This window comes from Bufo bufo, chromosome 3 (assembly GCF_905171765.1).
Source record: "Bufo bufo chromosome 3, aBufBuf1.1, whole genome shotgun sequence".
NCBI classification, from domain to species: domain Eukaryota; kingdom Metazoa; phylum Chordata; class Amphibia; order Anura; family Bufonidae; genus Bufo; species Bufo bufo.
In genome coordinates this window covers 351,484,103-351,628,281 of record NC_053391.1, presented here as the reverse complement: position 1 = coordinate 351,628,281, position 144,179 = coordinate 351,484,103, and the positions used below count along the sequence as shown (strand labels likewise).

General features: G+C 44.0%; 3 protein-coding genes across 4 annotated transcripts; 2 read left to right on the top strand and 1 right to left on the bottom strand.

Moving 5' to 3' along the window:
• Window positions 1–22,733: 22,733 nt before the first annotated feature.
• Window positions 22,734–31,971, top strand: LOC120995340 (microsomal glutathione S-transferase 3-like). Its single transcript, XM_040424468.1, has 4 exons — window positions 22,734–22,969; window positions 27,429–27,551; window positions 29,083–29,155; window positions 31,777–31,971. The coding sequence occupies exons 1-4, from the start codon at window positions 22,835–22,837 to the stop codon at window positions 31,875–31,877; spliced, it is 432 nt and encodes a 143-aa protein (XP_040280402.1). The 5' UTR covers window positions 22,734–22,834; the 3' UTR covers window positions 31,878–31,971.
• A 15,859-nt stretch (window positions 31,972–47,830) lies between these two features.
• On the top strand, window positions 47,831–73,375 carry TMEM50A (transmembrane protein 50A). Of its 2 annotated transcripts, none has more exons than XM_040424466.1 (7): window positions 47,831–47,965; window positions 56,057–56,159; window positions 59,329–59,441; window positions 60,439–60,506; window positions 70,234–70,326; window positions 70,792–70,852; window positions 73,101–73,375. In XM_040424466.1, exons 2-7 carry the CDS (start codon window positions 56,067–56,069, stop codon window positions 73,144–73,146), a joined length of 474 nt encoding a protein of 157 aa, XP_040280400.1. In that variant the 5' UTR covers window positions 47,831–47,965; window positions 56,057–56,066; the 3' UTR covers window positions 73,147–73,375. The 2 variants fall into 2 exon arrangements, with proteins under 2 accessions (XP_040280400.1, XP_040280401.1); XM_040424467.1 differs by having other exon boundaries at window positions 47,949–48,038.
• Window positions 73,376–76,940: 3,565 nt separating this feature from the next.
• On the bottom strand, window positions 76,941–135,014 carry LOC120993412 (RH-like protein). Its single transcript, XM_040421919.1, has 10 exons — window positions 134,834–135,014; window positions 117,795–117,981; window positions 116,594–116,744; window positions 109,764–109,917; window positions 107,241–107,407; window positions 91,399–91,536; window positions 87,484–87,611; window positions 81,116–81,195; window positions 78,120–78,193; window positions 76,941–77,457 (listed from the first exon to the last, which is right to left on the bottom strand). Exons 1-10 carry the CDS (start codon window positions 134,967–134,969, stop codon window positions 77,431–77,433), a joined length of 1,242 nt encoding a protein of 413 aa, XP_040277853.1. The 5' UTR covers window positions 134,970–135,014; the 3' UTR covers window positions 76,941–77,430.
• Between the last annotated feature and the right edge of the window lie 9,165 nt (window positions 135,015–144,179).

The window sequence follows — 144,179 nt, the reverse complement described above, 5'->3', positions numbered from 1 at the left end:
AATCCGGCATTAATTTCCATTGAAATGCATTAATGCCGGATCCAGCCCCAAGTGTTCCAGCAAAACGGATCCGGTGTTGCGGTCTGCGCATGCTCAGGCCGCAAAAAATGTTTAAAAAAAGAAATGCCGGATCCGTTTTTCCAGATGACATCGGAGAGACGGATCCGGCATTTCAATGCATTTGTCATACGGATCAGGATCCTGATCCGTCTGACAAATGCCATCAGTTTGCAGTTTGCATACATATTGACGGATCCAGCAGGCAGTTCCGGCGATGGAACTGCCTGCCGGAATCCTCTGCCGCAAGTGTGAAAGTACCCTAAGGCTACTTTCACATCTGAGTTTTTAATTCAGGTTGTAAGATCTGGCAGAGGATCTCAAAACCTGAATTAGGCCCCCTGCACACGAACGCGGCACCCCGTGGTCGTGCTGCGACCCACAAAATGCTGGCCGCAATGGGCGAACACAGTCCGTGGGGCAGCCACAGCGGATCGTGGACCCATTCACTTTAATGGGTCCGCGATCCGGCCGTTCCGCAAAAAGATAGGACATGTTCTATCTTTTTACGGAACGGAAGTACGGGACGAAATCCCACGGAAGCACTCTGTAGTGCTATCGTAGGGTTCCGTTCCGTGCTTCCGTTCCGCACCAGTCCGCATCTCCGTGATGCGGAAAGCCCATAGAACGGCACCTGTATATTGCGTATCCGCAAATGCGGTCCGCAATACGGCAACGGGAAGCACACATTCGTGTGCAGGGGGCTTTAAACTGATCCAATGCATTTATTACATCCGCATGGCTCAGTTTCAGCTGGACCAAACGAAAATCCAGTATAAAAATCATTGTATTGTACTGAATTGAAACAGGGATCAAACACTTAAAAGATGAAGTCCCACAGTGGGACAAATATAAAATATGTAATAAAGTGAAAAAAAAGTGTTTTTTTTTCTAATAATTTATTTTTAATTTCAAGTAAAAAAAAAAGCGTCCTTTTTCCAAAAAAAAGTAAATATCTATTTTTTAAAATAGGGAAAAAAAGAAAAGTAGACATATTACGTATCGCCGCATTGATATAGACTGGCTCTATAAAAAATATCACATGACCTAACCCCTCAGGGGAACACTGTCAAAAAAGTAAAATAAAAACTGTGCTAAAAGAAAACCCCCAAAATAATACCATGAAAAAAAAACTATGGTTCTCAGACTATGGAGACATTAAAACATGATTTTTTTTTTGTTTCAAAAATATTAGTGTATAAAACTTTAATAAATAATAAAAAAGTAGACATGTTAGGTATTTCCACATCCGTAACAACCTTCTCTATAAAAATATCACATGATTTAACCCCTCAGGTGAGCACAGTAAAAAATAAAAACGGTGTAAAAAAAGCAACTTTTTTGTCACCTTACATCACAAAAAGTGTAATACCAAGCAATCAAAAAGTCATATGCACCCCAAAATCATACCAATCTATCCATTATCTCATCACGCAAAAAATGAGACTCTACCTAAGACAATCGCCCAAATAAAAAATAAAAACTATGGCTCTCAGAATATGGAGACACAAAAAAATTTTTTTTTTCAAAAATGCTTTATTAGGGTACTTTCACACTAGCGTTTTTCTTTTCCGGCGCTGAGTTCTGTCCTAGGGGCTCAAATCCGGAAAAGAACTGATCAGTTTTATCCCCATGCATTCTGAATAGAGAGTAATCCGTTCAGGATGCATCAGGATGTCTTCAGTTCAGTCTTTTTGACTGATCAGGCTTTTCAGAAAACCGTGGCATGTTGTATTTTTACCTCCGGCCAAAAATCCAGAACACTTTGACTGAACGCCGGATCCGGCCTTTTTCCCATTGACTTGCATTAACGCCGGATCCGGCGCCGTGTGTTCCGTCAAACCGGATCCGGCTTTTGCATGTTAAACCCGAAAAATGTAAAGTTAAAGTCCATAAATGGCGGATCCGTTTTTTCCAATGCATTTTTTCATTGTGATCAAAATCCTGATCAGGATTCAAATGTAATCCATTTTCACACGTTTTTCTGGATCCGGCGGGCAGTTCCGGTGACGGAATTGAACGCCGGATTCAAACAACGCTAATGTGAAAGTAGCCTTATGTAGAACTGAAGCAAACAACCAATATTTGGTATTGTCGCGTTCGTAACAACATGCTCTATAAAAATACCACATGATCTAACCTGTCAAATGAACATTGTAAATAACAAAAAAATAAAAATGGTGCCAAAACAGCTATTTTTTGTTACCTTGCCTTAAAAAAAGTGTAATATAGAGCAACAAAAAAATCATATGTACCCTAAAATAGTACCAATAAAACTGCCACCTTATCCTGTAGTTTTCAAAATGGGGTCATTTTTTGGAGTTTCTACTCTAGGGGTGCATCAGGGGGGCTTCAAATGGAACATGGCCCTCCAAAAACCATATGGCATTCCTTTCCTTCTGCGACCCTGCCGTGTGCCCGTACAGCAGTTTACGATCACAAATAGGGTGTTTCTGTAATCTACAGAGTCAGGGTAATAAATATAGAGTTTTGTTTGGCTGCTAACCCTTGCTTTGTTACTGGAAAAAATTACAAACAAAGTTTGTAAAATCAGTTTTGAATACCTTGAGGGGTGTAGTTTCTAAAATGGGGTCATTTTTTATTTTATTTATAAATTTCTTTATTAATTTTCTCAAAGTCAAAGCAATATACAAATATATAAAAAAAAAGGGGAGGAGCATAATACATATACATATTACATCTTCAAATGTATAATCTTAATAGTATACATACTGATAAAGTGTGATAACACATTGGCCTGCCAATCCGACCAACGTATAAAGAATAAACCCCAGGATGAATACTCATCTCCCTCCTTCCATAGCAAACGAACCCTGACCAACCCCCCCCCCCCCCCCCCCCCCCCCCATTCCCACCCTCCCAAGCCAGGCCACGGCTGTCGCAGGGGCGGCGGGCGACTCCCGCCGCCATTCCAGATTATTTCATACTGTCTCATAGTACACTGTAAAACGTACCACTATCGCCATATGTACATGAATGCTTCCACCTGGGCTTCCCCGGTAGTTATTGGTTATCAGTTCCACTCCAGCCGTACATCTTCCAGTTATGTCCGATGTTTCTCTCCTTTACATTTAATATGCTCAAATTCCTTTACTCTGTGCATTAGTCTTTCCCACTTTAGTAAAGTAGGGGCCCTATCCATCACCCAATTCCTCAGAATTAATACCTTGGCCAGCAAGAGTCCCTTCAGCCAGCGACTCTGTTCACTTTTCAGTGCTTTAGATTTGAGCTCCGGGGGATTATCCTGAGTATGGCGAATTTGATGGTTAAGGGGGGGCTGTTCTCAATTATTGGCGCCATGCCCTGGAATATACTTTGCCAGAAATTTTTTATAGCCGGACAGCTCCTTAACATATGAACATATCCGGCTGCAGGGCAAAGGCATTTCAGACAACAAAATTATTTTTCTTTTTTTCCATACATTTTGGAAAGGAGACCCGGAGTGAGATATAACCAATGTACTATTTTAAATTGTGTCAGCCGGTGTTGGTGCGAGAGAGAGGCCTTCTAAATATTTTTATATACCTCCCGCCACTGTAGTGGGTTACCTACCCCTAAATCCGCTTCCCATTTATCAACGCTTTTAAATTTAAGAACAGTGCTTAATTCCTTTCTGAATCTAGTGTAAATTTGTGAAACCCTAACTTTTTCTCCATAAAGAGTATAACAAAAGCCTAACAGTGCCTGCGTAACAGGTGTTTGAGAAATTAAATTTTGCGTATATGCAAGCTTAAGTTGAGCATATCTATAGTGACTTAATGCCGTAATTGGTGTCTCGTGAAATATTTCCCCTATAGGTTTTAATTTACCAACAATACAAATATGTGAAAGCATCGTGATCCCTCTCCGGGTCCAATAGTTATTGTCATTTAGAGGTAGAAATTCATTTAGAAAGGGGTTGTCCCATCGCGGGGTAAACTCCTGGGCATACGTGACCTGCAGGATAGATTTCGTCTTGTTCCATACTTTCTGTAGCATTGAACATATAAGGGTCATTTTTGGGTGGAATATATGATGTAAGCCTCACAAAGTGACTTCAGACCTGAACTGGTCCTTAAAAAGTGGGTTTTGGAAATGTTCAGAAAAATTTTAAGATTTGCTTCTAAACGTCTAAGGCCCCCTTCACACGGGCGAGTTTTCCGCGCGGGTGCAATGCGTGACGTGAACTGAATCTGGACCCATTAATTTCTATGGGGCTTTGCACACGAGCAGTGATTTTCACGCATCACTTGTGCGTTGCGTGAAAATCGCAGCATGTTCTATATTCTGCGTTTTTCACGCAACGCAGGCCCCATAGAAGTGAATGGAGCTGCGTGAAAATCGCAAGCATCTGCAAGCAAGTGCGGATGCGGTGCGATTTTCACGCACGGTTACTAGGAGACTATCGGGATGGGGACCCGGTCTTTATTATTTTCCCTTATAACAAGGTTATAAGGGAAAATAATAGCATTCTTAATACAGAATGCATAGTACCATAGGGCTGAAGGGGTTAAAAATAATAATAATAATATAACTCACCTTAATCCACTTTATCGCGCAGCCCGGCTTCTCTTCTGTCTTCATCTTTGCTGTGCACAGGAAAAGGACCTTTGATGGCGTCACTGCGCCCATCACATGATCCATCACATGATCCATCACCGTGGTAAAAGATCATGTGATGGACCATGTGATGAGCGCAGTGACATCATCAAAGGTCCTATTCCTCAAAGAAGAAGACAGAAGAGAAGCCGGGCTGCGCGATCAAGTGGATTAAGGTGAGTTAAATTATACATATATTTTTTTTAACCCCTCCAGCACTATTGTACTAAGCATTCTGTATTAAGAATGCTATTATTTTAAAATAAAATCTACACAACACCTAACCCAAACCCGAACTTCTGTGAAGAAGTCCGGGTTCGGGTCTGGGTACCAAACATGCCGATTTTTCTTACGCGCGTGCAAAACGCATTACATTGTTTTGCACCTGCGCGGAAAAAACGCAAAAATGGAACGCAATCGCAGTGAAAACTGACTTGTTTTAGTGTCAAAATCGCACCATTTTCCCTGAACGCATCCGGCCCCAATCCGCAACGCCCGTGTGAAAGGGGCCTAAGCCTTCTAATGTCCCCAAAAAATAAAATGGCATTCACAAAATGATCCAAACATGAAGTAGACATATGGGGAATGTAAAGTAATAACTATTTTTGGAGGTATTACTATCTATTATAAAAGTAGAGAAATTGACATTTGGAAATTTGCTAATTTTTCAAATTTTTGGGTAAATTTGGTATTTTTTAATAAATAAAAATGAATTTTTTTTACTCAATTTTACCACTGTCGTGAATTACAATATGTGACGACAAAACAATCTCAGAATGGCTTGGATAAGTAAAAGTGTTTTAAAGTTATTACCAGATAAAATTAAACATGTCAGATTTGCTAAAAATTGCCTGGTCCTGAAGGTGAAAACTAGCTTGGTCTTGAAGGGGTTAAAGGGGCTCTGCAGTTTTTTCTTTCTGCTGATCTATCCTCCATATTCTTACCCCCCCCCCTACCTTTTTCTTTTATTTCTATGTGTACATAGCTCTGAGAGGGCTAATTTTTTGTGGGGCGAACTGTAGTTTTCATTTATATCATTTTGGGTTGTGTATGCCTTTTTGATAACTTTTTATTCAATTGTTTCAGGGAGGTGAAGCGGCCAAAAACGGCGAATAGTCCATTTTGACGTTTTTTTTCCTTTTTCGTCCATATGGGATAAATATTTTTATATTTTAATAGTACTGGCGTTTTCGCATGCAGTGATAGCCATGATGTTTATTTTTTTAATTGTTTATGTACTTTTATTTTAACCACTTAAGGACCACAGGTTTATACCCCCCTAGTGACCAGGCCCTTTTTTACAAATGACCCCATTTTAGAAAGAAGAAACCCCAAAGTATTCGCGGAGGGGCATGGTGAGTTCATGTATGATTTAATTTTTTTTCACAAGTTAGCGGAAAATAACACTTTCTGAGAAAAAAACTAAAATATAAAGTTTCCATTTCTGCTAACTTCTGGCAGAAAAAAAAAAATCTCCCACGGACTCACTATGCCCCTCAGTGAATACCTTGGGGTGTCTAGTTTCCGAAATGGGGTCATTTGTGGGGTGTGTTTACTGTTCTGGCATTTTGGGTGGGGCTAAATTGTGAGCAACCCTGTAAAGCCTAAGGCTCAATTCACACCTGAGCGTTCTGAAAGGAGCGCTCTGTATGCGCGATTGTACGGACGTTTACAAGCGCGCATACAGAGACAAGCGTGCACACAGTGTCGCGCGTTCCCGAAAGTCTATAGTACGGGAACGCGCGACAAGCGCCCAAAAAAACGCTACAGAACTTGTGTGAGCGTCGGGCGTTTTACAGCGCGATCGTACGCGCTGTAAAACGCCCAGGTGAGAACCATTCCCATAGGGAAGCATTGGTTTCTCCTTGTTGAGCGTTTTACAGCGCGTAGGAACGCGCTGTAAAACGCTCAGGTGTGAATTGAGCCTAAAGGTACTCGTTGGACTTTTGGCCCCTTTACGCACCTAGGCTGCAAAAAAGTGTCACACATGTGGTATCGCCGTACTCAGAAGAGGTAGGGCAATGTGTTTTGGGGTGTATTTTTACATATACCCATGCTGGGTGAGAGAAATATCTCAGTAAATTGACAACTTTGTATAAAAAATATTAAAAAGTTGTCATTTACAGAGATATTTCTCACACACAGTATGGGTATATGTAAAAATACACCCCAAAACACATTGCCCTACTTCTTCTGAGTACGGCGATACCACATTGTGACACTTTTTTGCAGCCTAGGTGCACAAAGGGGCCCAAATTCCAATGAGTACCTTTAGGATTTCACAGGGCATTTTTTACGCATTTGGATTCCAAACTACTTCTCACGCTTTAGGGCCCTTAAAATACCAGGGCAGTATAAATACCCCACAAGTGACCCCATTTTGGAAAGAAGACACCCCAAGGTATTCCGTGAGGGGCATGGCGAGTTCCTAGAATATTTTTTTTTTGCCACAAGTTAGCGGAAAATGATATATATATATTTTTTTCTTTTTTCTCTTACAAAGTCTCATATTCCACTAACTTGTGACAAAAAGTTAAATTTTACATGAACTCACCATGCCCCTAACGAAATACCTTGGGGTGTCTTCTTTCCAAAATGGGGTCACTTGTGGGGTATTTATACTGCCCTGGCATTTTAGGGGCCCTAAAGCGTGCGAAGTAGTTTGGAATCCAAATGCGTAAAAAATGCCCTGTGAAATCCTAAAGGTACTCATTGGAATTTGGGCCCCTTTGCGCACCTAGGCTGCAAAAAAAGTGTCACACATGTGGTATCGCTGTTGTAATGACCGGCGTCACGCACAGGGAGGGAAAAGGGAAAGCCCTGCCCAAGGGAGAGGGAAAGGTGGTGACCCCTGACTCACCTTGCGGCTGGCACCTGACGTCCCTAGACGGGTTCCTCACCCGTGCGGCGATCACGTGCCTAAACCCTGGCTTTCCCTAGAATGAGCCCTAGATAGTGAACGGGCCGGTGGGATCGCTAGTCCGCACCACTGACACTAAGAGGGAAACACCAGGGAGAGGACAGACAATACAGACAAACACATACACCCAGGTGGGTGACCACAGCAGACCACAAAGGTCCAACAGGGATCCGGAGGGTAACGTTCTGGACCAACTACCAGAGAACGCAGCAACACAGCTCCAGAGGGTCAGTATAGAAGTCCAGGCAGGAAGCTCTATATCTGGCAACCAGAGAAGTGTGAGAGGGGAATATAAGGAGGTTGGGAGTGCTGGACAAGGAACAGCTGAGGAGAAGGAGCTACGGATCCCTGAGTGAGCCAAAAAGGGTTGCAAAGCAAACCCAGAAAGCTACCAAAAGGAAACAGCCCTATCTTACATAGAGCGCACAGCCAACCGCTGTGACTTCCTGACCCCGGGTATAACGGAGTCAGGCGTGGGTCTTGACACCCTCATGACAGTTGTACTCAGAAGAAGTAGGGCAATGTGTTTTGGGGTGTATTTTTACATATACCCATGCTGGGTGAGAGAAATATCTCTGTAAATGACAACTTTTCCCATTTTTTTATACAAAGTTGTCAATTTACAGAGATATTTCTCTCACCCAGCATGGGTATATGTAAAAATATACCCCAAAACACATTGCCCTACTTCTCCTAAATAAGGCGATACCACATGTGTGACACTTTTTTGCAGCCTAGGTGCGCAAAGGGGCCCAAATTCCAATGAGTACCTTTAGGATTTCACAGGGTATTTTTTACGCATTTGGATTCCAAACTACTTCTCACGCTTTAGGGCCCCTAAAATGCCAGGGCAGTATAAATACCCCACAAGTGACCCCATTTTGGAAAGAAGACACCCCAAGGTATTCCGTGAGGGGCATGGCGAGATCCTAGAATATTTATTTTTTTGGCACAAGTTAGCGGAAAATGATATTTTTTTATTTTTTTCTCACAAAGTCTCCCTTTCCGCTAACTTGGGACAAAAAGTTCAATCTTTCATGGACTCAATATGCCCCTCAGCGAATACCTTGGGGTGTCTTCTTTCCAAAATGGGGTCATTTGTGTGGTGTTTGTACTGCCCTGGCATTTGAGGGTCTCCACAATCATTACATGTATGGCTAGCATTAGGAGTTTCTGCTATTCTCCTTATATTGAGCATACGGGTAATAAAAAAAAAAAATTTCCGTTCAGCCTATGGGCTGAAAGAAAAAAATGAACGGCACAGATTTCTTCATTCGCATCGATCAATGTGGATGAAAGAATCTCTACCAAAAAATGTGCAAAAAAAAAAGGAGGGGAAAGGCGTCTGCCAGGACATAATAGCTCCGCCCAACATCCAAACCCACTCAGCTCGTATGCCCTGGCAAACCCGATTTCTCCATTCACATCAATCGATGTGGATGAATAAATCATTGCCAGAAATTTTAATTTTTAAAATTTTTATACAAGGTGTTTGCCAAAGCATATGAACACCGCCCCTCAGCTCATAAGCCTCGGCAAACGTATCTTTTTTACTGCAGAGGAGAAATCTCGTCTTGCAGCGTCGCATACGACTTTTGTGTAATCTGACAGCAGCGCAATGCTTCTGTCAGAATGCACATCAGTGCTGCAGCTGGTTGATCGCTTGGTCCGCCTAGAAGGTAAAAAAAACAAAAACAAAACAGGCCGCAACGCAATAAATTTATTAACATTAACTTTATATAACATTTGAAACAGAACATTAACTTTTATAAACTTTATTGAACATTTGAAACAGAACATTAACCTTTTTTGCTCACCTGTGATTTTTTATTTTTTTTTTACCTTTAGAGGATAAACCTCTCCTTCCCCATGGGACAATGTGCAAAGCGCAAATCGCCCAGAGATGTGGCGAAGTACATTATGCACTTTGTCCCAGGTGAAAGGAGAGGTTTGTGGCAGCTGTGTGTGAAAGGGCCCTAAGACCCCTGTGTGCCTGTCCTGTGTCACGCAATCCCTACACTAATAGTGTACCTGTGTGTGGTACTATGCATAGGGCAGGCTGGTCAGGACAGTCAGGACAAATGTGGTGTCACGCCTTATTCCAGCCCTGCTACAGACACGACATCTTTTTCTTGGGGAACGTTGAGTTGGGGTACCAGGATAGACACTCGGGAAGTGTCTGCCATGTAGCCGGCTAACTACATCAGGGACTTGGGGCACTGACCCTCCTGGATACAGGATTTCCGAAATGATCTCTTCCTGGAATTTTAGGAAGGATCCTGTTCTCCCAGCCTTACTGTAGAGAACAAAACTATTATAGACAGCCAATTGAATTAAATAAACAGACACCTTCTTATACCAGCGTCTGGTGCGGCGGGACACTAAATAGGGAGCCAACATCTGGTCATTGAAGTCCACCCCTCCCATGTGAAGGTTATAGTCGTGGACAGAGAGGGGTTTCTCAATGACTCTAGTTGCCCTTTCAATTTGGACAGTCGTGTCTGCGTGAAGGGTGGACAGAAGGTAAACGTCCCTCTTGTCCCTCCACTTCACCGCGAGCAGTTCTTGGTCACACAAGGCAGCCCTCTCCCCCCATGCAAGTCAGGTATTAACGAGCCGTTGGGGGAAGCCACGGCGACTAGGTCGCGCGGTGCCACAGCATTGAATTCCGACTAGATGTAAGTGCCGAAAGAGGGCCACGCTTGAGTAAAAATTGTCCACGTATAAGTGGTACCCCTTGTGGAGTAAGGGTGACACCAAGTTCCAGACAATCTTGCCACTGCTCCCCAGGTAGTCAGGACATCCGACCGGCTCCAGTTTTGAGTCTTTTCCCTCATAGACCCTAAAACGATATGTATAGCCTGTGGCCCTTTCACAGAGCTTATACAGTTTGACCCCATACCGGGCGCGCTTGCTGGGGATGTACTGTTTGATGCCAAGGCGCCGGGTAAAATGTACTAGGGACTCGTCTATGCAGATGTTCTGATTGGGGGTATACGCATCTGCAAATCTGGATGACAAGTGGTCTATGAGGGGCCGAATTTTGTGGAGCCGGTCATAAGCAGGGTGGCCTCTTGGATGACAGGTTTTATTGTCAGCAAAATGCTTAAAGCACATGATGACCTCAAAACGTGCCCTGGACATTGCAGCAGAGAACATGGGCATGAAATGTATTGGGTCTTTAGATCAATAGGACTGCAATACATATTTTTTAGTTAGACCCATGCTGAGGATAAGGCCCAAAAAAAAATTACATTCGGAAACTGTGACTGGTTTCCACCGGTAAGGCTGGGCATAGAAGCTTTCCGGATTGGCGGTTATATAGTCTGTGGCGTAGCGGTTGGTTTCTGCCACAACTAAGTCATAGAGATCCGCGGTGAAGAACAGCTCAAAAAACTCAAGGGCCGATCCTAAATGAGCTGTCTCCATGCGAACTCCAGACTGGGCGGTGAAAGGGGGCAATACGGGTGCGGCGGAAGCAGGGGAGTGCCAATTAGGGTTTGCCAGCACCTCTGGGAGACTAAGGGCTCTACGGGCCTGTGAACGTGGTGGCTGCGACGGGGGAGTTACTGCACGTGCCACCGTACCAGCTTGAACTGCCCTTCTGGTGCTCGCCACTTCACCAGGGAATACGGCAGTGCTGGTAGAAGGTCTAGGATGTGCTGCGCTGCTGGTGTATGCCGCACCATAAAAAAGATCAGCGCTAGCACCACTCCGCTGCAAATGAGGCTCATCATGCGGGGTATGCAGAACACTGACATAGGATCGGGTATGCCTGACCGTAGCAGGGATCTCAACCTCGTCATCTTCGCTAGCGGTTAGAGTGCCACTGCTGTCTACAGGTTCATATTCTGAACCACTGGATTCAGCGGGTGAGGCGTCCCCATCGCTTTCATCCATCACGGCCAGAATCCTGTAGGCCTCTTCAGCGGAATACCCCTTGTTTGACATTTTGGACTAACTAAATTTAGGGGGTATTCCTCTGAGACTACCCAGGAAAAAGAGCAAACCTGCCTAGTAAAAAGGAGTGCTTGCGAAGTAAAGCTGCGATCGCTAATAAAGATCCAAAAAGCTCAAAAGTGATCTTTATAGCGGCGCAGCGATTTTACTGTGTTTTTGCAGTGATCAGAAAAAAAATAATTCGGACACTGCAGTGGGGCGGACTGAACGCAAGTGTGGGCACAAGATCAGGCCTGATCGGGCGAACACTGCGTTTTTTGTAGAGCCTAAGGTGACTCTAATGTACTGATATAGATCTGATTGCGATCAGTCTTGATCGCTTACAGATACTATATAGTACTAGTGCTGATTAGCGACAGCGATGACGCTAATCAGCGACTAATCAGAGATTGCGGTGCAGTGGGCTGGGCGCTAACTACCTAACAAATACAGTAGCTAACTACCTGGCGGTGATGAGGGACCCTTACAGGGGGGTGATCAATGACAGGGGGGTGATCAGGGAGTTTATATGGGGTGATCAGGGGTTAATAATGGGTTAATAAGTGACAGGGGGGGTGTAGTGTATGTGTGGTGTTTGGTGCTACTTACAGAGCTGCCTGTGTCCTCTGGTGGTCGATCCAAGCAAAAGGGACCACCAGAGGACCAGGTAGCAGGTATATCAGACGCTATTTACCAAATAGCGTCTGACATACCTCTTTGATTAGATCTTTTAAAAATCTACAGCCTGCCAGCCAATGATCGCTACCGGCAGGCTGTAGTTGAACTTCTGAACTGCGCGATCCTGTGAACGCGCGCTTCTGTGAGCGCGCGTTCACAGGAAATCTCGGGTCTCACGAGATGACGCCTATTGGCGTCATCGAGACCTGAGAGAGCCGCCGCACTCACGCCTTTCGGCGTTAGTGTGACGGCAAGCGGTTAATTTTGGGGAAAAGGTGCTGATTTGAATTTTGATATAACTTTTTTTTTTTACACTAGGGAATAGTTCCACTAGGGAACTATAAGGCTACTTTCACACTAGCGTTTTTTGCAGATCCGTCATGGATCTGCAAAAACGTTTCCGTTACAATAATACAACTGTAACATCCTGGAGTATGTCACTAAACTCTTTCTCCCCACTACAACATGTTAGGTGTATGTATGTTGTCATCTGGTGTAATCTAACATTGCATTCTTGATTATATGTATTTTCTAGGCCTGTTTTATATATTATGCTGTAATTTCCATGTACACCAGCAGGTGGCAGCAATGTATGCAGCAGGATCTTAGTTCAGTTTAGTGTTTCTAGACTGGAATAGTACATTCCAGTCTAGCTCCCCCCTCTTTGAGCAGAAGTGGGCTGGCCCATGTCCTGTCTCATGGGGAGGAAGGAAAGTTCTAGTTAGTGTACCAGCCCCCCTGCTAGGGGAAGGCTGTGTTGGTAGGAGCTCCCAGTTATAGGGATCCCAACCCTGGAGCCAGCCTCGGCTGAGGCCAAAGATCTCCATTCCCAGACTGAGCCATCAGCCTCAGTGCTGGTAGAAAGCAAGCAGCACCTCCAGTCCTCCAGGAAGAGCATTCCCTGTGAGCATAGCTGTGAGTACAGATCCAGAGACCAGGAGAAGCCAAATTCCTCCTCAGCTAGTCAGGCCCATATCAAGCAGAAGACAGACAGAGCAGAAGATAGATACCTGCCAGATTCTCTAGGCATATGATAAGAAGCAGAAGATATATTGATTCCTGCCACATATTGCCAATACCTGCTGGGACCCAAGGCTATTGCTGTTACTCGTATCGATTTATGCTACCATCCAGTAAAGACAACTTTATATCTCAAGTCTGGATCTCATTTACTTCTACTACTATCCTCAATTACTCCTACTAACAGCACTCAATTTATTGCAAGTGAGCCAGGATCCAGGAGTCCAGCCGTACCCAGGTAGGAGACACCGTTGACACTACACAGAGACACTATCCTCACTCTGGCATTCCTCACCTGGTACGTGAGTTATAACATCTTAAAGGGCCCTGCACCAGTACCTGCGCAAGCTGCAATTGGCATCACGAACTACTCATAGACTTTTATACACATATCCTGACCCACTGCATGATTGACCACTGTACCATGGTCCGGCTCATTGCATTAAGTGGCGTCACGAACAGGATCGGATTGAATTGTGTGCCATCCCTGTCCAACAGAACCGGATCCAATTCTGTGTTAAAACGGATCCAATCGCATGTTTCACAGTGTTGTAGGAGCTGCAAATTGTACAAAAAGCCCTGAAAGTTGCGTTGTTGCTGTGCCAGAAAGCACTAAAACGTGCGCTCCAGCAGTCCAAGGGTTAATTCGCCATATTCGTCAAATGGCTCTGCTTCTTCATGCCCAGAAGCGGGAAAAGACAGAAACGCCCTCTCAAGAGCGCAAAAATGACGAATACGCCCCCCAGAAGAGGGAAAAGACAAGAACCCCCTCTCAAGAGCGCGAAGATGCCGAATACGCCCCCCTAGAAGCGGGAAATCTAAAGACTGCCCACCTCGAACTTTACATTGCGAGCCAAGGGAGTAAAGACTCCTCCCTCTGGGCTCCACCCTTACTTCTGGCATTCTTCATGATCGAGGAAGCAGTGAAGATGGCGCTCCCTCAACCTAAGTGGGAACAAATGTCGATAAAGGGAGATCCGGGTTTCCCAGCTCGTGAGAAGAGATGGACCCTGCGCATTTAAAGCACCTTTAGAGCCAGCGCCTGTTGCAAACAAAGACAAGACAGCCGCCGCTGACTTACCCAAGAAGGCCGCTGCCATCGTTCCAGTCCCCGCGGAAGAAGACAGGACTACAGTCAAGTCCTCGGAGGCTGTGGATCCCTCCGCCTCTATTGCCGTCAGCGTGGAAGGCGAGATGACACACAAGATGGGCGCCGACGTCGAACCTGCTCCCGCGGAGGACGCCGCTGACGTCGCTACACAAGTCGCTGACCAGCCTGCACCGTGGATGGAGGTGGAAATCCATGACGACAACCAGGAGACACCGGAACCGGCCACCCGGCCGTGACTACAGGTAGGAGCTGCAGCACTCCCTGAGGCCCTGGCCCTGTCCGCATCTGCCCCTGCACCACGTCCTACGACCCCAGCAACCGCCACCAGGCCTAGGCCTGCTCCGCTGAAAACACCTCCTGGTGCTGCGGAGGAGGCTGGCGTTTCCACTCTGCCGCCCAGCTCCACTCCCATGAAGCCAGGGAGTCTGAACCCTGAGGTGCCCCATGACATCACAGCTTTTGCCCAGACGGCCTGGGAGTACAAGTCTGCCGTTGAAGAATGGGTAAAGCAGGTGGTAGATGACCCTCAGCCAGGGGACCCCAAATTAACCAGGAGGACCGGAACCGTCCTGAGGTTCTCGGTAGAACGGGGAGTCGGGTTCCTACAGGACAATTACTCCGGATCGGAGGTTTTCGTGGGCCGTCGCTCTGTAAAGCGACACTACCTACCACAGGCCCGTCACAACTTGTACGTGGGGGATCAGGTGGAATACACCCCCATGCGTTCAGTACAGGGCCCCTTTGCTGCTGGCGTAACCCTACTGGACAAGCCACACACCCCTGCCGTCACCCCAGAGACCTGGCAGGAGGAACCAGGCTCTGCGGGCAAGACCAGATGCTTGCAAGAGACTCCGGATGGCAGGCTACATTTTAGGGAGCAACCCCAGCCAGAGCCTGCACCTCTCATCCCTTACCTGGCCGCACCACCAACCCTGAGGGTAGGACAAATTAACAATTCCGTTCTAACCTTTAACCCCAGAGTGCAGCCATACATTCTGCCGTGGAAGCAGCCTCAGGCCCCTGTTGTGTCCCTGCCTGAGCCCCTTCAGGCAGAGGTTCTGAGCCCCTCTGTACCGGCTGGGGATTCCGGATTACAGCGTGTCACTGCAGCATTTTGTCTGCTCAGCCAGTACCTGCAGCCACCACCAGAGGACAGTGGCGCACCATGAGCTGCCACCAGAGGCAGGAGCGCCCCCTTATGCGTACATGCAGCAGACGACATAGCCGCCTGTTTAACCCCTTAAGGACAGGGCTCATTCCTCATATGTCTACTTCATGTTTGGATCATTTTGGGAATTACATTTTATTTTTTGGGGATGTTACAAGGCTTAGAAGTTTAGAAGCAAATCTTGAAAGCGCCCATTTCCATAGTCATCTGTATCGCCGTCCTCAGGACAGTGATACAGATGGCTGTGCTGAGGCAGGGGAGGGAGAGGCGTGTCCCTTTCCCTTCCTCTGATAGGCTGCCGGCCTAGTGCCTGCAGCCTATCAGAGGCCGGCACAGGCGGCGCAATGACATCATCACGCCACCTGAGCCGTACAGCGCGGGACACAGGCCGGAAGAGGCTTGCGTCGCATCGCTGACATGGAGGTAAGTATAACTGTTTTTTTTAATATATACAATACTTTTACTGGCACATGGGGGGGCTGTTATTACTGGCACATGGGGGGGCTGTTATTACTGGCACATGGGGGGGCTGTTATTACTGGCACATGGGGGGGCTGTTATTACTGGCACATGAGGGGGCTGTTATTACTGGCACATGGGGGGCTGTTATTACTGGCACATGGGGGGGCTGTTATTACTGGCACATGGGGGGGCTGTTATTACTGGCAAAACGGCCACGGGGGACACACAGTCGTGTGAAAGAGGCCTTTTGGAGGAGGTTGAGTGTCACACCTCAGGCAGATTTTCGGGGGCCAGTCACACGCAGAGACCCCCTAATGGTGCGAGCCAACCCAGGAGACCAAGGCTGGGGTCAGTGCATCACCTCAATTTATACCTACCCCCGATTATTACGTCATAAGTAAATGAGTCATTGCCCCCATTATGATGCCACAAGTGAGTGATTAATCTGCCAGGATTCTACTGATGACATCACAAGCAGGATCCCACCATGTGAGCAGGCATATTGAATGTAATAATATACAGACTACATATAATGGGTTAGCACTCCTCTGGCTTCGGTTCTGACTGGTACCTCGGAACCGAAGCCGAGTTTGGTTTCAAGTTTTAAAGTGGTTTTCCACTTCATTCGTGACTTCACGAATAACTAACCGGCTCATCAGAGCCCATACATTCTAATACTATATGGAGATGGATCTCCGTACAGTATTAATCCGAAGTTTTGAACTAAGCGACTTCAAATGTAACATCCAAAGCTCACTTCCCTCATCACTAATCTAAAAAACTCCATTGTAGCTCTGGCTCTATGTTTAGAGTCATTGTACTGTTGGAAGGTGAACCTCCACCCCAGTTTCAAGCATTTTGCAGCCTCTACCCAGTTTTCCTCCAGAATAGCCCTGATTCTCCATCCATCTTCCCATCAACTCTGACCAGCTTACCTGTCCCTGCTGAAGAAAATCATTCCCACAGCATGATGCTGCCAGCATGTTTTACAGTGGGGATGGTGTGTTCAGGGTGCCGAGCAGTGTTAGGCCCCTTTCACACGGGCGAGATTTCCGCGCGGGTGCAATGCATGAACCCAAACCTGAACTTCTGTGAAGAAGCGATAAAAACTGAACAACGGAACGCAATCGCAGTCAAAACTGCGCGGGTTTGCCGCAATGCACCGGGACACATCCGGACCTAATCCAGACACGCTCGTCTACAAGGAGCCTTAGTGTTCCGCCACACATAGGTGGGGTCATTTGTCAAACTGGTATAAAGTAGAACTGGCTTAGTTGCCTATAGAAACCAATCAGATTCCAACTTTCATTTTTGACAGTTCCTTTGGTAAATGAAAGATGGAATCGAATTAGTTGCTATGGATAACTAAGCCAGTTCTACTTTACACCAGTTTGATAAATGACCGAATTTAGTATTTAGACCAAAAATGTCATCTGACTAGAGAACCTCCTTTCACAAGTTTGCTGTGTCCCCTACACCAGAGACCCAAAACCTTTTAGTACCAGGGACCAGTTTCTTTCAGGACAATAATTAATAATCTTGTTTAGGCCCCCCACTCTGTGACTTACAGGTATTGTCTCCTCTTACTGGAGTCGTTCTCTTTTCCTTTTTTCTCAGTCGTGCACAGATCACTCTGAAAACGTCTCTTGACCACAAATGATTGAACAGACCTATTTAGAATGAATGCCACTTTTATGCCCCTACTTAGTAATCATCCCTATTTAGGCCCCAGTAGATATAATGTGCCCTATGTACATGTAATGGCCCCCAGTAGTGCCCTATATACATATAATGCTCCCCAGTAGGGCCCTTTTCACATATAATGTTTCCTCGTAGTGCCTCTTTAAAGTCCCCCAGTAAATAATGCACCAACCTCCTAGTAGTGTTCACAAGCAAACAAAAAAAGAACAAAATACTCACCTTGCTCCGGCTTTCTGCAATGCAGGCCTGTTCCAGCCTTCTGCCCCGACTGCCTGCAGTAACAGTACAGGCCTCGCAAACGTCATTGCAACCCCCTGTGCCAGGTGTCCGTCACCAGTAGTCGCCATGATGTAATCTCGACAATTCTGCACCATAGCACTGCCTCATAGGCCTCAGGCCTGGAGGCCTTAAGCCTATTAGGCTAAATGGCAGGGCAGAGGAGCCAGTAGTTCCCGTCCGCAACGTTCAACTCCGGCGCTCCCCACAAACCAGTACCACATGATCTGTGGCCCGGTGATTGGGGACTTCTGCCCTACACAGCTTGTGGCAAACTGCAAATGGGACTTCTTATGGCTTGTTTTCAAAAATGGCTTTCTTTTTGCCACTCTTCCAGATTTGTGGAGTACATGACTAACAACTGTCCTGTGGACAGATATTCACACCTGAGCTGTAGATCTCTTCAGCTCCTCCAGAGTGACCATGGGCCTCTTGGCTACTTCTTTAATTAGTGCTCTCCTTGCCTGGGCTGTCCGTTTAGGTGGAATTGTCTTGGTAGGTTTGCAGTTGTGCCATTCTCCTTCCGTTTTCAGTTGATAGATTAAACAGTGCTCTGTGACATGTTCAGAGGTTGGGATATTATTTTTTTTTATAACCTACCTCTGCTTTACACTTATCCACAACTTTATCCCTGACCTGTCTGGTGTGTTCCTTTGTTCTTATGATGCTGTTTGATCACTAATGTTCTCTAACAAACCTCTGAGGCTTTCATAGAGCAGCTGTAGTTATACTGAGAATAAATGACACACATGTGGACTCTATTTACTAATTAGGTGATTTCTGAACGCAATTGGTCACACTGGACTTTATTTAGGGGTATGATAGTACAGTGGGCTGAATACAAATGCTCGCCACTCTTTTCAGATTTTTATTGCAATTACACCTAGAGACTCAGCTCTCTCTGCAACTGCCGTGTCCTCTCCACTTTGATTGACAGGGCCAGACAGTGTATATTCCGTATCCAGCACAGACACAGTACAGGTAAGAGGCTCGTCGGCAGTTCTGTTCTGTGAACCTCTTTCCTCTACTGCGCCGGATACTGAAGCGCATTGTGCAGTTCAAGACTTTAGGAGAAATCAGGGCATGATCATGTTAAGAGCAGACACACACGAGCAAGTTCAGTGCAAGAAACTTGCTGTGTTTGGCTGTGAGAGTTCCTGTTCTGAAATGTGCTCCTGTGATAGTATTGCACAGCGTTATAATTTTATAAGGCTGTCTGTACCTGTAAGACCTGTAATCTATTTCTCGCACTGAACTCTTTTGTGTGTGTCTGGCCTTACACTATCTGGCCCTGTCAATGAAGAGCTGAGCCAATTGGTGTAACAGCAACACCCTCATTGCTCCTAGAGGCTCATTTGCATATATAAAAACTTAATGTTTCTGAGCACTGGGGGCACATATGAACATGGGACCAACACAGATGTCTTCAGCTGCCAAGTGCACATATAACAGATCAGCCAGTTTCATAGGAACAAACCTGCTGACTGATGACCTTTAGGCCTCATGCACACGACCGTATGTATTCTGCGGTCCGCAAAAAAGGGATCCGCAAAAAATATGGATGACGTCTGTGCGCATTCCATATTTTGCAGAACGGAACAGCTGGCCCTTCATAGAACAGTACTATCCTTGTCCGTAATGCGGACAATAATAGGACATGTTCTATTTTTTGGCGGAACGGAAATACGGACATAGGGAAACGGAATGCACACGTAGTACCTTCCTTTTTTTTGCGGATCCATTGAAAAGAATGGTTCCGTATACGGTCCGCAAAAAAAACTGAACGGACACGGTAAGAAAATACATTCGTGTGCATGAGCCCTTAAAGTGTGAGTTATTGAAAGTATTCTTTTTTTGTAATATTTTTTATAAGGGCTCATTCACATTCATGTACCGTCTGCACATTTTTTTTACAATGCACAAAAAAGCAACAGAGCAAAGCAGGCCGCATGAGAGGCTTTGTGCTTTCTTTGGCCCCCATTTTGAGCTTTAAAGGGGTTTTCCGAGACTTTATCACTAACGAGTCGACCTATCCTCAGGATAGTTCATTAGTATCTGATCGTTGGGGTCCGACACCCAGGACCCCTGCCGATCAGCTGTTTGAAAAGGAACCAGCGCTCCTGTAAGCTCTACAGACATCTCCAGCTTTTCCTAGGTCAGAGGCGACACTTTCAGTGGTCACTTGGCCTAGGTGCAGCTCAGCCCCATAGAAGTGAATTGGACTGAGCTGAGATACAAAGCACAGCCACTAAACAATGTATAGCTCTGTGCTTGGTTAGCTCTGAGAAGGCGGCACTCATAGGAGTACCAATGCCTTGTCAAACAGCTGATAGGCGGGGGTCCTGGGTGTCGTACCCCCACTAATCAGATACTAATAACGTGTCCATTACATTTTTTTTTTTTTTGAGGATTGGATGAGAACCCATTCATTTTAATCGCTCCGCAAACAATGCGGACAGCACACCGGGTGCTGTCCGCATCCGTATGTCTGTTCTGTAGCCCTACAAAAAATATAGAGCATCTCCTATTCTTTTCCTTTTTGCAGACAAGGATGGGCATTGTTACAATAGATCTGCAAACAAAAAAAAATGATGCAACACGGATGTCACACAGACATCATCCGTATTTTTTGTGGATCCGCAGACTGCAAAGTACATACGGTCATGAGCATGTAGCCTAAGGGCTGTTTCACACGAGCGGATGCCGTGCGTGACATCCACTCCGTGAATGACAGTCAAGACCCGATGCAGACTGCAGAAGCACGGAGCATTAACATGATTGATAATGCTCCGTGCCTCTCTGTGATCTCTTTACTACGAAATCACAGTGACAACTTTATCTCACTGTGATTTCGTAGTAAAGAGATCACAGAGAGGCACGGAGCATTATCAGTCATGTTAATGCTCCGTGCTTCTGCTGTCCGCATCGGGTCTTGGCTGTCACTCACGCAGCGGATGTCACGCACGGCATCCGCTCGTGTGAAACAGCCCTAAGGGTCCATTCACACATCCGCAAGTGTTTTGCGGTCCTCAAAACATGGACACCAGCCATGTGCGTTTTGCAGACTGCACATGGCCGGCCCTGTGATAGAAATTACTTTTCTTGTCTGTGGCTGCAGACAAAAATAGGACATGCTTTATCTTTTTTGTGAGGCCGCGGAACGGAAGTGCGGATGCAAAATTGTGGAACGGATGCGGACCCATTCATGTGGATGTGTGAATGGACCCTTAGGCCTCATGCACACGACCGTTGTTCCGGTCCGCATCCGAGCCGCAGTTTTTGCAGCTCGGGTGCAGACCCATTAACTTCAATGGGGCCGCAAAAGATGCGGACAGCACTCCGTGTGCTGTCCGCATCCGTGGCTCCGTTCCGTGGCCCGGCAAAAAAAATATAACATGTCCTATTCTTGTCCGTTTTGCGGACAAGAATAGGCATTTCTACAATCGGCCGCCTGTTCCGCAAAAAACGGAACGGAAACGGAATACATACGGATGCATTTCCGTATGTGTTCCGTTTTTTTGCGGACCCATTGACTTGAATGGAGACACGGAACGTGATTTGCGGGCAATAATAGGACATGTTCTATCTTTAAACGGAACGGAAAAATGGAAATACGGAAAAGGAATGCATACGGAGTACATTCCGTTTTTTTTGCGGAACCATTGAAATGAATGGTTCCGTATACGGACTGTATTCGGAACGCAAAAAACGGCCAGTAAACGGGGAAAAAAAATGGTCGTGTGCAGGAGGCCTAATCCAGAGGACAGGTCATCAGTATTAGGCCCCCTGCACACGAACGTGTGCACCCCGTGGTCGTGCTGCGGCCCGCAAAATGCGGGCCGCAATGCACGAACACAGTCCGTGGGGCAGCCACAGCGGATCGCGGACCCATTCACTTGAATGGGTCCGCGATCCGGCCGTTCCGCAAAAAGATAGGACATGTTCTATCTTTTTGCGGAACGGAAGTACGGGACAAAACCCCACGGAAGCACTCCGTAGTGCTTCCGTAGGGTTCCGTTCCGTGCTTCCGTTCCGCATCTCCGGATTTGCGGACCCATTCAAGTGAATGGGTCCGCATTCGTGATGTGGAATGCCCATGGAACGGCTCCCGTGTATTGCGGGTCCACAATACGGCAACGGGGTGCACACGTTCGTGTGCAGGGGGCCTTATACCTCACTCACAGTCAGTGATTTCCATCAGTGATTTTGAGCCCAAACCAGGTGCAGCTGTAAACTTAGAACAGGTGCAGAGCTTTCCATTGTACCTTATTTCTGTGTAGGTTCCAATCCTAGTTTTGGCTCACAATCACTGACATGTGAGGCTACTTTCACACTAGCGGCAGCCTTCTCCGGCGGGTGAACCTGCCAGATCCGTGCTGCTGCCACTAGTGCACTCATGCCGCCAGAGGTCTGCTCCGGCCCCATTAACTATAGGAGACATGTCGTATTCAATGGGGCCGGAGCGGACCTCCGGCGGCACGCGTGCACTAGCGGCAGCATGGATCCGGCAGGCTGTTCACCCGCCGTAACAGCCTGCCGCTAGTGTGAAAGTAGCCTGAATAAGGCTTTAAAGTCATGGAATATCCTTTTAAACTTTTTATTTTTTTTACTTTAAATGTGAATTTCTGCAGTTCACATAGTTCTGAACGATGTAAAATGTCATAAAAAAAAGGAGACTTTGATAAACCTTGTGAAATGAGAAGAATATTGCTGACACAAGGATGACTAGGGGCATGATCCTGGCTTTTAGCCCAGATCTATAGCAGCACAGATAAGCATTGAAGGGCTGAGTCCAACATGCCCCTCCCCCAATATAAGGCTTATAGCCGTGAGTAGTGTAGTGGGAGTTGTGCTAAACTCTTGTATCCTCTGTGCACAGGAGCCAAGCATCTGCAAGAACGCCATGACCGCCAGCAGCATAGCTGAAATTCTTCCTCAACATTTTGGCTATGTGATCCTCACCTTTATTTACAGCTATGTTTTACTCATGTACCTTGGGATCAAAGTGGGCAAAGCAAGGAAGAAGTATGGCATCAAGGTATTGTATTCTATGAATTCCTCTCATGTCCTGTTCTGAAAATGCACTGAGCAGAATATTTCGGAGAAGATCTAAACCTGGGCTGTAGTTTTATGCTCTGCAGCCGTTGAACATGACATTGTGCTCTGCAGTCAGCCATGGCTTTGTGCTCTGCTACACCCATGGCTGCATGCTTTCCTCCCAGCACTGTGGTATGCTTAGTCTTTACATCCTGCCACTACCATACATGCAGAGGTCCCTGATTGTGTAGACCTATGGACAGGTGATCACAGCCTGCTCCATGCTCTTTCAGCCAGCTTTTAGTAGAAATCCCAATAATGAATGACTGCACTGTATTCCTCAACATGACACAGACCCCGTCATTCAGTGAGGTATGGAGTATCCTATTGATAAGCCTGGAACTTGCCCTACTGATTGTAACTATTGTAATAAAACTTCCCCAGTGTGTAAGAAATGCAGTCGACTTCCCCTAAGGCCTCATGCACATGACCGTGTCTGTTTTGTGCAACCGCAAAATACAGATGCGGTCAGAGTGCCTATATTTTTTTTTTTGTGTGGACCCATTGGAGTCAATTGGCCCGCAAAAGTGCGTTTGCAACGCAGATGATATTTGTATTTTGCTGATCCGCAATTTGCGCACAGCAAAATACATACAGTCGTGTGCATGATGCCTAAATGTAATGAAGCTAGCCTGACGCCGGTCTGGATCCTGATTACCCCCCCAACAATCAGCTGCTATCGCTAGGGGAAGTAGTGGCCAGCCACACATTTCCCATGCTGCAGCCGCACAAACTGCTGATACTTTACAGCTCTTCACTAGCTTATAGGGGACACCAAACCTGATAACCTGATGTGTAAATTGTTTGTGTATAATATATTCTTATCTATTATTTTTTATTTTTTTTTTGCCATATATTCCACAAATAAATCTGCAACAAAAGGATTGGGCACTTGCATTTCAGCAGCGTATTCCCTACTACCTGCTCTGTTATGGGGGTGTCTTGAGAAACGCTGTCAAACAAGCTTGCGGCGTCGATTTGTGTATATTCAGCTTAACCGAAAACCATTGCAACCATAATTTACACACATTTAGTAGTGAGAGGGCTGCCGAGGAATAAAATGTCAGTTTCTCACTATTTTTGTGCAAAGTCATTGTGTACTTTCTAGAATGCTGAGGTCCTGCATCAACCTGTGCTAGCTTTATTCAACAGTGGGAAGACCAGTTTGTCTAGTAGTAAGGCAAAGCTGTAGGTGTATACCGTAGCTTTATGGACATGGCCATATTACAGCTCCATTTTGTACAGAAGTGTAATAAGACACCCATAGAGGCCTTTACTGTGCCTCCCTTATAGCTCAGATTTCACAATCTCTTGTAATGTGTAGATTGTAAGCCATCGCTCCTTCTGTTCCAGTTTGTAACTCGTCTTGCTCATGCTTATTGCAATTGTCTTTATTATGTATGTATACCCCTTATCATATGTACAGCGCTATGGAATGAATAGTGCTTTAATAATAAATAATATTGCTTTATTATTATTATTATTAGACAACAGAAGCCAGGATTTTAATTTTTTATTTTTTACTTATTTTTACAACGCCTTTTTTTTGCTAAAATGTCCTCTGAAAATATGCTGATTATAGATTATCCTGCTGTTGGACCTCCCAGTGATCAGCTGTAATTTGTAATGGTACCAATAAAGACTACAGCTTGGGCCTCGTTCACATTTCCATTTCTCACTAACGCGTGCTGTCTGCATTTTCTGCGGACAGCACACGTACCCACTGATTTAAATGTGTCCATTTCTGCTTTTTTTTTTTTTTTTTTTCTCTGACCGTGATCAGTAAAAAAAAATCATGGGGACATGCACTACTTTGATCCGAGATGCGGACCATGCACACCCATTGAAGACTATGGGTCAGTGAAAATCACTGACACACATCCGTGTTGTGTCTGTTTTTCACTGAAGACTAATAGATTCTTTGTAAAGATTTTTTTTCAGCTGAGCAACGTCAGTGAATTACGGATGACACACTGATGGTAAAAACGGACACACGGACCAACCATGGATCCTTCAGCTTCACAGATGAAACACGTACGCTTCATTTCACAGATGTGACACTGACACGTATTGTGAACGAGGCCTTAGTGTGCTGGCACACAGTGCAGTTCTGACATGCATTCAGGATGCAGTTTTTTATTGTAGTTACCTGAAATTACTTAAAACTTTCCGACTATGCAGAACACCAGGGGTTAACAAGGCTGCTAAACTGGCTAAGGCTACTTTCACACTGGCGTTTTGGTTTCCGTTTGTGAGATCCGTTCAGGGCTCTCACAAGCGGTCCAAAACGGATCAGTTTTGCCCTTTAATGTATTTTGAATGGATAAGGATCCACTCAGTTTGCATCAGTTCAGCCTCCATTCCGCTTTGGAGGCAGACACCAAAACGCTGCTTGCAGCGTTTTGATGTCCGTCTGACAAAACTGAGCCAAACGGATCCGTCCTGGCACACAATGTAAGTCAATGGGGACGGATCCGTTTTCACTGACACAATCTGGCACAATAGAAAACGGATCCGTCCCCTATTGACTTTCAATGGTGTTCAAGACGGATCAGTTTTGGCTATGTTACAGATAATACAAACGGATCCGTTCTAAACGGATGCAGACGGTTGTATTATCTGAACGGATGCGTTTGTGCAGATCCATGACGGATCCGCAGCAAACGCGAGTGTGAAAGTAGCCTAAATTGAAAACTGCATCCTGAATGCATGTCAGAACTGCACTGTGTGCCAGCACCCTTACCTCGCAAGCCCTCACACAGACCTGTCGTCAGAAAAGTAAAGTTCTGGGTGGCAGAATATGCAGACACAAATTAAATAATAATAAATAAAAAGTAAGGTTTTATTATTTTTTTAAAGACTTAAAACAAACCAAATAAAACAAAAATGTTTTCACAATAATAATACTGAAAGGGAACTTGTCACCGGAATTTGGGGTATAGAGCTGAGGACATGGGCTGCTAGATGGCCGCTAGCACATCCGCAATATCCAGTCCCCATAGCTCTGTGTGCTTTTATTGTGTAAGAAAAACTATTTGATACATATGGAAATTAACATAAAAGAGTCATATCTTACTTGTGTGACCAGAGAAGAGTCATATTTTCAAGCTCTGACTCATCTCAGGTTAATTTGCATATGTATCAAATCAGTTTTTATACACAATAAAAGCACACAGAGCTATGGGGACTGGGTATTGCGGATGTGCTAGCGGCCATCTAGCAGCCCATGTCCGCAGCTCTATACACAAAATCCAGGTGACAGGTTCCCTTTAAAATCGAGTTAGGCTACTTTCACATTAGCGTTTTCAGTTCCGCTATTGAGATCCGTCATAGGATCTCAATAGCGGAAGAAAATGCTTCAGTTTTGTCCCCATTCATTGTCAATGGGGACAAAACCGAACTGAACGAAACGGAATGCACCAGAATGCATTCTGTTTGGTTGTGTCCCCATCGCGGACAGAATAACGCTGCAAGCAGCGTTTTTCTGTCCACCATGTGGTGTGGAGAAAGACGGATCCGTCTTGGCACACAATGTAAGTCAATGGGGACGGATGCCTTTTCTCTGACACAATAGAAAACCGATCCATCCCCCATTGACTTTCAATGATGGTCATGACGGATGCATGCGGTTGTATTATGGTAACGGAAGCGTTTTTGCAGATTCATGACGGATCCGCAAATAAAAAACGCTAATGTGAAAAGTAGCCTAATGTTATCATGTAATTTTAAATCCTGTCCTATAGAAGTTATGGCTTTTGGAAGGCAGGGAGGAAAAATACTGAAATGTTGCAAAAATGTGCTTAAATAAATACATCACACTACAGCATATAATGTAAGTGGCCAGATTCCCTGCTGATGGCCAATACCTAGGAAATATTCCTGTGGATTCAGCATTCGCATGAGGTTTTCTTTCACATCTGCATTGGAGGCGTCCTATAGCAGATTTTGGCATGCGGGAGTTGTTTCTGGCGTCCTAAACGGAAGCCGAACCGACCCCATTGTAGTCAACAGATTTTAGTTATTGGCCCAGATTTACTAACCCTAAAGATGGCAGATTTATCACAGGGGCTCAGGCTGGATGATAAATGTGGTACAGGGATGGACTGTATAGCATCTATTGGTTGACAGATTTTTATGCCCAAATTTTCGGACAATTTGGTGCATCTTAGGACAGCCCCCTTTCCTGCAAAACTCTGACACTTTCCGCAAAGTCGTACTCCCTTGTTGAGCTTGTCGGATAAAAGTGTAAAAACCCTAGATGCGCCAAATTGCTACACCTATTTAGACCGATAACTGATGCAGACACATTAGTAAATCTGGGCCTTTGTTTCTTCAGCGGTCAATATGCCTTGTGATTATTCGGTCGCTCTGTTTCTGAATGTAAGGCTTTCTCATTACAGTATCCACAGATGTATTCAGACAAGGAGAATGTTTTCAACTGCATCCAGAGAGCACATCAGAACACGCTGGAGTTGTACCCAGCTTGGATTATCTTCCAGTTGATTGCAGGTCTTGCATTTCCAGTAAGTAAAATTAAACAGCAGGTAAAAAAGAAACGGCCTCTAAAGCTTCATTCACACTTCAGTGTTTCACGGACGTGTGCTGTACGCGTTCTCCACGGACAGCACACGTCCCCATTCATCAGTGTTTTAGCACGGTCCGTGGGTCAGTGTTTTTAGCATGGATGCATGCTCTATTTTGTCCGTGTTCACGGATCCATCACGTCTATTATAGTCTATGGGTCCGTGGAAACCATGGATGCAACACCGATGCAATCACGGCTCATTAAGAAGAGATGCTTTGAAAATTAGTTTTCAGCCATTCAGTGTCAGTGAAGCACGGACAGTTTCACGGATGCATCACTGACCACCTGCTCACGGATTTGATCACTGACACGGATGTGTGAATGAGGTTTAAGTCATCACTATCTGATTGGAGAGGGTCCAACACCTGAGGCCACTGCTGCTCCGCAGTGTGATTGTAGCTTAGCCTGGGCCAGTGACGGCATGTCTATTGGTCACATGACCTAGGGGCAGCTCACCCACATAGAAGTAAATGGGGCTGCAATACTATATAGCCGTTATACAATGTACCGTGCTGTGCTTGGTGCGCTGTGAACAGAATGCAGTGCTATCTGGAGCACCATGGCATCTTGAGACAGTTGTTTGGCAGGCCCATAGAAATACCCGGAAGCACTTCTGTGCGCTTTCGGGTCTGTATCTCTGCACTGCAAAAGATATGACTTGCTATCTTTTGCCATATTTTGTGCATGATGGACCCAATGAAATCAATGGGTCCATACCCCGATATGAAGTGCACACTGCTGCTGCCCATGTTTTGAGGACCACTAATTGCGGTCTGCAACATGGGCAAGGTGACCATATGGTCGTGTAAATGAGCCCTTATGGTAAAGTAAGTGCACGCTCTTTCAGTCTAGTTGCCTAGCGCTAAGTGTGTATCAGAGTATAAAAATCAACATATAGCCGGGAAAACTGCTATACCGGAAACAAGTGTAGCGTACAGTTATTTACTAAAACGGACATGTCAGAGGTGGTGACACGTCCTCTTTTTAAGGTACTCTCTCCATGCTGCCTTATTTCCAAAAAGTTCATTTCCTCTTCGTTTATGTACTATTTATGGTCTCCTGAACCCAAACTTAGGCCTCATGCACACAAACGTTGTTTGTTTCTGTGTCCTTTTTTTTTTTTTTTTTTTTTTTTTGCGAATAGGATGCGGACCCATTCATTTCAATGGGTCCGCAAAATATGCGGACAGCACACCGTGTGCTATCCGCATCAGTATGCCTGTTCCGTAGCCCCACAAAAAAAATGTCTGACTATAACTGTCCTATTCTTGTCCGTTTTAGGCATTGTAATAATAGATCCGCCAAAAAAACCAGATGGCTTTTTTTTTTTTTTGCGGATCGCAAAACACATACTGTCGTGTGCATGTAACCTTAGGTGAAGGTATCCACTTATGTAAAATAATTCCCAGACAATAAATGAGTAAAATATACTTTATGTGATAATAATATATTCATTCTAATTTGTTTAGCTCTCCGCTTCTGTTCTTGGAGCAGTATGGGTGACCAGTCGTTTTTCATATGCGCATGGATACTACACTGGAGGTATTTCTTATTGTATCTTATACAGTCTCTTGTAGGTGTCTGATCTGTATGAAATGTTCAGCCGACAAGCCCTCAGCATATGTTGGATCGGGCATGTTAAATTTCAACATGCCCAATTTTTTGTTCTCAAGGGATATAAGAAGTCACCAGAGGCATCTGGCAGCAGTTCATTCCCTTCTCCCCACTGAAAACATATGCATACTTGCCTGCTATTGAAAGTACATGGCCACAGTAATGTCTGCTATTGGAGAATGAAGATGAAGGCATGTTGGATTTGAACCTGTCATATGTTTTGTTCCCCATTGAGAGAAGGACTGCATTTCATTCTCCATATTAAAATTGACATTCAGGTTTGTCCAGTCCAAATGTACATGTTTATGGGTGCCCCCCCTCCCCCTTCTACTGTAACATGCATGGTTGCCTGAGCCTGGTTGTTTTATTTCAATAGGGAAAGGATATTAAGCTGCATTAAAGGGGTTATCCAACAGCCCCCCATTGCGGGTCCCCTCACAGGTAATATACTTACCCCGCTCCCTGCGCCACTCCTAGCCCCCGCTCGGTCGCTGCTGCTTCTCCCTGTACACGGATAAAAGCTGGGACTGGGAGCGGGGTAAGTATATTACCTGTCGGAACCCGGCACATGGTGACGTTGGATAACCACTTTAATCTCTCAAACAATGTTTTGTATGAAGTTGAAAAAAACATGCCTGATCCGTTTTCACTCTGATATATGGCAAAAATTCTCAGTGAATACGTCATATGTGACCTTTAGTAGGTCTAAGTGATTTTCTGATTGTTAAAGAGAACTTGTCACACGCTCCCAGTTGCGGGCAGGGGTGCCGCTCCAATCAACCTGTGTCTGTCAGTTCCAGTCCTCAGCATGTTATTGACTATGAGTTTTCCAGATCCCTTGGTGCTCTCCAGTGGTGTCTTTGACCCCCTGTGGGTCAGCAGCCAACCTCAAAGACTACTCCAAGAAGTAGTGGCCTGGTGCGTTCCCTGCAGCGATTACCAGATCCCTGTACAAGATTTTTGGGTGACTACGAGGAAGCTGTCGGGTGCAGCTGTTAGCCAAATTATATGGTTGGCACAACCATTGTTGGTAATAGCTGCAGCCCTATCGACTATTTTTGTACTAGAGTATTCTATCGATCAATCCAACAATTAATCGAGTACTCTAATAACAAGACAAATTTAAAAGAATGTTTTTCTTTATAAAAACTCATCAGCCCCCCCCCCCCCCCCCATGCCATCAGGTTGCCCCCAGTGCCACCATCTCCCCCACCTAGCCATGTCCCCAGTGCCAGTGAAGTAAAATACTTATCTCTCCTGTAGGGGCGCCGCTCCACAGCTCCTCAATCTTCTCTGCGGGCCGCACTGTCGTCCAAGCGCTTCACTCCCGCTCCGTGGTCACGTGATACAAAAGAGTCCTCGAAGCAAAAAATTTGCATCAAGGATTTTTTTGTGTCGAATTACTTGATTCAATCGAGTAATCATTTCAGCCCTAGTTGGTAACACTTTTTTTTTCATGTTGTTGTGTATAAAATCTCTTTGTGTTTGGTTCTTGCCTGAGGAGTATTCCAGTTATAGTCAGACTGATGGCCAGATATTTAGGGCTATGGCCAGCTATGAAAAGTGTGGCCCTCTTCTTTGAGCAACCACTGGCATCTAGGGTGATGGACACTGTGTGGTGCTTTGGTTTTCCTCCAGCAGATCTGGTGGGAAATTGAGCAATTACTCTGCAGTTGCCACAATGATATCAGCTGACTGCAAAGAGTCTCAGTAGTGCGAACAGCTGTCCTTTGGGGGCCACACAGTCTAAAAGGCAATCTGTTAAAATGTTAGTAAATTCTGTTCTTTGCCATGTATACAACATCTAGTGCACTAGTTAAAAATTTCCTGCACAATCATAAATCGTTAAAGGGATTGTCTCACTTCAGCAAATGGCATTTATCATGTGGACAATAATACATGGCAATTACTAATGTATTGTGATTGTCCATATTGTCTCCTTGACTGGCTTGATTAATTTTTCGATCGCATTATACACTGCTCGTTTCCATAGTTAGAACAATACTTCAATCCAGCAGAGGTGGCTGCGCTTGCACATTATAGGAAAAAGTGGCGGCCTCTTTGATGATCAGGACTGGAAGTGCACATGCGCAGCAGCTCCACTCTCAGCCACCTCGTATCTGCACTGCAGCAGTGGCCGTAACCCCTGGAAATAAGCGATGGAAAAACGAATCAAGCCAGCAAAGGAATAAATATGGACACTCACAGCACATTAGTAAGTGCCTTTTATGAACTTTGTCTACATGTAAAATGCCAATTGCTGAAGTGAGATACCGTAGCTGTTTGCCGAATACTCGTTTGGGCAACAGCTGTCCCTCCTGTTTCTTTATACCCCCGCAATGGTCGATTTGCCTGAGAATGCTTGTTTTCTGAATTGGGAGAGGGGAGTAAACTCCTGCCAGACAACTCTGGCTACAGAGTATCTCCCCTGAGAGCAAAAAGATTGGACATGTTGAAATTCAACTGCTTGATCCTTCTTTTCCCTGACATCTGCTGATAGCTAATAGGGATTGTTCTGTTTTCATTTGCTGTATTTTATCTGTTTCTAGACCCTGAGAAGAGACTGAAAGGAGCTTATGGCTACATTGGGCTGTTTGGTGGTATCCTTCTGTCCCTGACCGCTGCCTTGCAGCTTCTCAATGTGCTCTGATGATGAGGTTCTCAATGAATTCAATCGCACTGAAAGAAGAAATTCATCTGTTGCATTATTTTACTAAACAAATAAAATGTTAGTATAAAAATAAAACTGTGTCACGTGTAATTCTGTAAATATCGAAGGAACATTTGCCTCAATTTACCACTTAAAGTATTTGCAACTGTTTGCAAGAAAATAGCTACTGCATATGGCATGAGAAATTGAATTCGAACCTAAAATGTACCAGTCTAGTTTGGCATGCATGTAAGATGATGTTTAAACTTATTTTGGTCGCTTTTAGAATTCCTTTTATGAGATATTGTATATTGTCCTTTTACAACAAAGAGTTGTAGAATCACAAATAATGAGGAACACGGGGGAGATCTTAAAAAAAAAAAAAAAAAAAAACTAATACTGTTCTGTATTAAGTTCAAGCAATCACTTTTCTGCGATTATCTATTCTGCCTTTAAAGGGCATCTGTCAGCAGATTTGTCCCTGTGAAACTATCTGATCTGTTTGCTGCATGTGCACTTGGCAGCTGAAGACATCTGTGTTGGTCCCATGTTCTTATGTGCCCGTATTACTGAGAAAAATGAAGTTTTAATATATGCAAATGAGCCTCTAGGAGCAACAGGGGCGTTGCCGTTACACCTAGAGACTCTGCTCTCTCTTCAACTAGTACACCAAACAGTTAAAGTAACACAATCCGTGTGTGGCCCCAATCAAATACAACACCACGACACCACACCACTACTAAATATTAAACAACGTCTTTATTTCAAATACATGTATTAAAATTGCAATATATAATATAATTAATGAATAAAAATGGATACCAATGTGGCAGTAGGCGGCGGAACAGCTGCAATTCGGTCACATGATCAGACAAAAAGGAGATAAAAATAATTCATATAAATGCAGATGCACAATACATTCAATACCTCCCTGAAGCCTCACAACTTCACTATGTAAGCCAGGAGAATAAACAAACGGCAAATAGATCACATGATCAGACAGAGAGGGGTGTTCTAAAAGGGGATGCGTATAGGTGCAAATACACAATACATATAATCCCTCGCTGCAACCTCACACATACCACTGTATAGGCCGTCACAATCGGCAAATAGCAAGTGTGATAGGGGGTTTTAGAATTGCGCCCCTCACACTTATCTCTAGTTAGAAAGTAAGCATAAGTCAATCTAGTGTAAGGCCCCACAGTGTTCCGCTGCCTACTGCCACATTGGTATCCATTTTTCCATTACGCCCCATGACAGCACCTGTGAGAGATCTTCCTCCTTCTGGACAGGAAACAGGAACTTCCCAGATCTTTAAATTGGTCCCATGCCTTCCACCTTCAGTTCTTTCCTGTTTCCTGTCCAGGGACAGGAGGATTTCTTCCAGGTCTATTTTTCGGCTGCAGGACCTCTAGGGTTAAGACGAAACCTAGTGGAGGTACCTGTCGGCGTAAGTCTCCACTAGGAGCCGCTGAGAAGCCCGGCGTCTACAATTTCTTTTTCCCTTCTTCAGAGCCATGGGGGGGGGGGGTGCCTGGGCTGCCTCGTGTCCCTGCCTGCCGGCGAAGTCGCGGCATGAGGGGGGAGCTGCGTCTTCCCTCTCATTGAGGCTGGCTGTGCTGGACGTGCACGTTTCACCGGAAGTGACGTGTGCGTTCCACCGGCCGGAAAGGGAGGAGCTACACATGGCGGCCCATTTGAAAAAGGGAACGCCAGCCAGCGTGGAGGGAGTAGCAGCAGGATCGACCGGCACAAGCGGCACCTACAGCCCTCGATTGGCCCCCTTTACACAGCATGATGATGCAGGAAGAAGGGGATGTACAACAGCGCACCGACAGACAGGAGCAGCTTTTGGAATCCAGCATGGTACTCCTGGGGGTAAGAGGGGTTAACCCCCACCATCTCCCTTTTGGGGAGTTATTATTATGGTCAGGTTAAACTGATGGGCTGTTTTATTAAATGCAGGCTAAAGAGGCCCCAAAGAAAGCTTCCCACAAAAGAGCTAAGGAGTGTGGAATCTGCAAGAGGAAGTTGGATCCATCTTACTCCAAGACATGTTGTCAACCATGTCTGGATAAGTTAGTGGCAGAGGAGTCGCCATCTTTATTACAGAGTATCCAGAATTTAGTAAAAAATGAAGTCCGTTCGTCCGTAGAGGAGCTTAGAAAATCCCTGCCTAGCTCATCCAGGCATAAGAGGGCCCAGGCGGTAGCGGAGGATACTATGGACTCTGCATCTGAGGAGGGCGCTATTGTAGACTCAGATTCCTCTTCCGAGGATTTGACAGGGAAGCTGTTGTTTAGAGCTGAAGATACGGACCTATTATTGAAGGCGGTTAGATCCACGATGGAGCTGGGGGAGGAAAAGGAGTCCAGGTCTAGACCAGAGCTGATGTTTGAGAGCCTTAAGCCCAAAAAGTCTAGAGTTTTCCCCATTCAGGACTGTATCAAGGACCTGATTAAACGTGAATGGGAGAAGCCCGATAAAAAATTCTTTATCCCTAGAGCGGTCAAGAGAAAGTACCCCTTTGATGATCAGGAGGTCTCAGCTTGGCAGGAGGTACCAAGGGTAGACGCTCCTGTAGCTAAGATAAATAAGAAGTCAGCTCTCCCGTTTGAGGATCTAGGGTCCCTTAAAGATCCCATGGACAAAAGGGCTGATGCATACTTAAGGAAGAATTGGGAAGCTTCCACTTCTGCCTTTAAGCCAAATATAGCAACTACCTGGGTGGCTAGGTCATTAAAGCTCTGGCTGGAGGAATTAGAGTCTCATATAGAGAATAAGACTCCTAGGGATCAGCTGCTCGAGGCGATACCAACTATGTCCAGTGCAGTGGACTTTATTTCTGATGCCTCCGCTGACGCATTGAGGCTTTCCGCTAGGGCGGCTGCACTATCCAATTCAGCCAGAAGGTCGGTATGGTTGAAAGGGTGGAAGGGCGACGTAGCTTCAAAATCTAAGCTTTGCGCCTTACCTTGCCAAGGAGATTTTTTATTTGGATCAGCCTTAGATGACATTTTAGATAAGGCATCCGATAGGAAAAAAGGATTTCCAGCACCGTCCTTTCCTAAACAGGGGAAGCCATTTCGGAATAATGAAAGAAGGAAAGCTTTTGGGGATCCAAAGAAAAGGAGGGAGTGGAGATCTGATAAATCAAAAAGTGTGCTGTTTAAATCCAGACCTCAAACATCAAGCTCCACCCAACAATGACGCCAGACCCCAAGTGGGCGGTCGTCTTTCTTTATTTTTTCCAGCCTGGCGAAATATTACCGCAAGCGCCTGGGTAAAGGATATTATAAAGGAAGGCTATGGCCTAGACTTCAAGAGACTACCACCCAGGACATTCAAAGTTACTTCTTTAAATCAAAATTCTCCAAAACAGGTGGCACTTTCGGAGGAAATAAACAACCTCCTGGAAAAGGCAGTCCTTGTCCCAGTCCCAAAGGACGAACAAGGACAGGGTTTCTATTCAACCCTATTTCTGGTCCCCAAGCCCAACGGTACATTCAGACTGATTATAAATTTAAAAGGTCTCAACCAGTATCTGTCCTACAAGAAATTCAGGATGGAGTCCATCTCCTCCACGGTCCTCCATCTGTTTCCCAACTGCGTGATGGCCTCAATAGACATAAAGGACGCCTACTACCACGTGCCCATCCATCCCTTGTCCCAAAGATACCTGAGGGTGGCAGTGAAGATGGGGGAATCAATCGTCCATTTACAGTTCAGAGCACTTCCTTTTGGGGTATCACAGGCGCCGAGGCTCTTCACAAAGCTGATGGCGGAGGTAATGGCAGAAGTAAGGAGGTCGGACATCATTATAGTCTCATACCTGGACGATCTTCTCTTGGTAGGGCAGTCCCCAGAGCAGTTGAAATCTCACATACAGAAGGTCCTGGGGATCCTGATGAGCCTGGGCTGGTTAATAAATTGGGACAAATCATCCCTGATTCCAACATCCAGATGCGTTTTCCTCGGCATCCTGTTAGACTCTCAGACTCAGAAATCTTATCTTCCAGCAGACAAGAAGGAGGGGATTCAGCAGAAGATCAGGTCTTTCAGCAAGGTCAAGGAAGTCCCCTTAAGAAAAGCTATGTCTATTCTGGGTCTGATGACTGCTTGTATTCCGGCTGTGAGGTGGGCCCAATTCAGGTCCAGAATACTGCAACGGCTCATTCTATCCAAATGGGATGGGAGGTCGCTATCCCTGGATCACAAGATTGTGGTCCCGGGTTCGGTAACCCGGTCCCTAGCTTGGTGGGTAAAGGCTTCGAACCTCGGTCGGGGGGTAGAGTGGGTGAGACGCGACCCCTTGATAATAACCACCGACGCAAGCCCTTGGGGATGGGTTTTTTTTCCAAGGTCCTTGGTCAAGAGACCAGAGTGCTCAGTCCCAAAATGCCAGGGAGTTAAGAGCAGTCCTGTGCGCACTAGAGAAAAGTCTCCCTTTTTTGTCTCAAAAGCATGTCAGGATCCTATCAGACAACGCCTCGGTGGTGGCTTATATAAACAAACAAGGGGGGACAAGATCCTATCAACTAATGGAGCTGGCATCCAGGATTTTCTTGTTAATACAGGGGAAAGCTCTGTCTCTCTCAGCGGTTCACCTGAAAGGCTCAGAGAATCACCAGGCGGACTTTCTCAGCAGACACAGATTCAGTCAGGCGAATTGGTGTCTGAATCAGGAAGTGTTTCACCAAATACAGGCCCTATGGGGATCCCCTACGATAGATCTATTCGCCTCAGTGGAAAACAAAAAGTGCAAAAAGTTCTTTTCTCTCAGCAGGGAGGATCAGTCGATAGGCACAGATGCGCTCTCACAGTCGTGGGGGAAGGGCCTAGTCTATGCGTTTCCTCCCATCAGCCTATTGCCCAGAGTGATCCAGAAGATCAGGGGGGAGCAGGCGACGATGATACTAATAGCACCATTCTGGCCAAGAAGAGTCTGGTTTGCTTGGTTGAGGAGACTATCAATAGCCGATCCCTGGGTGCTTCCAGAAAGACAGGACCTATTATATCAGGGCCCTCTACATCATCCGGAAGTCAAGAACCTCCACCTGACGGCTTGGATTTTGAGAGGACATTCTTCAGGTCTAGAGGCCTATCAGAACAGGTCATCGGGACTCTCCTAGCTAGTAGGAAAAAAGTCACCTCCGAAATCTATCTGAGAGTATGGAAAACCTTCCTTCGGTTTGCAGGTCCAGGCTTAGACTTGAACTCACCCAACATCCCGTTAATTTTGAACTTTTTGCAGGAAGGCCTTAACAAAAAGCTTAAACCCAGCACTCTTAAGGTGCAGGTCTCAGCACTGAGTGTCCTGTTTGACTTTCGATTGGCTACTCATCCTTGGGTCAAAAGGTTCATTAGGGGGTCCTCTAGACTATGTCCTATAGTTAAATCTAAGTCAGCCCCTTGGGACCTTAACCTGGTTCTTTCTGCTCTAACCAAGGCTCCGTTTGAGCCTCTGGGGGACATCCCCTTAAAGATGTTGTCCTATAAGACCGTATTTTTAGTGGCCATTACATCTGCCAGACGAGTAGGAGAGCTGTCCGCCTTGTCCTCTTCCCCACCATATACTCAGATTCTGGAGGATAGGATTGTTTTCAAACCAGACCCTGCATTCCTGCCCAAAGTAGTGTCGGTATTCCATAAGTCTCAGGAGATAGTTCTCCCTTCCTTTTGTCAGGACCCAAAGAATGAAGAAGAAAGATCCTTTCATACTTTAGACGTTAGAAGGTGTGTCTGTGCGTATTTAGAGTCTACGAAGGACTTTAGAAAGACCCCGCAACTCTTTGTTCAATTTCAGGGTCAGAACAGGGGCTCAAAGGTTACAAGCCGTACCTTAGCCAGATGGATCAAGAGAGCGATAGGTTTGGCATATTCACTATCAGATTGTCAGGTCCCTTCAGATTTTTCAGCCCATTCCACCAGGGCAGTAGCCTCTTCCTGGGCAGAAAAAGGGTGTGCTACCATAGAACAGATCTGTAGGGCTGCAACGTGGAGTTCCCCCTCTACGTTTTACAAGCACTACAGGTTGGACCTTTCATCTGTGCAGGATATGTATTTTGGGAGAAAGGTGCTGCAGGCTGTAGTCCCTCCCTAATAGTTATCTAGTCTAGCCTCTCACAGGTGCTGTCATGGGGCGTAATGGAAATACTTCAATTACTCTTACCGGTAATATGTTTTCCATGAGTCCATGACAGCACCTACATAATTCCCTCCTTTAATAAAAAAAAAATAAAAAATTATAATATTTTTTATAAAGAATGATGATGAAAAAATAAATAAAAAAGAGAGAAATTTACTCTTTAGTATGGTGCCAAAGAAGAGATATGCCTGGCATATATTTGGCACAGAGTTTTTTTCTATTATGTTTTCTCGCCTATGTTGTTAGTTTTCACTATATATAGGTGCGTTGCTGGTCCCAGGAATCTTGTCAAATACTGAAGGTGGAAGGCATGGGACCAATTTAAAGATCTGGGAAGTTCCTGTTTCCTGTCCGGAAGGAGGAGGATCTCTCACAGGTGCTGTCATGGGCTCATGGAAAACATATTACCGGTAAGAGTAATTGAAGTATTTATGCATTAATTATATTATATATTGCAATTTTAATACATGTATTTGAAATAAAGACGTTGTTTAATATTTAGTAGTGGTGTGGTGTCGTATGTGTCTCTCTGCAACTAACAACATGGGGCCAAAACAGATGCCTTCAGCGGCCGAGCGCACATGTAACAGGTCAGCCAGTTCCATAGGTAAAACTCTGACAGATCCACATTAGAGTGTATTGTCAGACGAACCCACCATTCTTTGCAGGTCCGGCCAACAATCTGATGGAGGACAGAAGGATCGAGTGAACTGAATTTTTCACCTGAGGTGTCTGGAAGTTATTTTTTATTTTTTCTTCTTCCTTTGCTCCCAACTGAAAAAAAAAATATGCGGAGAATTGGATGGACAAATACCGATCGATGTGTGCAGCAGTATTCGTCCGTCCGATTCTCGGCATATTTGCCTGGTTGCAGACGGATTTTCGACCGACTGCATCCATGTAGCTTCCAGCAATGCTGGCTGGATACAGAGATCTGGAAGGTTGATCCCTGCCAGATCTCCTGAACACTAGCATAACACATGCAGATTTTTGCATTTGGTATGGAAACGCTTTGAAATCCGCACCACAATCTGCTCATAAACCCGCATCAAACACATTCATGTGTGCAGGTAGCCAAATTCTTTTGTTGTAGGTCAAAAGTTTTGGTGTTCCCTTCCTAACATAATATCAATGTGTGTACAGGACTAGATAATAGATTGTGTCATGATAATAAATCATTGAGTAAACTTGGACTTAGTTTACCTATCTGATAAACCTAGTTTTCTGATAAAAATTAGGTGTGTCTTGTAAAAAGATAACCACACTTGGTTTCAAAGTTCCCAGGTCTCTGACACACAGGATTCAGGAAGGAATCAATAGGTTTGCTTTGTAAATGATTAAAGGGGTTGTGTCACTTCAAGTGGCATTTATCAACTTAACACAAGGCACTTACTAATGTATTGTAATTGTCCATATTGCTTCCTTTGCTGGCTGGATTCATTTTTCCATCACATTATACACTGCTCGTTTCCATGTTACCGACCACCCTGCAATCCATCAGCAGTTGCCATGCTTGCACACTATAGGAAAAAGTGCCAACCTTTCTAGTGACCGGGACCGTGGGAGCTCACATAGGCCTGTGCTTTTTCCTATAGTGTGCAAGCACGACCACCGCTGATAGATTGCAGGGTGGTCAAATCCATGGAAATGAGCACTGTATAATGTGATAGTGAAAATGAATCTAGCCAGTACGGATGAGCCAATCGACTTCGGTTGAAACATCTGAAGTCGATTCGCATAAGACTTAGTTAGAATACTGTACGGAGTCCGATGAGCTGAAGTTATTACCGTACTTTGCAAAGTCTAACGAGACTTTGGGTAATAACTTTAAAAAAGGAATTTCTACTGTAAAAAAAACTATTACCCAACTCGGGTTCAGTTCCAAGGTACCACTTGGAACCAAACCAGAGTTCGGTAAAAGTTTTTTTTTACAGTACAAATTCATTTATGAAGTTATTACCCGAAGTCTCGCGAGACTTTGCGAAGTAATAACTTCAGCTCATCGGAGCCAATACATTCTTATACTGTACGGAGCTCTGGCTCCGTACAGTATTCTAGGGACGTTTTATGCAAATCGACTTCGGATGTTTCATCCGAAGTCGATTCGCTCATCCCTACTAGCCAGCAAAGGAGGCAATATGGATAATCACAATACATTAGTAAGTGCCTTGTATTAACTTTCTGTACAAAATAAATGCTATTTGCTGAAGTGACACAACCCCTTTAACCACCTCAGCTCCCCTAGCTTAAACCCCCTTAATGACCAGACCACTTTTTACAATTCTGCACTACACTACTTTCACGGTTTATTGCTCGGTCATACAACTTACCACCCAAATGAATTTTACCGCCTTTTCTTCTCACTAATAGAGCTTTCATTTGGTGGTATTTCATTGCTGCTGACATTTTAACTTTTTTTTTATATTAATCGAAATTCACAGAAATTTTTACAAAAAAGACACTTTTCACTTTCTGTAGTAAAATTTTTAAAATAAAACTACATTTCTATATACATTTTTCTCTAAATTTATTGTTCTACATGTCTTTGATTAAAAAAAATGCAATGTGTATATTTATTGGTTTGGGTAAAAGTTATAGTGTTTACAAACTATGTTTCCTGAGGTTCTACAATGCCCAGACAGTAGAAACACCCCACAAATGACCCCATTTCGGAAAGTAGACACCCTAAGGTATTCGCTGATGGGCATAGTGAGTTCATGGAAGTTTTTATTTTTTGTCACAAGTTAGCGGAAAATGATTTTATTTTTTATTTTTTTTCTTACAAAGTCTCATATTCCACTAACTTGTGACAAAAAATAAAATTTTACATGAACTCGCCATGCCCCTCACGAAATACCTTGGGGTGTCTTCTTTCCAAAATGGGGTCACTTGTGGGGTATTTATACTGCCCTGGCATTTTAGGGGACCTAAAGCATGAGAAGTAGTTTGGAATCCAAATGCATAAAAAATGCCCTGTGAAATCCTAAAGATACTCATTGGAATTTGGGCCCCTTTGTGCACCTAGGCTGCAAAGAAAAGTGTCACACATGTGGTATCGCCATACTCAGGAGAAGTAGGGCAATGTGTTTTGGGGTGTATTTTTACATATACCCATGCTGGGTGAGATAAATATCTCTGTAAAAGACAACCTTTCCCATTTTTTTTTATACAAAGTTGTCATTTTACAGAGATATTTCTCTCACCCAGCATGGGTATATGTAAAAAGACACCCCAAAACACATTGCCCAACTTCTCCTGAGTACGGCGATACCACATGTGACACATTTTTGCAGCCTAGATGCGCAAAGGGGCCCAAATTCTAATGAGTACCTTTTTAGGAGGGCATTTTTTGACATTTGGATTCCAGACGACTTCTCACGCTTTAGGGCCCCTAAAATGCCAGGGCAGTATAAATACACCACATGTGACCCCATTTTGGAAAGAAGACACCCCCAGGTATTCCGTGAGGGGCATGGCGAGTTCATAGATTTTTTATTTTATTTTTTGGCACAAGTTAGCGGAAATAGATTTTTTTTTATTTTTTTTCTCACAAAGTCTCCCTTTCCGCTAACTTGGGACAAAAAGTTCAATCTTTCATGGACTTAATATGCCCCTCAGCGAATACCTTGGGGTGTCTTCTTTCCAAAATGGGGTCATTTGTGGGGTGTTTGTACTGCCCTGGCATTTGAGGGTCTCCGCAATCATTACATGTATGGCCAGCATTAGGAGTTTCTGCCATTCTCCTTATATTGAGCATACGGGTAATGAGATTTTTTTTTTTTCGTTCAGCCTCTGTGCTGAAAGAAAAAAATTAACGGCACAGATTTCTTCATTCGCATCGATCAATGTGGATGAAAAAATCTCTGCCAAAAAATGTTTATAAAAAAAAGAGGTGAAAGGCGTCTGCCAGGACATAGGAGCTCCGCCCAACATCCAAACCCACTCAGCCCGTATGCCCTTGCAAACCCGATTTCTCCATTCACATCAATCGATGTGGATGAATAAATCATTGCCGGAATTTTTTATATTTTTTTTATTTTTTATATACAAAGTGTTTGCCAAAGCATATGAACACCGCCCCTCTGATCATAAGCCTCGGCAAACGTATCTTTTTTTTTACTGCAGAGGAGAAATCTCGTCTTGCAGTGCCGCATACACTGACTTTTGTGTAATCTGACAGCAGCACAATGCTTCTGTCAGAATGCATATCAGTGCTGCAGCTGGTTGATCGGTTGGTCCACCTAGAAGGTAAAAAAACTAAACAAAAAAAATAAAAACAGGCTGGAACGCAATAAATTTATTAACATTAACTTTATATAACATTTGAAACAGAACATTAACTTTTATGAACTTTTGGAACCTTAACTTTTTTTGCTTACCTGTGATTTTTTTTTTTTACTTTTATAGGACAAACCTCTCCTTCCCCATGGGACAATGTGCAAAGCGCAAATCGCCCAGAGATGTGGCGAAGTACATTATGCACTTTGTCCCAGGTGAAAGGAGAGGTTTGCAGCAGCTCTGTGTGAAAGGGCCCTAAGACCCCTGTGTGCCTGTCCTGTGTCACGCAATCCCTATACTAAGTGTACCTGTGTGTGGTACTTCCGGAAACACTGCCCTAAGCATAAGGCAGGGTGGTCAGGACAGAAATAGCGGGTGTCACGCCTTATTCCACTTCTGCTACAGACACAACATCTTTTTCGGGGTGGCGCTTAGTTTGAGGTACCAGCAACGACATTGGAGAAATGTCGCTCGTGTAGACAGCTCACTACACTGGTGGTTGGGGCCACGGAACCTCCTGGATACAGGAGGTTCTCGGTGATCTCTTCCTGAAATTTGAGGAAGGATCCTGTTCTCCCAGCCTTACTGTAGAGAACAAAACTATTGTACATAGCCAATTGAATTAGGTATACAGACACCTTATACCAGTGTCTGGTCCTGTGGGAGAGTAAATAAGGAGTCAACATCTGGTCATTGAAGTCCACCCCTCCCATGAGCAAATTATAGTCGTGGACCGAGAGGGGCTTTTCAATGACACTCGTTGCCCGTTCAATTTGGATTGTCGTGTCTGCGTGAATGGAGGAGAGCATGTAAACGTCACGCTTGACTCTCCATTACACCGCGAGCAGTTCTTCGTTACACAACGCAGCCCTCTCCCCCCTTGCAGGACGGGTGGTAACGAGCCATTGGGGGAAGGCCCGGCGACTAGGTCGCGCGGTGCCACAGCAGCCAATCTGTTCTAGAAACAAATGCCTGAAGAGGGGCACACTTGTGTAGAAATTGTCCACATAAAGGTGGTACTCCTTGCCAAATAAGGGTGACACCAAGTCCCAGACTGTCTTCCCACTGCTCCCCAGGTAGTCAGGGCAACTGACCGGCTCCAGGGTCTGATCTTTACCCTCATAGACACAAAATTTGTGCGTATAGCCTGTGGCCCTTTCACAGAGCTTATATAATTTGACCCCATACCGGGCGCGCTTGATTGGGATGTATTGTTTGAAGCCAAGGCGCCCGGTAAAATGTATCAGGGACTCGTCTATGCAGATGTTTTGTTCAGGGGTATACAAATCTGCAAATTTGGTGTTAAAGTGGTCTATGAGGGGCCGAATTTTGTGGAGCCGGTCAAAAGCTGGGTGGCCTCTGGGACGAGAGGTGCTATTATCACTAAAGTGTAGGAAACGCAGGATGGTCTCAAATCGTGCCCTGGACATGGCAGCAGAGAACATGGGCATGTGATGAATTGGGTTCGTGGACCAATATGACTGCAATTCATGCTTTTTTGTCAGGCCCATGTTGAGGAGAAGACCCAGAAAAGTTTTAAATTCTGAAACTTGGACGGGTTTCCAGCGGAAAGACTGGGCATAAAAGCTTCCCGGGTTGGTGGCTATAAATTGAGTGGCATACCGGTTTGTTTCTGCCACGACTAAGTCAAAGAGCTCCGCAGTGAAGTACAGCTCAAAAAACCCCAGTGCCGATCCGATCTGAGCTGTCTCAACCCGAACTCCAGACTGGGCGGTGAAAGGGGGAACTACTGGTGCGGCTGAACATGGGGGCTGCCAATCAGGGTTTGCCAGCACCTCAGGGACTCTAGGGGCTCTACGGGCCTGTCTGTGCGGTGGCTGCGACGGGGGAGCTATTGCACGTGCCACCGTACCAGCTTCAACTGCCCTTCTGGTGCTCGCCACTTCACCATGTTCTACGGCAGTGCTGGTACTAGGTCCAGGATGGGCTGCACTGCTGGTGTATGCCTCACCACGTACCGTAATCCGACAGCGCCAGCCCCACTCTGCTGCCCTTGAAGCGGATACTGCGCAACCTGTGGTCTAGCAACACGGGGCCGGGTACGCCTGGTGCTATCAGGGACCTCAACCTCCTCGTCCGAACTTTGGGTCAGACTGCCACTGCTTTCTACAGGTTCATATTCTGACCCGCTGATTTCGTCAGATGAGGGTTCCCATTCCTCATCCGACTGGGTCAGAAGCCTGTAGGCCTTTGGGTCAGACTGCCACTGCTTTCTACAGGTTCGTATTCTGACCCGCTAGATTCGTCAGATGAGGGTTCCCATTCCTCATCCGACTGGGTCATAATCCTCTAGGCTTCTTCAGAAGAATACCCCTTACTTGCCATTTGGTCAACTAAATTTAGGGGTATTCCCTGAGACTACCCAAGAAAAAAAGCAAGCCTGTCTTACAAATGGGAGGCTAGCGAAGTACAGGAGGCCGCTGCGATTGATAAAAAATATAAAAACTGATTTTTTTATCGCCGCAGCGCTTGTGTAGTGATTGTGCAGTGATAAAAAAAAAATTATAATTTGTCACTGCGGCGGGGCGGGCGTGGGTGAACGCACGTGTGGGCGACCGATCAGGCCTGATCGGGCAAACACTGCGTTTTGGGTGGAGGGCGAGCTAAGGTGACACTAATACTATTATAGATCTGACTGTGATCAGTTCTGATCACTTGAAGATACTATAAAAGTACCAATGCTGATTAGCGATACGCTAATCAGCTAATCAGTGACTGCGGTGCAGTGCGGTAGGCTGGGCGCTAACTGAAGCTAACTACCAAAGGGGCCTAAACTAATGTAAACATAGCAGTCAATACTGGTGAAAAAAAAAAAGTGACAGTTTACACTGATCACTTTTTTCCCTTTCACTAGTGATTGACAGGGGTGATCAAGAGGTTAATTGGGGTGATGGGGGGGGGGGGGGGGGTGATCTGGGGCTAAATGTGTTGTGCTTGGTGTACTCACAGTGATCTGTGCTCTCTGCTGGGACCAACTGACGAAAAGGACCCAGCAGAGAGCACAGAAGCCATTTAACACATTATATTTATAAATATAATGTGTTAAATGGCTTGTGATTCGATTTTTTTAAAAGTCACCAACCTGCCAGCGGTGATCATTGGCTGGCAGGCTGGTAACGAACTTCTCCTGCGACTTTTCCCGGCCTGCGCATGTGCGGGCCGGCTATGCTCGTTATCTCGCGTCTCGCGAGATGACGCGCCGATGTGTCTATGAGGAACAAACCGACCGCCCGCAGGACGCATCCCTGCGTTAGGCGGTCGGGAGGTGGTTAAGGCCTGTTTCACATCTGCGCTTGACAGATCCAGCAGGCTGTTCAGGCCAGGCGCTGCAGGACTTCTGTCTGGCCCCATTAACTATAACGGGGTCTGATGGAGATCCAGCCGCAACCAAGAAAATATGCAGAGAATCGACTGGTCAAAAGCCGCTGCTGCTGGCTCAGCTATTTTCAGCAGTCCCATAGAAATGAATGGAGGGTGGCCGTGCATGTGCGGTACACCCAATGGCACTTTGCGGGCTCCATTCTAATGATAGGTGCGAGTCCCAGACATTAGGGACATATCCTAGAGATATGTCCCCAATGTCCAAGATGGTACAACCCCTTTAAGGCTTGACATAAATGGAGAAACATTGCTGCCATCAAGTTCTATATGAGTTTATTTTTTTTCATGAAAGGTAAAAAGTCTCACCTTCAACATCTGATATGTGTTCTGTGATCTATTGTGAATGAAATATGGGTCTATGAGATTTTCAAATCATTGCATTGTTTTTTAGTTTTTTTTTACATTTATTTACATTTTACGCACGTCTCAACTTTTTAGGAATTGGGGTTAGATAGATGATTAGATAGATATTACATAGATAGATAATATGATAGATCGATATTAGATACATAGATATTACATAGATATAACATAAGTGTTAAATAGTTAGATATTAGAGATAGATAATATGATAGCTAGATAGATATTACATAGATAGGTAGAAAGAAACAAGCACTTATGTATGTTGGTCAAATACCACGTACATATCATCCTATTTATATTTGTGTCAGAATATGATAACATTTTGTCAATCAGTTCACGCACACCCCAAGCTCTAAGGCTGCTTGCAGACGAGCGATACGGATTTGGTCCAGATGCGTTCAGTTAAAAATGTGCGATTCCGCAAGCAAGTTTATTCAGTTTTGCCTGCGATTGCATTTAGTTGTTCAGTTTTTATTACGCGGGTGAAATGCGCATTGATGCGTTTTTCACACGCGTTTTAAAAAAACTGAAGGCTTACAAACATCTCCTAGCAACCATCCGTTAAAAAACGCATCGCATCTGCACTTGCTTGCGGATGCAATTTTCACGCTGGCCCCATTCTCGTCTATGGGGCCTGCGTTGTGTGAAAATCGCAGAATATAGAACATGCTGCGATTTTCACGCAACACACAAGTGATGCGTGAAAAACAATGAATGGGTCTGGATTCAGTGTGGGCGTAATGCGCTCACATCATGCATTGCACCAGCGCGGAATACTCGCTCGAGTGAAAGGGCCCTAAGGCTAGGGCTACACAACGACATGTGTCACGCGACACAAAGGGCACAACTACACTGCAACATGTGTCGCGCAACATTGATTTCGCACCAATGTCATGCAATAATTTCTATAATGATCGTCTATGGTGTCGCACTGCGGCTGCGACAGTCGCATAAAAATCCATCTTGGATGGATTTTTTGCTACTGTCACATCGCGACTATCATTATAAAAATTGTCTCGCGACACGTCTAGCGCGACAATAAGGCTACTTTCACACTCGCGTTTGGTGCGGATCCGTCATGGATCTGCACAGACGGATCCGTTCAGATAATACAACCGTCTGTATCCGTTCAGAACAGATCCGTTTGTATTATCTGTAACATAGCCAAGATGGATCCGTCTTGAACACCATTGAAAGTCAATGGAGGACGGATCTGTTTTCTATTGTGCCAGATTGTGCCATAGAAAACGGATCCGTCCCCATTGACTTACATTGTGTGCCAGGAGGGATCCGTTTGGCTCAGTTTCATCAGACGGACACCAAAGCGGAATGGAGACTGAACGGAGGCAAGCTGATGCATTCTGAGCGGATCCTTTTTCATTCAGAATGCATTAGGGCAAAACTGATCCGTTTTGGACCGCTTGTGAGATCCCTGAACGCATCTCACAAACGGAAAGCCAAAACGCCAGTGTGAAAGTAGTCTTTAGTCGAGTGACACATAGAGCACAACTACATTTTGTCGCACCAATGTCGCGCAACAATTTTTATAATGCTAGTCTATGGTGTCGCGCTGCAACTGCGAAGCGACAGTCGCAAGAAAAATCCATCTTGGATGGATTTTTTGCTACTGTCGTGTCACAGTGTAACACCATATAGACTATCATTATAAAGAATTGTCGATCGACATTGCTGCGACAAAATGTCGTGGTGTAGCCCTAGCCTAATTCCCATTCAGGCCTTGAGGTCTTGCCAAGTTTCTGTTTTAGGGGAGATGCCCACAACCAATATGGCGGCTCGGTGACTTCCGGGTGTCAGTTTCCTTCGCTGGGAATTGGCCGCGCCGCTCCTGCGTCACTGTATCCGTGCAGCTTGTTTATCCTCCGCCAGGATCGGGCAGGTCTGTTGTCTGCATAGTTCTGTGTGTATTACATGTAATTGGGGTTACACAGCGGCGGGGCGGGGGCTCCCCGGTAAGTGCCTTAGGGTTAGTAGTGCCGGGGGCCCCGTGTAATCCCCTGCTCCAGAGGCTTCTTTGTCACGAGACTGCTAAATATAGAGGACGGTCTCATATTAGACTGCACATCTCAGCGCTGTTCTCCCCCTGATCGGATGTCTGTGGGCATGTTTAGTCACCCCTGTATAAACGAGGCAGTAGTCTCTGGAGAGGATAGAGTTAACACAGGGTTTGCTTATGTTTATATGTATCACAGTAATGTAAACCTGCCATAGAGCGCTTCACATTAACTCTTTAGTTCCCAAATACATTTTTATGTTTGATACCTAGGACTGTGTAGGCAACATTCATATGACTGCGCAAAAAAGCAAGAAACTGCAAAATAGTCCATTTTTAATGGCCGTTTTCTTCCATGGATTGCCATACTGAGAAACGTCCCGCTTGCATTGTATGGGGGCTGTCTGTCCATAAAAACGGACCAAGTAGGAAATGGCCTATTTTTTGACAGCCGTTGTTAAAAAACTGCAGTGTGAATAGACTGCAATGGTTCTGTGTGAATGTGCCCTTACTGGAGCGAATGCCCATCCCTGTTATAAATGGCCTGTGTGACTTGACCTTCACTATAGACTGTATATATTTGCAGGGCACACGTTACGTTCTAGCGGTTCAGTGTGATAGTCGTAGAACATATTGGTTTCTCTGAAATAGTCATGTGAGATCATGTGAGCGCCTCACTCCTATACCAGGAATGTTCTAATACTCGGATGTTCTAATACTCCCCCCCCCCCCCCCCCCCCCCAAGATCCGGGCTACAGGGCGACCATTAAACGTCACAGGTCACACAGCCACTCATGAAGGTGTAGGGGGGTCACATGCGACCCAGAAATTGATGCTACACAACGTTTGCAAGAAATTCAACAGGTTTGGATTTCTTGAAACGACTTGCGAGTCACAAAGCAATTCTATTCCCTTTTATTAGTTGCAGTGGCAGCACTCCACTGCGCTCTTTGGCCAAGCAGTATGGGACACGGCCAATGTTGCCTCCGCACCCCAAAAAAGTAAAACTTGTTCTATTTTTTTGCGGTGCGGGCGGATCACGGACCCATTCAAGTTGAATGGGTCTGGATCCGTTGCGGCAGCCACACGGATGGTGCCCTGGCATTGGTGACCGCAAATTGCGGTCCGGAACGGCCGTGTGCGAGAGGCCTTAGCCTGAAATGGATTATAGGGAGGAGAAAGGGGGCAAATACCCTGGGGCATCTACCACCCTCCTCCCAACTATTCTGATCAGGGACTAATGAGAAACCTGTGAGCACTCTTTGGAGCTGTATGGTGGGATTAGTAGTGTCATTGGACAGTTGGGGGAGGTATTATGTAGGTACTATATAAGGCTCCATTCACACGTCCGCAATTTCGTTCCGCAAGGAATTGCGGACCCATTTATTCCCCGGACACAGAATTGCGCATCCGCACTTCCGGGGCCGCAAAAAATAGAACAATTGCGGACAAGAACAGGCATATTCTATTAGTGCCGGCAATGTGCGGTCCGCAAAATGCGGAATGCACATTGCCGCTTTCCGTGTTTTGCGTATCCGCGGCTCGTTGGATCTGCAAAACACATTGCGGACGTGTGAATGGAGCCTAACAGTATTAGGGCATTAGATGGAATAGTTGTTTTTAACTTCTAGAATGCAGTTATTCCAATTTGAAGAGGATATGTCGCCTCTCCTGATGTGTGTTTTAAAGTACTTGCATTCCCCATGTAATCATTTTGGAGCATCTCTTCTTATGATTGTATGTTGTGCCATTCCTCTGTTATTCCTGCTACAAGTTATAAATGAAGTGCCAGCTGTCTGCAATAGAGGTCCAGCTGGGTTTTACCAATTGGTGGTGCATCCCTGCGCAGCCTGACACTGTCAGCACTGATTGGACAGTGTCAGACTGTGCAGTGACATATCTCCAAACTGGTAACACCTAGTTGGACCTTTGTTGCAGACTGCTGACCATCTAGTAGGAATAATAGCAGAGTGGCACAACATACAGTCATAAGAAAAGATGCTCCATCATTGATATATTATATAGGGAATGCAAGTACTGTATTTTTTAGACTATAATGCGCAAGAAAATGGGGTAAAGTGGCAGTGCGTCTTATAGTCTGAATTAGGGTTGTCACGATATTAAAATTTTGATTCGATTTCGATACAATAAAGTATTGCGCTACTTGATACCTTTCGCTACCACACAAAAAAATTAAAACACCAAAAAAGCAGTTTGCATTCCGCATTTTTATAGAACGTCCGGCCCATAATAGAACAGTCCTAATTTGTTTTATGGGGGGAATCGCGCATTTTAACCACTTCAGCCCCCAGTGCTTAAACACCCTGAAAGACCAGGCCACTTTTTACACTTCTGACCTACACTACTTTCACCGTTTATTGCTCGGTCATGCAACTTACCACCCAAATGAATTTTACCTCCTTTTCTTCTCACTAATAGAGCTTTCATTTGGTGGTATTTCATTGCTGCTGACATTTTTACTTTTTTTGTTATTAATCGAAATTTAACGATTTTTTTGCAAAAAAATGACATTTTTCACTTTCAGTTGTAAAATTTTGCAAAAAAAAACGACATCCATATAGAAATTTTGCTCTAAATTTATAGTTCTACATGTCTTTGATAAAAAAAAAATGTTTGGGTAAAAAAAAAATGGTTTGGGTAAAAGTTATAGCGTTTACAAACTATGGTACAAAAATGTGAATTTCCGCTTTTTGAAGCAGCTCTGACTTTCTGAGCACCTGTCATGTTTCCTGAGGTTCTACAATGCCCAGACAGTACAAACACCCCACAAATGACCCCATTTCTGAAAGTACACACCCTAAGGTATTCGCTGATGGGCATAGTGAGTTCATAGAACTTTTTATTTTTTGTCACAAGTTAGCGGAAAATTATGATTTTATTTATTTTTATTTTTTTTTCTTACAAAGTCTCATATTCCACTAACTTGTGACAAAAAATAAAAACTTCCATGAACTCACTATGCCCATCAGCGAATACCTTGGGGTCTCTTCTTTCCAAAATGGGGTCACTTGTGGGGTAGTTATACTGCCCTGGCATTCTAGGGGCCCAAATGTGTGGTAAGGAGTTTGAAATCAAATTCTGTAAAAAATTACCTGTGAAATCCGAAAGGTGCTCTTTGGAATATGGGCCCCTTTGCCCACCTAGGCTGCAAAAAAGTGTCACACATCTGGTATCTCCGTACTCAGGAGAAGGTGGGGAATGTGTTTTGGGGTGTCATTTTATATATACCCATGCTGGGTGAGAGAAATATCTTGGCAAAAGACAACTTTTCCCATTTTTTTATACAAAGTTGTCATTTGACCAAGATATTTATCTTACCCAGCATGGGTATATGTAAAAAGACACCCCAAAACACATTCCTCAACTTCTCCTGAGTACGGGGATACCAGATGTGTGACACTTTTTTGCAGCCTAGGTGGGCAAAGGGGCCCATATTCCAAAGAGCACCTTTCGGATTTCACTCCTCATTTTTTCCTGAATTTGATTTCAAACTCCTTACCACACATTTGGGCCCCTAGAATACCAGGGCAGTATAACTACCCCACAAGTGACCCCATTTTGGAAAGAAGACACCCCAAGGTATTCCGTGAGGGGCATGGCGAGTTCCTAGAATTTTTTATTTTTTGTCACAAGTTAGTGGAAAATGATGATTTTTTTTTTTTTTTTTTTTTCATACAAAGTCTCATATTCCACAAACTTGTGACAAAAAATAAAAACTTCCATGAACTCACTATGCCCATCAGCGAATACCTTGGGGTCTCTTCTTTCCAAAATGGGGTCACTTGTGGGGTAGTTATACTGCCCTGGCATTCTAGGGGCCCAAATGTGTGGTAAGTAGGTAAATGACCTGTGAAATCCGAAAGGTGCTCTTTGGAATGTGGGCCCCTTTGCCCACCTAGGCTGCAAAAAAGTGTCACACATCTGGTATCTCTGTATTCAGGAGAAGTTGAGGAATGTGTTTTGGGGTGTCTTTTTACATATACCCATGCTGGGTGAGATAAATATCTTGGTCAAATGCCAACTTTGTATAAAAAAATGGGAAAAGTTGTCTTTTGCCAAGATATTTCTCTCACCCAGCATGGGTATATGTAAAATGACACCCCAAAACACATTCCCCAATGTGTGACACTTTTTTGCAGCCTAGGTGGGCAAAGGGGCCCATATTCAAAAGAGCACCTTTCGGATTTCACAGGTCATTTTTTACAGAATTTGATTTCAAACTCCTTACCACACATTTGGGCCCCTAGAATGCCAGGGCAGTATAACTACCCCACAAGTGACCCCATTTTGGAAAGAAGAGACCCCAAGGTATTCGCTGATGGGCATAGTGAGTTCATGGAACTTTTTATTTTTTGTCACAAGTTAGTGGAATATGAGACTTTGTATGAAAAAAAAAAAAATCATCATTTTCCACTAACTTGTGACAAAAAATAAAAATTTCTAGGAACTCGCCATGCCCCTCACGGAATACCTTGGGGTGTCTTCTTTCCAAAATGGGGTCACTTGTGGGGTAGTTATACTGCCCTGGCATTTTCCAGGGGCCCTAATGTGTGGTAAGTAGGTAAATGACCTGTGAAATCCTAAAGGTGCTCTTTGGAATATGGGCCCCTTTGCCCACCTAGGCTGCAAAAAAGTGTCACACATGTGGTATCGCCGTATTCAGGAGAAGTTGGGGAATGTGTTTTGGGGTGTCATTTTACATATACCCATGCTGGGTGAGAGAAATATCTTGGCAAAAGACAACTTTTCCCATTTTTTTATACAAAGTTGGCATTTGACCAAGATATTTCTCTCACCCAGCATGGGTATATGTAAAATGACACCCCAAAACACATTCCCCAACTTCTCCTGAGTACGGCGATACCAGATGTGTGACACTTTTTTGCAGCCTAGATGCGCAAAGGTGCCCAAATTCCTTTTAGGAGGGCATTTTTAGACATTTGGATACCAGACTTCTTCTCACGCTTTGGGGCCCCTAGAATGCCAGGGCAGTATAAATACCCCACATGTGACCCCATTTTGGAAAGAAGACACCCCAAGGTATTCAATGAGGGGCATGGCGAGTTCATAGAAATTTTTTTTTTTTGGCACAAGTTAGCGGAAATTGATATTTTTAATGTTTTTCTCACAAAGTCTCCCGTTCCGCTAACTTGGGACAAAAATTTCAATCTTTCATGGACTCAATATGCCCCTCACGGAATACCTGGGGGTGTCTTCTTTCCGAAATGGGGTCACATGTGGGGTATTTATACTGCCCTGGCATTCTAGGGGCCCTAAAGCGTGAGAAGTCTGGAATATAAATGTCTAAAAAATTTTACGCATTTGGATTCCGTGAGGGGTATGGTGAGTTCATGTGAGATTTTATTTTTTGACACAAGTTAGTGGAATATGAGACTTTGTAAGAAAAAAAAAAATAATTCCGCTAACTTGGGCCAAAAAAATATCTGAATGGAGCCTTACAGAGGGGTGATCAATGACAGGGGGGGGTGATCAATGACAGGGGGGGGGTGATCAATGACAGGGGGGTGATCAATGACAGGGGGGTGATCAATGACAGGGGGGTGATCAGGGAGTCTATATGGGGTGATCACCACAGTCATTGATCACGCCCCTGTAAGGCTTCATTCAGACGTCCGGATGCGTTTTGCGGATCCGATCCATCTATCAGTGCATCCGTAAAAATCATGCGGACATCTGAATGGAGCTTTACAGGGGGGTAATCAATGACAGGGGGGTAATCAATGACAGGGGGGTGATCAGGGAGTCTATATGGGGTGATCACCACAGTCATTGATCACGCCCCTGTAAGGCTTCATTCAGACGTCCGGATGCGTTTTGCGGATCCGATCCATCTATCAGTGCATCCGTAAAAATCATGCGGACATCTGAATGGAGCTTTACAGGGGGGTGATCAGGGAGTCTATATGGGGTGATCACCACAGTCATTGATCACGCCCCTGTAAGGCTTCATTCAGACGTCCGGATGCATTTTGCGGATCCGATCCATCCATCAGTGGATCCGTAAAAATCATGCGGACGTCTGAATGGAGCTTTACAGGGGGTTGATCAATGACAGGGGTGTAATCAATGACAGGGGGGGTGATCAGGGAGTCTATATGGGGTGATAACCACAGTCATTGATCACGCCCCTGTAAGGCTTCATTCAGACGTCCGGATGCGTTTTGCGGATCCGATCCATCTATCAGTGGATCCGTAAAAATCATGCGGACATCTGAATGGAGCTTTACAGGGGGGTAATCAATGACAGGGGGGTGATCAATGACAGGGGGGTGATCAGGGAGTCTATATGGGGTGATCAGGGGCTAATAAGGGGTTAATAAGTGACGGGGGGGGGGTGTAGTGTAGTGTAGTGGTGCTTGGTGGGACTTTACTGAGCTACCTGTGTCCTCTGGTGGTCGATCCAAACAAATGGGACCACCAGAGGACCAGGTAGCAGGTATATTAGACGCTGTTATCAAAACAGCGTCTAATATACCTGTTAGGGGTTAAAAAAAAACACATCTCCAGCCTGCCAGCGAACGATCGCCGCTGGCAGGCTGGAGATCAACTCTCTTACCTTCCGTTCCTGTGAGCGCGCGCGCCTGTGTGCGCGCGTTCACAGGAAATCTCGGCCATCGCGAGATGACGCATATATGCGTGACTCTGCGCAGGGCTGCCACCTCCGGAACGCGATCCTGCGTTAGGCGGTCCGGAGGTGGTTAAATAAAACATTTTCTGTTACTTTTTATTTAATAACTATTAGCCCCCTTAGGGTCTAGAACCCTTGTCCTATTCACCCTAATAGACATCTATTAGGGTGAATAGGACTTTACACTGTCCCTGCTGTCCTGTGCTTTGTGCACACAGCAGCAGGGAGCCTACCATGGCAGCCAAGGCTTCAGAAGCATCCTGGCTGCCATGGTAACTGATCGGAGCACCGCAATTTCACTGCTGGGGCTCTGATCGGAAGCTGCCACTGCACCACCAATTACATTTCTGAGGAGATGGGGACGGGACCCCACCAATGAATATAATACTGAGGGGAGGGCCACCGCGCCACCGATGATTATAAGGGCTCATGCACAGGAACATATTTTCTTTCTGTGTCCATTCCGTTTTTTTTTGCGGACCGAATGCAGAATCATTCATTTAAATTGGTCAGCAAAAAGAAAACGGAAGTTACTCCGTGTACATTTTGTTTCTGTATTTCTCTTCCGCAAAAAAATATCCTATTATTGTCTGCATTTCGCACTACAATAGTACTGTTCTACTAAGTGCCAGCTGTTCCGTACCGCAAAATACGGAATGCACACAGACGTCATCTGTATTTTTTGTGGATCCGCTTTTGGCGGACCGCAAAATACATAACAGTCGTGTGCATGAGCCCTAATGCAGAAGGGGTGGGGCGCACTGCGCCACCAATGAATATAATTAACCTGGTAATACAAATGTAAGCGGCGGGTTCTGGCCATATCACACAGCCGGCACCCGGCCTCAATGACAGGGTAATCCCGCCAAACCCCGTCAATTAGCCCCTCAGGTGTGAGATTTATTGCAGATTTCCTCTAGCTGAATGTCTCCATTCATTTCAATGGAGATGTATTGTGCACAGAAATCCGTAACATTATTCACACACCATCTGCAGCATAATCCGCCCAAAAAAATGCAACTTTGAAAAATCCGCATTTGTGGATTTTGTCGCGTAAATTTCCGCCATGTGTGAATGCACCCTTACATCACTTATCCCACAAATTGCCTCAATTTGCCCATAGAAGGGATTTCAGAATGTGAAAACGTGACACAGGCGAACCAGGGATCATACAATATAGTAATAGGAGAATTTTACAATTTGGTAGTTCCATAATTTTGTGGATCCAGACATGTAGTTCTTTAATATGTCCCGCCATATGTTGTGTAAGTTACATAATATCCAACATTCTGTGTTTCTTCTTGTAGACTATTGAAAATGTCTGGCATTTTTGAATCTTTACCCTGTTCAGAGTGCGTAGACTGGGGTGAAAAGAGGAACGCTATTGCATCAGTTGCAGCTGGAGTTCTTGTAAGTTAGCGTTACTGTTATTTAATAAGGTATCCAGGAACGTGCATTATTGATGCCGCTGCTTATCGTTTGTCCTACAATATACATTGAAATGAGGCTGTAGTTTTAAAGGAGTCGTCCAGTTTCATGATATTGATGACCTATGCTCAGGATAGGTCATCAATATCGGATCAGTGGGGGTCCGATTCCCGGAACCCCTATCAATTAGCTGTTAGCTCATCCAAGCATTGCATCCACTTGACTGTTTACCTATATGCTGTCTACATTGTAGTGGTGGTGCAGGGTAATTACAGCTCACTCTCCCATTCAAGTGAATGGGACAAAAAGCTGTAATTACCCTGGACCACTGCTACAGTGTAGACAGCGTGCAGGAAAACAGTAAAGAGAACGAAGCGTTTGCACAAGCTCTTTGACCCCTTCCAACGGCTGATTGGTTGGGATGCCAGGAGTCGGACCTCCAGCGATCTGATGTTGATGACCTATTTTTGCTGATACAAAGCTGCTGACAGACATAGGTGAGGACCCGGGACAAGAGGTAATACATGCCTCTGTCCTTGGTTTTTAGTGGACATAATACTGAAAAAAATCAGCGTTGACTACTGCAAGTGCCGCTCCAGCAAGTGCACAGGAAGTGTACTGGTGGTGGGCCTGCAGGCTCTGTATTAGGCTACTTTCACACTAGCGTTCGGAGCGGGTCCGTCTGATGTTTCATCAGACGGATCCGCTCCGATAATGCAGACGTTTGCATCCGTTCAGAACGGATCCGTCTGCATTATTACTTTGAAAATTTTCTAAGTCAGAAAGTAGCCTGAGCGGATCCGTTCAGACTTTACATTGAAAGTCAATGGGGGACGGATCCGCTTGAAGATTGAGCCATATGGTGTCATCTTCAAGCGGATCTGTCCCCATTGACTTCCATTGTGAGTCAGGACGGATCCGCTCGCCTCCGCACGGCCAGGCGGACACCCGAACGCTGCAAGGGTTCAGGTGTCCGCTCACTGAGCGGAGCGGAGGCTGAACGCCGCCAGACGGATGCATTCTCAGTGGATCCGCCTCCACTGAGAATGCATCAGGGCTGGACGGCTGCGTTCGGGACCGCTCGTGAGCCCCTTCAAACGGAGCTCACGAGCGGACAACTGAACGCAGGTGTGAAAGTAGCCTTAGCCACACTACAGCCCCTCCTCTTTGTTACGAGTGACAGCCGTAGCAGTCTCCTTGTGGAACTCTACAACCATCACACACAGCAGAGGAGAGGGGCTATGGTGAGGCGTATACACTGCGCCTGTAGCACACTCCCGGTGCACTCGCCATTGTTATGTGTGCAGTTTATTTTGGCGCTATGTCCAAAAAAACGAGACCTGTGCATTACCTCCTGGGCCCTATCCATGTGTGTCAGCAGTTTTTATATAAAAAAAAACTGCTGACAGATCCCCTTTAAAGGGAAATTTAGACAAAATGATGTCTCCTCCAGCAGTCTGACCATGCTTGTAGTGAACATATTATGTACAGCCCCATTCATACTCTGGCATGCGATTGAAACATCTCAGAGGATAGTATTGTGAAAGTCTGAGCTACATAACCCAATGTATATACCCTTCTGTAGCATTATTCTGAGAGTCATGACCATTCGGCTCTGTTTTGAGTCTTTTAGTTCCTGAATGCTCTGTGAATGTAAGGTCCATATCTGCTATGCAATACACTTCCTTTCTATGCACAGACTTGTTTGAGGTCTACGCCACTCAGACAAAAGAAAACCTGAAAAATCATGCTCTGCTCTGGCATAAAACAGGCAAAGCAATGAGATGAAGAAGGAAATAGAAAGTCACATATCTGTTGTTTTTAGAAAGTGGTACATTCGTACATATATAATAATAAAGGGGGTTTACCTGGCTACAGATATTAATGACCTATCCTTAGGATTAGATCATCAATATCTGATTGGTAGAAGTCTGACACCTGACACCCTCCGCTGATCAACTGTTCATGGCAGCCGCCAGTGTTGGATCTAAAACAGAGAAAGAAGAAGGAAGCAGACAGCGCCGTTCTGTGTGTAGTGGCCATACCGGGTTACTGCAACTCAACTATCGTTCACTTAAAGGGGTATTATCATCTTAATGATCACTGTTAAATCTGTTAATGATTTAACAGTGATAATTTTTCTAAATATATTTAATTAACAAATTCCCACCCCATAGAAGAAAATAAACCTATACTTACCTGACTGTTGTCTTCCGTCTCCCCTGGTTGTGGCCACCGCTCTTCTCAGGAATCGCGGTGGCCGCGCGTGCGCAGACGACTTATCTTCTCCCGGCCGGCTGCGCGCTGTACTGAACGTGCACGCCGAGGCCGCGCATGCGCTATGGTGATTTCTTCCTGGCCAGTATAGTATACTTGCCAGGAAGAAGTCACCAGGGCGCATGCGCGGCCTCGGCGTGCGCGTTCAGTACAGCGCGCGGCCAGGCCGGGAGAAAACATCAATCAAGATGGAGCCCGCCCCCTGACGAAACTAGGAAGTGGACAGCGCGCCGGGAGCAGGTAAGTATTAAACGGCGTGTTGAGAATACCCCTTTAAGGCCTCATGCACACGACAGTATTTTTTCACGGTCCACAAAACGGGGTTCCGTTGTTCCGTGATCCGTTTCCATTTTTGTTTCCGTGTGTCTTCCTTGATTTTTGGAGGATCACCAGACATGAAGGAAAGTGAAAAAAAATCTATGTCAAGTTTGCAATGCAAATGATAGGAAAAAAACGGACGCGGACGACAATCTTGTGTGCCTCCGTGTTTTTTCACGGACCCATTGACTTGAATGGGTCCGCGAACCGTTGTCCGTGAAAGAAATAGGACAGGTCATATTTTTTTGACGGACTGGAAACACGGATGCGGATGACAAACGGTGCATTATCCGAGTTTTCAACGGACCCATTGAAAGTCAATGGGTCCGCAGAAAATCACGGACAACGGACACGGAACACAACAACGGTCGTGTGCATGAGGCCTAAATGGGAGCTGAGCTGCAGTCTAGCTCCATCCATTCTGTTGTTTCTGGCAGCTGCCAGGAACAGCTAATCAGATAGGAGGAAGGGGTATGCAGATGTCGGACCCCCAAAGATAGGTCATCGGTCACTGTAGCCCAAAAACGACTTTAATTTGAATATGGCATGTGTCCAGTTTTTCACAGGTTGGTGGATCATCATTGATGCTGCAGTTAAATATCCTTCTGAAACAGACCTGAATCACTCATACCATGCCTGCGGGGTTATAGCTACTGTAGCTTTTTTAATGTAAGTGACCACATTTACTTTTTACCTTTTCTTTTAAAAGCTGTCTTTACATCATGCTGAAATATTACCAACATACCACCCAGCCTAGTAGGCGTGGAGATTGCTTGTGTAAAGCATCGGGATGATGTCCATTTTAGTAAATTCTTGTAACACAGTATTGTCCCTTTCTCTGTTATTTTTCCTGAAAATCGGTGTGACCATTCTACTTGCCAAATTGGTGTGTCTCTGAATTTATCAAATTAAAGCTGACTATTTCAGTTTGTGTAGTGACACACCTTATTGGCAAGGGGAATGACTGTTAAAGGAGTTGTCCGGGTTCAGAGCTGAACCCGGACATACCCCTGTTTTCACCCAGGCAGCACCCCTGACTTGAGCATAGGAGCAGTTCATGCTCCGATGCTCTCATTTGCCCTGTGCTAAATCGCGCAGGGCAAAGGTATTTTCTGCAGTTCCAGTGACGAACCGGGCTCTCCATAGGGCTGCCAGGAAGCCCGGTGGCGTCACCGGCACTGATAGGTGGGCTTTAGCGCTGCCCTAGCCTATAAAACGGCTAGGGCAGCGCTAAAGCCGGCCCATCAGAGCCGGTGAAGTCCCCGAACACACTGCTGGGCGGAAGCCTCCACCCGGCAGTGTATTATTGTAAATAAAAGAGCCCCTTTCTTGCGCAATCCAGCGCAGGGCAAGGGAGTGCATCGGAGCATGAAATGCTTCGATGCTAACATCAGGGGGGCTGCCTGGGTGAAATTAGCTCTGAACCCGGACAACCCCTTTAATGTATTCATACATTACTAAGAAGATTAATGGAGGAACAACACAATGCAGATGCCCTAGGATTGTTATTTCATAAGGAATACAGGTATTTACCAAAATTGACATGCCAGGAGTGACAGGTCCTCTCTACACGAGCAATGAGAGGGATTTCACAATTCGTCAAAGTCGTTTTAAATTAGCAGTACTAAGCAAGTTAATGATTTCAGATAACTTTTTTTTTTTTAAGGATAAATGCAGTGTCCAATGGCCAGGTTCGTGGTGACAGCTATAGCGAGGGATGTACGGGACAAACAGGTAATAAAAAGGGCTTTGCATGATGTCTTTTTCTGTGTATGTGTGTGTATGTATATATTTTATATATTTATATATATATATATATATATATATATATATATATATATATATATATAAAGAAACTCCATGGCACTTCCAAAATTAATGTGCGTATTTTATTCCACCAGATGCGACGTTTCGGTCCTCACAATTAGGGATCAACCGGTATTGATTTTTTTAGGGCCGATACCGATAATTTGTGAACTTTCAGGCTGATAGCCGATAATTTATACCGATGTTCTGTGAATTTTTATTTTAGAAAAAAAAAATTCCTACACAAATCTGCTGAAAGTGAATATGTTTATTGTTAAGGTGTATTTTACATATTTTTTTTGTAAATCTTTCTTTTTCATTTATACTTAATATTTTTAATTTTTTTAATAACTTTTAGCCCCCTTAGGGACTAGAACCCTTGTCCTATTCACCCTGATAGAGCTCTATCAGGGTGAATAGGACTTCACACTGTCCCTGCTGCTCTGTGCACACAGCAGCATGGAGCTTACCATGGCAGCCAGGGCTTCAATCAAATCGTTTTTATTGTTCAAATAAAGTTGGCATATCACAAGACAGTTTGCGTCACAATTTTTTCTGATATTTTCTCCCCTCCACATCTCAAATACACAGAATTGTATAAAACATTATCATATGTCCATATATTTGATACATCTTCCACAGTCATTGTACATAATGAATATACCAAGATAAAGACAAAACATTTACAGAGTTATTTGACTGTTAAAACCCCAACAACTCCCACCCCCCCTCCCCCAACATCTAACCCCCCCCCCCCAAATCAGAGCATGAATTTTCAAGACCTTTTTATATTACTACATGAGTGTGAGACAACCATTCATTCCACAACTTTTCAAACTTCTGAGGACATCCTCTCCTAACAAACACTCCCTTCTCTAATGTTAACATATCATGCACCTTTCTCACAAATTCATCCACAGTTGGCGGACTCCCCTGGATCCACCTAAAAGCAATCAACTTCCTGGCCACATACAATAGTCTCCCCACTGCCACCTTGACCGCCTCTCCCCCACCAATCTCCTTCACATATCCCAGCACACATATCTTTGGGTCCTTCTGCACCCTCAACTCCAGGTTACGATTAATCAAAGTCAACACCTCATCCCAAAATCTACTTGGCACTGAACAAGACCAAAGCATATGAAACAGATCTGCACCTTCCGCCATACATTTTGGACAATTGTCATCGGTTCTAACCCCAATTTTCCGTAAAAACACTGGAGTTTTGTAGACTCTGTGGATGATAAATAGTTGTGACAACTTGCCCTGTTCACTTACAGACACTCTCGGGACTGCCTCCAATATATCTTCCCACTGTTCCTTAGGGATGTCCCCCAGATCCTTTTCCCATTTTCTCATCCTTGTAAGAGGGAATTCTATCAAAAATTTGTCTAAAAGCAGAGTATACACCTGTGATATCAAACCTCTCTTTCCTCCAGCTGGGAGAACCAGTTTATGGACCACATCCATTTTTGCAATAATGCATCCCTTCCTTATCGTGACATCATAGGCGTGTCTCAATTGCAGGTATTGATAGAACCACACTTTAGGAATGTTGAATTCCTGCTGTAGGCCTTGAAATGATTTAAATACATTAGTCTCGATCAATTGACCTATCCTCATTACTCCATGGGATTCCCAATTTCGGACTCCTGATAGAGAAATGAACTCTGGCAACAAGTTATTGTTCCATATTGGGGAAAGCTCTCCTACCCCACCAACTCCCCTGATCAATTTCACCTTTGCCCACACTTTTTTCATAAGCTCTATAAGCGTTACTTTCTCTCTCCCCCCATGCATCCCTGCACCTTCCAGAATACCCATAAGATCCCTACTACCCAACCAGTGTTGCAGTATCTTCCCCGTCACATCTGGTAGCTGAAATTCCATCCAACCCTTAAAATGTTGACACTGAGAGGCTAAGAAATAAATCCAGGCGTTAGGGACAGCCAAGCCACCTTCAGACTTGGGATATTGCAGCGTCTCCAGCTTAATCCTAGCTTGACCATATTTCCAGATAAGATCTCTAAATATCGAATGTATTTTCCTAAATCTCTCAACTGGGATCCATACAGGGGCATTATTCAATATGTATAGTAACTGAGGCATCATTACCATTTTTAGGAGATTCACTCTGCCCACCACCGACAAAAAGAGTCTACCCCATGTCCTTGCCTTCAGCCTAAAGGTATTTAGCAAAGGAGTTAAATTAAGCTCTTCAAAATCTAGCAGTCTAGGTGTTATATATAGCCCCAAATATTTAAACTTGCCCACCCAGGGAATCAAACTATCTGCCTGCACACCAGAGAGTGCCTGTCCGTCTACCGGCATCAAGGCAGACTTCTGCCAATTTATCCGAAGCCCAGAGAAGCCACCAAATTTATCTATTAAAGCCATGGCCGCATCCAGAGAGCCCCCAGTGCCACCCAGAAATAACATAGTGTCATCAGCATACATTGCCACTTTATTTTGCGTCTCACCATATCTAAACCCCACAATATGAGGTGACAGGCGGATAAGGGCTGCAAGTGGTTCAATTGCTAACGCAAACAACAAGGGTGACAATGGGCACCCCTGTCTGGTGCCTCTGGCCAAAGAGAAGCCATCTGACAGCCCCCCATTAGCTCTGATCCGTGCCTTTGGGCTTGAATACAACACTTTCACCCACTGAATAAATCGAGCACCAAAGCCCATGACTCTCAATGTTTCCCATAGGTAGTTCCATTCAACACTGTCGAACGCCTTGGCGGCGTCTAACGCAAGTAAGGCCCTATCTCCTCCATTATCTGCTGGAATATTCAGACTGGCATATACTCTACGGATATTTATAGCAGTCGATTTCCCAGGCATAAAGCCCGTTTGATCCGGGTGCACTATAGTTAGTATTACCCTGGACAGCCTGTTCGCCAACACCTTCGCCAGGAGCTTCACATCTGCTGTTAATAGCGAAATTGGTCTATAAGAATCAGGAACTTTGGGATCTTTCCCAGGCTTAGGAATAACTACTATGATAGCCTCCTGCATAGAATGTGGTAGCGAACCCGTCTCCAGAGAATATTCAAGAACCTTAAGTAATTCAGGAAGAAGTATCCCTTGCAACTTTTTATACACCTCCACTGGTATACCGTCTGCCCCCGGCGCCTTACCATTCGCCATCCCCCCAAGAGCTACCTCCAACTCCTCCAGCGTGATCGGCTCTTCCAGTCTCTCTCTATCCTCCTCTGATAACACTGATAACTGAGCCTCAGCCAGAAAGGCGGACAAGGCCTCCTCCGAGCTAGACGCCTTGGAAGCATAGAGAGAGACATAAAAACCTTTTAGAATATCTAATATCCCTTTTGTATCCTGGCTACTATTCCCATTACCATCCATTAGCTCTTGTATACAAGAGGAACCCCTCTGTGCCTGAGAAACCACTGAGAGCAAATGCCCAACTTTCTCTCCCTCCTCAAAAGATCTTTGGCGGTAAAAACTATGTTTCCTCTCTGCAACCTGTAGTAGATAACACCTCAGTTGTTCCTGAGCTACCTCCAGCGCCTCACTATTAGCCATGGTGGGGATTCTACCAAACTCCCTTTCAGCCTCTGTTACTTGTACATGAGCTTTAACATCTGCCTCTCTGGATTTAGATTTATGCTTACTTATTTCTTTGATCAGTACCCCTCTCAAAAACGCTTTCATGGCATCCCAGACTCCGTGAATTGAAGCCGTCCCTCCATTAATAGAAAAGTACTCCCTGACCTCCAGAGTAATCTCAGACAAATCACCAAGTACATTCAACCAATGCGGGTTACATTTCCACAGCCTCGGTCCCTGCCTAAGCACGCCCAGGCACAAATCAACCTGCACCAGGGAATGGTCAGACAACGACCGAGGGTGATAGACAACATCTCTTATCAATGGCAGCATAACATCATTAACCAAAGCCAGATCTATGCGTGATAATGAATGATGCGTAGCAGATCTACATGAAAACACCCGCTTATCCGGGTTACGCAGCCTCCAAACATCAAGTAAACCAGTTTCCCTCATAATATTCTTTAGAGCCACACTCCCCGGTGATCCACTGGCTCCTTCTACCCGACATCTATCTATGGAATCATTCAATGTACAATTGAAGTCCCCCACCAGCAGCCACGGCAGTCCAGGGAAGTCCGCCACAAAGGTCATAATATCCCTTATCAAAGGGGAAGCAAAAGGTGGAGGCACATACACTGACACCAACACCACCTGGATCCCATCAATCTTGCACACTACACACACATACCTCAGATGTTCATACCTTATACTTTTATGCACAATCACACTTACGCCCCTGGAGTGAGAGGAATGGATTGCATGTACCACATGTCCTACCCAATTTTTGTTCAGTCACTGCACATTATCATTGGACAAATGCGTTTCCTGCAAACAGCAGATAGCTGGCTGAAACCGACCCAGATATTGAAATATACATTGTCGTTTTCGTGCATCAGCCATTCCCCTCACATTCCAGCTCAACACTTTAATCACCTGTGTCATGATGAAAGATTACATCATGTTTGAATCTCACACTCCATACTAAAGTCACTCTCACATAATTCACGCCCCTCACCCATCTCTGACCCGTCACCCTCCCCCCCCCCCATCCCTCCCCCACCCCAGTAATCAGGCTACTTTGAAAAGTAACCCCAACCCCCCCCTCCCAAACATCCAACTCTAACGCAGGGCAATCTGTAAGCACCATGCCCAATGCTAAACAAAAATCACTTCTGATTCCAACACTCTCCCTCAGGTAGAGAATCCTCTCCACAACTGGGAAATACATTACTTGTCCCAACTTCCTACTCCTGCATCAGGATCTACCATGTGGTAGCAACACTCAATACACTTTATAACAGGTATAACGTTAAAGTGACATTAGGGTGCAATCCTATGCATATATAAAGTGAACACAAACTGCAAACTGTTTCCTTCAAGTGTCCAGGGCCCCACTTCTCAATTGCCTCTCGTGGACGTCCAGCCACTGTGTCGCTTCCTCAGGGTCCTCAAAGAATCTGGTGGATCCCAATGCCACCACTCGCAATCTAGCCGGGAACAACATGGCGTACGGAACTTGTAGCACTCTGAGCCTTTTCTTTATATCTATAAATCTGCTCCTCCTCCGCTGTACCTCATTGAAATAATCCGGATAAATGGACACTCTGACCCCATTCATGACCATCTCATCATTATCCCTTGACTGGCGTAGGATAGTGTCCCGATCTTTAAAGTGTAAAATCTTCGCCAGTATGGGGCGAGGAGGCCTGCCTGGCGGGAGCGGCCGCGAAGGGACTCTGTGCGCCCGCTCAACCGCGTACAGGGAAGATAGGCCCTTCTCATGGAATAACTGGTGCAACCATTTCTCCACAAACTCTGTAGCATTGGCCCCTTCTGTTTTTTCTGGCATTCCAACAATTCTCAGATTATTTCTCCGCGATCTGTTCTCTAAATCATCCGCTTTGGCGTATAAGGCAGCTATATCTTTCCCATTCATTTTTGACGCCATTTGCAGAGGTTGAATAACGTCTTCCAGTGAGGACACCCTCTTTTCCAAATCTGAAGTGCGCTCAGAAATCTTGTGCAGGTCGTGCCTGATTATGGACACATCTGATCTCAGGCTGCCAACTTGTACTGCGAGCACTTTAAGGGTACTGTTGCAGCTTGCCACAGCCACCATTATATCTTTCAGTGTGGGCTCCCTTGTGGAATCAACCCGCAGGTCTACTGGAACTGTTGCAGGGGCTGCAGATTTGAGCACCGGCTGACCGGAAAAAAACGGGTCATCACCGTCCATGGATCCGTCCTCCTGATCAGAGGAGGTAGGTATATCAGTCCCTTTATCACTGGCCGAATCGCCCCCTCCACCGTCCAGTCTGGCATATTTACTGAGTTTAGCAGCCGCGCTCTGGCTCACCGTCTCCTGCAGCGCCGACCCCTCTCCACTTCCGGCGCCATCTTGGCCTTTCTCCATGCGGTCTTGTTTCGCCAGTTTGGACGATTTCCTCGGCGTTTTCAGGCTCCCGATTTTGTCACCGCAATCACCGGACACCTTCCTCACCCCAGGTAAAGTAATTTCAGGCAGTTTGAGTGCGCTTCCAGTGTAAATGAGCAGGATTTTAGCAGGAGCAGTGAACAGTGCGTCTTACTCCATGCACTCACAAGCCACCATTCTCGGCAGCCAGGGCTTCAGGAGCGTCCTGGCTGCCATGGTAACCAATCGGAGCCCCAGGCTTACACTGCTGGGGCTCCGATCGGAGGAGGAGGGGAGAGGGGACCCTGTGGCCACTCCCACCAATGATTAATACTGGGGGGGCTTGGGTGGGGGGGCGCACTGCGCCACCAATGTTTTTAATACTGGGGTGGGGGGCGCACTGCGCCATCAATGATTAATACTGAGGGGGTTCGGGGGGCGCACTGCGCCACCAATGAAGATAAATCTCATTTATTCATATACAGGAGGCGGGAGCTGGCTGTAGAATCCATGAGCGGTAGCTGCGATCCGCGGCACCTGAGGGGTTATCTACTGCGGATCGCGGCTACCACTCATAGAGGTCGGGAGCCGGCTATGTGATTCTGTAGCCGGCTCTCGCCTCCTGTATATGAATGAATGAGAAATTTATCTTCATTGGTGGCGCAGCGGCCACAGACCCTGCCCTCCTCTTCCCATCTGTCTCTTCATTGGCGGCAGCAGCAGCATAGGGGGAGGGAGACACTGCTTCCTTCTCCCCTGTGCTGCTGAGGGAACACGGAGAGCACTGACAGCAGCACGATTTGTGTTCCCCATACGTTATCGGAATATCGGCAAAATAGATGCTGATACCGATAACGGTCAAAATCCTGAATATCGGCCGATAATATCGGTAAAACCGATAATCGGTCGATCCCTACTCACAATGGAACCTTTTTCATTGCTTGAAAAAGGTTCCATTGTGAGGACCGAAACGTCGCATCTGGTGGAATAAAATACGCACATAAATTTTGGAAGTGCTGTGGAGTTCCTTTCTTTATATTTGGTTGGTGGATCGCATCTACAGCCAGCCGCTGGCACTCCTACTTTTCTGTCTTGAGTGCAGTGCTTCCCAGTGTTAAATTTATTTATTTTTATTTTTATATATTATATATATATACATACACACACACTGCTTTGTAGAACAAGTCTAAAGCTGGCCAAAGACCTTAGATTTATGTGAGATGAACCCCACTGATTTCGCCAGAACCAGGCGACGATCTAATGTTTGTGAGGGCCTTCCAACTCTCCGTACATGGTAGATGTTGAGGGAGATGAGGATAGGGAAATTGGATTTCAACTACTGTGTCATTAATTTCTCTGGGAGATAAGCCACTGCCAGACTCCTCTGGTAATAACTGCCTCCGCCTCTTCCAGCTGAGAACACTTGCGTGGACAAACTGAGCAGGGAATCCAGAGTGATAGCTGTCAGCCGAACAAGCTATCTTATGTGTAAGGGTGGCTTAATTTTTTTTATTTAATTTTTTCTTCGTATCCACTCATGTGTTTACCACAAATGACTCCACGCCTAAACCCAGGCCCCGTGACATTTCCATTCCGTACAATTACAGTGTGGGAAGTACTTCCATCCCATACAGTAAATGTAGGAGGCAGGAAGGGGTTAAACATGCATGGGTGGGACTATGGATAAAGCAGTGGTTCATAAAGTGAATAGCACAGAAAATGTCTGTAGTCACATTTCGGCAGATGTGTTAGCCTGCATTCACATTGTGCTTTAGCCCTCTGTAGGGCTTTTCTTTTGGGTTATACATTTGAATACTCAAAAATTGTATTCAGATGTATAGAATGATGGATACGTTGACTTTAACTGGCTAAACTGTTTGACCTGCTTTTTGTTCCTTTCCAGCATTTTTGACAGACAGAATGGCATAGTAGACTGTGCTATTCTGTCCAGCAAAAATGTTGGAAAGGAATGGAAAGCAGGTCAAATGGCATCTTTTGAACTCTGCTTAAACCATTAAAGCCAATGTATCCATCATGGTATATGTCTGAATATAGTTTTTGGGTGTATACCCCCTGAGGAGGGCTAAATTCAATGTGAATGCAGCCTAAGAAGTTCAGTTATTGAGAATCTGTGTTTCAATGGTTTTATCTCAAATTGTCCTCTCACTCTCATCCCACTCACTTTTTGATCAGATGCAATCCGGCTTCAGACCAAATCACTTCCTTGAAACTGCTCTAACCAAAGTTGCCAACGATCTGCTAGCTGCCAAAGCTAAATGTCACTACTCTGTGCTCCTCCTTCTTCACCTTTCCTCTGCCTTAGACACTGTTGACTACTCTCTCCTCCTACAAATCCTCTCTTCCCTTGGCGTCAAAGACCTAGCCCTCTCCTGGATCTTCTCCTACCTCACCAACAGAACCTTCAGTGTTCCCCATTCATACACTACCTCCTCATCATGCCCCATTTCTGTCCCCCAAGGCTCTGTCCTGGGTCTCCTGCTTTTCTCCAATTATACATTCGGCCTGAAGCAGGTCATAGAGTCCGGTGGCTTCGAATACCACCTCTACGCTGACGACACCCATATGTATCTCTCCGGCCCAGATGTTGCTTCCCTCCTATCCAGAATTCCAGCACGTCTGTCAGCAATGTTTTCATTCTTCTCTTCCCGATTCCTAAAACTCAACATGGAGAAAACTGAATTCATTGTCTTTCCCCCATGTCACTCAGCCCCTCTACCTGACCTGTCCATCACAGTTAATGGCACAACACTTTCTCCAGTCTCGCAGGCCTGCTGCCTGGGGGGTAACATTGGATTCTGCCCTGTCCTTTAAGCCACACATCCAAACCCTCACCTCCACCTGCCATTTCCAACTTAAGAACATCTCTCGTATTCGTGCCTTCCTCACCCCTGAGTCAACTAAAATACTAGTGCATGCTCTCGTCATCTCCCTCCTCGACTACTGCAACATCCTCCTGTGTGGCCTCCCATCCAGCACTCTCGCTCCCCTCTAATCTACTCTCAACTCTGCTGCCAGGTTAATCCACCTCTCCCCTCATTTCTCCTCTGCCCCCCACCCCCCGACTCCCCATTGCCCAGTGAATTCAGTTTAAAATACTTATAACTACATAAAAGGCCACACACAGTCCCCTCCTTACATCTCTGACCTGCTTTCCCGATACATCCCCACACGTAATCTTAGATCCTCACAGGACCTCCTCCTCAGTTCTCCTCTCATCTGTTCCTCACACAATCAACTACAAGATTTTTCACGTGCCTCTCCCTTACTCTGGAACTCACTACCCCAACACATCAGGCTCTCCCCCCAACATCCAAACCTTCAAGAGTAACCTGAAAAGCCACCTCTTCAGGAAAGCCTACCACCTGCAATGAGCATGCTGCCACCACAGAGCCACAGGAGCAGCCTATACCCTCACCTACTGTGTTCTCCACTTCCCTTACAGATTGTAAGCTCTTGTGGGCAGGGACTTCTACCCCTCTGTAACAGTCTGTTAATAATTTCTTGTTTACTGTGTTTTTTATTTCTGTGTAACCCCAGCTGGATGTACAGCGCCAGGGAATTAATGGCTCTTTAAAATAAATAATTATAATAATGGTAAATCTGTAAAGACCTTTCTTTGATATATTTTTTTTTGCATTCTAGGTGCTCGAATTTGGCTTTTCATAGGTTTTATGTTGGCCTTTGGCTCTCTGATTGCTTCCATGTGGATATTGTTCGGCGGTTATGTGGCCCAAAGTAAGTATGCTCAAAGCCAAAGATTGGTGTGTTGCACAAAGTAGCTACACCACTTTCACATTGCACACCAAACCACAAAAAATGTCTGTGTTGACTACATGACCATGTCAATGCAGATTTTCCCCTGGCAGCTACATTGTAGACCTTCATATTCCAAAAATATTCTGCTGCTATCCCAAGCTCATGGTTGTGTCCCTAGTCCAGGTCACTGAAACCACTTCATGTTAGGACTGGGCATATATCAATCCAGAACAGTGGGACAGTAACAGCTGAATTATCTTCTGGATAGGAAAATAACAATAGGTGATTGTAAAACCCGTTGAATTTCCTATGAAGTTGAATGGAAGATGGTTGTGCAGCACCGTTTAGTCCTATGGATGCTTCTGCTGTAAGACTATCACAGTGCATCAGAAAGAATACTTTAGAGAAGAAACAACAGTGGAAATTGTGCTGTTTTTCTTGCAGATGCTACTGTGGTGTATCCCGGGATAGCTGTGTTTTTTCAAAATGCTTTTATATTTTTCGGGTAAGTAAATATGCTTTTTACTTTTCTTGTTTTTAACCCCTTGGTCTCATGCACCATAAATATATGGCACTGGGATTCTGTACACTGATGGTGACTAGATTGTGGGGGCACAGCATTTTTCCCACATGGTCACAAAATCATAAGGGAGGGGGTCCTGGGTGGATTTCAGGAATCTCCTACTAGTTTGGCTCCATTTTTATGTAGGCCCTCGGGCTAAGGATTCTCAGTAGGCCCCTTTGAGGTGTCACACGCGGCAGTAAAACAGCATGTATTGTAGATATTGCCAAAGATTTCACCTATGCAATATTTTAACCTGTTCTGCTGAATGAAATAATTAAAGGTGGTCATATACAATAGAATGATAAATGTCAGCCGAACTCAAAAATTTTGGCCTAACTTTCCGACCAATTTCAGGGTGTCCTTATTCTCCCCTCTGATGGCAAATGGTGGGAAGAAAAGCATGCTGCACAATTTTGTCTAGACTCTGACGAACCCCATAACAGTCAGTGAGGTCCATCTGGCTTTCAGTTATGTGCCTAATCCAGTACTTTAGTTATTTTCCATGTTCTATTCCTAGGATGGAGCAGAACAATGGAAATAAGTAGTGCAGATCTGAGCATACCCTTAGATGAAGCACTTTAGCAGTACACTGTCTTTAGATATAATATTCTGTATCGTGAAAAATCAGCATTCTAGGGTCTACAACTAAACTATCTCTTCAATGGCACTACTCCATGTATGACAATAAAACTTTAAATATAGACATACTACCATCATACAAGAAGCAAATATATAATATAATATAAATATATATATATTACTTGTTACTGAACAAAGCACACTATACCATCATTACCAATAATACCACTATACAAGTGCCAAATAATACCACCACACAATGACCACATATTAGCACCATAGAGTGACTGACTATTACCATGGTCCTTTTACTGAACAAAAACCACTATAGAAAGACCAATATTACCAGACTACAGTGACCATGTAATGGTAGATACCAGTTTACACATATACTCTGCAGACTATATAAGTGATTACAGTACATTTATATCCTGTGGCTTGCAGATGATATCCTTGGTAATTGATTGTTATCTTCACTTCCCCTTTCCTTCTCCATCTGGTTCAGACCACCATGATGACTTTGCTCAACCACGACATTTCTCTGTAGAATTTGCCACATAGACATCTTTGGCTCCTTGCTTTTTCAGCACCCTCCCCACCTAATACTCACCTTATAGGCAGCACACAGTGTGCCACACATTAATAATGTACCCTCGCTTCAATTAGTGTCTGAAACTGTAATAGTGCCCTCTTTGTGCCTCACTCAGTATTTATTTTCCCTTTATGCACCTGTTTGTAAAAATGCCCCCTTATATGCTAGCGCTGTGGTGGCGAGAGATTCATTCTAACACATGCACTGTGAGTTGTAACTAGGTTAGGATCGTGCACAATGTACAGCACTTGATCATAGAAGTACTAGGAGCATATAGTTGGAACGGGAACGCAGCGCTGGCCCATACAAAAATCTTTTAATAAGTATCAATGAAAAAGTTGTCACTCTAATCAAAGGGTGACATGAAATAAAAAAAAAATGTATTGGATAAACCCTTTAATCCATGTTTCAGAGGTTGGCCGTTTTACAAAAATCCATAATGTCTAGCAAACAATGCATGCTGCAGATTTGAAATGTTTCTTTTACAACATAAGTATTGGATTTTATGAGAACCCCATTTTCACCCTCATATGTAATATTAAAAATAATAAAATGCTAAACTGTAGGTACAAAATTGGAGATATTCTAATCCATTACCACCTTATTGGGTCATTTTGGTTTATGAGGGTTTTGTGAGAAACCCCGTTCATATACATTATTTAGCACATGGATCTGTACAATGTATGGCGCTGTGCTTAGTAAGATGCGAGAAGGTCGCAGTGCCCACAGGAGCACCGCTGCCTTCTCAAAACAGGTGATTGGCGGGGTCCCTGGTGTTGGACCCCCACCAATCAGATACTGATGACATATCCAAAGGAAAAATAAATCTCAGAAAACCTTTTTAAGAGAGAAGTCCCAAAATCGGGACATGAGTGGGGGACCTGGTGTGTCCATGCATTGCATGCAATAATAAGGGGCATTTAGAGGAGGGAAAAATACTTTTCATAACATGCTGTTCATACAGAAATTATATTCTTCACATTTCATAATCCTAATTAGATTTATTTTCTTTTACAGGGGACTGGTTTTCAAGTTTGGTCGGACTGAAGATTTATGGCAATAAAGAACACTCACACATTACATCGCTTTGCACATTCCCATATGACTTTTTTCAGACCCCAACCTCTTTGCTATTATGAATGTTGGACGACTACTTGTATTGTAAGCTGTTAGTAACTTTATACAAGTCCTTGCACTTTTTGTTTCAACACAAATACTCTGTGGTTTCTATGTATGGATTTTGTAAGAATAAATGAAGTGTTTAATAAAAGCCAGTACTGGTGTTTAAACTGGTTTGGGATCTTATTATAAAGATATAGTATAGACCAGGCATGCTCAACCTCTGGCCCTCCAGCTGTTGTAAAACTACAACTGCCACAATGCCCTACTGTAGGCTGATAGCTGTAGGCTGTTCGGGCATGCTGGGAGTTGTAGTTTTGCAACAGCTGGAGGGCCTCAGGTTGAGCATGCCTGGTATAGACCTAGGACGGCAAGGTTCCTGTCCGGGGCCTCAGGGACTAGACTAAGAGAAAAGATTACGGTAGGTTCTTCTAGGAACCGCATAGGGACACTAACTATACCTGCTGCAGATCTCCACTCCTTGACTTCTGCATTGGAGCTTTACCATTCACATGTTCCTGAATTCTCTAAAGAAATTTGTGTTGCTGTGATGTGAGATTAATTTGGGCCTTTTGGATATTTTTATAAAAAATTATAATACACAATTCCAAGAGAAAGACCAACATGGAGAAAAACAAAGCTACAGTGAATGTTAAGAGAAAAAAAAATCAAACACATTATAAAGTCATAGAATTTTTTTAATTTAAAATAATAATACAAATGATTCCTATTATATGCATGAAAAGTAGTTACAGCTAAATAGTTACTTAAAGAGGCTCTGTCACCTGGTGCTAGCATACCCTACTTGGCATATAGCCAGGTAGGGCTGATAACGCTGACAAAAAGCATACCTTTCTTCTTCTTCTATTAGGTCCTGTTTGGCAGGAAAATCAACTTTTAAAAACATGCTAATGAGCAAAAGGAGCATTCGGAGGCGGGCTTAAGCCTTCCGAGCACTGCTTCTGTGACGCCCATGTAATTATACTGCCGCCCCTTATTCTAATAATCACACCCCCAATCCTTTTGACTGACAGCGCTAGGCCCACTGGTCTAGAGCTGAGATCCTGCTTCTGCGCACTCACATCTATGACGGCGCGTGTGCACTGGACATTTCCCATTCCTCTTGGCTAGTGTATTCCTCTGGTGCGCACACGCTGTCATAGATGTGAGGGCGCGGGTTCTCAGCTCTAGACCAGTGGGCCTAGCGCTGTCAGTGAAAGGGATTGGGGGTGTGATTATTAGAATAAGGGCGGCAGTATAATTACATGGGCGTCGCAGAAGCAGTGCTCGGAAGGCATAAGCCCGCCTCCGAGTGCTCCTTTTGCTCATTAGCATATTGTTAAAAGTTGATTTTCCTGCCAAACCGGACCTAATAGAAGAAGAAGAAAGGTATGCTTTTTGTCAGCGTTATCAGCCCTACTTGGCTATGTGCGAAGGAAGATATGCTTGCACCAGGTGACCGAGCATCTTTAAAAAGGTTATCTCATCATAGATAATACCACCAGGATGTTTGATAGGTCGGGGAAATTTATCATCAGTGTCTGATTGGTGGGAGTCCTAGGAAAGTGCTGTGCCACTTTGTCTCCTGTCCATATGAAAAAAGGCAAGCAGAATGAACAGGAAGTAGCATTATTGCCACTGAATGGAAGCCATCTCCGGAAATCCACCTGTTGTGAAGCTACAACTACACACATTAACTAAGATGAACCCCATTCCTCTTTTCCGATCTGAATATAAATAAATGTATAGTTGTAGCCTTTCCTTCATAATAAGGGCTCATACACATGACCGTATGCCCTCTGAGACATACGGTCCGTGAGCGGGCCACATGTCCCGGAGCGACATACATCGTACGCACAGTATCATAGGTTACTATGATACTGTGCGCATCAGGCCGCCCGCGGGACTATTGTCCTGCACTCATATGATTTATATGAGAGCAGGACAATAGTCCCGCGGGCGGCCCGATGCGCACAGTATCATAGTAACCTATGATGCTGTGCGCTCCCGTGCACACAATGTATGCCACTCCGAGACATATGGCCCGCTCACATAGTATCCAATGGCCTGGGCGGGGCTAAGCTCTGTTAACTTCAATGGAGCTTAGCCCCGCCCAGGCCATTGATACAAGTCGTGACGTCACTGGACCTATGGTAAACAGTGAGAAGGCCGCGGCACTACTGCCAGCGCCGCTGCCTTCTCAAACAGCTGATCGGCGGAGGTCCCAGGTGTCGGACCCCCGCCGATCAGATGCCCCCGCCGATCAGATGCTTATGATCTATCCAGAGGATAGATCATCAATTTAAAAAAAAATGCAGAACCCCTTTAAATGTCAACAAACGGCATCTATCGACAAACCAGTTTTAGGGATGAAACAGAATAACAAGACACAAGGGTGTAAGCGCCACTCTCTACGCAACCAGGGTGGGAAGAGTAATAGTAGCCAAGGGACCAGGACGACAGTCCTCCAAGTGGAGTGGTGAATCCTCCACACAGTACAGTAAAATACAGTGATGGTAATGATAAGTAGATAATTTAAAAATACCAAATATAGAAATAAGAAAATCAATACAAATATATATAAAGTTAAAACATCAATGATAATATTTTTTAAAACTTGTGACACATACTGTGATGAATGATAAGGTAAAAACAATCCAGAGTGAAACTCTGATGAACTCACTTCACAGGGGTGTTGCCACCAGGATAAAGCTCAAGACACCTGGGGCATTACCCTCCAGCCGGGATTGCCTGTAGTGTGGTAGAGATGGAAGTCAGTGCTCCAATCGTACAATAGAGATGATAAACAGCACTCGGGTCAGCAACTTCTTCATCAATCGCTTTATTGCAAATATATGCGGCTCATCGCGTTTCGGGGAAGGCAAAATATCCCCTTCATCAGGAGCAAGAATACCAATAATAGAGACCGACAATACACTTGTCGATGAGGGGTACACGTTGGGTATCATTGATAAAAAGGAGAGCCACTTCCTCAAAACACTACATTCATCTATGGCACGTTTCTACTTTCTACCTAAGATACACAAATCTTTAGTAAATCCGCCAGGGAGACCCATCATATCAGGGGTGGGGTCTCTCACCTCCAACCTGTCCGATTACATAGACAGTATCTTGCAAAACTACGTTCTCGAGTTACCCTCTTGCCTACGGGACACTTCCCATCTGATTACCATTCTTGACCCTTTCATTTGGAAAGAAACTTACAGATGGGCAACACGACGTTAGTTCATTGTATAGTAATATAACCCATTCCCTTGGTATACAAGCAGTTGAAAGTACTCGCTGCTGACTCTTTGATGCCCCCATCTCAGAGAACCTTCATTCTAAATTCCATACATTTTAGTCCCTTGGGCTACTATTACTCTTTCCACCCTGGTTGCGTAGAGAGTGGCGCTTGCACCCTTGTGTCTTGTTACTCTGTTTCATCCCTAAAACTGGTTTGTCGTTAGACGCCGTTTGTTGACGTTTAAGTTCTGTCGGCCAGATTTTTACCTATTATTTGATCACCAAGTGTATAGCTTTGCTAGCACTATTTACAGCTGCCTTCTCTATCTTTCCGCAACCCACCTGCCTCTTCCCTTTTACTTTTTCCAATTTCCCTCCACTGCCATCACCTTTGGCACCTCTGGTTTAACACTACCTTCGGAATACGTTTGACCCAGGTAGCGTTTGTTAACCTCCTCCTCTTTTTTTCTTTCTTTTTTACGTGCCCAGCTGAGGATATGACAGCTGTCTTGTGCTGTATATTAGCTATAATAAATGAATATATGGATGACATGAATCTGATGTCTCTGGATAGTTCCAAATGAAGAATTCCTGTGTACAATAATACATAGAACTAGGTTTGACGGGGTGAGTCATAGAGCCAGAGCAAGAAAAGGGATGAGCCGCTAAAATAACCAATTTTGTATTACAGCTACTACATAGTCGACACAGCATTCTGCTTCCAGATCCATCGGCTGTTATGGCTCCAGCACTGGGAGCTTCAGCAGAAACAGCTAATTGGTCGCGGTGGCTCGTGGGTAAAAGGAGGAAAACCTCTTTAAATTAGCCGAAAACGTCTTTAATAAAAATGCCTACATAATGTAGTCTAGATTATAGTCACTGTTATTTTAAACCCACCAGTTGCAATTTTGATTATATATTATAAATATAGATTGAAAACATTGTTAAGATAGACAGCTGTGGGGGTTATCTGTTATCCTGGTCAGATATGGGAGTCCACATGGGGAAACTGCAAGAAAACAATACAAGAATTGGTAGAGCACATATACACAAACCAAAATATAGTTGAATAAAAACAGCCCCCTTACTAACAGTCAACTGGATACATTGAAAATTATTTGAGACCACCAAAAATTGCATTGAAAAGTGGTCTTCTAGGATGGCCATCTGATCCATCATCAAAGGGTTCCATTGTAAAAGAACGTATACATTTAACATATACATTTTTTGCTGGACTCTGCAATATGGAAAAGCTTAGTTTACTATGCTTTCTCATCCTTTTTTGCTGACATATACTGTATGTTAAATGTGGGATAGATAAAGATGTGATGTGAACAACGCCTAGAGGGGGTTTTGGTTTTCATTTTGTTTTTATTCTCATACTACGGTAGCAGATAACAAATTTGGAGCAATTGAAAGATTCAGAATGCCATGCCTTATGAGAGGGAGAAGACTCAGGGGCAGCTCACCCACACATCTTTAGTTTGTGGTCATGCATGATTATATCATCTATGTTGAGCAGAGTTGCTGACCCATAAGTGTGTGAAGCTTACATGCAGCATGGCTATTCTGAATGTTGTGACAAACCTGAAAGACAACCTATTAAATAAGTGTAAGTACAGTAAATGAAAGTGGAAAATTAATTTAATGATCTACTTTTTTATAACCTACCTCCCAATATGACTGATCATGAAAGAAATGCCATTCCTTTGGTGGCCTCAGTAGCTTACATTTAAGCAGGAGACCTGTATCAGGAATAAAGTGGAATATGAACTGGCATCAATTTCTAGAAAACAAGAGTATGAACACGGTAAAGGCTAGAAACTCAGGCAGGTCTTCTTCTTGTGGATAGGTAGTAAGGGACCACATTTGTTCTGAATGTGATGTGATCTAATTACACTGGGCTATTTTAGAAATTTAGGGGCGTCTAAAACGCCGGTCTTAAAAAAGTTCTGCACTGGTGGTGGATCCGCCAGAGTTATGAAGAGGTTCCGGCCTCTCCATACCTTCTGCACATCCAGCGCCACTTCTAAATGTAAGATAGCTTCCTAGCAGTCTTTGATTTAGATAATTTTCTTCGCCTAAGGGCTCATGCACACGACCGTATGCCCTCCGAGACATACGGTCTGTGAGCGGACCATATGTCCCGGAGCGGCATACATCGTGCGCACGGGAGTGCACAGCATCATAGGTTACTATGATGCTGTGCGCATCGGGCCGCCCGCGGGGCTATTGTCCCGCACTGATAATATCATATGAGTGCGGGACAATAGTCCAGTGGGCGGCCTGATGCGCACAGTATCATAGTAACCTATGATACTGTGCGCACGATGTATGCCGCTCCGGGACATATGGCCCGCTCACGGACCGTATGTGTCGGAGGGCATACAGTCGTGTGTATGAGCCCTAAAACAGGCGTAGAAAATGGTGAATGAGATGGGCCTGCCAGCCCGTCCACGCTACGCTCACAGTTTTAGAACTAGCGTGAGCGGGGCAACGTCGCAGATAGCCTGTAATACGCCTAATTTAGGTGTATTTCAGCTTAGTAAATGACCCTGAATGTATATATTTGTCTTTATTTTGGAATTCTACATTTCAGTTCAGTAACGTTCCTCCAGTTATCACAAATTTCCAAAATTACTAAAATATTCATCTAAAGGTTGCCATACACAGTGGTGTGCCTGTGCCTCCAGGGGGGTGCCAGAAGCAATGAGCGCTTCCATCAATACAGATGGAAGCGCTCATTGCTGGAGCACTGACGCCCACATACTGCAGCGGGGCACGGGAGCGCATAGTTCCTTGCCCCGCTGCCTATGGTAGTGAAATCCGGGCACAGGCGTGCGTGATGACATCATCATGCGCGCCTGTGCCAAGACGCAGCAGCACAGGGAAGTGTGCGCGCCTACCTCTGCGAGCAAGTGCCTGGACATAGGTGAGTATTTAGATTTCAGTTTTTTTTTTCTTTTATGTGCCAACTTTGGGGGACACAGGAGGACATGTGGGAGAAAAATATTATGGTGGGATACTGTGTGGGGGCAAATTATTATGGGTGGGATACTGTGTGGGGGCAAATTATTATGGGAGGGATTATGTGGTGGCAACTTATTATGGGAGGGATTACTATGTGGGGGCAATAATTATGGGAGGAATGACTATGTGGAGGACAAATTAATATATGGGGCAATGTGGGGGAAACTACTGTGTGGGGCAAATTACTATATGGGGCAGTGTGGGGGAAACTACTGTGTGGGGGCAGTGTGGAGGAAACTACTGTGTGGGTGGCAGTATGGGGAAAACTACTGTGTGGGGGAAACTACTGTGTGGGAGCAGTGTGGGGTAAATTGCTGTGGGGGGCAATGTGGGGGAAACTACTGTATGGGGGCAGTGTTGGGGAAATTACTGTGTGGGTGCAGTGTGGGGGAAAATACTGTGGGGGCAGTGTGGGGGAAATTACTGTATGGGGGCAGTGCAGGGGAAATTACTGTATGGGGGCAGTGTGGGAGAAATTACTGTGTGGTGCAAATTATTATATGGGGCACTGTGGGGGAAATTACTGTGTGAGGGGGCAAATTACTATGCAGGGATTACTATGGGGGCAGTGTGGGGGGCGTTGCTATTGGGGAGCGACTGTAGGGGCAATTCTATTATTTCTGGGGACACTATACAGGCATTATTACCTGGAGCACAATATAGGGTGTTATTATTACTGGGGGCACTCTAGGGGACATTATAACTGCTGTAGACACTATAGGGACATTTGGGGTAATTTATCAAACAGGTGTAAAGTAGAACTGGCTTAGTTGCCCATAGCAGCCAATCAGATTCCACCTTTCATATTTGACAGCTCTTTTGGAAATCCAGTTCTACTTTACACCAGTTTCATAAATGACCCCAATTATGTCTACTGGGGTCACTATTTTTTCAGCCGTATTTTACCTAGGACATTGGGGGGCACAATGGGCACAGTATTGGGGGTGGCAGCAGGATGACACTGTGGGGACACCAGGATGGGGAGGTTGATGGAAAAACAGAGAAATCTAATGTGTCTGTATTACAAACTCTGTAGAGACCAGATACAGCTGAAAGAATTTGTCATGGCGATCTAACAGAGGAGAAGAGGAAAGAGAAGATCTACATGACAGGAGATGTCCCTGGATGTAAGAGGTATGTTGTCAAGTATTGGGGGGTGGGGGGTTGCCAGAGAAAGGACACGCCTCGGGTGCCAAAAACCCTAGGCACGCCACTGGCCATACATTAAGGATTTTTGACTGCTATTCTCCCTGCAATTATCGTCAGCACATCTCGCTGTGTAATCAGAGATGCGCTGCCGATAATCAACACAAATAAATGAGGGAGGGACGACTGCAGTAAAAATCATTCCGCCCCCATTCACTTCGCACCGTTCTGTGTAAGTGGTCGATGCAAATGAGTGCTGATTGAATTTTTTTTGTGGCCCCTTGAAATAAAACAATGTAACAATGCAGCCCTCAGACCAAAAAAGGGTGTGCACCCCTGGTCTAGATGTTTTTTTTTACTATTGGCCAGAACGTGGTATCTAAGTGGGCTTCAGTCATTCTGTATGCATTTCTTGTTCTCAGGGTGTATACCGGTACATTGTTTACTTAGATGACTGACTAGAAATTATCTACAGTGAAGATTGTACTAACCTGTAAGAATTCCACCACCTAGGCTTAGCATCAATGTTAGAAGGATACAGCCACAACCAACTAGTGCTTGAAATCTTGATCTGTAGGAAAGATTAGAAGTGTGACCCTAAGCTGGCCATACAAATACACAAGATAGCTGTCAACACAATTGTTTGTCCTTCGGTTATTTCTCCCTATCTTTCCATACATGCGTGCTTGGTTTGGCTGAGCACACATATGTAGTGAACAGCTGGAGGGGAGAATTCTCTGGCAGCAGGTTATCATCTCCCCCAACATCATCCATCAGGGAAGAGCCGGAGATGCCACCACACACACCAGATGGTTATCTAAGCCCGCCAAAATTGGCATGATCAAATGATGCACATCTAATGTGTAAGACCAGCTTAAAGAGGACCTTTCATTGTTTTTGTTTTTTTAGTTTAATTAAATACCTTTCTTTGCCGGGCTGATGCTGCCATCCTGCCTGTTTTTTTTTTTAAAAATCGTTCCTACGCCCCGCTGTGCCCCCCTGCTGTTTTCCCGCCCAGTATGTTAATACTGAGCATCGGTACAGGGAGGAGGAGACGCCAGGGTTTCTCAATAGGCGTCTCCTTCTCCCTGGCTGTGCCGCGATCCAATCACAGCGGAGAGCGTCACAGCCAGGGAGAAAAAAAAGCTCACTTTCTCCCTGGCTGTGATTAGATCGCGGCATTGCTATGTGTTGATGTAGGAAGATAAAGATCTCTACTACTTATAAAAAATAATATGTATGTTTGTTTTGGAGTATAAGTATTATTAATATTAATCTTAGTATACAGATAACTAGATGAGGTTCAGGGTTTACCAGTTTGGCAGGGTTTATTTGGCTTTGGCAGAAGACCTCTATGGTACCATTGGAAAGTGTTATTTAAATACAGTGTTGGACCAACAAAAGTTCAAGGACTTTTGTTTGTTTAATTTGATCTATTTGATGCAGGGATGGAGAGGAAACCACCCCATCAACGGCTTTTTCTGACATGGACTAAGATCAACCTGTTGGCGACATATGATGTACCGGTACGGCATGATGTCCCGGTACTTAAGGACACATGAGGTACCGGTACGTCATGTGTAGTTCCGATCACCGTTGAGCAAATCATTGAGCAGGCACCCTGGGACAATGCGCGGGGGGGGGGGGGGGTCCCGCCGTATCGGCGATTCAGACCTGCGGTTTGCGGCGTTTACGGGAATTGCGGCGGGCGGTCGGAGGTGCCATCGGGTCCCCGTGCGGCTGTAATGGGGACCCAATGGCATGGAAGGCAGCGCGATGCCTTCCTTAGGCCTCGGAGCTGCCTTCCAGTGAAGAGCTGGTGAGATCCAGCCCCCTGGATCTCACAGGCAGGAAGCTGTATGAGTAATACACACTGTTACTCATACAGGCAATGCATTCCGATACAGAAGTATTGGAATGCATTGTAAAGGGGATCAGACCCCCAAAAGTTGAAGTCCCAAAGTGGGACAAAAAATTAAGTGAAAAAAAGTTGAAAAAATAAAGTTTTCCCCCCCAAAAATTAAAAGTTTCAAGTAAAAATGTAATTTCGCCCAAATAAAGTAAAACAAAATTGGTAAAAAATAGGGGGGGGGGGGAAAGTTGACATATTAGGTATCGCCGCGTCCGTATCGACCGGCTCTATAAACATATCACATGACCTAACCCCTCAGATGAACACCGTAAAAAATAAAAACTGTGCTAAATAAACAATTTTTTTTTGTCACCTTACATCACAAAAAGTACAACAGCAAGCGATCAAAAAGGTGTATACCCACCAAAATAGTACCAATCTAACCGTCACCTTATCCCGCAAAAGATAAGCCCCTACCTAAGACAATCGCCCAAAAAATAAAAAAACTATGGATCCGAATATGGAGACACTAAAACATCATTTTTTTTTGTTTTAAAAAAGCTGTTATTGTGTAAAACTTGCATAAATAAAAAAAGTATACATATTTGATATCGCCGCGTCCGTAATATCGTAGAAAAAAAAAACATGTAAAAAAAGCCATTTTTTGTCACCTTACATCACAAAAAGTGTAATAACAAGCAATCAAAATGTCATACGCATCCCAAAATAGTGGCAATCAAACAGTCATCTTATCCCGCAAAAATCATACCCTACCGAAGATAATCGCCCAAAAACTGAAAAAATTATGGCTTTCAGATTATGGAAACACTAAAACATGATTTTTTTTGTTTCAAAAATGAAATCATTGTGTAAAACTTACATAAATAAAAAAAGTATGCATATTAGGTATCGCCGCGTCCGTAATAACATGCTCTATAAAAATATCACATGACTTAACCCCTCAGGTGAATACCGTAAACAAAAACAAAAAACGGTGTAAAAAAGGCATTTTTTTGTCACCTTACATCACAAAAAGTGTAATAGCAAGTGATCAAAAAGTCATACGCACCCCAAAATAGTGGCAATCAAACCGTCATCTCATCCCGCAAAAATCATACCCTACCCAAGATAATTGCCCAAAAACTGAAAAAACTATGGCTCTCAGACTATGGAGAGACTAAAACATGATTTGTTTTGTTTCAAAAATGAAATCATTGTGTAAAACTTACATAAATAAAAAAATAGTATAAATATTAGGCCGCTTCCGTGACAACCTGCTCTATAAAAATACCACATGATCTAACCTGTCAGATGAATGTTGTAAATAACAAAAAAAAAAAACTGTGCCAAAACAGCTATTTCTTGTTACCTTGCCTCACAAAAAGTGTAATAAAGAGCAATCAAAAATCATATGTACCCTAAACTAGTACCAACAAAACTGCCACCCTATCCCGTAGTTTCTAAAATGGGGTCACTTTTTTGGAGTTTCTACTCTAGGGGTGCATCAGGGGGGCTTCAAATGGGACATGGTGTCAAAAAAACAGTCCAGCAAAATCTGCCTTCCAAAAACCGTATGGCATTCCTTTCCTTCTGTGCCCTGCTGTGTGCCCGTATAGCAGTTTACGACCACATATGGGGTGTTTCTGTAAACTACAGAATCAGGGCCATAAATATTGAGTTTTGTTTGGCTTTTAACCCTTGCTTTGTAACTGGAAAAAAAAATTATTAAAATGGAAAATCTGCCAAAAAAGTTAAATTTTGAAATTTTATCTCTATTTTCCATTAATTCTTATGAAACACCTAAACGGTTAACAAAGTTTGTAAAATCAGTTTTGAATACCTTGAGGGGTGTAGTTTCTAAAATGGGGTACTTTTTTTTTGGAGTTTCTACTCTAGGGGTGCATCAGGGGGGCTTTAAATGGGACATGGTGTAATAAAAACAGTCCAGCAAAATCTGCCTTCCAAAAACCATATGGCATTCCTTTCCTTCTGTGCCCTGTCATGTGCCCGTACAGCAGTTTACGACCACATATGGGGTGTTTCTGTAAACTACAGAATCAGGGCCATAAATATTTAGTTTTGTTTGGCTTTTAATCCTTGCTTTGCAACTGGAAAAAAATTATTAAAATGGAAAATCTGCCAAAAAAGTGAAATTTTGAAATTGTATCTCTATTTTCCAGTAATTCTTGCGAAACACCTAAAGGGTTAACAAAGTTTGTAAAATCAGTTTTGAATACCTTGAGGGATGTAGTTTCTAGAATGGGGTCATTTTTGGGTGGTTTCTATTATGTAAGCCTCACAAAGTGACTTCAGACCTGAACTGGTCCTTAAAAAGTGGGTTTTTGAAAATTTCAGAAAATTTTCAAGATTTGCTTCTAAACTTCTAAGCCTTGTAACATCCCCAAAATATAAAATGTCATTCCCAAAATGATCCAAACATGAAGTAGACATATGGGGAATGTAAAGTAATAACTATTTTAGTAGGTATTACTATGTATTATAGAAGTAAGAAATTGAAACTTAAAAATTTGCGGTAAATTTTGTATTTTTTTATAAATAAAAATGAATTTTTTTTTACTCCATTTTACCAGTGTCATGAAGTACAATATGTGAAAAAAAAAACTATCTCAGAATGGTCTGGATAAGTCAAAGCGTTTTAAAGTTATTACCACATAAATTGACACTGGTCAGATTTGCAAAAAATGGCCTGGTCCTTAAGGTGAAAATGACCCTGGTCCCTAAGGGGTTAAAATTATGGATTGAGTTTTTTGAATTGATATCTTCTAGACTGTGTGGAACTGTTACCTCTTTCCTAAGTGCAGGTTGTATCCGCTGTTTAACAGAGCCAGGACTGGCAACCTCAGTAGAGTCCAGGGGCTGCACAAGTCAACGACACCAGGTTTTCGGTGACCTGACTGTCACCCAATAAGGAAAGACTTCAACCACTGGTCTGCCATGCTGAACAAGGCCTTGCTGCTCGTCCTCAGGCTGTCCAGGGGTGGACCTCAAATGTAATTGTCTGCCCAAGACAATCCTGACCAACCAGCAGGGCTGAGGCAATGATCTGCAGACCAGTGAAGGGAGGAGGTTCTAGTGTCAAAGCTCCTCCCACAGACAAGGTAATGGACTGTCTTACACCCACTGATAAGAGGCTCTGAAACCTGCACTGTCACTACACCTGCAAAACCTCTTCACATAAATAAGGAGGGGTAATAGACTGAACTAGACTGTGTAACAACACAACAACGGGCCATGCAGGTGCACAGAACATCAAGAAGTGGACAATTGACTTTGCAACAGAGACTTTGTTATCCAAGAAGATCAGAAGTGAAGGAGACCTCATTGAGGCACTTTTTGTTAGTCCAACACACAGTTTTTTGATGGTTCCAAAGTAGTTTTCTGTCAAATGAGTAGGCTATATATGTTGATGTTGGTTGGTGAAAATGAATTAAAGTGGACGAACCAGGGGTGGAGTGTATTGTAAGGTTATTTTTATGTACTGATTGGTTTTACCCCTTTAATTCTGTTTAATACTCTGTGTAATAGTTTACAGGTTTTCCTTGTAATGAAATGGGTTAAAGACAGTACCCATCCCCCATTGTGCTGATAAGAACACATTCCTGAGTGTTCTCAGAGACATGCGTGATGCACACTGGAGGAGGGGATGATGAGAATAAGTGTGGTCTGCACTAACAAATTAATTGGCATTCGACCAGGAACTTCATCCTAGGTAGGATGTAAGTATTGTTTGCCTTATCTCTTGAACACCCTGGGGTGTCGTTCATCTGTTATAATATGGTAGACAGCCATGGGTTATAGTATGGCTGACTGTATCCCTACCCAATATTTAGGCTAGTAATGATTATTTACTTTTTATTACTCTGTATGTGATTTGTTTGTGTTATCGTATATATATATATATATATATATATATATATATATATATTCACACTTCGTAAATATAATTATTCACTAAGCCTGTGTAAGCTTATTATATCTCAAATATTTTAAATTTACGTTATGTTACAAAGTAGCTTGTGAATATAAATACATATTTTCAGTGTGATGGTAAGAGAGTGAACTTGTATGGCCATTGACCACAGTGGGTAGGTGGGGCTTGCATCATACATTAAGCAGTACCTTCTGGTCTTACCCTGAGGCTTTTGTTTTAGAAAGTCAAACTTAGGCTGAGTTCACACTTCATTTATTTGATCAGTTATTTCGTTCAGTTATTGTGAGACAAAACCAGTAGTGAAGCCTACTCAGAGATCAGATGTAATGGAAGGATCTGCACCTATTCTGTGTTTTTGACCTGCACCTAGTTTTCATTCACAATAACTGATGGAAATATCTGACCAAATAACTGAAGTGTGAACTCAGCCTTAACATGGCATAACTACTTTTGGGCTCATATATTTCATTTTGGTGGTCTTATGTCTAACAATCAAGTTGTAGTAGTCTAGAGCAGAAACCCATTGTTCAAATTACCTTAAAGGGGTTGTCCGGGTGCAGAGATGAACCCGGACATATCCCCATTTTCACCCAGGCAGCCCCCCTGACTTGAGCATCGGAGCAGTTTATGCTCCGATGCTCTCCTTTGCCCTGCGCGAAATCGTGCAGGGCAAAGGCATGTAAGGAGTTCCGGTGACAAACCGGGCTCTCCATAGGGCTGCCAGGAAGTCCGGTGACGTCGCCGGCACTGATGGGCGGGCTTTAGCGCTGCACTAGCCAGTAAAATGGCTAGGGCAGCGCTAAAGCCCACCCATCAGAGCCAGTGATGTCACCGAACACACTGCCGGGCGGAAGAGCCCGTGCCCTGCGCGATGTAGCGCAGGGCAAGGGAGCGCATCGGAGCATGAGATGCTCTGATGCTAGCCTCAGGGTCAGGGGGGCTGCCTGGGTTAAAATAAGTGTATGTCCGGGTTCAGCTCTGAACCCGGACATCACCTTTAAGCTATTAACTGCTCCCTCTCACTTTCCAAGCATTTTTGGCCCTGAGATACTTACATTGCTATGTCAATGTCTGCCGTTAGGATTAGGACTGTATAGGCTATACCTCCAAGAAGTCCTGGCATTCCAAAAGTGTAGTGAATTCCACATGTATCGTGTACCAATGTGATTAAATTCATAGTGTTCTGAAAAAAAAAACACATTATTTACATATTATCATTATTCATTGTTTTAGTATTGACCTTTTTTTTAGATATTTTTTTTTCATGCTATATATTTTGTATTGTTGTTCATTTTTGCAGCAATAAACCTGTTTAAAGGGAACCTGTCACCTGGATTTTGGGTATAGAGCTGGGGACATGGGTTGCTAGATGGCCGCTAGCACATCCGTAATACCCAGTCCCAATAAAAAAAACGATTTGATACATATGCAAATCAACCTGAGATGAGTCAGAGCTTGAAAATATGACTCTTCTCTGGTCACACAAGTAAGATATTACTCTTTTATGTTAATTTGCATAAAAGGCAGGAAGTACAAAAATGCATAATACTTATTGAATTCGTCTGCAAATGAAATTAAAAGTGTAATTTTTGTTTAGGGTAACACAATGAACATTTAGAAACGCTCAGTGAGGGGAGCATAGTAGAGGTGACAGGTTCCCTTTAAGAAAGATTCTAATGACATATAAAATCGCATGGTCTCACTAAGAGGAAAAATAGGCATTCGTCTATGGGCATAGCTATAGCCATAGCAGTTGCTAAGGGCCCAGAGGCTTAGGGGACCACTAAGGTGCAGAAAATCTGTCTTTCTATGGTCTAGCTCTACTATGTGGGTTCTGACAAAGATCTAATATATGAAATTACATTACAGAGGGCAACAACCTCAATAGTGTCACTGGGCATGCGCCGAGCCCAGTGACGTAATCAGAGCGCTGTTGCCTCAGGAGCCGGAGTATCGTACAGGCGCAGGCAGTCAGCGATACTGCGGCTGCGCTAGATTTCGGAGGCCAAGAAAGGAGGACGCAAGGATGGTGGGGTGAATAAATTACATGACGTAGTGGAGGGAGCGGTGCCGTTCGGCAAGGATGTGGGAGTAAATTTATTTCTTAGGAGGCGTGCTGGGCTTGGAAGAAAGGCGGGCTGGGCACTGCAGGGGGGCGTTACTGGGCACTAGAGCAGAGTAATAACGCCCCTCTGGGCACCTTGAGGCTTAATTAGCATATCAGAAAAATCGCTTTTTGATCTAAATGAAAAGTTGAATAAAAGCAAGAAGACACATGCTGGAATGAAGGTACTTTATTGCACATTGCTATGTTAACAGTTTTATATGGTCAAAATAGGTGACAGATTTCCTTTAAAGTATGCAGTGGTTAATACCTACCAAAAGTGTTCCAAAGAAGGATAACTGGTAAACCAGTGAAAGGATCACGGGAAATCAAGGCTCACTGAAGTGCATTGCTGGTCAACCTTGGTTCCTTGTTACTTTGACACACACAACCTACATAGACTAAGTAAACCCCTACAGTATTCCCTAATTGTACTGTTACCTATCAGCAGGATAATACATACTGCTAAACGGCAACAATTGTCTAGGAATGGTTTAAATACATGATACATCTGTGGGATATGTTGATCCATAAGTCTGATCCATGGAGGCCTCAGCTTGCAATGTACAGGACTAAAAGATCAGGAGCTAAAGTCTTCGAGACAGATACCAGAAGATACCTTCAGCGGTCCTGTGAATTCCATGATTCGACAGGTCAGGTCTGGTTTTGCTGCATGTAGAGACCTATAAAATATTAGGCAGATGGTTTTAACAGTAGGCTACATCCACATCTGCACTTTCAGTTATGGTATTCTGTGCATTGGGTGCCGGTGGTGTCTGGCAAATGCCGGATACAGTAATCCTGGATACCAGAATTGAAAGCACAAATGTAGTCTTAGGGTCCATTCACACGTCCGTTGTTTCTTTCCTGATCTGTTCCGTTTTTTGCGGAACAGATCTGGACCAGTTCTGTACCCATTCATTTTCAATGGGTCCTGAAGAAAAATCAGACATTGAGCTGTCCGATTTTTTTCAGGACCCATTGAAAATGAATGGGTACAGAACTGGTCCAGATCTGTTCCGCAAAAAACGGAACAGATCAAGAAAGAAACAACGGACGTGTGAATGGACCCTAAGTCTACTTTCACACTCGCGTTTGGTGCAGATCCGTCATGGATCTGCATAAACGCATCCATTCAGAACGGATCAGTTTGTATTATCTTTAACATAGCCAAAACGGATCCGTCTTGAACACCACTGAAAGTCAATTGGGGACGGATACGTTTTCTATTGTGCCATATTGTGTCAGGGAAAACAGATCCTTCCCCATTGACTTGCATTGTGTGTCAGGACGGATCCGTTTGGCTCAGTTTCGTCAGACGGACACCAAAACGCTGAAAGCAGCATTTTGGTGTCAGCCTCCAAAGCGAGAATGGAGGCGGAATGGAGCCAAACTGATGCATTCTGAGCGGATCCTTATCCATTCAGAATGCATTAAAGGCAAAACTGATCAGTTTTGGACTGCTTGTGTGATCCCTGAACGGATCTCACAAACGGAAACCAAAACGCCAGTGTGAAAGTAGCCTTAGGCCTCTTTCACATGAGCGTGACGGATTAGGTCCGGATGCATTCAGGGTGCGCTCAGTGAAACTTGCACCATTTTGCAAGCAAGTTCAGTCAGTTTTGTCCGCGATTGCGTTCAGTTGTTCAGTTTTTTCCGCGTGGGAGCAATGCGTTTTGATGTGTTTTTCACGCGAGTGATACAAAATCTGAAGGTTTACAAACAACATCTCTTAGCAACCATCAGTGAAAAACTCATTGCATCTGCACTTGCTTGCGGATGCAATGCGTTTTTCACTGAAGCCCCATTCACTTCTATGGGGCCAGGGCTGCGTGAAAAACGCAGAATATAGAACACAGAACTGATGCGTGAAAAAAAACGCTCATGTACACAGACCCATTGAAATGAATGGGTCAGGATTCAGTGCGGGTGCCATGCGTTCACGTCACGCATTGCACCCGTGTGGAAAACTCGCTCGTGTGAAAGGGTCCTTAGGGTTCTTTTACATGGATCGATTTCAGATGAATCTGTCAGATTACAGGGAATATTGTTTGTATAAATACTCATGCTGGATAATCTGCCAATGTAAAGGGTGTCGGCAATCATCCGATGAACGAGCAAAAGCTTGTTCATTGGGTGATCGTGTCATTTGGGTGGCACACAAAAATCATTGTTCCTTTACAGAAAATTGTGATGTATAAACAGGGATCTGCTGTTCTAGAAGAACGATTTTCTATGGGGAGAAGTGATTGCTGTATTATCGCTTATCACTATACAGCGGAGGTGATTGATACATGTAAATGCTGCATTCATCTCCGCTGATGATCTGACATTGATCAGGAACGTCTGCTTCGTTACCAATAATCTGGCAGATCATCTATACGTGTAAAAGGACCCTTAGACTAATTGGTCTATCCTGTAAAGATTCAGCTAGTCAATCAGATAGTGACTGACAGGGATATCCTCATAATACTCTTCCTATATGTCCTTTTTACCTGGATGTAAAGTCAAATGTACAGACCACCATATTCTGATTTTGGAAGATGCATAGTGGGAGCTCTTATTCCTAGTAGTTTCTAGATATGTTTGTTTGTAATGTTTGTAATATGCAAAATCGTCACACTTTATTTTATAGCTCCCCAATATGATTGGTTTCATCCTGTGGACTACTAACATCATAACATAAAAGGGACCCAGCAAACCCAGTTATTTTATATATAGCCCATAAAATGGTTCATGGCCACAAACTGAATGCAGACACAGCGTCATAGTTCTAACTGTGGGGGAAGGATGAAGGTGAAAATTACTACTGCATAGCAAGGGGAATTTTCAACTTTAGGGGCAATATCCTTAACAGTAACATTACCTGTAGGTATTTAAAACCAGTTGTGGAGACTATTCCAGCTATTAATCCTAGGACCATCGAAATCCATGGATACTGAACCATATGAGCTATAAATCCAGCTGAAACCCCACCTGCCAGTATTGCATTTCGGACATTCGCCTAAAAAAAAAAAAAACAATCGCTGATCATTCTGGGAGCATACATTTTGAAGGAACTTTAAATATCAGAGCTTATCACAATCTACAAATGGTCATGCGAAGTGAGGTCAAGCATGCGAATGCCAATAGACACGGACAAATTCTAATGTGTACGGGGAATTTGGGAAGAGAGGGAATGCTGACTGCTCCAACAGCAGATGAAAATTGAAATATGAATCATACCTGTTAGATTTCAAACTCATCTCCAATGGGAGATAATTGGCTGTCAGAGACATCTGGCAGTAGCTTATTTATTACCTTCTCCTCACTAAAATACTCTCTGGAGAGAGTTCAGAGAAGAGCTACTAAACTAGTACATGGATCACAGGATAAAACTTACCAGGAAAGGTTAAAGGACCTTAACATGTATAGCTTGGAAGAAAGACGAGACAGAGGGGATATGATAGAAACTTTTAAATACATAAAGGGAATCAACAAGGTAAAAGAGGAGAGAATATTTAAAAGAAGAAAAACTTGTAACGGTCACGTCCACACACACACAGGGGGAAGGATAGTGACCACTGCGCTCCCCCCTCACCCCTGGCCCTGCCTACTTGCCTCACGAGTCCTGATGACAGGGGACAACTGGACGACAGTCCCTAACTTAGGACACGTGCAGGGAAGACAGACAAGACAAAATACGGAACATGAACGGACCGGGTCAGAACCAAGAGAGCTACGCAGTACAAAGGGTTAAGCAAAGAATGGTCAGGAGAAGCCGGGGTCAAATACCAGGAGAGTAGAGAAGTACAAGAGGAGTCCTAAGAGAGTAGTCAGGTGGGAGCCGAGGTCACAATACCAGGACGGATGCACAGTACAGGAGGAGCAGGCAAAGGATCATAAGGGAACGGAATCAGGTGAGTATTCAGTAGTCCAACAAATAGCCAGGAACCTAGAAATTAACAGGCAACCTGTGGCTAGCAGGCTGCCTGTATTTATAGTGGGGAGTGAGGGTCGGAGCAGGGAGCCACCCAGCAGTAAAGCCGCCCTGGGAATGAGGTCAAACACAGCTCCTCATTCCCAAAGCTAAGCAACAGGTCTGCGGGTAATGGGGGACCGAGTGCACCTTCGGAACCCCGTTACAGTAACCCCCCTTTTACGAGGGGCCACCGGACCCAATACTTCAGGCGATGGCTTTTCAGGGTGTTCTAAATGAAATTTACGAACCAGTCTAGGAGCATGAACCTCCCTGGCAGGTACCCAAGATCTCTCTTCAAGTCCATACCCCTTCCAGTGAATCAGGTACTGCAAGGAATTACGCACCTTCCTGACATCCACTATTTTAGACACCACATACTTGACAGCATCATTAACAAGAACCGGCGGAGGCGAGGCTTTCGATGGTACTACCGGTTCAAAATATTTTTTAAGTAGAGATTTATGGAACACATTATGAATGTGAAATGACTCGGGCAGCTCCAACCTAAATGATACCGGGTTAATCACCTCCGTGATCTTTTTTTTTTTTTTTTTTAAATTCTTTATTTCTTATTTTGCAAAAGTAACAAATTATTGCATGTTGAAGCACATACATTAGAAAATAATAGTCGGATCCATGCCGACTGATATTCTAAAGCATAATACAATAACGCACAACCGTGATCTTATATGGTCCAATAAAACGAGGAGCAAATTTTCTAGAAGCTACCTTGAGAGATAGATTCTTGGAGGACAACCATACTTTATCCCCAACCTGAAAGTTCACCCCCCTTGAACGTCTCCTATCGGCCTTGAGTTTTTGAGAACTTTGAGCCTTTTCTAGGTTCCTCGGTGGAGACCTCAGTGCTGTCCCTGGAAAAGGCCTCTGGCTGGACCACCATCTGAGAACAGAACTGTCGTTCTTGTCGTCTCTCTCTAACTCGTCTGTCAAGTCGGACAACTAGGGTCATCATCTCCTCTAAGGTCTCAGGAATTTGATAATTGACTAATAGATCTTTTAAATTATCAGATAGACCAGACCTAAACTGACTCTTCAGGGCTGGTTCATTCCATCTTGAGGGGACACACCACCGTCTGAATTGGGTGCAATACTCCTCCGCAGGGAGACGGCCCTGAACCAATGCCCTAAGAGCCGTCTCGGCTACCAGGGCCCTGTCTGGTTCATCATAGAGGGTACCCAGGGCCTGAAAAAACCCCTCCACAGAAGTTAGACAACTGGCCCCAGGAGGTAACGAGAATGCCCAGTCCTGGGGATCACCCTGAAGTAGAGAAATGATAATCCCCACGCGTTGGCTCTCGGGACCGGAAGACACGGGGCGCAAACGGAAGTAGAGTTTGCAACTCTCCTTAAAGGAGAGAAACCTCTTCCAGTCTCCAGAAAAGGGTTCTGGGAGCTTGATCTGGGGTTCAAAATGTGGACTGGAGGACAGAGGAGTGGAAGAACCTTGCCCTAACTCAAAAGAAAGGAGTTTCTCTCCTAGCTCCTGCACCATCTGTGTCAAGATAGAGACATGGTCAGTCAGGGTAATAAGAGGATTCATGATACAGTGGTTATTGGGCCTGTTAATCTGTAATGGTCACGTCCACACACACAGGGGGAAGGATAGTGACCACTGCGCTCCACCCTCACCCCTGGCCCTGCCTACTTGCCTCACGAGTCCTGATGACAGGGGACAACTGGACGACAGTCCCTAACTTAGGATACGTGCAGGGAAGACAGACAAGACAAAATACGGAACATGAACGGACCGGGTCAGAACCAAGAGAGCTACGCAGTACAAAGGGTTAAGCAAAGAATGGTCAGGAGAAGCCGGGGTCAAATACCAGGAGAGTAGAGAAGTACAAGAGGAGTCCTAAGAGAGTAGTCAGGTGGGAGCCGAGGTCACAATACCAGGACGGATGCGCAGTACAGGAGGAGCAGGCAAAGGATCGTCAGGGAACGGAATCAGGTGAGTATTCAGTAGTCCAACAAATAGCCAGGAACCTAGAAATTAACAGGCAACCTGTGGCTAGCAGGCTGCCTGTATTTATAGTGGGGAGTGAGGGTCATGTGACGTGGCCAGCGTCACATGACCGACAGACCAACCAGTTGAGCACCGAGTGATCAGCTCGGCGCTCAAGGCAGACTTAGGAGCAGGGAGCCACCCAGCAGTAAAGCCGCCCTGGGAATGAGGTCAAACACAGCTCCTCATTCCCAAAGCTAAGCAACAGGTCTGCGGGTAATAGGGGACCGAATGCACCTTCGGAACTTCTTCACAAAACTGCTACAAGAGGACATAGTTTTAAATTAGAGGGGCAAAGGTTTAAAAGTAATATCATGAAGTATTACTTTACTGAGAGAGTAGTGGATGCATGGAATAACCTTCCTGCAGAAGTGGTAGCTGCAAATACAGTGAAGGAGTTTAGGCATGCATGGGATAGGCATAAGGCCTTCCTTCATATAAGATAGGGCCAGGGGCTATTCATAGTATTCAGTATATTGGGCAGACTAGATGGGCCAAAAGGTTCTTATCTGCCAACACATTCTATATATGCTCAAATCTGACCAACATTGCTCGCTGGGACCCTCTGTGGGCAATCTTTTAGGAATACGAACCCAGATAAATATCACTGTACCCCAAGTTTCACAATCTCCTCCTTGTCTATATTACAGTCCTGGCTGTATACTTCTCTTCCAACTCTCTTTCTTTTATTAGACCTGGGGAGTACTATTTCTCCTTATAGATTGTGTCTTGTTGAAGTAAGGAGTACTATAGGCCATGCAATGCTTCTCTCGGAAAAAGGTATGCCAATTAGCTGTCTTTCCAAAAAGAGAAAAGAATGCTGTACCTCTATCTCCACCTATTTGAAGAACATTGACTTAAAGGATAACTGCCTTCCTACAGGTGGTGCTAGAGGGACAGCTTTTTTTCTCTCTCTTTTTTGCAAAATTCTAATTTGCATATTTTTTCTTAGATAAATGTTCTTTTATATTCAAAATGAACACCTCACTACACAAAGAGACATGAATATAAAATTCTTCAATACCTGGGAAAGGTTTATAAGCACTCATGGGAGATGCCCCTATGTGTAGTAACATAACAGGTCTTAAATTCAAGTGGTAGCAAGGGTCTTCTGCAACCTGCATGATGCACTTATTCGTTAGGCCTATTCATATTGGTTCTCATCTTTTGATCACTTCATTGATGACAAGCAAATTAGTTTTTTTTTTTATGACTTTTGTTACTAGAAATTACTAATATGTGTTATCTTTTCTCATACTTTCTTCTGTGTGAGAAACACAAAAACATTTTTTTTTAAATATGTATGCATGCGGGGGGCGGAGCCGACTGAGCATGGTGGAGGACGTGTGCGACTGAGCTCCTCACCATAAGACCGGTCTTTTAGCCTAATTCAAAGCTACCCGTCGAGATCATGGGGAAAACTGGTAGAGAAAGAAGGGGGGAAGTGGAGAGTACCCCGAAACTAAAAAGCTCACAGAGCGATATGAATAAATACCTTAGCAAGAAGGTTTCTTCTTTGCCGGAACGAGGGAAAGCAGCGCGAACAACGCCATCAGTGGAGACGCGGGAAGACGACTCAGAGGGTGAAAGCTCTGATGCCGGCTCTGAGCTTCTAAGTGAACGAGACACCCTGCCGATCACTAGAGCCTTTCTGCAGCAGTCGCTTGCCCAGTCACTGGACAAAGCCCTGACACCAGTCCTAAAGGAGCTGTCGGACATTAAAACAGAAGTCCTACATATGGGACATAGAGTAGAGGCGCTGGAAGATTTGCATTCCCTCATGACGCAACACAGTGCAGGTTTGCAAACGCAACTGGCCTCGGTCTGTAAGCAGGTGAATAATGCTTTCCTATACCTGGAAGACCAGGAAAACAGGGGCCGTCGGAAGAACATTCGCCTGAGGGGAATACCTGAGTCAATCCCTGCGGAGGAGATAACACCCACAGTGCGCCATCTTTTTGAATTACTTATAGGCAAAGAACGTGCAGATGCCATCGTTATTGAAAGAGCACATAGGGCCTTGAGACCGAAACCGCCGGCCACAGAACCACCGAGAGATGTGGTATGTGCTCTCCTGAACTATCTAGACACTGCAGCCTTGCTTAAGGCTGCAAGGGAAACGGGAGACCTTCTTCTGGAAGAACACAAGATTCTACTGTTCCAGGACTTAGCAGCTAGTACGCTAGCTAAAAGGAGAGCCTTCCGTCCACTGACGAATGCTTTGAGAGAGAAGAAGTATCCGGTGAAATGGCTCTTCCCTTTTGGATTAACAACTAATATCGATGGTCGTCAACTTACGGTGCGGGCACCAGAGGACTTACCTAAGATATGGGAGGCATTACAGATGGAGCCGTTGGAAATCCCTTCATGGCTGCCGACAGCGTTCCCCCCAGATCTTCCTCAGCTACCGCTGAACCTAAATTGGCAATCGTCTGGTAAAAGCCGCTCGCCAAAGAAGAGGATCACCTGAAGTGCAGGACTTTCGCACTATAAGAGAAGTCTATTCCTCTATCACTCCTCTTTAGTTTTCATTTTTAGTATATGTAGATATACATAGTGAGTCACTTTACATGCCTGCGCTCACCGTTGAAGTTGTGGAGCTAACTTAATCAGTTAGGGGTTTAACATTAGCATGATTATGTATGTTTTAACCCTTCTGTTCTCTTACAGTTTAATATTGTAATTAAGGGTTTTTCTTCATAAGCCTGTGAGGCCGAGATGATGGTGATGAGTCATGTGGTTTATCCACACATTACCCCCCCCTCCCCGCTGGCCTTGATTCTTTGGCCGGCGTGTGAGTTACAGCGTCTTGGAACGCCATTGGGCCCTCTAGCCCACTTGTTATGTTCATAGTTATATATGATTGTTGTTGTTCATGTCCTGACTTGCTTGACATACATAATACTGATAACCACCTAGAGAAATGTATGTTTGAATATGGCTGAAATGAAGGTCTACTCCCTTAATGTTAATGGCGCTAATATCCCTCAAAAGAGGAGTCAGTTATATCACACTCTAAGGAAGGAGCATGTTGACATCGCCTTTATACAGGAGACTCATTTTAGGCATATGCATATTCCTAATGTGATTAGCAGACACTTCCCCTTATGGCTTCATGCGTTCCACTCATCAGCCTCGAGAGGCGTATCAATAGGTATAGGGAAAAATATCCCGTTTCAAATGTCAGCAAAAATTGCTGATCCAGAAGGCAGGTACCTCCTAGTTAAAGGTAAAATCCTTAACTCAACCGTAACTATGGCGAACCTATACGCCCCTAACTGTAATCAGATTAGATGGATCCTGCGGACGCTTGAAATCCTGAAACCCTTTGTGGAAGGATTGTTGATTATAGTAGGTGATCTGAACATGAAAGATACCACGACTAGGTCCAGGAACTTGTCAGCTAAGCAGCTCCGCAGGCTTCACCTTGCATTATCAGATCTAGGAGTGTCAGATGTCTGGAGGATTTTGCATCCAGAAGATAAGGATTATACATTCCACTCCAGAGTACATGATTCGTACCAGAGATTGGACTATATTTTCTTATCTAACCAAGCGCTTCCATTAGTCACAGAAGCCAAGATAGACAGTGCGGTCATTTCTGATCATGCTCCAATCAGTGTAGGGGTGAAGCTTGCGGACTTGCCACATAGAACCTGGACTTGGCGATTAAACACCACACTAATAGATGATGCACTACACGCACAGGTAATCTCGCAGAAGCTGAGCGATTATTTTTTGAATAATGACAGGTCAGGTGTCAAACTCCATTTTATGGGAGGCCCATAAAGAGGTAATTAGAGGTGAGCTTATTAGTTTGGGCACCAGGTTGAAGAGGAGTAGGTTAAAAGAGCTGAACTCTCTATTGCTGCAGATATCAACGCTTGAAAGCTTGCATAAGAAGTCGCAGACTGAGGAGGTGTATATTTCCCTTGCTTCCCTACGTAAACAAGTGAAAGATATCCTCAATGTTAGATCTGCCAAAACACTTCAGAACCTGCGTTTTAAACATTACCTTCACGGTAATAAAAGCACCAAGTTGATGTCCGCTCTCCTTAAACAACAAAGGGATAGGTCTTTTATACAGGCGATAAAGTCCTCAGAGGGGAATAGACTCACAAACACACCTGCTATTGCCAGAGAGTTTTGTAAGTTTTATGAATCCTTATATAACTTAAAAGATAAAAACTCAGGTCATGATATGGCTTTGCAAATTAAGGAATTTATGAGCTCAATTAAGATCCCGTCCATCTCAGAGGCGAACAACATGGAGTTACTTAGACCCTTTACAGCAGAGGAGGTGACGCAAGTTCTGGACACTATACCATCGGGAAAAAGTCCTGGCCCAGATGGGTTCTCTATCGCTTATTATAAAAAGTTTAGAGATATACTTATTCCCCAATTTGTCTGTTTATGCAACTCTCTATTAGGAGGTGGGACCCTACCCCCACAAGCTCAGGCAGCACATATTACAGTGATTCATAAAGAGGGGAAAGATCAAGAAGCCTGTGGTAGTTATAGACCAATCTCCTTGCTTAACACCGATTTAAAGTGGTGGGCTAAATTGCTGAGTGTTAGAATCTCCAAACTCCTGCCTGGGCTTGTGGGGGAGGAGCAAGTGGGGTTTGTCCCAGGAAGAGAAGGGAGGCATAATGTTAGCAGGGTAGTCCATGCTGTATGTTATGCTAAAAAGAACAAGACCCCATTGGTACTATTGGGTACTGACGCGGAGAAGGCGTTCGACAGAGTCAGCTGGCTTTACATGCGTAGCGCTTTAGAAGCATTTGGATTTCTTGAACAGTTTATCAGTGCCATATTCTCACTGTACTCCTCACCATCAGCACGCATTATGGTAAATGGAACTCTGTCGGACGCCTTCCCAATACGTAATGGCACGCGCCAGGGGTGCCCACTTTCCCCCACTCTTTTTATACTTACCTTAGAGACCTTGCTGTTAAAATTTAGACAAAACCCGGTTATTAAAGGGTTGCATTTGGGTGTATACCCAAATGGCGGCGTTTGCCGATGATATGCTTCTTATGCTAACTGACCCAGTTGAAGCTATGGCAGAGGTTATGACTACCTTCCAAAAGTTTGGGGAATTGTCCAACTTTAAGATCAATATGGATAAGTCAGAAGCATTGGGGATCTCCCTTTCACATGCACAGCAATCTAAACTTAAAGATTTGACTCTCTTTAAATGGCCCTCAACTTCTATCATGTACTTAGGTATTAATATACCTAGTGATCCTAGATTGTTGTTCAGTCTAAACTTCCCTCCTCTGCTGAAAAAGATTGAAACCTTCCTAACTAAAAGCTCTTTACCATTCCTTTCCTGGCTAGGGAGGAAAAATGTGATTATTAGGCAAGTTGTATTTTTGAGGATTAATTTTATTATTGAACAACAACCATGTTCTCAATGAACCCAAAAAACTCATTAATATCAAAGCTGAATATTTTTGGAAGTAGTTTTTAGTTTGTTTTTAGTTTTAGCTATTTTAGGGGGATATCTGTGTGTGTAGGTGACTATTACTGTGCATAATTATTAGGCAACTTAACAAAAAACAAATATATACCCATTTAAATTATTTATTTTTACCAGTGAAACCAATATAACATCTCAACATTCACAAATATACATTTCTGACATTCAAAAACAAAACAAAAACAAATCAGTGACCAATATAGCCACCTTTCTTTGCAAGGACACTCAAAAGCCTGCCATCCATGGATTCTGTCAGTGTTTTGATCTGTTCACCATCAACATTGCGTGCAGCAGCAACCACAGCCTCCCAGACACTGTTCAGAGAGGTGTACTGTTTTCCCTCCTTGTAAATCTCACATTTGATGATGGACCACAGGTTCTCAATAGGGTTCAGATCAGGTGAACAAGGAGGCCATGTCATTAGATTTTCTTCTTTTATACCCTTTCTTGCCAGCCACGCTGTGGAGTACTTGGACGCGTGTGATGGAGCATTGTCCTGCATGAAAATCATGTTTTTCTTGAAGGATGCAGACTTCTTCCTGTACCACTGCTTGAAGAAGGTGTCTTCCAGAAACTGGCAGTAGGACTGGGAGTTGAGCTTGACTCCATCCTCAACCCGAAAAGGCCCCACAAGCTCATCTTTGATGATACCAGCCCAAACCAGTACTCCACCTCCACCTTGCTGGCGTCTGAGTCGGACTGGAGCTCTCTGCCCTTTACCAATCCAGCCACGGGCCCATCCATCTGGCCCATCAAGACTCACTCTCATTTCATCAGTCCATAAAACCTTAGAAAAATCAGTCTTGAGATATTTCTTGGCCCAGTCTTGATGTTTCAGCTTGTGTGTCTTGTTCAGTGGTGGTCGTCTTTCAGCCTTTCTTACCTTGGCCATGTCTCTGAGTATTGCACACCTTGTGCTTTTGGGCACTCCAGTGATGTTGCAGCTCTGAAATATGGCCAAACTGGTGGCAAGTGGCATCTTGGCAGCTGCACGCTTGACTTTTCTCAGTTCATGGGCAGTTATTTTGCGCCTTGGTTTTTCCACACGCTTCTTGCGACCCTGTTGACTATTTTGAATGAAACGCTTGATTGTTCGATGATCACGCTTCAGAAGCTTTGCAATTTTAAGAGTGCTGCATCCCTCTGCAAGATATCTCACTATTTTTGACTTTTCTGAGCCTGTCAAGTCCTTCTTTTGACCCATTTTGCCAAAGGAAAGGAAGTTGCCTAATAATTATGCACACCTAATATAGGGTGTTGATGTCATTAGACCACACCCCTTCTCATTACAGAGATGCACATCACCTAATATGCTTAATTGGTAGTAGGCTTTCGAGCTATACAGCTTGGAGTAAGACAACATGCATAAAGAGGATGATGTGGTCAAAATACTCATTTGCCTAATAATTCTGCACGCAGTGTATACAAGCCATTCACTTAGAGAGATGGATTGCCCTGACTAGATCTACACCCCCACCCATGCATATAGAGATGGAACTTGCCTTAATGGGGAAAACAGCAGACTATATATTGTGGTTCCCTTTCAAAAAGCCAGATAGGGATTCTCTGCTTAGTGTTATCACAAAGAGTACTGTCATTGCTTGCAACAAGACAGGGGCGCTTAATATGGGGAAAGGGAGACTGTCACCTTTGATACCACTCAGAATGTTACCCCAAATACTAAACACAACTCGTGTTGAGGCTAGTCCCATTTGGAAGTCCTTACCCGGAGTAATAGTAGGAGACCTTGCGAAATTGCCCAGCCAATCAGAATATTATGCCTCCCTCAGTGGAGGAAAGAGTGCAAAATGGGATTTTCTGCAGGAAAGAGATTTTGAAATCACGTGTGCTAAGTTTAAAAAGTCCAGACTCGTACCACTCGCAGACCCTACATGGTTAGAAATATATATACTGCTCCCCAAAACACCCCCGAAATGCATATCACTCATATATACGCAATTGTGTAGAGACAAGAATAGCAGTTTACCATCATATGTAGGAGCCTGGGAGAAAGAACTGAATTGTGTGCTGGATGATAGTGACAGAAGATTTGTTCTATCTCATTCACATGGATTCTCAAAATGCATTTTGACCCAGGAAAACTCCCTGAAGATACTCACTAGATGGTACAGAACTCCTGAATGGCTATTCCAAATGGGGTTAGGGACAGTGGCGTCGCCAGGGGGAGGGGCCAGAGGGGGCCACGGCCCCCCCTACATCATGCTGTGCCCCCCCATGTGCCCCCCCAACTAAAATGCCCCCCTAAGTGAAGTGAGCCGCCAGCGTCTTCACACAGCGTCCGGCTGCAGAGCAGAGTGAGGAGGGGAGAGGGGGCGGGGCATGCACGGCAGTTCCCGATAGGCTCCGCCCACCTTCCAGGCAGGAAAGGCAGTGAGTGCAGAGCCAGTAGCCGGAGCCTGAATGAAGATGAAGAACTGAAGTCCAGACTCCAGGCAGAGAGTGATTCAAGCGACCCAGAGTGAGTGACAGTCCCTGAGTCCCACCCTGTGTAATTAGTATTAATGTAATGTCCCCCTCTTTATTATTAATGTAATGGCCCCCTCTTTATTATTAATATAATGGCCCCCTCTTTATTATTAATATAATGACCCCCTCTTTATTATTAATATAATGGCCCCCTCTTTATTATTAATGTAATGGCCCCCTCTTTATTATTAATATAATGGCCCCCTCTTTATTATTAATGTAATGGCCCCCTCTTTATTATTAATATAATGGCCCCCTCTTTATTATTAATATAATGGACCCCTCTTTATTATTAATATAATGATCCCCTCTTTATTATTAATATAATGATCCCCTCTTTATTATTAATATAATGGCCCCCTCTTTATTATTAATATAATGGCCCCCTCTTTATTATTAATATAATGATCCCCTCTTTATTATTAATATAATGGCCCCCTCTTTAATAACAAAGAGGGGGCCATTATATTAATAATAAAGAGGGGGCTATTATATTAATAACAAAGCGGGGACATTATATTAATAATAAAGCGGGGACATTATATTAATAACAAAGAGGGGGCTATTGTATTATTAACAAAGAGGGGGACATTATAATATACAGGGGAAATAATATTATGAGGAATGGGGGACTATCTGTCTGGCTAGTCTAGCACAGTATTGGGGGGCAGCAGGATGACAGTGTTGAGACACCAGGAAGGAGAGGATGAGAGTAAAGTGAGGAACCTAAAAAAAAATCTGTGAAACTCTGCAGAGACGAGAAGCGGCTGAAAGAAAGTATCATGGCGGTCTTATCTCTGAATGAAGACGTCGAGGAGAGTCTACATCACAGGAGACATCACTGGATGTAACAGGTATGGGGCGGTATTATACTGTAATAATAATGTCCATGCACATATCTGTTTCAGTAGGGTTGGGGGAGGAGATTGAGAATATGGTCCACACTGCCGCATTCGGCCCCAGACTTCAGGTCACACTGTGTGTGTTCTGAATTCTGGGGGCTTACACCCATCTACTACATTATCTGTACTCAGAGTTATCACTGTGTTATCTGTGGTGTTACATAGGACTGCAGGTGATCTATTACAGTATCTGTTAAAAGGGGCGTGCCTGGGGTAGGGGGGGGGCGCAATTTTTGGCTTGCCCCGGGTGCTGGCAACCCACGCTACGCCACTGGGGGAGGGAGAGGCGTGTCCCTTCCCCTTCCTCTGATAGGCTGCAGGCACTAGGCCGGCAGCCTATCAGAGACCGGCGCAGGCGGCGCGATGACGTCATCGCGCCGCCTGAGCCTTACAGCGCGGGACACAGAAAGAGTCTGCATCGCATCGCTGACACTGAGGTAAGTATAATAAGTGTTTTTTTTTTGTTTTGTTTTTTACAATAGTGTTACTGGCACATTATGGGGGCTTATTACAATGGGGGGGACTTAATACTGGCACATGATGGGGGGGACTTAATACTGGCACATGATGGGGGGGACTTAAAACTGGCACATGATGATGGGGGGGACTTAATACTGGCACATGATGATGGGGGGGACTTAATACTGGCACATGATGATGGGGGGGACTTAATACTGGCACATGATGATGGGGACTTAATACTGGCACATGATGGGGGGACTTAATACTGGCACATGATGATGGGGGGACTTAATACTGGCACATGATGATGGGGGGGACTTAATACTGGCACATGATGATGGGGGGGACTTAATACTGGCACATGATGGGGGGACTTAATACTGGCACATGATGATGGGGGGGACTTAATACTGGCACATGATGATGGGGGGGACTTAATACTGGCACATGATGGGGGGGACTTAATACTGGCACATGATGGGGGGCTTAATACTGGCACATGATGGGGGGGCTTAATACTGGCACATGATGGGGGGGCTTAATACTGGCACGATGGGGGGCTTAATACTGGCACATGATGGGGGGGCTTAATACTGGAACATGGGGGGGCTTAATACTGGCACATGATGGGGGTGCTTAATACTGGCACGTAATGGGGGGGCTTATTACTAGCACGTAATGGGGGGCTTATTACTGGCACATTGGGGGGCTTATTACTGGCACGTGATGGGGGCTCTTGTTACTGGCACGTGATGGGGGCTCTTGTTACTGGCACATGATGGGGGCTTATTACTGGCACATTGGGGGGCTCTTGTTACTGGCAGTGGCACGTTATTGAGGGCACTTATTACTGGCACATTATTGGTGGGCACTATAGCGGCATCTACTGAGGCCACAAAGAAGGGGTGTTTTATATGGGGGGCTCTGTACAGTAGCATTTTATACTGGGACACATTATGGTGGGTACTATGGAGAAGGGGAGACAGGAGTACTATGGAGTCATCTACGGGGGGCACTAAGAAGGGGTATTTTATACTTGCAAATTATGGGGGACACTGAGGGCATCTACTGGGGAACGATATATATGGGGCATTTTATACTGGTACATTATGGGGGGCCCTAGCAGGAAGGGGGGAGAGGAGCACTATGGAGGCATTTACTGGGGCACTATATAGGTTTTTTTTATACTGGCACATTATGGGGGACATTAGCTCAACTGGGGGCATAAGGGGGTATGTTTTGCACATTATAAGGAGAATTATTTCTACTGGGGGGCATTATGGTGGGTTTTATTACTCCCCCATGGTATGACCCCCTAGTAGCAGCACCAGCCTCTCCCTGCTCTGCTATCCCTCTGTCCCTTCACCAAATCCTTATTATGAAATCTTTCTCATTAGGATAAAACACAACATCAGCTCCGCCGAGCCCCCGGCCAAAGTGTTGAAGTGGTGTCCGAGATCCCCAAGGGGCAAGCCAAGTAACTGTAAGTGTTCATGTGAAATATGTTTATTTTATATATGTACACTCCTGTGAGAGGCGGGGAGGGAGATCTGTGGATGAAACTGTTATGGAGGGGGAAATGGGGATGACACTGTCATGGGGTGGATCTGTGGCTGACACATATAGCATAAGATGCTATATACGGTACGTGGCATCCACAGATCCCCCCCATAGCAGTGTCATCCACAGATCCCCCTCTCTATAAAAGTGTCATCCACAGACAGCTGGACTTTTCTTCCCTGTTGCGGTTTTAGGTATTGGGTAAAGTATTGCAGCATTTCTTAGCATACTTGTGTAAATGTATCGTTGTTATAGCTGCCCCCCCCCCCTACTTTTGTCCTGGCCCCCAGTGTGCCCCCCCCAAAATTTGAAAGCTAGAGACGCCACTGGTTAGGGATAGATGATCTCTGCTGGAGGTGCGAAGAGGGTAGGGGATCTCTATCTCACATCTGGTGGTTCTGCCCGAGTCTGAGGAGGTTTTGGGATGATATTGAAAAACTGATTAACCAGATTTGCTTAGTGAATTTGAAGCTTACACCGGAGTTAGTCCTAATGTGGTTACCTTCGGCCATCTTCAGACCGGGTAGAATGAACCTACCCACACATATGATAGCGGCTGCTAAGCTATTGATACCTATAAAATGGAAGGATAAAGACCCACTGTCAGTTAAAATGTGGCATGATAAAATGGATGACATCTGTAGAATGGAAGAGTTAGTGGGATAGACATGTCATACCAGAGACAAATATTTGCAAGTCTGGGGACCATGGATTAAATATACTAAAGATAAGAGGAATGAGGGAGACTAGATAGTGATAGTTCCAAAAGTAGAAACAGGACCTTAGAGAGTCTTTATGGGTTACTGTAGAAAGTGATGGACCATCAGATCTGTCCTAAATGTAGCGCAATATAACTTAAAGCTGGAGTGTGCCCTTTAGTCTAGCCTTTGATCTAGGAGATGATGAAACTTTGTATTACACAGGAGAGAGTCAAGTAGGCAGGATTTATTTATTTATTTTTGTAATTTTTCGTTTGTTGTTGTATTTTCTTATATTTTCTTTGGTTCCTCAGCTTACCTTTGCGTACTTCGAGGGATAAATGGAACTGCTTGAATCGGTTGTACTTGTTCACCTACTTGTGTTGTCAGGCTTATGCCTAAGAGTCCAGATTATCCAGATTGTCAATGTGAACTGGTGCACTTGGTTATCTGTATTACTGTATAAGCATTGGTAAATGTTCTGTTTTTCCCTTCTGTACAATGTGACATTTATTTGTTAATAAAAACAGATTTGACTAAAAATATGTATGCATGCTCGACCAAGTCCATCATGAATGTTTATGATGGAGTTTGGAGTAATAGCTGTCAGCTGAATGAGTGGTTGAGAGTTATTTCATGTGTATGATCACCTTTACCACCTTGGTAATATCTGTCATACGTGTCTGGCAGACGCTGGGTGTTTAAATATGGCACCAGCTCAGTAACTGAGCCATTGCCCTAGCCGGGAGGTGACAGCTATGTTATACAGTGGAGGTGACTGTACATGCTGTACATGTAAACACAACTTTCACCACCACTGATGAGCAGACAGTTATCGAGAAGAACAGTTCATTCCCAGTAACTGCCTGCCCAGTTGTCCCATGTAAAGGAGCCTTTACTACTGTTCTCGTCCCATTTGTCTTAAAAGTCTGATGTCAGCAGTATCAACATCCAAACTTTTCTAATGATCATTATCATTCCTGTAACAGGCCTCGGTTTCTAAGGGTGCCAAAAGCCACTCTATAATATAAGGGGACAGAATTATTATAAATATTATTAGTTTGAGGGTCTGGGTTTGACAACATTATACTGAAGCATAGCAATGTAATATGCATAGTAATAACTATTACCATTTTAAATTTCCCCTCCTGGTGCAGTAATGCAGATACAGAAAACACTGTGACAGTGCTAGTGGCCAGAGCGAAAAATGTATTGTAGACAGCGTTTCTTAACTGGTGGGGATCCGTCAATGTTATAGAGTTAAATGAAGGCCAGAACATCCACAGGAATAGAGTTCCTGGAAAAGAAAGAAATTAATTTGTCAAAGCAATGTAACAATGAATCTAATCAAAATTGTATATCTTCTTTGAACTATGCATCTCTGTGTGGATGAATGAATCTCAGTATGTGATCACAGCATTCATTCTGTGCACCAGCTATGACTACTGAATGGGATGTTAATGGTGAAACAGGTAACCCAGTAGAATAGATTAAAGAAAATAAAAATAAAAAAAAGATTGCCTTAAGGTTCCAGAAAGAGTACAAGAGCAGGCTTTGACCACTCTTGATATCAGTTACTGTTCACTACACAACATGTTATTATTTTTACATTTTTAGCTGTTTTTGTAGCTACTCAATAAAGCGAACAGAGAGAGGGTAATGCATGTGCATGGCCACCTCTTCATTCATTCTCTCCCTGGATGCATTGACCAATAACCTGGTGGGTCTGGCCCATTTGCGCTTCATAAAGATTTCAGAGAGAAATTAGATCAATATCTATCAGACGTTTACGGTAAGTCACTGTGGACATATCATTATTGTTAGTGTACCCCCACTTATACATATTTTCAGTTTATGGGGATCCTGAATCATAACTGAGGCTAGCAGGTCACAATATAAGGGTTTTAATATTCTTTTCCCTTCACATACCTTGGAAAATCACACTCTTCACCGGTATTATTGTCTTCAGTGTCTGGTATCTAGTGGTATCGTACTTCAGACCGAGGTAATTTGAGATTCTCCATGACAAAGTTAGTTGTCCATTGATGTGTAACATATTTGAAATGGCCAACATCTACAGTAAGTAAAAACTACTTTATGTGTCACATGTGGCACTTGTAGGATTCTATTCTATAATTTTAATTAATAGAATCTCTATTTCCTTGAGAAGAACTAAGGAGGTCATTTACTATTCTGAAATAGGCATAAATTATATTTCAGGTGCAGATGGTAGTGCAATGGTTAGTTGCGCCGCTATCTGTGACTTTTCCCCGCTCACTCAAGGTCTAAAATTATGGGTCTGGTGAGGGCAGTGAATGGGACAAGCCGGTAAGGGTACTTTCACTAGCGTTTTTCTTTTCAGGCATAGAGTTCCGTCACAGGGGCTCTATACCAGAAAAGAACTGATCCGGCATATCCCCATGCATTCTGAATGGAGAGTAATCCACTCAGGATGCATCAGCATGTCTTCAGTTCAGTCATTTTGACTGATCAGGCAAAAGATAAAACGGTTTTATCTCAGGTGAAAAAAACTGAAGACTTGCCTGAATGCCGGATCCGGCATTTTTCCCCATAGGAATGTATTAGTGCCGGATCCGGCATTCAAAATACCGGAATGCCGGCGCAGACCGGTAAAAATGTGAAAAAAGATACAAGACAGATCCGTCTGTCCGCATGACAAGCAGAGAGACGGATCCGTTCTTGCAATGCATTTGTGAGACGGATCCTCATCCGGATGCGTCTCACAAATGCTTTCGGTCACATCCAGATCGGCAGATCCGGCGGGCAGTTCCGACGACGGAACTGCTTGCTGGATCACACTGCCGCAAGTGTGAAAATAGCCTAAGCCTATCTTATTTACCATTTTCTACGGTTGTTTTAGGTATAGAAAATAGTCTAAATGTACGATAGCTCGGAAGCTGTCTTACATTTTGAACTAGTGCTGGATGTGCCGAAGTTATGGAGAGGCCTGCGCCTCTTCATAACTTTAGCATATCCTCTGCCAGCTATGGGGCTTTATTAAGACCAACTTATAAAACACCGGTCTTAATAAATGTGCCCGTAAGTTTTCATCTAGGGTGTCCTATTAATTCTGATTCCTGAAATAATAACAAACTGGCATTAATGCTATTGTCAATAGTACATCATAAAATACACTGCAAAATTATTCTATCCAATGGTTAGTTACATAAGTCTACCTCTAATATGGACAGTGCCTGTCCAAAAATCCTTGACTGCTCTGGTATGAAAAAGTTTTTACCAACCTATGACACAAATGGTAGCTCAAGGTGACATACCATTTAACACTATTTTTCCTCTTTAATTTTGGGTATATTATGAGAAAGCCTGGCTCAGTGGAGCCAACAGTTATGCTCATAAGAATTAAAAGGACGAGGACAAACAACAAGATGGATTAATATTATTTCAGAAATCAAGAATATGCTATTGAAGTACCTGAGGACCAAAACAGAAGAAAGGACATTTTGGAAAAACATTTTTCACCATAATAAAAACTTCTCACACCTTACTATTATGAATTTTATTTGTGTTTCCTGTCTTTTTGGTAATCCCATTCTTACACTGTGTAGCAGTGTTCCATGGAGTGACGCTTATAATACATATTCATTTTGTGGTTTCTGGACAGTAGCTCTTACCCAAAATGGAAAAAAGTTGTGAGATGGGTGTAGATTTCTCATACTCTTCACTAGCCTTGTTTCCAGTTAAAGGTGGTATCATTGACCATGACACGGCAAGCCCAAAATATGCCCCAAAAATATGACCATGCATCATGCTATTATGATTAGTCATCTAGAAAGCACAAAACAAACATAATTTTCTTTATTATTATTATTACAGAAAATCATTTCAATATAATAAGATTGTGTATAATCCACAAAGGAAACACAATGGGTCACATAAGAACTTCAGTGTGCACAAAAACATAAACAGAAAAGTTTATATGTAAAAACAAAAAGGAGTGGGTTCATACGCTGGCATTAGTCCAAGTTGCACTGAAATACAATACAATACCTGCTATTTTTTAAGGCCTCTTTCACACTTGCGGCAGGACGGATCCGACATGCTATTCACCATGTCGGATCCGTCCTGCCGCTATTTCGCCATGTTGCCGGCTCCGTCCCCATTGACTATAATGTGGACGGGGGCGGAGCTCCGGCGGTGCACGGCGAAAGCCGCCGGACTAAAAAGTCGGACATGCAGGACTTTTTAGTCCGGCGGCTTTCGTGCTGCGCCGGAGCTCCGCCCCTGTCCCCATTATAGTCAATGGGGACGGAGCGGCGGAGCGGCGGTCCGGCGACTTATGCAGTTCAACAACCCGACCACGTTCAAAAAGGGAGAGTTTTTTTGCCTTTGCCATCACAACGTGTGACTACCGGACAGAAAATTACAATGAATCCACATCTTTGCACAGATTTGGCCTTTTAAAGGCATGTGGTCCTAAACTTTTGATCAGCTGAAAAACAGCCTGTTTAAGTTTAATCGTTATTTTCAATTAATTGAATGCTCAAAAAAAGTTTTGTCTCACTCTCATTTCTTCTTGTTGCATGTTGAAGCTCTACTTGGAACCTTGTTAGGATCCAACAATGTAAATTATGATTTTTTGCCATTTTTCAAGTGGTCTTAAACTTTTGATCAGGACTGTATCAGTAATTGACAGCTATCTCTCCATACACACTTACTCACTATTGCGATCCCTCATCCTCATACAGCTGCAGTGAGTGACAGCCAGGCTCAAACTATCCCACAGGGTTACAGGTGAATGCCCTGGTGGGCCCCTGAGCAAGGTGGGCCCCTAGTCTCCTACCCCCTGCACAAGTGGCACATAACACAGTAGACTTATTTCACTACATATAGGTAGGCAGTGTACAGCTTCTCAAGCAGGATATGTTCGTATAAAAAACTGGGTAGATAATATAAGAAAATACTCAGTTTATTATTATAGATGCATCAGGAGGCTGAAATGACTTCTAGATATAGAGGCAGGCTAGCCAGTATCCTCTTTTGCCAGGGATCCACCTTCTCAAAAATGTTGCAGGAAACCCCATAGTCAATCATCTTGTAGCATCTTGCTGCTATGTGAGCAGGTAATATTTGAACATATCTGTACAGTAGGCCCCCAAAATATATTTTACTGGTGGGCCCTAGGCACTGAAGTTCCAGACTGCTGACAGCTATCTCTGTATACACACTTACACAGAAAATGCTATGAATCACTGATAACACTTCCCCCATGTACAACTATCAGTGACTGACAGATATCTCTGTATACACACTTACACACGGAATGCTATCAATCACTGATAACAACTCAGCTGTGGAGATATCATTATAGTTGTGCTGATCATAAGAAATATAGTTGGTACTTCTTAGGAGATATACTTGGTGCTGCTTCACCGTCTAGACAAGACGCATTTCGGAACTAAATGTTCCTTCCTCAATTGCAGAAAAAAGTATATTTTTCTGCCACTGTGGAAGGAACATTTAGTTCCCAAACGAGCTTGGCTAGACGGTGAAGCAGCACCAAATATATCTCCTAAGAAGTACCAACTATATTTCTTATGATCACCACAACTATAATGAGATATCCAATTTCACCTCCAGAGGTCCGGCATGGGTAAGAGCGCACAGCGCATGTGTGCAAACATCTCGGCCGGCAAGATAATACAAGCACGGTCAGCGCAGGACAAACAAAAGGATCTAATAAATGTTTGAAGTGTAATGAAAGACATCTACCAAACAGGAATGAGCACATAACATATATTGCTCAACGTGGACTATTCTGATACCTTCTGTTAAGGAACACTTTGAGATATATATCTAATAACATTGTGGTACTGCTGCAGTAACGCAGAATTCAACATATACCATCTACTTAACTGAGGATAACATGTGCAGTGAAGAGCATTATATAATGTGATGGAACACAACAAAAATAATAATTCATAATCATAACAGTACAAATGTATGAACTTTATGAACTGCACTGTTGAAGATAATTAATACATACAGGATACTAATCAAGGAGATTAAGGTTCTAGACAGCAAAGCTGTCAATTTATAACTGCGCATGCGTGAGCTCCGCATGTGATAATATTAAAAGGGACCAAGACCGATACATTTATTTTTATTTTTATTTCAATCTTTATTTTTATATATACAAACCTAATATATTTCATTAGGGAACATATTCCTTATTTGATCTCAATATATTGTTTCTTATTGTTTTTTTTATTTATTATTATAAGGGTATATGTTTTTAAATATTAAATGTGATGTTTTATCGTGAGCTAGCCAATTGTATATTTTCTTGTGTCTATTCTGAGGCCTTTTGGTAGAGAGCAGGCCGAGCTCCGGAATATCAGTACCTGGTGAGCCTACCCATTTTTTTATACATTTCAATACGAGTGTTTTTTAACAAAAAAAATATACTTTTTTGTAAAAGCGCTCTTTAAAAAAAATAAGATTTGAAGGTATTATTTCTGGTTGTCCGGTTTCCGATATTGATGACCTATTCTCAGGATAGGTCATCAGTATCACATCGGCGGGGTCCGACTCCTGGCACCCCCACGATCATCTGTTTGAAGGGACTGCAGCGCTTGTATGATCGCTGCATTCTCTTCACTGTTTACCTCCTTATCGTTGACATTGCAATGGTGAAGCACTTGTACAAACAGCTGATCGGCGGGGGTTCTTCAAGCAGCTGATCGTCAGGGTTCCAGGAGTCAGACCCCCACCAAAATGATAACCTATCCTGAGGTAGGTCATCAATATTGGAAACCATGCAACTTCTTTACCATACCCTTGCTTTTCTTATGTTGCTAGAGATTCTTTTTCTTCTGAAATACAACATATATAGGTGCCTCAGTAGAGCTGTATGACAGCGCATGCACAGTGGTTTCTCTACAGAGGCTAATAGCACTAGTGTGAGCATGTGCATTACATGCCATTCTAATACATGATTTGGGTGGCCTGGGCATACGCATAGGGGCTCCCTCTGGCTCTTAAAGGACCAGTGCCCATGCACCCTAATCTTCAACAGCTAAAGGCTGGCAACCCTGGGGCCCTTAATGGACCTTCCTCTGTGGGAGGGTGTCTAAGCAATAGGTTCCTTAGCTTGCTTGTTCATGTGAAGCTGTGCAGTTTCTGTTGTCTGTCTGTGTACCAATCTCTGCCTGTTTACTGGACTCTGATCTTTTGGTGCCTGACTTCCATCACTGCCTGCCTAAACTCGGACCATTTATCGTTAAGCACATACTCTGCCTGGCCTGAAATTGGCCTGTCCTTGACTAAGATTTTTGCCTGACCTCTTGGCAGTGGCGTCGCCAGGGGGGGGGGGCAGAGGGGGCCACGGCCCCCCCTACATCATGCTGTGCCCCCCCCAACTAAAATGCCCCCCAAGTGAGCCGTCGCCACCGCCGGGCACAGGGAGATGAGCGCTTCCATTGCGCTCATCTCCATTGTAACCTGCTTGTGCCAGCGGAGGTGCAGGGGAGGGAGAGGCGTGTCCCTTCCCCTTCCTCTGATAGGCTGCAGGCACTAGGCCGGCAGCCTATCAGAGGCCGGCGCAGGCGGGGCGATGACGTCATCGCGCCACCTGAGCCTTACATCGCGGGACACAGGAAGAGTCTGCATCGCATCGCTGACACTGAGGTAAGTATAAGTGTTTTTTTTTTTGTTTTTTTTACAATAGTGTTACTGGCACATTGGGGGGGCTTATTACAATGGGGGGGCTTATTACAATGGGGGGGGACTTAATACTGGCACATGATGATGGGGGGGGGACTTAATACTGGCACATGATGATGGGGGGGACTTAATACTGGCACATGATGATGGGGGGGACTTAATACTGGCACATGATGATGGGGGGGACTTAATACTGGCACATGATGATGGGGGACTTAATACTGGCACATGATGGGGGGACTTAATACTGGCACATGATGGGGGGGCTTAATACTGACACATGATGGGGGGCTTAATACTGGCACGTAATGGGGGGGCTTATTACTGGCACATTGGGGGGCTTATTACTGGCACGTGATGGGGGGCTTATTACTGGCACGTGATGGGGGGCTTATTACCAGCACGTAATGGGGGGGCTTATTACTGGCACGTGATGGGGGCTTATTACTGGCACATTGGGGGGCTTATTACTGGCACGTGATGGGGGGCTTATTACTGGCACGTGATGGGGGGCTTATTACTGGCACGTGATGGGGGGCTTATTACTGGCACGTGATGGGGGCTCTTGTTACTGGCACGTGATGGGGGCTTATTACTGGCACATTGGGGGGCTCTTGTTACTGGCAGTGGCACGTTATTGAGGGCACTTATTACTGGCACATTATTGGTGGGCACTATAGGGGCATCTACTGAGGCCACAAAGAAGGGGTGTTTTATATGGGGGGCTCTGTACAGTAGCATTTTATACTGGGACACATTATGGTGGGTACTATGGAGAAGGGGAGACAGGAGTACTATGGAGTCATCTACGGGGGGCACTAAGAAGGGGTATTTTATACGTGCAAATTATGGGGGACACTGAGGGCATCTACTGGGGCACGATATATGGGGCATTTTATACTGGTACATTATGGGGGGCACTAGCAGGAAGGGGGGAGAGGAGCACTATGGAGGCATTTACTGGGGCACTATATAGGGGTATTTTATACTGGCACAATAGCTCAACTGGGGGCATAAGGGGGTATGTTTTGCACATTATAAGGAGAATTATTTCTACTGGGGGGCATTATGGTGGGCTTTATTACTCCCCCATGGTATGACCCCCTAGTAGCAGCACCAGCCTCTCTCTGCTCTACTATCCCTCTGCCCTTTCTCCAAATCCTTATTATGAAATCTTTCTCATTAGGATAAAACACAACATCAGCTCCGCCGAGCCCCCGGCCAAAGTGGTGAAGTGGCGTCCGAGATCCCCAAGGGCCAAGCCAAGTAACTGTAAGTGTTCATGTGAAATATGTTTATTTTATATATGTACACTCCTGTGAGAGGCGGGGAGGGAGATCTGTGGATGACACTGTTATAGGGAGAGAGATCTGTGGATGACACTGTCATGGGGTGGATCTGTGGATGACACATATTAGCATAAGATGCTATATACGGTATGTGGCATCCACAGATCCCCCCCATAGCAGTGTCATCCACAGATCCCCCTCTCTATAAAAGTGTCATCCACAGACAGCTGGACTTTTCTTCCCTGTTGCGGTTTTAGGTATTGGGTAAAGTATTGCAGCATTTCTAAGCGTACTTGTGTAAATGTATCATTGTTATAGCTGCCCCCCCTACTTTTGTCCTGGCCCCCAGTGTGCCCCCCCAAAATTTGAAAGCTAGAGACGCCACTGCCTCTTGGTGTCTCTGACCACAGTGGGTCAATTGTCAGTCACACAGAGACTACTAAAGGAGGCAGCGGCCTGGTGGTTCCCCTGCAGAAAAATCCTTATCCCTGTGAAGGGGTTGAAGGGTGAATACCAGGGAGGGGACTACAATCATAATGCCCTTAAGATTATCCAGTTCCAAACCCACTACTGTAACACATTTTTTCTTTGTGAATTTTCTTGCAAATTCTTGGGTGAAACGGAAATGGAATATATGCAGAATCAGCCTCCTATTGTTTTCAATGGGAAAACCTCACTATGGTTAATACGAGAGATATTTTTGTACTTGTGGTATCTAAAACCACATTGCCAAAAAACATAGCGATATTTGCGTTCTTGGTGCGGTTTCCATGCAGAAAACCCATAGAAACAGAGGTGGATGTCCGAATGCAGAATCGCCTTATTGAATGGGGCTACAGTAAATCTGCAGGCAGATCCACGGCATGCAAACCACCTCAGATTTCTACAACAGATTCTCATGATGTGTATTTATACAGTGTTGAGACTAATACTAAGGCTGATACCATTAGATAAATTCATAAATCTCCCTTATAATTTTTATGTACTGTTTTGGTGTTGTTATTCTGCTCACTCCCTCTTCATTTTGCCTGTTTGTCTACATATGCACAAAATACTTTAGTGACCAGATTAAATAAATGTTAGATTGGGGGGGATTTTAAAGGGTGCGGGCTATATGAAGCAGAGGTTGAGCATTTGCATAGCTGCTTTATAAAACCCTATGAGAGGCATAGAAGCCTCGACGTGAGACTGGAGTCCCCCATTCTAGTGATTGGTGAGGGTCCCAGCTGTCCAACATACACTGATCTAAAATATCCCATGGTTAGGTGATAACGGTTAACATTTGGAATACCCCAACTGTTAAGAAATTCTGAAGATTTTTTATTACCCAAAACAGTTACTTCTCTAAGATTTGTTTAGAAACTTGAAGACATGGCTTCCTTAGTTGATTTTATCTTACCAGTACAAGACATACTATGACCTGAACGAAGGCAAACCCTAAGACTGAATGAAATCAAGACAGATATTCTTTTAGCACAAGCATCTCTTACCGTAAGATAATGTATCATAATGTATCTGTTTGCAGTAAATATAGGTAGTTCGAGCATTGTCATCACAACCAACTGTAGAGGATTCACTTTTCCTAAGACTACGCCACATGAGATTAAGACGGGAAAAATGCTCATTAGGCCTTTTCTTAAGCTGTGAATAAGTGTAAATTAAAGACATTTTATCTCATTGCAAACATAGGCTTTATGCATTTTTTTTTTATCACAGAGCTCTTGAGTGTAAAATAAGGCTACTTTCACATTAGCGTTTTTTGCGGATCCGTCATGGATGTGCAAAAATGCTTCCGTTACAATAATACAACCGCCTGCATCCGTCATGAACGGATCCGGTTGTATTATGTCTTCTATAGCCATGAGGGAGCCGTCTTGAACACCATTGAAAGTCAAAAACGGATCCGTCCCCCATTGACTTTCAATGGTTTTCAAGACGGATCTGTTTTTTATTGTGTCAGAAAAAACTGATCTGTCCCCATTGACTTACATTGTATCCATCTTGCTCCGCGCCACATAACGAACAGAAAAACACTGCTTGCAGCGTTTTTCTGTCTGCAATGGGAATGCACCCAAACGGAACGTAATGTATATTGGAGCATTCCGTTTCGTTCAGTTCAGTTTTGTCCCCATTGACAATGAATGGGGACAAAACTGAAGCGTTTTCTTCCGCTATTGAGATCCTATGACGGATCTCAAAAGCGGAATTGAAAACGCTACTGTGAAAGTAGACTAATAAAGGGTTTGTGCAAATCCATATGTCTACTGCAGCCAAAATGCGGCCAAAAAGCTGTATGAGACTGCTGAGGCCAGGCATTGGCTACAATCAGGACCGCTGCAATCAGGAAAACAAAGCCTTGGCAGGGAGGACAGAGTAGCAGCGCTGGACTGGAGGGGGTTCAGGGTGTATATAACTTTTTATATTATTCTTATAGCATTCCTGCCTTTCTTTAATTAACTTGGACAGCCCCTTTAACAGTATGGTTAATTCATGCTATTTTGCTGTGACTTGTTGGTGGCACCATGCTGCAGTTTATCCTTAGGCTTCGTTCACATCACCGCTCAGCCTTTCCGTTCTCCTGCTCCGTTTAGGAAAGGCTGAACGGTGATGTGAACGAAGCCTTAGCCTTATAGTCCGATGTAGTGATGCAATATTACATTTGAAAAAGTGGGGAAATGTTATATAACATACCTGTTTATGCCAATGCTTTGAATTTCACCGGAGTTCTTAAATATTAAGGTTTCTAAAATAATGGCCCACTGTAATCCTATTGCTGCATTCAAAAAGTTGAAAGCAATTCCGCTAAATCCAAACATTTTTAGGAATCCGAAAAGGAATCCAAGTCCAAGGAAAACCATGACCGTCACATCTTGCAATGCTAAAGATGAAAAATATGCAGCAGAAACAAATAAAATTAGAAAATTTGTTATCATGCATTTTCAGCGGTATACTGCATGCAAATAATGGGCTGCTGCTTGTGCTGCTAACAGGACGGTAGGCTAAACTTACTATCAAATAATATTTTTGGACGTTTCCTTTATGGTTCAATTTGTTTTTATTGAAAACCATATACATTTGAAAATATGCAATATGAGCTAGTTACATTTGAGTATATGCAATATGTGGGCATTACAATAGTACATATCATATCAGCATATAGAGAGGAGAATCGCCATTCATCAATACTAGATGAATGGAGTAGAACGGGGGTGGACGTTTCCTTTAAACCCATGAGGAATCCTTTCTGAATTTCATCCCCAAAGAAATATTTTTGCCTCTTTGCATTCTGATGCTCATATCTTTTTTATTTTTTAGATTATCATAGCTGTTTTTCACACATTTTCTATACATGTACATTAGCTAAAATCCATAGGGTCTCCCAATATATGCACAGCTAGAACCTACCGGGCCATTTAACACCTACTAAATTCCAGACACAAATATCAGCACAATCAAATCCAATAAACAGCATTTACTTTAGTGAATTTATCACAAGCATCACTATAAAAACAATGAAAATGCAAGATGAGGATGGCATTATTTTATACAATACATAGCAATCAAATAAAAAATCGTGTATACAAAAATTGTACATATGTAGGACTGTGGTATTAAAACCAAAGAATATAACAATACAATTAAACCAAATGAGAGTAAGAAGAATACGAGAGCTATGACATTAAAGGGGTTGTCTCACATCAGCACATGGCATTTATCATGTAGAAAAAGTTATTACAAGGCACTTACTAGTGTATTGTGCTGTTGCGGTCGCCATAACTAGCAGTTATGGCCTCCGCAGCAGCGCAGATACGAAGTGGCCAGGATGTCAGCTGCTGTGCATGTGTGCTTATGTGCGCTCCCATGGTCTCGGCCACCAGCGACGCTGGTGTTTTTCCTTTAGTGCGCAAGCACGGCCACCATCACTGGATTGCAGGGCGGTCGTAACCGCTGGATGTAGTGTATAAAGCAATGGAAAAATGAATCAAGCCAGCAAAAGATAATAATACATTAGTAAGTGCCTTCTATTAACTTGTGAGACATTTTAAAGAGGACCTTTTTACACGTCCTGACATTATCAGATAGCTGTCAGCTTATTATTTTTTCTATGCGCTGCTCTGTTGTCCTGCTGTGCCCCCCTGTTCTGGTTTACCGCCTGGTATGTAAATCCATACCATCAGTACAGGGAGGAGGAGGCTTTGTTTCTCAGGGGCATCTCCTTCTCCCTGGCTGTGATGCTCTCCGCTGCAATTGGGCAGCTCACAGCCTGGGAGAAGACGCCTCTTGAGAAACACGGACATCTCCTCCTCCCCGTACTGATGGTATGGATTAGCATACATTGCGGGAAACCAGAACGAGGGGCACAGCGTGGGAGCAGCGCATAGAAAAAATAATACGTGATTTCACATGTCATCAGTATGCCCTACCCTGCCAGCTATTCATATGGTAATGTCAGGACCGGTGAAAGGTCCTCTTCAATGACCCATTCAGACGAGACAAGTTCACATGTGCTGTCCCAGTGCAGAATAAACAGCACACAGACCCCATAATGACAGCACTAGAATACCCCTGTTATGGCCTGGCCAGGAATGCAACAGAACACCAAGGCAGATAAGTTCATCACCACCAATAATCCATCTGTGAAACACAGACCGCACATGGATGGCCCAGATACAAAAAGCACTGTGATGTTTTCTGCTCCTCTTTTATCCAGCTTTGATTTAACTGCATATTTTTAGTATGTCATGGGAAATTAAATAAAACCTGGACATAAGGAGATGCTGATGTCAACATGTTTTCCTATCTGTGCCATCCATGTGCTGTCTGTTTTTGATGGATAGGTATTAGGAGGCGCTGATTTGAAAGCAGTTTTTTTTTACAGACATGCAAAACGGATGACGTATTGATGATAAATGGATGTAAGAAACGGACAAATGGAACGCATTTGGAAAAAATACTGATTTCACACAGTTTTGCAAAGTCTGAATATAACCTAAGACAGGGATGTATACTAATATACTGTAGTTAGCCCACAAGGTAATAGAATGAATATCAACCAACTAAAATACCTCAATTACTGGCCCTGTATGAGGTAAACCCAGGAGAAAATGTAACATCCCAGAGTTATGTTACTAAACTCTCTCACCCCGCTACAACATGTTAAGTGTATTTGTATTGTCATCTGGTATAAGTTAATATCACATCCCCAATAATGTGCATTATCCAAGCCTGTTACATATAATTTGCTGTAATTTTCATGTTCACCAGCAGGTGGCAGCAATGTATTCAGCAGGTCTTAGTTCAGTTTAGTGTTTCTAAACTGGAATAGTACATTCCAGTTTAGACTCCCTCTATGGGCAGAAGTGGGCTGTCTCATGGGGAGAAAAGGAAGTTAGTGTTAGTGTGCCAGCCAACCCAGCTAGCGGAAGGCTGTGCTGGTAGGAGCTCCCAGAAATAGGGATCCCAAGCCAGGATCTGTCTCGGCTGAGACCAAGGATCACCAACCCCAGACTGAGCCCTCAGCCTCAGTGCTGGTAGAAAGCAAGCAGCACCTGCAGAACTATAGATCTCCAGGACGAAACATTCCCTGCGAGCAGAACTGTGAGTACTTATCCAGAGACCAGGAGAAGCCAAATTCCTCCTCAGCTAGTCAGGCCCACACCAAGCAGAAGATAGAGCAGAAGACAGATTCCTGCCATATTCTCCAGGCATATAGTATAGAAGCAGAAGAGATATTGATCCCTGCCATACATTGCCAGAAACCTGCTGGCACCTAAAGACTAATGCTGTATCTCGTATGGATTTATGCTGCAACCAGTAAAGACAAGTTGAACTTTATTACAAGTCTGGATCTCATTAATTACCACCAAATTCCTCAATTACTCCGACTAGCAACACTCATTTTATTGCAAGTGAGCCAGGATCCAGGAGTCCAGCCGTACCCAGGTAGGAGACACCGTTGACACTACATAGAGACATTATCCCCACTCTGGCATTCCTCACCTGGTACGTGAGTTACAACATCCTAAAGGGCCCTGCAACAGTATCCTGCGCACGCTGCAATTGGCGTCACGAACAAACCATAAACTTATATACACAAACTCTGACCCACTGCATAATTGGCCACCGTACCACGGTTCTGGTCATTGCAAAAGCAGATAAAAAGGAGACTCCCTCCTTTTGCTAACAAGGCAGTCGGCTATCTGTGCAGGAGAATAGCTGTCAAACACTGTGGTCTCCAATCACTTCTAGGGCATAACTACTGTGTGGGGCGCTAAGAGGGCATCATTATTATGTGGGGGCACTAAGGGAGCATTTTATTGTGAAGGCAGCACTAAGGGGGAATAACTACTGTGTAGTGGCACTAAGGGGGCATTACTACTGTGTGTAACAAAGTACAAAGGGGACTGGTCAGGATTGGGCATGTATAACTGCTGTAGGAAGGAGCAAGGGTCCGTCGTTGATGGAAGGTATGTGTCACCGAGGTTCCTGGCCTCTGCAAAGTAAGAGCCGTTATTTTCAAGTGGCAGTTGCAGCTAGTGCTGGTTGACACGTTGCTATTTTAGTATGGCTGTAAGCTGATCTGGGCCGGCTCTTACTGGGAGTAGCCAAAGTGCTGGGTGGGTGGCTTCTACCCACGCTCCAGGCTGGGTTTTTACTGGCCTATATCAAACCCAGCCAGCAGTCTCAGCTGGGTGTGGATTACTCCTCTCTGACAGTGGAGCGCTGTCAGTCCCTTTGTGTTTTGGGATCTGCAAACTTGTGTCGTGCAAAAGGGCTGGGAGCCGCATGCTGAGAAACAGGCCCATAAAGTCTGCTGTGGACCATAGGTGGAGAAACTGCAAACCAGGTGAAGGTTTTTGTTCTGTGGACTTTTCATGGTGTGAACAAACACCTAGACTGCAAAAGATAACTTTTTGTTTTTCCTTATGTGTGAATAAAACACTGAACTGTTTAAGTTAAAGAATTTGTGGTTGCCTCTATACTGCGTCCGCTAGCCTGTCTACCAGAGCAAATCCCCACACTGCTAACATTGTCCCTCCATAGGCTTTTCAAAAGCTGGGAGACATGACAGTACATTATAAATTATAAGGCAGTTTGACTCTTAACAAGGTTTTCAGGGATTACTATGGTTTTAACAGATATGCTCATGAAGTTTTTTACATCATGTACATCTTCCCCATGATTTTTTTTTTTCAATTTGGACTCTTCTGGCCCATTTTCACCATGTAGAAAAATCACTCTGGTTTCTTTCCATCCTGTATATATAACTTCCTGTTGCTGTATCCAACCAAACCCATGATGCACTTCACCTTTCTCTTCCACAGCTCCAGCACCGCCCTCAACAATGCCCAGCTAGTTTATAGCTCCTCCCACCCAGCTAGTTAGATAGACATTCTTTCTTTGACACACCCATGGATATAACATAACAAGAAATAAGAAAAATATGCATGGAAATGGTCATGTGACCACAGCCCAGAACGGATGATAGGAGAAATAAAGGTAAAATATTAAATGTATGAACAAATTAGAGCTACCTTCATAAATGATTGATGCAAATGCTGATGCAAACTGCAATACCCAGAATATCATGTGCTGGTATTATGTACTAAGAAGTAACCAGGTTAGATGTATAGGGTAAGTTGAAATGTAGAAGTGAAATTTCTGCAACTATTCTATTCATCTGAATTAGTTTTTCAGCAATCCATCCAGAGGTGGACGGGGAACTTAAAGTGGCCCCATTTTGTAGGCAGGTCCAAATTAACAGAAGGCATGGCAACACAAGTAGGGGGGTCAACAATACCATAGTGCAAAATACCATCCCAGCAGAACCAAGTAACACAGTGTAGCACAATATAATGCTCCAAAAGCTCTGTGGTGGCCATCAATAGCTACCATCTTCTGTCCTCCTCCTGCAGTTGTCTATGGAGCAGGGGACTTAGGAGGTGAGGTGAGGGCCACAGCAGTTGAATTCACGAGGACATGTGCAGTCGCTGGCTGTGGGTACATGAGTACCTGATTCTCACAGCGTTAATTACTGTTGAGAGCTCATTATGTACACAGTCAGCGGCAGAGAGGAGGACTTGGGTGGCCCTCTAGGAAATTTCCCTGTAGGGTCTATGGCCAATCCGCCCCTGAATCCATCAACATGCTGCAGAAACTACCTAATTCAAATTTATGGAATTTAATTCCATAAATTAATCGATGTAACATATCTGCTGTGTGTGGTCATACCCTTATGGTCTATAGGCAGTCATTTTTCCTGTCCATATCTGTCTTCTTTGAGCAAAAGACTTTTGAAAATGAACCCCATTGATTAAAAATGCATCATTTTCTGTGCAAAGACAGGCAAACAATACATGAAATGCCTCATTCATCAAAATGATCTTACAGATGACATCACTTTTCCCATCATATTTTAGTGATAAAATAAGGGATGCTTAAATCTAATATTAAACCAATAGCTCATGTTGCACCACATCATCATGTATGAATGGACTCTATCATAAAACACTATAATGCAGTCTGTTTGGGCCAGGGGCACGGTGGTCAGCCCGGGAGATGCAGCCGACACGCAGAAAGTGTGGTCTTGTGAATCAGTCCTTTATATAATGTTACATTTCCAAAACATTACATCTGACAGCCAAGTGATTAAGTAGAAATGCACATGAAATAGCGAGGCCCTTGTTATCAGTGCCATCCATACCTCTGCACTCCGTTGATTTGGATATGGAACCACACCTCTTTCTACAGAAGTTTTTGACAGTTACAGGCTGCACACAGTGCCTTCCTTATGTATGTAATGCAGATCTATTAACGTGCTTTTTTCTGTAATGAGAGTTCATTAGAGGGGTCTTCCGGTTTCATGATATTGACCTATCCAATATCAGATAGGCAGGGGTTCAACTCCCGGCACCCCCATCGATCAGCTTTTTGAAGATGCGCTGTGTCCTCTTCACTGTTTGCCTGCAGAGTTTACATTGTAGCGTCAGCGCAGTGTAATTGCAGCGGTTCATCCCATTCTCTTGAATGGGAATGTAACCTACATCGCTGCTACAATTATTAGTAAAAGATAGATCCTCACTGCCTCCAAAATATCAAAGGGATGGCGAAGACAAGGGGTATCCTTTTATAGCTTTACAGATGATCACTAAATAAACTCCTTTCACTGCTTCATAACCTCCAATCTCCTCCTTGAACCTTTCCAGGAACGCAGATAGGGAAACTTGATAATGAAGTATTACAACAAGGAGTAGCAAAAAGAGATGGTTTATTATACTCACAAACACAGGGAATAAAAATGCATATAAAAATCTGCACTCCGGCAGACAGGGCCGGACTGGCCTACCGGGATACCGGGAAATTTCCCGGTGGGCCGCCGGCCCTGGGGCCGCTTTAAGATGTGCCTGCACTTTTTCTGCGGCCGGCGGGCCGAATCCGAAAGCTAGCCTCAGTCTGATGCATTGTAATGGTGGCCGCACTGGCAGGTGGGTGGAGCTGAGCCGGCCAGCAGGCCGGCCTCCGTGGGAGCGGCACTGCTCCCTCCGACCACCTGGTGTCGCTGTGAGCGGCAGCCCGTGATCCTCCTGGCCCGGCCTGGCTGGCTGTCCTGACTGTGTGTGGCCGCCCCTCTCTTCCTAAGTGGCCTCAGGCTCCTGCCGCCTTACCAGATTCAAATATGCCGGGCCCAGGCCGCAGACCGGAAGCAGAGCCCGACCCCTGTGTATGCCGTCGCCGCCGATGTAAACAGCCCTGAGGGTAAGAAGGGGCCAGGCTGTGCCCACATGTGACTGTGCAGTCTGTCAGGGTTATGTAGTGTATATTATTTACATACAGTCTTATAATTTATAAGACTGTATGCACACTAATATACACTACATAACCCTGACAGCCTGCACAGTCACATGTGGGCACAGCCCTGGCATCCAATACATGTCACAGAGAGCTATACTGTGCAGTATAGCGTATAATGCACAGTATAGCTCTCTGTGATATGTATTGGATGCCAGGGCTGTGCCCACACGTGACTGTGCAGGCTGTCAGGGTTATGTAGTGTATATTAGTGTACATACAGTCTCCAGTTTGCAGGAGACTGTATCAGCTGGGCAGATCCGCTTCTAAGATCTGGGCTCCATGGGCCCTCTGTGGCCCTCACATGCTTCTTTATGCATCACAGCAAGGAGATTGGGGCAGTTGACAGCAGGGCTCTGGCTGGAGGTAGCACTTTGTGAAAGGTTGTCACACAGGTTGTCAGGGGCTGGGAGTGGAGAACATCTTGGTGTGTAACCTGGTGTCACTGTGCTGTACAAAGGATCTGCTGGGCATGTTGCCTCCACAGAGGGCAGGGAATCAGATTGACTGAGGAGGGCTTGTACTTTGGAGAAGAATATGTGGCTTCATGTGACAGAGCAGAGGAATCACACAGAAGAGTGTGTGGATGAGGATACGTCGTGTCTCCAGGAGCTCTGCCGCTGACATCTCCAAGTGACAGACACTGCTGGACCCCCCTGGCTCCCTGCACACAATATAAATGCACAGTATAGCTTTCCCTGATATGTATTGGATGCCAGGGCCATGCCCACATGTGGCGAGTAGCGGTGCATTATACACAGCAGCACGGTGTCCGGTACTCACACAAAGACGTGGTAGACAAATGCCCAGCCCCGGGGTCTCTCCAGCACGTTGCACAGGTAGTTATGCAGCCTCCGGTACTTCACGTTCCTCCGGCAGCTCTGGCTGCTGTTGTATGACAGCGGCTTCCCCAATAAGCTCATGCAAGCTCCCTGCTTCCCCCGGCGGCTCTCCTGCAAGCCCCCTCCGGTCCCACACCGCTGCCCCTGCCAGTGTCACTGGTGCCCAGGAAAAGCAGCCCGTCCCCTCTACTGGAGTTTAACAGCACCCTGTTGCCCCGACCCGTAGTAACGGTCCCTGCCCCTACCTTTACCTCCAGAGCTGCTTTTTATCCAGAGCCTCCCACATCACCTCCACTATGGTTGCGGGACATGGCATCACCGGCGTGGGCACAGAGGGCTCCGGGTGCATGCACAGAGCAGACCTGGGGACAGGGTGGCAGCGCTTCCTGGCTTCAGACTGTCAGATCTGTCACAAGTTGGCACCAGCCATACATACAGGAAGGCTCTGTGTGCAGGGTGCCAGGGGGGTCCAGCAGGGTCTGTCACTTGGAGATGTCAGGGGCAGAGCTCCTGGAGACACGACGTATCCTCATCCACACACTCTTCTGTGCGATTCCTCTGCTCTGTCACATGAAGCCACATATTCTTCTCCAAAGTACAAGCCCTCCTCAGTCCATCTGATTCCCTGCCCTCTGTGGAGACACCATGCCCAGCAGATCCTTGGTACAGCACAGTGACACCAGGTTACACACCAAGATGTTCTCCACTCCCAGCCCCTGACAACCTGTGTGACAACCTTTCACAAAGTGCTACCTCCAGCCAGAGCCCTGCTGTCAACTGCCCCAATCATCTCCTTGCTGTGATGCATAAAGAAGCATGTGAGGGCTACAGAGGGCCCATGAAGCCCATATCCTAGAAGCTGATCTGCCCAGCTGATGCCACTCCTGGAGAGTCCCTTGCTGCTCTCTGTACAGGAGGGGACAGTGATCACACAGCTCTCTGCATCCAGCAGGCTGCTCAGCTTCCACACAGGCAGCTCCCAGCAGTCTACTGTGCCTTCATACATAGAAGCCTGGAGGTCACTTCCAGGCAGCTGAAACTCCATGCATGGTGGTCAGAGTGGCTGTGAGAAGCTTGGAGCCCACCACCTCCAGGCAGCTGCACTTCAACAACTTTTCCAGGAGAATCCAGCAACTCTGTGACAGCAGGAAGGGGTTGCCAGTCACTCATTTGTCCCTGTGCAGCCTGCAGCTCCAGTCCTTCTCCTGGTGCTGCTGCTGACATACATTCAAGGGGGACAGAAGGGGAAGGGGGGGTAAGGAAGAGGGGGAAGGCCAGGTACTTACAGGAGGACTATATCTGAGTATAAATTAAAGGGGTTGTCCGGGTTCAGAGCTGAACCCGGACGTCCCTCCATTTTCCCCCCGGCAGCCCCCCTGCAGTTCATGCTCCGATGCTCTCCTTTGCCCTGCGCTAAATCGCGCAGGGCAAAGGCATTTTTTGAAGATCTGGTGACGTACCGGGGCTCTCCATGGGGCTGCCAGGAAGCCCAGTGACGTCACCGTCACTGATGGCCGGGATTTAGCGCTGCCCTAGCCAGTAAAACGGTAATATGAACAATGGGGTTCTACAAAAGAGCTATCGTGGGGCAAAGTTCATATTCGTGTTTACACACGTGTTTACAATGAATGCTTTCCCCTTTTATAAACAAGTAAATAATGACGCAACGCTTTGGGGCTGGTATGCAACTTTTTCCAGGGCTGGTTTTTATCCCCAGTCCGGCCCTGCCGGCAGACACATGCCCGACCTAGGTTTCGCAGTTAGCTTCTTCAAGGGCCTTACAGCCAAACCCACGATCTGCTGTTCAGGTGTAGCTCTATTGCTGGATGTCGGCACTGGAACTACGCAGCTCTGTCAACTGTGTAGTGGACATAGCTCGTCACCGCAGCACCGTTCCGTTTGACTTCTGTGGGAGCAGCACTGTAGTAACAAGCTCCCTCCACTGCTGTATTACTCAAAGCAGACTTTTGGTGCCAGAGATACACCTGAACAGCCAGGGCTACAGGATGGAGCTCCTCCAATCAGATATTATGGCCCATGTTTGAGCTACAGGTACCATGTTATAGAGCAGGAGAAGATTTGGGGAAAAGAGAGTTTTTTTGGGAAAAGATTCAGTATAACTTAAATTCCTGCTTATTCTGAGCTTTGAAGTCAAGACGGCGGTCCTATCAGTGATTGACAGCTATCTCTACAGTCAGGTCCATAAATATTGGGACATCGACACAATTCTAACATTTTTGGCTCTATACACCACCACAATGGATTTAAATTGAAACGGACAAGATGTGCTTTAACTGCAGACTGTCAGCTTTAATTTCATTAGGCTAAAAAAAACTAATTAAACTCATCAGAGAGATAGCAAAAACATTAGGCGTGGCCGAAACAACTGTTTGGAACATTTTTAAAAAGAAGGAACACACCGGTGAGCTCAGCAACACCAAAAGATCCGGAAGACCACGGAAAACAACTGCGGTGGATGACCAATGAATTCTTTCCCTGGTGAAGAAAACACCCTTCACAACAGTTGGCCAGATCAAGAACACTCTCCTGGAGGTAGGTGTATGTGTGTCAAAGTCAACAATCAAGAGAAGACTTCACCAGATTGAATACAGAGGGTTCACCAAAAAATTTCAACCATTGATGAGCCTTAAAAACAGGAAGGTCAAATTAGAGCTTGCCAAACGACATCTAAAAAAGCCCTCACAGTTCTGGAACAACATCCTATGGACAGATGAGACCAAGATCAACTTGTACCAGAGTGATGGGAAGAGAAAAGTATGTAGAAGGAAAGGAACTGCTCATGATCCTAAGCATACTACCTCATCAGTGAAGCATGGTGGTGGTAAAAGGTTTGTAAAATTATACGTAAACATCTCCACATTTTGAATTATAATGAAGAATGGAAAAATGTAGTTTCAACAGGGATCAGATGCGTAGCAAAAAAGGCCCCCACAGTAGGGCAAAAAATTAGCCCCAGTTTATATAGGGAGAATCTCCCCAAAACGACTAGCTGGCTCAAAACAAACGGTAATTACAAATGTGGCAGCAATAAATGCATTTGCTGTCGACATATGCTTATTTCAAAAGAGGTCACATCTGTGGCTAACAATAAACAACACATGCTTAAGCAATATATAAATTGTAAAACAGATCATGTTGTTTATGTCATAACATGCAAAATATGTAACCTTCAATACGTGGGCTGCACCACTAACGAACTGAAGGTGCGTATACGAAAACACCTGAGTGATGTCCCCCATTTTATGTCCCGTAATGTCTCAGCGGCTACCAGACATTTTGCCACTGTTCACAAAGGTGATGTTTCTGCGTTTTCTGTACAGGGAGTGGAAGTAGTTTCCACACCTGTCAGGGGGGGGCGATCGCAAACAGAAGCTTCTAAGTAGGGAAACATATTGGATGTTCATTCTAGATACTTGCATACCAAAGGGTCTGAACAGAAAACATGATTTAACTCTGCAATATATGTAGTGCATCAATATGTTTATATGTGGTCTCTGAGCGGTTAATACTGTGAAGTACTGCGTCCCCACCCACATGCTCCAGGGAGGATCCATTAATCCAGGAGCACCTGGGTCTGGGACACAGTCTCCAATTAACTAAGAAGGAGGAGTTACCCATTTGTGTGGTATATAAAGTATTTGTTTTTAGTACACTTTTGTATTGTCTTGAAGAAGGGCTCAATACCACAGCCCGAAACACGTCACAATCTTGTGTCTCTCCATGTGACATCTTTGTTGGATTGGATTTTATTACAAGCCGAATAAAGAAAACTTTTTATATTCTGAAGCTGGAATCAACTTTTCTCTTTCTTCTTGGACTTTTCAAGTGTGGCTAGGTTCAAGCCACTTCCCTTTCCGTGCTTCAGGCAGGTGACCAGAGGTGAGAGCTGCTAAAATCCTTTCCTTGATCACATGGTGGTGGTAGAGTCATGGCGTGGCCATGTATGGCTACCAATGGAACTGTCTCTCTTGTATTTATTGATGATGTGACTGCTGACAAAAGCAGCAGGATGAATTCTAAAGTGTTTTGGGCAATATTATCTGCTTATATTCAGCCAAATGCTTCAGAACTCATTGGACGGCGCTTCACAGTGCAGATGGACAATGACCCAAAGCATACTGCAAAAGCAACCAAAGAGTTTTTTTAAGGGAAAGAAGTGGAATGTTATGCAATGGCCAAGTCAATCACCTGACCTGAATCCGATTGAGCATGCATTTCACTTGCTGAAGAAAAAACTGAAGGGAAAATGCCACAAGAACAAGCAGGAACTGAAGACAGTTGCAGTAGAGACCTGGCAGAGCATCACCAGGGATGAAACCCAGCATCTGGTGATGTCTATGCGTTCCAGACTTCAGGCTGTAATTGACTGCAAAGTATTTGCAACCAAGTATTAAAAAGTGAAAGTTTGATTTATGATTATTATTATTATGTCCCATTACTTTTGGTCCCTTAACAAGTGGGAGGCACATATGCAAACTGTTGTAATTCCTACACCGTTCACCTGATTTGGATGTAAATACCCTCAAATTAAAGCTGACAGTCTGCAGTTAAAGCACATCTTGTTTGTTTCATTTCAAATCCATTGTGGTGCTGTATAGAGCCAAAAATGTTAGAATTGTGTCAATGTCCCAATATTTATGGACCTGACTGTATATACACAGTCATATGGGGAAGGCTGTCAATCACTGATAGGTCCATCTCCTTGACTTTAAAGCCTAGAATGAGAAGGAATTTAAATGAATGATATACAAGTTATACTATGTGTGTATTATTGGTCAATTCCAAATAAAAAAAATGATTCTGTAAAAGGATACCAGATTTACGGTACACCAGATCTACATCTGGCCTTTAGTTTATGCCATCAGATGGATTCTGCAGTTTATGTACAAAATTATTAATATCTATCTAAACAAATGATTGTCTCATAACACAGCTAATATCGCTTCTAGGGAAGAATATGGTGACTTCTGGACACCAACGCTACACAACTACCCTTTATTGAAGGTGCGCACAATGTAGTGTCTGACCCGATCTGGGGCGTGGCCTAACCAGATCAGGGCGTGGCTTAGTGGGACCTAGAAGTTGATTTTTAACTTCATTTTTTCAATCTCAGTTGGCTGAGGAGTGGGAGGGGGCGTTGCCTAACCGGATCGGGAGCGTGTCCTTTTGAACAGCTCACTCTAAGACAGCAGCCTTGTGGTGTGTGAGTGTAAGCTGCAGGGAGAAAGTCACCTTCCCTCTCACCCCTGCAGCTGACAGAAGTTGATTTTTACCTTAATTTTTTCAATCCCTGTCGGTTCAGGAATGGGAGGGGGCATAGCCTAACCAGATCAGGGGTCTGGCTTAGCGGGCCCTGGGGAGGGGTTTTAAGTCTTTTAAGGGTGGACACATTGTGGCAGGGGGCGTGTCTGGGCTCCATCTGGCAAGAGTGACGCCCCTCTGGGCACCTTACTGGCTCATTTGCATGCCAAATAAACTGGATTTTCAGAGGATAAAAACATCTATTGTTGGAAAAAAGGCACATCTAGAAATAAGGTACTAAGTGCTATTTGGCCATGGCTTTACTGCAATAGCGATTATCCTGGTAACATATTTCCTTTAAAGCTGACCTACAGCAGTGAGGAAAAATGGCTGGGTTGTTATGGAAACCTGGAGTAAAACTGTGTATGTGGAGGCTAACGGCCTGCAAGCTTCTATTGGCTGATAAGGGTCATGTGACCAAGCTTCCATTGGCTAATGCATTTTTTTGGTAATATCTCAGGAATGGTACGTCCTAGAGAGCTGAGACCTGGTCTAAAACCTTCCCAGACACCTGATGTACCTGTGTGCCAAATTTCGTGATTGTAAATGTGACGGTGCGGATTCCTTTTGCGGACATACACACACACACACACACACACAGATTCACTCAGCTTTATATATTAGATATATATATATTTAATTATTTTTGTTTTCATTATTTATATCAATTTTAACATGTCAAATATGGATTTTATTTTAGGAGAATGACTTGAACATTTATTATTTGTTATTCCTCTTACGAATATTTGTGTTTTGTCTTCATTTACACAGATCTTAATTGTACTCCAGTGATTTGTATTCTAATTGTGTATTGCACCTCCCATGTATTTCCTCCTTTTGAACATTCCTCTATTTACCATAATTTGAGAGAACTGTGTTGTTCTCACTGTTTGATGAAGGTAGCACACCTTTGAAATGCTTTTTAACATTTTAAACAATATTGAAACTATTTTTAAACACTATTTTAATTATTGTTTTAAGGAATATATTTCCTACACTACAGCAAGAAAATCAATTTTTTCCCCCTCTTTATCTATTAGTATTTATCTCTATCTATAACACAGAAAAATATACTGTACAATGCTAAGATGTCTTTTTTTTTTGGTCACCCTTCCGCCCACAAAAAATGGAATAGCAGTGACCAAAAAGTTGTACATTCATTGTGGTATCAATTTGTGTTGAGCGAAGCATTCAAAGCGGAATTTGGTCTGAAGTTTAGGAAAACTTTGATTCTAAACTAATCCAAATTCTTGAGCTCTTCGTGGTAACGAATCAGATAAAAAAAAAAAATGGCAGCTGCACATGTCACAAAGCGATATTAAGTCAAGGAACATGAGATCACCCATAATGCTGTGCAGCCAGCCAATCCGCACATAGCCATCCTCTTTGATGTCACAGCCCTATAAAACCCTCATCCTGTGCGGTCTCCGCCATTGTCCTGTCAGCTGAGCATAGGGAGAGACATGGCAAGCGCCCATCCAGTCTGCACCCCTTAGGGGGGCCAGGTCTTAATGTCGACCATCCTAATTTTTTGCTGGCTTTACTTCTTTAAAATCATCCTTCAAAGTCTCCATGTCCTAGAAAAGTCAGCAAGATGCAGAGGGCTGGATGTTCCTGATGACATATTCCCATCGATATTAGATGATGTGGAAAAGGGGGAAAAGCAGATGGCAGAAGAAGGGCTCCCACCTGTAGGGCAGGGGGTTGGAGAAGTGGGTATGCCAGAGCTGATTCATATTCTATGTTTCTGTCATATAACCTGCAGGAGATTGCAGGCCAGAACAGCAATAATATGCATATTGTCCCGCCACCTAATCAGCCAAACCCCATACCAGCAACAGCCCCTGTTTAAAGGTGCATTAAAGGTGCCACACAGCCATTAACAATGAAGACTGACTATACAGTGCCGTCTTCATTATTAAATTAAAGGCAGCTGCGGGCTTATTGGCTGCGCAGGTCTTTATCGCAGGATGGCCGCAACCCGCCCACAGCATGGCCGCTCCATGTGTCTGTACCCTAAAGCACAGAGGCCTGGGTATCCCTGATTTGTGACAAATTAATTAGGAACTAATTGAATTTCTTGGCGAACTTCAGCGAAGTTGCCAAACCAAATTTTTCAAAACTGCGCTCATCTCTAGTATCAATCAAACAAAAGCTCAACCCACAAAATACAAGCCCTAGCACGGTTCAATTGATTGAAAAATAACATTATAGGTGTCCGAATATGGCGATGCAAGATTAGTTTTGAAAAAAAAAAAAAAACATAATTAGAAAACATAACATAAACTATATAAGTTTAGTATGACATGAATCATAATGATCAGTAGAATAAAGCAGAATAAAGTTAACATGTAATTTTTAACATATGTAAAAACAAAAGCAAAAAAAGCAATGGGGGAATTCTGTTTTTTTATTTTTTATTTTACTTTCAACAGCCAGTAAGGAACATCACTCCAGAGGAATATTTTCATGCAATTATAATTTTATTGTAGACCCACTGTCACTAACAATAATAAAGCAGCAATGTTGTGGGTCAGAATTTATCAAGCAGAAAGGTGGAGGGGCAATGGGACAGAGTCACCAGCGTGAAGGGGTAAAGTAATAAAATATAATGAAAACATTGGTTTATTTATTTTTTGGAATGGGAGCCTCTAAGTAAAGGCATATTCATTCTTCCATTTCTTTATACAGCCTGTCTGTATTTTGCCTGCCTAGTAGTTCACTAGTAGTTTACTTAAATAGGACTGAGCTGCACATAGGCCATGTGACCGATGAATGTGATGTCCCTGGCCTAGGAAGAGGGTCAGCTCTCACCCTCACAGCTGGGTGCCAGGAGTCAACCCCCCACCGATCAGATATTGATGACCTATGCTGAGGATTACTGGACTCTCCAGAATCATTCTCAGACTCAAAAAGCCGCTTATCCCCATACGTGTTTCTGAAATCTTATTTTACCCTAGATAATTTGGCCTTCCTTACTCTGGAACTAATACACTCCTGTTCTTCTATTAAGGTCTTGTGCACATGGCAAAACACGGATCTCGCCGCGTGCATGCCAGCATTTCTTTTTTAATTCCTGTAGAAATGTCCTATCCTTGTCCAGAAAACGGATAAGAATAGGACATGTTCTACCTTTTTTGTATGGCTGCTGAATGAACGTATTGATGCGGACAGCACACAGTGTGCTTTCCGTATCTTTTGCTGCCCCATTGAAATGAATGGATCAGCCTCCGATCCGTAGGAAATGCGGATTTTATGCAGACCAAACATACAGTCGTGTGCATGAGCCCTAAGGAAACACATTTGGATTTAGCATCCTGACATCATATTTGATACAGGAATCAAAGTGAAAATATATCTACCCAATTTACTAAGTAATGTACAAATATAATTTGATTATTATTTTCAAGCACAAAATAGTTTCTTGAATTTAAGCATACATACATTCAGTACATAAAATAACATTTGTCTATTAAAAAGTATTCTACAAATTTAAAACACATGAAGTACTCCGATAAAGAGACCCTTTAACTAAATGCACACCATGCAATGTCCAATGACCATGAAAAAAAGGCAAAAACATATATATTGGCTGCTTTATAGTCAACTTGGACATAAAGACATTTATATCCTCAGACAAATTCCCTTGATTTATATGGCTATTAGAAAATAAAATACAAATAACACAGATGCATTTCAATAAAAGTTAAATCTTACCTGGATACCCATTCACACTTTCCAATTTGTAGCCTTGGGGGAAAAAGACCATAAAAACAAGTATAAAAAGTGACTGTAACAGAAGAAGTACCCATGGCAGGCGACCTCTCAGGCTGGCAGAATATCTTGGTGCCATTTTTAGATGCCAAAAGAATTGAAAAAAAAATGTATTTTTCTCAGCCTAAGCAGGGACACACGAGAAGGATGACGCTGATGGGTGTTAACCAAATGATGTGATGACGCCTTATCTCTTGCATGCTGGGGAACTACAAGGGTGCCATACTTTGTCAGCAAATTTGTTTTCAGAACATCTTGGAAGGAAAGATCGGTTGAAGAACTGCCATGTTTACCTAGTGATAGTAGTAGTGTCTTTTATCTAAATTAAGAATTTGCCAAAAATGTCATCAAATGTTTAACATAGGTCAGCACAGAAACTTTCTTGGAAATGTGACCTAAAGGAACATGATCATTGTGAATTTTCACTATTCCCATATAACATTAGTAAAATGAAATGGCTGCTGCAGGTGACCCCCCGTCCGGTGCACAGCAGAGTGAAAAAGTGTACCATAGAACAAGAGGAGAAATCCAGCACCCAACTTTTGGTTTGAAATGCATGGACTGGAAATTATGTTTCATTTTTTTTATTTATTTTTTATTGTTTTTGTTATGTGTGGTATATGGCCACCAACATAAGGTCTTTGCTGACCAGAGCTTACCAGTCACTTATAAGAGGCACATCCTGGGGAGCTACTATAAGGCTAGGGCTACATGGTGAAATTATTTGGTGCAGTAAACGTTTTCAGCCTCCATTTTGAAATCTACAAAATTGAATTCAGCTCAGCTTTTTCCAAAGGGAAGGGGGCCATGTGAATGCATTTGGGGTTGAGCATTTCCTGCCTTTTGAGACCACGTATTTTTGTCATTTAAATCGTATATTTATATGTGGAGGTATATAAACTCCAATCTAAATGCGCCTTGATTACCATCCATAGGCAACATTTAGGTGCACCTGTGAGTCCTGCAACCTATCAGCCAGCCATGGGTGGGACTCTAAGCCTCCTACCTCCTCCCATTGTAAGTGTGGCTGGTCACACTGGAGGGAACTGGGAGCTGTTTGCTGTGAGTCAGACCTTACGCTGTGGAATTTGCCCACTCAGACTGACCCACCGGGGAAACCGTCGGTGGGCCCCTGGCATTTTCATTCATAATAATTAGTGCGGCAGGCAGCTGTCCAGCTTCCCGCTGGCCACACCGCTGCCTGCCACTTCAATGAGCACTGACAGTGACGTCTCCAGAGTCAGACTTGTCATATAAGTGGCGAGATGACTGATCCAGGCCATGATCATTCACCTCGCCACTTCACTTCCAATAGCCGCCGCCCGCCAGTGCCCAGCGCCTCCTCTCCAGACCGCTCCCCGCAGCGCTGCTCGTGGGCCCCGCCTCCTCATACGTGACATGCCTGCGCTGCGCTCTCCGTACAGAGCATCCCTACGCAGCGCAGGCACGCAGCCAGTAAGGCTCTCCGCCGAGCCCTGGAGTCTGCAGAGCGCAGCGGCCGGTTTATAGTGTGCCGCGGGTGCCCAGCAGTTAGCTGCCTCCTGCCTGTGAGCAAGACAGATAGAGCCGAGGCAGTGGACGTCACGCTCTCTGTCTCAGGGTAGTCCAGGCAGTCCAGATAGGTAATAACATAAATTCCAGTAATAACTGTTAAAATACTATAAAAAAAATATTATTCACATTTTATTGCCTTACCCCCTTGGAAAGTACAACTCCCAGCATGCCTTGTCAGATGCAAACCTTCAGGACCTGCTGGGAGTTGTAGTTTTCCTTTCTGCAACTTGCTGTCATTTTATGTTGCAATTATGATGCGGGCACAGGTCTTGCATTCTCACCCGCTGCCCGAACAATCAATTGCCAGTACCAAAATTACTGTATACAAGCAAATAAAGGTGGGTTCACACTTGCGTTCTGGCTTTCCGTTATAGGCTCCATTTTATAACTGAATACCCAGACAGAATAAAAAACGGAAACCTTTAAGAGGCATTCCATTTTGATACGTCAAAATAGATGTCTATGGGCAATTCTAATGGATCCGTCTGGTCTGGTTTCCGTTATGCAAGACGGAAAACAAAGTACTGTCGCCAGGATCCGTTATGATTGCCCATAGACTTCTACTATGACGGATCTAAACAGAATGCCTCTTAAAGGTTTCCGTTTTGCATTCCGTCTGTACGTTCCATTATAATCAGAACCTGCCAGAACGCAAGTCTGAACCCACCCTTAACCTGTTTAGGACATAGGGCGTACCGGGCGGTGATCGGAACCCGGTGCCTGCTGAAATCAATCAGCAGGCACCCAGGGTCAATGACCAGGGGGTCCTGTGACCCCCCCCCCCCGATCACTGCAAACTGGTCAATTCAGACCTGCGGTTTGCAGCGCTTTCGGGAGGTTTCTGATCCCTGTGACCACGGGGATCAGAAACTTCAAAATGCCTTTATTTTATGTTTAACCTTCCCCCCTGCAGCCCTCTGTGTTATGTGCCGGCGGGCGCAGTGGGGTTAGGGGTGCGGGCGGTGCGGCAGTGCGGGCGGAAGGGCCGCGCGATCATCAGGGCGGTGCTGGGGGGGCGGACAGGTGTGCGATCATCCGCCCGCCCCCTCTCTCAGGATTGCTGAGTGGTTTGCAGAGTGTCAGCACCATGGTGCTGATCAGAGGCTGTTGCTGGTGCTGATTAGATTTCTGCTAAAGGCAGAAGTCTAATCAGACTTTGTAAAGTGAAAATACAGTACAGTACACTATATAGTGTACTATACTGTATTATACACACATCAGACCCACTGGATCTTCAAGAACCAAGTGGGTCTGGGTAAAAAAAAAGTGAAAAAAAAAAGTAAAAATAAAAAAACACATTTATCACTGATTAAAAATGAAAAAAAAATTACCTACACATATTTGATATCACCGCATCCGTAATGACCTGATCTATAAAACGGTCATGTTACTTTCCCCACACAGTGAACACCATAAAAAATAAAAATAAAAACTATGATGAAATTAAAATTTTGCCCACCTTACTTCCCAAAAAAGGTAATAAAAGTGATCAAAAAAGTCGTATGTACGCCAAAATAGTACCAATCAAACCGTCACCTCATCCCGCAAAAAATGAGCCCCTACATGAGACAATGGCCCAAAAAATCAAAAAAACTATGACTCTCAGACTAAAACATGATTTTTTTGTTTCAAAAATGCTTTTTTATGTTAAACGTAAAAATAAAATTAAAAAAGTTGACATATTAGGTATCACCGCGTCCGTAAGAATCTTCTCTATAAAAGTACCACATGACCTAAACCCTGAGGTGAAGACCGTAAAAAAAAAAAGTGTCAAAAAAGCCATTTTTTGTCACCTTACATTACAAAAAGTGTAATAGCAAGCGATCAAAAAGTCGTATGCCCCCCAAAAAAGTGCCAATCTAACCGTCATCTCATTCCACAAAAATGATACCTTACCTAAGACAATCGCCCAAAAACTGAAAAAACTATGGCTCTCAGACTATGGAGACACTAAAACATGATTTTTTTTGTTTCAAAAATGAAATCATTGTGTAAAACTTACATAAATAAAAAAATATTATACATATTAGTTATCGCCGCGTCCGTAGCAACCTGCTCTATACAAATACCACATGATCTAACCTATCAGATGAATGTTGTAAATAGAAACAACAAAAAACAGAGCCAAAACAGCTATTTCTTGTTACCTTGCCTCACAAAAAGTGTAATATAGAGCAACCAAAAATCATATGTACCCTAAACTAGTACCAACAAAACTGCCACCCTATCCTGTAGTTTCTAAAATGGGGTCACTTTTTTGGAGTTTCTACTCTAGGGGTGCAACAGCGAGGCTTCAAATAGGACATGGTGTCAAAAAACCAGTCCAGCAAAATCTGCCTTCCAAAAACCGTATGGCATTCCTTTCCTTCTGCGCCCTGCCGTGTGCCCGTACAGCGGTTTACGACCACATATGGGGTGTTTCTGTAAACTACAGAATAAGGGCCATAAATAATGAGTTTTGTTTGGCTTTTAACCCTTGCTTTGTAACTGGAAAAAAAATATTAAAATGGAAAATCTGCCAAAAATGTAAAATTTTGAAATTGTGTCTCTATTTTCCATTAAATCTTGTGCAACACCTAAAGGGTTAACAAAGTTTATAAAATCAGTTTTGAATAGCTTGAGGGGTGTAGTTTCTTAGATGGGGTCACTTTTATGGAATTTCTAATCTAGGGGTGCATCAGGGGGGCTTCAAATGGGACAAGGTGTCAAAAAAACCAGTCCAGCAAAACCTGCCTTCCAAAAACCAAACGGCGCACCTTTCACTCTACGCCCCGCTGTGTGGCCATACAGTAGTTTACGGCCACATATGGGGTGTTTCTGTAAACAGCAGAGTCAGGGCAATAAAGATACAGTCTTGTTTGGCTGTTAACCCTTGCTCTGTTAGTGGAAAAAATGGGTTAAAATGAAAATTAGGCAAAAAAAAAAAAGAAATTCTCAAATTTCATCCCCATTTGCCAATAACTCTTGTGCAACACCTAAAGAGTTAACGACGTATGTAAAATCAGTTTTGAATACCTTGAGGGGTGTAGTTTCTTAGATGGGGTCACTTTTAGGGAGTTTCTCCTTTAGGGGTGCATCAGGGGGCTTCAAATGGGACATGGTGTCAAAAAAACAGTCCATAAAAACCAGCCTTCCAAAAACCATACGGCGCACCTTTCACTCTACGCCCCGCTGTGTGGCCGTACAGTAGTTTACGGCCACATATTGGGTGTTTCTGTAAACGGCAGAGTCAGGGCAATAAAGATACAATCTTGTTTGGCTCTTAACCCTTGCTTTGTTAGTGGAAAAAATGGGTTAAAATAAAAAATTTGACAAAAAAATTAAATTCTCAAATTTCCTCCCCATTTGCCAATAACTCTTGTGCAACACCTAAAGGGTTAACAATGTATGCAAAATCAGTTTTAAATACCTTGAGGGGTGTAGTTTCTTAGATGGGGTCATTTTTGGGTGGTTTCTATTATGTAAGCCTCGCAAAGTGACTTCAGACCTGAACTGGTCCCCTAAAAATTGAGTTTTTGTAAATTTCTGAAAAATTTCAAGATTTGCTTCTAAACTTCTAAGCCTTGTAACATCCCCAAAAAATAAAATATCATTCCCAAAACAATTCAAACATGAAGTAGACATATGGGGAATGTAAAGTCATCACAATTTTTTGGGGTATTACTATGTATTACAGAAGTAGAGGAAACTGAAACTTTGAAATTTGCAAATTTTTCAAAATTTTTGGTAAATTAGGTATTTTTTTGTGCAAAAAAAATAATTTTTTTGACTTCATTTTACCAGTGTCATGAAGTACAATATGTGACGAAAAAAACAATCTCAGAAACGGCCTGATAAGTCAAAGCGTTTTTAAAGTTATCAGCACTTAAAGTGACACTGGTCAGATTTGCAAAAAATGGCCTGGTCCTTAAGGTGAAAATGAGCCCGGTCCTTAAGGGGTTAAAGGGCATCTATCACCAGTTTTATGGTGTCTAAGAGCAACATAAACTAGTGGCAGACCCCTTAGCAAAATGCTAGGTCACTTTTAGTGCTGAACGAACTAAAGTATCCGAAGTGGACTTCGATCTGAAATTCAGGAAAAATTTGATTTGCCGCAAAGCTGAATCGATTTTCCCTGAAATGGCAGTTAAAAACAAAAAAAAAACATACTTGCCTCATCCATTTGCACACGAAGAGACCGCTGCGGCCATCTTGATTGAGGATACCAATTCATGCACAGTGACGTATGACGTCACCACGCCTGCCATGTGATCACATCATCACTTCACTGTGCAATATTTTGCGTGGTGTCTTCAATCAAGATGGCCGACATCAAATGGATAAAGTGAGTATTTTTGGTTTAACTAAGTAACTCCTGAAAGCCCTCACTATTATTCTCAGATGCCGCGATCAGCGATGAATGCAGCATCTCAAAGGTTCAATGACAGGGGGTAGTGCAATCGCGGTTCCCCATCATTGCACCCACTACATACAAAGACAAAGTAATTTGTCATGAAGCAAGTTTCTTTGTGAAATTCGGCAAAGCAGCCGAATCAAATTTTCCATAACTTTGCTCATAATGAATCACTTTGTTTAATTGACCAGCTGCAGTGCATTATGATGAGTCATGAATATTCATGAGCTCCTGGCTTTTTTCACCCCCTGCTGCTGATTCAGTTGGAAAAGAACTGTCAATTAAAGGCAGATGGGTGGAATAGCCTTAAAGGGAACCTGTCACCAGTTTTATGGTGTCCTAACTAAGGGCAACATAAATAAGTGACTGATTCTCTTAGCAAAATGCTGGGTCACTTTTTTTAATTGACCCAGTCAATCTGCCAACATCTTGTATTGAAAAGCTCCAGCTGATAATGATGAGTCATGAATATTCATGAGCTCCTGACTCTCCCCGCCTACCTAATGCTGAATGACAGTTTTTTTCCATATGAATCAGTAGCAGGTCGGCAGGGGAGTGGCTATAGCTGTTAATTAAATAAACGCTGGACTCAATGACATCACGCTGGACTCAAATCAGCTCATTAGCATGCGGCATGAGGCATCTTTGTGTGTATATTATGAGGTAACCATCTGTCACACCAGTAAGTGAATACATCTAAGGTACTTTTTAGTAGTTAATGATTGTATATAATTAGTTAGATTATAATCAAATATCCACATGACAGGTTCCCTTTAAGTTCATGAATATGGGGACTTGGTATGTGCTGAAGTGGTTATAACCTAGCAGCATAAAACTGGTGACAGCCAATGTTGATAATAAAAACTAAGCATTAGGGCTCTTTCACACAAGCGTGTTCCTTGCACGCTCCATGTTAGAGAGGGATGGTGCGTTCTGGACTTATGACTGATAATGCTTTGTGCCTCTGTATGACCTTATCGTTACAGAATCATAGTGACAGCTTTATGTTAGTATGATTCTGTAAAGGAAAGGTCACGCAGAATCAGGAAAAAGTTAATAACCACGCAGTCCTAATTTCAATAATATTTTGTAGGGCAATGTCTTCTAAACGACCCTCTGCTTCGGAAGAAAAATCAGAAGCACCCCAAAAAAAAATATAAAACTGGTGCACAAAAGAGACTAACGGCTACCCGAAAAGATCTTGCAAAAGCTGGATCAGCTCCAGGGCAGCAGAAATTATGGCACTCAATAGGTGCTACCAGACAAAACTCTGTGGAACCAACGGCATCTTGCTCTACAGCTCCTGCACAGTCTGAGACAGTGGCAGATGTAGAAGCAACTATACTTGATGAAGAGGAGGCTGGTGAATCATCTTTACCTGAAGCGATAAAAGACATATACACGGAAGACTTGACTGGTAATTTAGATGAACTTGAGAAAGAGGGAGATTCAGAAAGTTCAGACTATGACATAATGTCAGAAATGCCATCCACATCTGCAGTAAGCAATGCTTTTGAGGCACCAGACCCCATGTGTAATTTGACTACTAAACTAAATTTTATGAAACTGCACCCAATCCAGCCATTGTCAGACGCTACTTATACACTGCCTTTTAACCACCTGCCATCTGGGCCATTTGCCCCCTTCCTGACCAGGCCAAATTTAGCAAAACTGACATATCTCACTTTATGTGGTAATAACTTTGGAACGCCTTTATTTATCCAAGTCATTCAGAGATTGTTTTCTCGTGACACATTGTACTTCATGATAGTCATAAATTTGAGTCAAAATATTTCACCTTTATTTATGAAAAAATCCCAAATTTACCCAAAAATTTGAAGAATTCGCAATTTTCTAAATTTCAATTTCTCTGCTTTTAAAACAGAAAGTGATACCTCATAAAATATTTATTATTTAACATTCCCCATATGTCTACTTTATGTTGGCATCATTTTGGAAATGTCATTTAATTTTTTTAGGACGTTAGAAGGCTTAGAAGTTTAGAAGCAATTCTTCAAATTTTTAAGAAAATTGCCAAAACCCACTTTTTAAGGACCAGTTCAAGTCTGAAGTCACTTTGTGGGGCCTACATAGTGGATACCCCCATAAATGACCCCATTGTAGAAACTACACCCCTCAAGGTATTCAAAACCGATTTTACAAACTTTGTTAACCCTTTTAGGCGTTCCACAAGAATTAAAGGAAAATGGAGATCAAATTTTTAAATTCACTTTTTTGGCAGATTTTCCATTTTAATAAAAAAATTCTTTAACACATCGATGGTTAACAGCCAAACAAAACTCAATATTTATTACCCAGATTCTGCGGTTACAGAAACACCCCACATATGGTCATAAACTGCTGTATGGGCACACGGCAGGGCGCAGAAGAAAAGGAACTCCACATGGTTTTTAGATGCCATGTCCCATTTGAAGCCCCCTGATGCACCCTTACAGTAGAAACTCCCAAGAAGTGACCCCATTTTGGAAACTAGGGGATAAGGTGCCAGTTTTATTAGTACTATTTTTGGGTACATATGATTTTTTGATCATTCATTATAACACTTTATGGGGCAAGGTGACCAAAAGATTTGTTGTTTTAGCACAGTTTCTATTTATTTATTTTTACAGCGTTCACCTGAGGGGTTCAGTCAAGTGACATTTTTATAGAGCAGATCATTACGGACGTGGCGACACCTAATATGTATACTTTTTCTCATTTATTAAAGTTTTACACAATAATAGCATTTTTGAAACAAAAAAATTATGTTTTAATGTGTCCATGTTCTGAGAGCTATATTTTTTTTTATTTTTTGAGAGATTTTCTTATGTAGGGGCTCATTTTTTGCAGGATGAGGTGACGGTTTTATTGGTACTATTTTGTGGGACATATGCGTTTTTGATCACTTGGTGTTGCACCTTTTGTGATGCAAGGTGACAAAAATTGCTTGTTTTGACACAGTTTTTTTTTTTTTTTTTACGGTGTTCACCCGAGGGGTTAGGTCATGTGATATTTTTATAGAGCTGGTTTTTACGGACGCGGCAATACCTAATATGTATACTTTTTTTTATTTGTTTCACTTTAACACAATAATAGCATTTTTTAAACCAAAAAAATTATGTTTTAGTGTCTCCATGTTCTAAGAGCTATAGTTTTTTTATTTTTTGATAGATTTTCTTATGTAGGGGCTCATTTTTTGCGGAATGAGGTGACTGTTTTATTGGTACTATTTTGTGGGACATACGCGTTTTTGATCACTTGGTGTTGCACCTTTTGTGATGCAAGGTGACAAAAATTGCTTGTTTTGACACAGTTTTTTTTTTTTTTTTTACGGTGTTCACC

What these genes read in the sequence shown, in the direction of transcription:
- LOC120995340 (XM_040424468.1), top strand. Translation starts at nt 22,835, where the DNA reads ATGACCGCCAGCAGCATAGCTGAAATTCTTCCTCAACATTTTGGCTAT. An exon ending in GGAAGAAGTATGGCATCAAG is followed by an intron (nt 22,970 to 27,428) that starts GTATTGTATTCT and finishes TTCTCATTACAG; the next exon opens with TATCCACAGATGTATTCAGA. An exon ending in GCATGGATACTACACTGGAG is followed by an intron (nt 29,156 to 31,776) that starts GTATTTCTTATT and finishes ATCTGTTTCTAG; the next exon opens with ACCCTGAGAAGAGACTGAAA.
- TMEM50A (XM_040424466.1), top strand. Translation starts at nt 56,067, where the DNA reads ATGTCTGGCATTTTTGAATCTTTACCCTGTTCAGAGTGCGTAGACTGG. An exon ending in GGGATGTACGGGACAAACAG is followed by an intron (nt 60,507 to 70,233) that starts GTAATAAAAAGG and finishes TTTGCATTCTAG; the next exon opens with GTGCTCGAATTTGGCTTTTC. An exon ending in CGGCGGTTATGTGGCCCAAA is followed by an intron (nt 70,327 to 70,791) that starts GTAAGTATGCTC and finishes TTTTTCTTGCAG; the next exon opens with ATGCTACTGTGGTGTATCCC.
- LOC120993412 (XM_040421919.1), bottom strand. Translation starts at nt 134,969, where the DNA reads ATGGCACCAAGATATTCTGCCAGCCTGAGAGGTCGCCTGCCATGGGTA. An exon ending in AAGTGTGAATGGGTATCCAG is followed by an intron (nt 117,982 to 134,833) that starts GTAAGATTTAAC and finishes TTTCATCTTTAG; the next exon opens with CATTGCAAGATGTGACGGTC. An exon ending in CAAAGCATTGGCATAAACAG is followed by an intron (nt 116,745 to 117,794) that starts GTATGTTATATA and finishes ACTTATTCACAG; the next exon opens with CTTAAGAAAAGGCCTAATGA.